We start from the raw sequence: 144179 nt of genomic DNA on the forward strand, positions 1-144179 counted from the left end.
TCTAATGATCAACAAATATGTGACTAGATGCCATTTTGAGTTGTGGGCTCTCAGTCTGCAGAAATTATAAAATAATCACGAAGAAAGACACTGTTGGAGTTTCAGGGTTTAGGAACTATAAATATAGGGGACACTTGAAAGCCTCAGTTTCAGAATTCTTTGAATGGCTAAAGTCCAGGAACTGGGGCTAAACCTTCAACAGTCATATGGGAAAGGTAAGAAGAGAGGGGTATTTGATGAGATTCTAACAGTCTGCCAAAGCCACCACAAAGTGGGATCTGACTTTGCTGATGCACGTGGTATTCCGGGTAGAGCAATTGCCCTTTTAGTTAAAAGTAATAAATATTTTTTTGTTGTTGTTTAAAGGCTAGGTGGTTGGGATGGCTATTTTTTGCCTGTGGCAAACCCATAATGTAAACCAATGTGGTCTAGATGGGAGGAAATAATCAAATATCAGGATGAGGTCCTAATCCCTTAGGAGTAGAAGTTCATGGTATAGAAAATCCTATAGTGGCTATGAATGGATACACACTGCTACTAAATAGCAGAGCCAGGATTCAAATCCAAAGCTATAAGACTCCAGAGACTGTCCTGTTTCTACTGTGCTACATTGTCTCATTCAGAATTTGATTCCAGAGCTAATGGTGACCTCAGTCAGATTCCATTCTAATCACTTTCTTTCAAAAGTGGGAAGACTTCGGTTAAGAAATGCCCGATTACCTGACTAAAAATCTTACCTCTTAAAGTGCCTACCTCATATCTGGTTGGGTGAATTCAACAATGTTGATTAAGAAGAGGTTTGAAGATGGATACTCTGCACTGGTAGGTGATGTTGTTGTTAGTTGAGTTGGTTCCGACTCCTGGTGTCCCCATGCACAACAAAACAAAACATTTCCCAGTCTTTTGCCATCTTTACAATCATTGGTACACTAGCAGCCATTGTTGTGGCTACTGTGTATTTTGAACGCCTTCCAACCTAGGAGGATCATTTCCCAGCTTTGTATTGGACAATATTCTGTTGTGATCCATAGGGTTCTCATTAGCCAATTTTTGGCAGTAGATCACCAGGCCTTTCTTTCTAGTCTGTAAGCTCCTGAAATCTGTCCACCATGGGTGACCCTGGTGGTATCTGAAATACCGGTGGCATAGCTTCCAGCATCGTAGCAACATGCAAGCCACTGCAGTATGAAACACAGACAGATGAGTGGTGGCACTGGTGGGTAGGTTTCCATATTTAATTTCTTATGTATTTTTTCACATATACCTAGTCCTTTCCAATGAATTTGATCCCGTGCATATATAATGTGAGCAACATTTTTTGAATGCTTTTCACGTTCTCTTCTCTTTTGGTTTTCAGTGTATGTAACTTTCTCCCTAGTCAGCCTAAAGGCTACATCTGTCACATGTTTCATCAGGAATGAAAAGAAGCATAATATTCAGCTTCTGACACCTCAACAATACAATAGTCTTTAAGCCTAAGTTTGCTGAGAGAAAATAATATGCAGTACTAATGTCTTTTATACCCACATTCCCCCTGCCCTGACATTTAATATACTAAGAGCCTGGACTGGCAGTCTTGATTAGAGTAATAGACATCCCGAATATACAGGAACAGCAAGGTAGAAATACTTACTCATTTATCAGCTAGAAGGATTTGGGGAGGGAGAAGCGAGGCAGAAGTAGAAGTAGCAGATGGTCAGCCATGTGTTCCACTCTCTCTCTTTAGAATGAAATATCAGACAGGGAAAGAATGTTAGATGAGTTGAAGGCAATGCTGAGGGCTGATAGATTTCTGCCCTCTTCTCTATTTAGGATTCTGGAGGGTGAGTTCTTTATAGGCTGCTTATTTCGCTTGGAACTAAGTATCACAGTATGGTTAAGCAGAGGAAAAGCCTGAGCATAGCCCTCCTGAACAACTCTTATTTGGATAGAACTCAGAATTTCCCACATGCCCCTCAGATGGGATGTGGAGGTTATTTGAGATTTTGTCTGGAGAGTTTGCCACAAGGAATGCCTGGGGTAAAGTAAAAGTGATCCTATAGTTGAGGACTACATGGGTGTTATTGCTGGTCCTCAGTAGAGGCTGTAGCACCATCTGGGCCAAGTCAGAGAGAAGATACCAGATCCTGACCAGTCAGAAAGAAAACAGACCATGAATTTCACCAGTTGAAAGCTTCAGCATCAAACGTTAACATCACACTCAGGAATAAGACCAGTCTCATGTCTGTCAGTCGTCACACGTCCGGAAAGCCATCCATACCAACCACTCCACAGGAGATATGAGCAAGAATCCAGAGGGTATTACATGGACCAAAGGACCTGGTCTCTCCCTTTACAGAAGCCATAGGAACCATATACTCTTTACGCTCAGAAATACCTTGGAGAGAAGTTGCATGAGGAGAAGGAAATTTGAAAGACTGAGAATTTTGTCTAAAAGAGATTGATCATTTACTTAAAGAGAAGGTTTATTAGGGGGCAGCAAACTTTTTCTATAATGGGATAGATAACAAATATTTTAGGCTTTGTAAACCGTATGGTCTCTGTTGCAACTACTCAACTCTACCCTTGTAGCCATAGACAATGTGGAAATAAATAGTTGTGGCTGTGTTCCAACAAAACTTTATTTACACAAACAGGTGGTGGGCTTGCAAGCCCTAGTTTGTTAACTTCTGGTTTGTATTACTGAATCAGACTAAGATTCCTGGATTGGTCTAGATGCAGTTTTCTCCTGCAACAAAATAGGGTAGGAGCGTTGGAGAAAGATGAAATAAGGTAGAAATACACATCTTTGTGAAATGTGAATAAAATTGTAACTCCTTTCACATTGAAACGGAGGTGGTGATCACAGTGTAAAAAGGAGTGATTTTTGGTTCTGTCCCAAACTTGTGATCACTGAGAGTGTTGGAGTCTGTGAGAAGGGGATGCTAGCAAGATGTGCTTGGAGTGGGTGATGGAATGGGGGTGGGAAGAACAGAGATTCTGGGTTCTCCTTGTTTCTGTACTATGAGCTCTGGAAATAAAGGCTAGGTAGACATGGCAAGGGCAATCACATATATAAGTCATAATTACAATGACAGTGATAAAACATAATAATTACCATTACTAGGTCAGTACAGGTTAAGTTACACTGTAGTAGCAAACAACTCAGAAATTGCAATGATTTAAAATGGGGGGGGGCTTTATTTTATCACTCATTCTTCATGTTTATCGTGAGTGAGCTAGCAGCTCTTTCCCACATTGTCTTTAAACTCATTCTCGAACTGTGATGGTTAATTTTATGTGTCAATGTGGGTAGGCTATTATGCCTAGTTGTTTGATCAAACACTAGTCCAGACTGTTATGAAGCAGTTACATGTGACTAAATCAGCTGGACTTAAGTAAGACAAATTACCCTCCATAATGTGAGTGGGCCTCATCCAATCAGTTGAAGGCCTTGAGAGCAAAAAGTATATATTCTCTAGGGTGTATTCTGCCTCCAGTCTATAAGTAGACATTTTGTCATAATTCCCTCTCTCGTTACTCTTCCTGTTGCTTGACTTAAAGATTTTAGGACACTAGATTGCAGGAATCGCCATGCTGTCACTAGCCCCCCACAATTGCATGAGCCAGCTCCTTAAAATAAAAACCTGTGTGTGTGTGTGTATTCCTGGTTCATTACAGTTATGTTTCTCTAGAGAACTCTCACGAAGGACCTGGGCCATTGAGTGGGTCACTATCTGGAGCACCAGCAGTTGCAGAGGTGCACACAGCAGAGGGGAGCATAAACTTGCTTTAAAGCCTTCCCTGGGAGTGACACACCTCACCTTGCTCACTTTTTATTAGCCAAACTAGTCACACATATAAGCCTGATTTCCATGGGACAGGAAAGTATGATCCATTTTCATGGATGAAAAGTGATTATTAATGAAAGGTAATGCAATACACCTCAACTATTATTACCGCAAATGTTTTTTTATGTATTATAATGACATGTGCAAAGAGCTGGAAATGGAAAACCAAAAGGGAAGAACATGCTCGGTGTTTCTCAAGCTGAAAGAACTGAAGAAAAAATTGAAGCCTCAAGTTGCAATAGTGAAGGATTCAATAGGGAAAATATTAAACGACACAGGAAGCATCAAAAGAAGATGGAAGGAATACACAGAGTCATTATACCAAAAAGAATTAGTCGACATTCAACCATTTCAAGAGGTGGCATATGATCAGGAACCGATGGTACTGAAGGAAGAAGTCCAAGCTGCTCTGAAGGCACTGGCAAAAAACAAGGCCCCAGGAATTGATGGAATATCAATTGAGATGTTTCAACAAACAGATGTAGCACTGGAGGTGCTCACTCATCTATGCCAAGAAATATGGAAGACAGCTTCCTGGGCAACTGATTGGAAGAGATCCATATTTATGCCTATTCCCAAGAAAGGTGATCCAACCAAAAGTGGAAATTATAGAACAATATCATTAATATCACATGCAAGCAAAATATTGCTGAAGATCATTCAAAAATGGCTACTACGGTATATCCACAGGGAACTGCCAGAAATTCAGGCTGGTTTCAGAAGAGGACATGGAACCAGTGATATCATTGCTGATGTCAGATGGATCCTGGCTGAAAGCAGAGAAAACCAGAAGGATGTTTACCTGTGTTTTATTGGGTATGCAAAGGCATTAGACTGTGTGGATCATAACGAATTATGGATAACATTGCAAAGAATGGGAGTTCCAGACACTTAATTGTGCTCATGAGAAGCCTTTACATAGAGCAAGAGGCAGTTGTTTGGACTGAACAAGGGGATACTGACTGGTTTAAAGTTATGAAAGATGTGTGTCAGGGTTGTATTCATTCACCATACCTATTCAATCTGTATGCTGAGCAAATAATACGAGAAGCTGGACTATATGAAGAATGGGGCATCAGGATTAGAGGAAGACTCATTAACAACCTGCATTATGCAGATGACACAACCTTGCTTGCTGAAAGTGAAGAGGACTTGAGGCACTTACTGATGAAGATCAAAGACCACAGCCTTCAGTATGGGTTGCAGCTCAACATAAAGAAAACAAAAATCCTTACAACTGGACCAATGAGCAACGTCATGATAAATGGAGAAAAGATTGAAATTGTCAAGGATTTCATTTTACTTGGATCTACAACCAACAGCCATGGAAGCAGCAGTCAAGAAATCAAAAGATGCAATTCATTGGGCTAATCTGCTGCAAAGGACCTCTTTAAAGTGTTGAAGAGGAAAGATGTCACCTTGAAGACTAAGGTGCGCCTGACCCAAGCCATGGTATTTCCAATTGCATCATATGCATGTGAAAGCTGGACGATGAATAAGGAAGACCGAAGAAGAATTGACACCTTCGAATTGCGGTGTTGGCGAAGAATGTTGAATATACCATGGACTGCCAAAAGAACGAACAAATCTGTCTTAGAAGAAGTACAACTAGAATGCTCCTTAGAAGCCAGGATGGTGAGACTGCGTCTTACATACTTTGGACATGTTGTCAGGAGGGATCAGTCCCCGGAGAAGGACATCATGCTTGGCAGAGTACAGGGTCAGTGGAAAAGAGGAAGACCCTCAACAAGGTGGATTGACACAGTGGCTGCAACAATGAGCTGAAGCATAACAACGATTGTAAGGATGGCTCAGGATGCTTCGCTCTGTTGTGCATAGGGTTGCTATGAGTAGGAACTGACTCGATGGCACCTAACAACAACAATGACAACGACAACAACATCAACAACATTATTACCATGTGATGACATACTGAGCTTGTCATTGTGGAAACATAAACTAATTTTATCCTTACTCAGCAACCCTGTAAAATAGGTATTATTATCATCATTTTACTGGTGAGGAAATTGAGGATCATGGATATTAATTCATTTTATCCAGCTAGTAGATGTTGGGAAACCCTGGTCGCATAGTGGTTAATGCTACGGCTGCTAGCCAAGAGGTTGGCAGTTCGAATCTACCAGGCGCTCCTTGGAAACTCTATGGGGCATTTCTACTCAGTCCTATAGAGTCAGTATGAGTCAGAATCGACTCGACGGCAGTGGGTTTTAGTAGATGTTAAGGATTCAAACCCAGATAAGTCTGTTTTTGTAGCTCATACTCCTAAAAACTAAAAAACCAAACACGTTGCCATCGAGTTGATTCTGACTCATAGTGATCCTATAGGAAAGAGTAGAACTGCCCCACAGGATTTCCAAAGAGCAGCTGGTGGATTTGAACTGCCAACCTTTTTGGTCAGCAGCCAAGCTCTTAATCACTGCACTACCAGGGCACCAAAGTACTGTATTATAAAACCAAACTCTCTGCCGTTGAGTTGATTCCAACTCACAGCAACCCTATAGGACAGAGTAAAACTGCCCCGTAGGGTTTCCTAGGGAGTAATCTTTACAAAAGCAGACTGCCACGTCTTTCTTCTGTGGAGCAGCTGGAAGGTTTGAACCTTTCGATTAGCAGCGAAGCATTTAAGCACTGTGTAACCAGGGCTCCTATATTATGCTGCCCTGATAATTTATGATGTGTTATCTAGATTAAGGAGTCCCTGGGTGGCAAAAATGGTTGACATGCTGTACTGCTAACAGAAAGAGGTGGGAGTCTACCCAGAGGTACCAGAGAAGAAAGGCTGGCAATGTACTTCTGAGAAATCAGCCATTGAGAACCCTATGGGCCTCAGTCCTACTCTGACACACATGGGGTTGCTAATAGTTGTCATTGACTCCATGGGAACTGGTTATCTAGATTAAGGATTGCAAACTCAACTCTCTTCAGGGACCAGGCAGGTAGTATAAACAAGTGAAACAGTTTGGATATAATCCAGATGGGACCGGTGGGGCTGTGGCAAACTGGAGAGCTCATGCCATGTCTGAAGAGAACAGTTATATTTCAAGTTGATTGTTGCCAAGTAGAAATGGGGACCCATTATTGTCAGATCTCCAGAGTTTTTGGTTCTCCAGACTTTTAAGAAAAGAACTAAAAAAAAATTAATATTATGTGTTTTCTTTTCGATTTCAAGGTGTTAAAGACAATTCATAATTAAAAAAATTATGGGCTAAGAAAAATAAATCAATGGACCTAATGTGCTTCATAGGTCAATGGTTTGCAATTTCTTAACCAGATGTTCTGGTGGATTCTGCCGTGCTGGGGAATGACTAAACTGGGAATAATCTGCTCAGATCATTAGTCAGGTAACACCCGTGTCTATGTGTGATCGCTGCTAAACTGCACAGCCAGTGTTGCAAAGGTTGAATTACTGAATTCAAAAGGCTGTCATTAAGGGGCATATATGTGTGTATATGTTGGGGGCATGGTTGTGTATACACATTTTGATTTCGAGCTCATTCAAATGCTTAAATAGCCGTGGAATTGTTTTCGTTTGCAAGAGGCTGCTATGTAGTACATACTAATTCTCTCTTTCCCCAGACAGTGCAGAGCTGTCGTCTTTCACCAGGAGGTCCTGTGTAAGGAGGGGGCAGCTTAGTGCCCTCCAGTTCAGTTCGTGCTGCATCACCAGACTAAGCCACCCTACAGTTTGACATAAGTTAATTACAACAGAACACATGGAAAGGCCATTTCCAGTTTCAGTTAAAACTGGTCACATTAGCTTCTGATATAAATAGTCAGGACTGGCAGGACATGGCTTGTCCTAGAAAGGTGATGTGCAGTGTTTTTGGAGCAAAGAGTCTAAACACTGGCTTCTTTCCTGAAATTTCAGGTATATTCATTGTTGGAGAAGACCTATATATAGCTTTCATCAAATTCTCAAATAGGTTTTTACCATTTCCAAAATGTCATCAAACCTTTCAACCTGGGAAATCATCAAGGGGGGTATGGAAATATCTGCCTATCCCTAGATCATCCTTCTACAAAAGAATTCAAGTTGGGAATTTATGACCAATAACATGAGCCATAATTATATATATATTTCACATATATATATTTCATATACAGACAGTCCCCAGGCTATGAACAAGATCTATTCCTATGTCTTTAAGTTTAATTCGGTAAGTCAAAACAGGTGCATACTGTTCTTATTTAGCCTTACTTTAGTTCAAGAAAGGAACTCTGGTGATGCAGTGGTTAAATCACTCTGCTGCTGAATTAAAGTTTGGCAGTTCAAACCCAGTAGCCGCTCTGAAGGAGAAAAATGTGGCAGTCTGCTTCCATAAAGATTTACAGCTTTGGAAACCCTATGGGGCGGTTCTACTCTGTCCCACAGGGTTGTTTTGAGTTGGAATCGACTCAACAGCAATGAGCGTTTTGGTTTTGTGCAAAAAAGGGGCTCAAAGACTTTTCAATGATTTAAAAGCTGCAGGTGCAGCAAGCAAAGGTGATTGTGATGAAGAATGTGTTGAGAGTAGCGTTGGTTCAATCTTTTCAGAGGGAGGGCAAATTTACAGAACATTAAACGGCAAGTACGAATTGTCCATAAGTCAGATGTTCATAACCCAGGGACTTACTGTATATATATTTCATATATATAGAGAGAGAGAGGGAGTCGCTATGACAGAATTCACATTAGGAAACCCTGGTGGCGTAGTGGTTAAGTGCTACGGCTGCTAACCGAGAGGTCGGCAGTTCAAATCCGCCAGGCGTTCCTTGGAAACTCTATGGGGCAGTTCTACTCTGTCCTATAGGGTCGCTATGAGTCCGAATTGACTCGATGGCACTGGGTACTGGGTTTTATGACAGAATTGACGCAATGGCAGTGGGTTTTATATATTTCATACACACACACGCGCACACACACACACACAGGCATACCTTGAGCTTTATTGCACTTTGCAGATACTGCATTTTTTACAAATCAAAGGTTTTTGGCAACTCTGTGTTGAGCAAGTCTGTCAGGACCATTTTTCCAACTCTCTTTGTGTTCTCTTTGTGTCTCTGTGTCACATTTTGGGAATTCTCACAATATTTTAAATTTTTCATTATTATTATATCTGCTATGGTGATCTGTGATCAGTGATCTTTGATGTTACTATTCTAATTGTTTCGAGCTGCTACAAACTACGCCCATATAAGATGATGAACTTAATTGATAAATATTGTGTATGTTCTGACTGTCCCACTGACCAGCTATTCCCCTGTCTCTCGCCCTCACTGTGCACGGGGACATGACAATATTGAAATCAAGACAATTAATAACCTTACAATGGCCTCTAAGTGTTCAAGTGAAAGGAAGAGTCACAGATTAAATCAAAAGTTAAAATGATTAAGCTCAGTGAGGAAGGCATGTCAAAAGCAAGACAGGCCGAAAGCTAGGCCTCTGGTGCCAAATAGTTAGCCAAGTTGTAAATGCAAAGGAAGAGTTCTTGAAGGAAATTTCAAGGGCTACTCCAGTGAGCACACAAATGCTAAGTGAAACAGCCTTATTACTGATATGGAGAAAGTTTTAGTGGCCTGGATAGAAGATCAAACCAGCCACAACATTCCCTTAAACCAAAACCTAATCCAGGGCAAGGCCCTAACTCTTTTCAATTTATGAAGGCTGAGACAGTTGAGGAAGCTGCAGAAGGAAAGTTTGAATTAGTGGAGGTTGGTTCATGAGGTTTAAGGAAAGAAGCCGCCTCCTTAACATAAAAGTGCGAGGTGAAGCTGCAAGTGCTGACGGAGAAGCTGCAGCGAGTCACCCAGACAGTCTGGCTGAGAGAACTGATGAAGGGGCCGCACTAAACAACAGATTTTCAGAGTAGACAGAACAGCCTCATACTGGAAGAAGATGCCGTCGAGGACTGTCATAGCTAGAGGGAAGCCAATGACCAGCTGCAAAGCTTCAAAGGACAGGCCGACCGTCTTGTTAGGGGCTAATGCAGCTGATGTGTTTAAGCTGAAGCCAGAGCTCATTTATCATTCTGAAAATCCTAGGGCCCTTAAGAATTATGCTAGACCTACTCCGCCTGTGCTGTATAAATGGAACGACAAAGCCTGGATGATAACACATCTGTTTATAACATCGTTCATTGAATATTTTAAGTCCACAGTTGAGACACACTGCTCAGACAAAAAGATTCCTTTCAAAACATTACTGTTCATTGACAATGCACCTGGTGACCCAAGAGCTCTGATGGAGATGTACAAGGAGGTTAATGTTGTTTTCATGCTGCTAACACAGCATCCATTCTGCAGCCCACAGATCAAGGAGTCATTTTGACTTCCAAGTCTTATTGTTTAAAAAAATACATTTTGTAAGGCTATAGCTGCCATAGATAGTGATTCCTCTGATGGATCTAGGCAAAATAAATTGAAAACCTTCTAGAAAGGATTTGCCATTCTAGGTGTCATTAAGACATTCATGACTCATGGGAAGAGATCAGAATATCAACATTAACAGGAGTTTGGATGACGTTGATTTTAACCCTCATGGATGACTTTGAGGGCTTCAAGACTTCAGTGGAGGAAGTTACTGCAGATGTGGCAGAAATAGCAATACAACTAGAATTAGAAGTGGAGCCTGAAGATCTGACTGAATTGCTGTAATCTCATGACAAAACTTTAATGGATGAGGAGTTGCTTCTTATGGATAAGCAACGGAAATGATTTCTTAAGGTGGAAACTACTCCTAGTGAAGATGCTGTGAACATGTTGAAATCACAACAAAGGATTTAGAATATTACATAACTTAATTGATAAAACAGCAGCAGGATTTGAGAGGATTGACTCCAATTTTGAAAGAAGTCCTACTGTGAATAAAATGCTATCGAACTGCATTGCATACTACAGAGAAATCTTTCATGAAAGGAAGAATCAATTGATGCATAAACTTCATTGTAGTCTTATTTTAACAAATTGCCACAGCCACTCCGACCTGCAGCAACCACCACCCTGACCAGTCAGCAGCCATCAATATCGAGGCAAGAGCCTTCACCAGCAAAAAGATTACAACTTGTTGAAGGCTCAGATGATGGTTAGCATTTTTTAGCAATATTTTTTAATGAAAGTATGTACATTGCTTTTTTTTTTTTAGCTATAATTCTATTGCACACTTAATAGACTACAGTATAGTGTAAATATAACTTTTATATGCACTGGGAAACCAAAAAATTTGTGTGACTTGCTTTATTGAGATATTCACTTCATTGCAGTGGTCTGGAACTAAGCCCACAATATCTCTGAGGTATGCCTGTATATATATAAAAAAAACCCAAACAGGGGCTATGTATGTGTGTGTGTGTGCATATATATATATATATATATATATTCTATAAAAGATTTTCTAATTTCCTCACGGGATTTTTTTTTAATTCCTCTGAGATCTGATAACACTTGTTTTGTTGCTCTTTAATGATATTTATATTTTGCCACTTATAAGTATTTTCTCATTTCCTTAAGAGGATAAAAAACTCCATGAGGATAGGAGGGATGTCTTATTCACCTGGGAATCACATGTCATTCTAACACCTTTTGGTGTCACGTTTGGTACTCAATTTAGTATTTGTCAACTCAAATTGAGATTTGCTCGCTGGTTGGATCAATAAAGTCAGTTGCTGTAGTCAATAAAATACTGTAGGTTCTTGTCCTATAAAAAGTTGACTGTGGAATAACAATGGATTGGTTGTTTTTGTGCTCCCAGTATTTCCTTGGAGAGAAAGTGAGAAGAAGGGACCATACCTCTTGTGCTCTGTGCCTAACCTATTCCAAGTTCCTGGGAGGAAAGCCAAGAGATGGTTAAGAAAATGACATCCTTTTATTGTGGGAGAAACTTCTTGACTGTAAATTTTTAAGAGTCATCACCTTGCTTCCTCATATCTAATTCCCTCTAACTCAGAGACTCAGTCTTGTTCTTGCCTCTGGGACCTACTGCAATTCTGAGTTTAATAATATTAGTGAAATTAATGAATGAAAACAAGTTCTCAGCAAGTACCATCCCCTTGCCTCTGTCATCTGAGTGACAAGGGGTCCCCCTCACTGGGTGGCCCCATTGCTTCTGATCTGTAGCCATTTCTGCTCAGCATGCTGGCCCAATCTCTATTTTGTCTTGGTCCCTGATATTCTGATATTTCCTATGATGTAGTGGAATGATCATGAATTTTGAAGTCAGAAAAACCTGAACTTGAATTTCAATGTCACCACTTACTAGCCTCGTAAACTTGGTTGGTGAAATTCTAATTAATCACCTGTAAAACAGGATAAGTGATAATTATTTTTCAGGCTGGACATAGAGATGAAATGAAACCAATGAACGACAGTTAATATTCATACTCTGCCTATAATCTATTCTCTTTTCAGTATTGATACCTGAACTGAACTGAGTCCTTTATATCTTGTTTGTATAAAACATCTTTCATGGGATTAGTGTGTTGCTGCATGACTTCCTAGTAGTAACTATGACCTGTTTTCTCTTCTGCTATATTCATACTGCCAGAATCTTGGGCTTCAATTGTACTTGAATTACTACCCAATATCAGAATTCTTGCCTACTGAACTTAAACATGACATTTTTTTCTTCATTTTTTATTTTTGGTCTCCTCTCAATACAATATAAGGGCTAAGGTCTTGTCATTTTTGCTGCTGTGATTCTAGTACCTAGAAGAGGATCTGGTAGGTACCCAATGGATATTTGTTCAATAAGTGAATAACTGACAGCATGAATGTACACATCTGTCATCTCTCATTTAGAATTTATCAACACTGTCACTTTTAACTGTGACTTAGCTATCATCCAAATACCCATCTATCCATCCATTATCCATCCATACAGCCAAAGAACATTTATTGACACATACTTTGTCCCAGCCTACAGTCTGATTATAGGAACAGAATTCATTTCAAAGTACCTTGGCAGGACCATGTTTTTACTTGTGATAGTCAGGTGATTCCATGTCTCTGTGGGGTCTCTTTCTCCCTTAGTCATTTCCCTTCATGGCTGCCTACAAATAAGCTCTCTCCAAAGTCTTTGAAGACCTGCTTAGTTTAAGTCTGAAAAATCATCAGAATACTCCTATTTCTTCTGCTATGAGTAGGAATCCAGGGGTTCTTTCTGGCCAAGGAAAAGTTCAACCAAAAAGGCAAGGGGCAGCCATCACTAACAGGTAAGACCAAGGCATCTAGTCCTGGCCTGGTAAATTAATTGGGTTGGCATTAGGCCAAAATGGGCATGGTACAGTGATGTTAATTTGCAGCCACATATTATGAATGTTGTACTTAAAGAAGCTGGTTCCCATGTTACTGTGCTACACTATGTCCTGTCTCTATTTCCAAGGTCTTCCTTTTTAAAATCAGCTTGTATCACCCTTTTCATCGATGATAACATTAAAAGTCCCCTCTTGCATTTGTTTTGCAATTTGAACCCTTTCATGGTATTGGTAGCATCATAGAGTTGAAATCAGGCTATAGCAATTGCTTGTTAGAACCGTAACTTTGCCGTATAGTCTAAGGTTTGTGAGGTTGATAATATATCTCTCGGAGCTGGATATTTTCAGACCCCCACCTCTCAGTGTAATCATAAAGGGGTTCTACTGCCTGAATTTAAAGACTATCTCAAGGAGAGATTTCACACGTTGATCACTAATGACTGAATGCTAGATGAGTTGTGGAATGACAGCAAGGATATCATAAATGAAGAAAGCAAGAGGTCATTAAAAAGACAGGAAAGAAAGAAAAGGCCAAAATGGATTTCAGAAGAGGCTTTGAAACTTGCTCTTGAACATCGAGTAGCTTAAGCAAAAGGAAGAAATGATGAAGTAAAAGAGTTGAACAGAAGATTTCAAAGGACAGATCAAGAAGAAAAAGTAAAGTATTATAATGACGTGTGTAAAGACCTGGAAGTAGAAAATCAAAAGGGAAGAACATGCTCCATATTTCTCAAGCTGAAAGAACTAAAGAAAAAATTCAAGCCTCGAGTTACAATATTGAAGGATTCTACAGGGAAAATATTATACGATGCAGGAAGTATCAAAAGAAGATGAAAGGAATACACCCAGTCACTTTACCAAAAACAATTGGCTGAAGTTCAACAATTTCAGGCGGTAGCATATGACCAGGACCGAGAAGTCCAAGCTGCATTGAAGGCATTGGAGAAAAGCAAGGCCCTGGGAACTGATGGAATACCAATTGAGATATTTCAACAAACAGATGCAGCACTGGAAGTGCTCACTTGTTTATCCCAAGAAATTTGCAAGACAGATACCTAGCCAACTGACTGGAAAAGATCTATATTTATGCCCATCCACAAGAAAGGTGATACAATGGAATGCAGAAATTATCAAACAATATCATTAATATCACAAGCAAGAAAAATTTTGTTGAAGAGCATTCAAAAATGGTTGCAGCAGTATATTGACAGGGAACTGACAGAAATTCAAGCTGGATTCAGAAGGTGATGTGGAACAATGGATATCATTGCTGATGTCAGATGGATCTTGGCTGAAAGCAGAGAATACCAGAAACATGTTTACCCGTGTTTTATTGACTATGCAAAAGCATTCCACTATGTGATCATAACAAAGTATGGATAACATTACGAAGAATGGGAATCCTGGAACACTTAATTGTGCTCATGAGGAAGCTTTACAGACCGAGAGGCAGTTGTTTGAACAGAATAGTAGGATATTGTGAAGTTCAAAGTCAGGAAAGGTGTGTGTCAGCATTGTATTCTTTCATCATAACTATTCAATCTGTATGCTGAGCAAATAATCTGAGAAGTTGGACTATATGAAGAAGAATGGGGCATCAGGATTGGAGGAGAACTCATTAACAACCTGCGTTATGCAGATGACACAACCTTGCTTGCTGAAAGTGAAGAGGACTTGAGGCACTTACTGATGAAGATCAAAGACCACAGCCTTCAGTATGGGTTGCAGCTCAACATAAAGAAAACAAAAATCCTCACAACTGGAACAATGAGCAACATCATGATAAACAGAGAAAAGACTGAAGTTGTCAAGGATTTCATTTTACTTGGGTGCACAATCAACACCCATGGAAGCAGCAGTCAAGAAATCGAAAGACGTATTGCATTGGCAAATTTGCTATGAAAGATCTCTTTAAAGTGTTGAAAAGCAAAGACTTCACCTTCAAGACTAAGGCTTGTCTTACCCAAGCTATGGTGTTTTCAATCGCCACATATGCATGAGAAAGCTGGACAATGAATAAGGAAGATGGAAGAATTGACACCTTTGAATTGTGATGTTGGAGAAGAAAACTGAATGTACCATGGACTGCCAAAAGTACCAACAAACCTTTCTTGGAAGAAATATGACCAGAATGCTCCTTAGAAGCAAGGATGGTGAGACTATGTCTCACATACTTTGAGCATGTTATCAGGAGGGGTCAGTCCTTGGAGAAGGACGTCATACTTGGTAAAGTAGAGGGTCAGGGAAAAAGAGGAAGACCCTCAAGGAGAAGGATTGACACAGTGGTTGCAACAATAGGCTTAAGCATAACAATGATTGTGAGGATGGCTCAGGACTGGGCAGTGTTTCTTTCCGTTGTACATAGGGTCTCTATGAGTCGGAACCAACTCAAGGGCACCTAACAACAACATTTATAAGAACTGAGAGTGACCTAAGAGCTTTGGCCTGGTCAGCTTTGTTCTCTGGGAGCCAGAATAATGCTAATACAAAGTCAGTGTGTAATTGACACACATTGAGTCCTTCCCAGCTTTTTTAAATAATTTCCAGCTCTGAAACCAGCTTAGGAATAACCTGTCTTCCTTTTGCTGCACAAATCCTTAATAATTTTTAAAAAATGAAATTAAAATAATACCAAAGACTCCAAAGCATCTTTTGGATGGTTCATTTATGCCTTTAACTTCCAGGGATAGAAGGTTAAGAAGAAAGAGCCTGGACAGGAAAGCAGGAGAACTTGTTTCTGCTTCAGCGTGGGGTGATAGCTGGGTGTGCGAAATTGTGCAACTTGTCTTACCTCTTTGGGGTTCTGTTTATTTGTAAATTGAGGAGCTCAAATTAGATTGCCTAAGAGCTCTCATATGTTACACATTCTGTGAGTATATTTTTTAGACACCTCCAACCTTATGTCTAAGTGTGCCAAGCGATAGCGTATTATGGTGAGTGCACTGCATTCAGGTGTTTTCCTCCATATTGAATTAAATCCTTCATTTGTCTTTGCCTCTGCTTCTCACAACTTTATTTTAGGTTGTAAAGTTTGCTGCCAAGTTGTTTTTTTTTTTTTCTATCCTTCTTGACCTAAGTAGTAAAAGAGTTACTATGACAATGGAGTAATTTTCCTGGATGACCATATTCAATTTGCTTAAGTAGATATGAGGATTGTCATAGGCCCTTGGGATGTAACACTGAAAGTGCTGGGCAGACCAGAGCTTCAGGTTAAACCCATTGAAACCTGGGTCTATTGACTGCATACCATTGCCGTCAAGTTGATTGTAACTCATAGCTACCCTATAGGACAGAGTAGAACTGCCCCATAGAGTTTCCAAGGAGCACCTGGTGGATTTGAACTGCCAACCTTTAGGTTAGCAGCCGTAGCACTTAACCACTGTATCACCAGGGTTTCCATTGACTGCATAAAGATGACATTTTCTTTACAGGCCTGCATCTTAGTTTCTTGGACTTGGTAAGAACGATAAGTAATTACTAAAGGAAATTGTAAGAAGATTCACTACTTTAGCTAACAGAATAAGAAATGGAAGAAAATCTTTAAGCACAGCACTGGATACCATAAATCAGAAAGTAAATAGATAAGATATTTAAAAAAAATGTGTTTTGTATCTTTTTATTTTCTTTTATAGGAAAGAGGAAAACAGAACTTTATCTAAATTAAAGCTTAGATTCCCAAAGGCAGTATATTAAGAAGATGGAAATTATATGCATTAATATCCAACAGTGATAAAAAAGAATAAATCTAGTTATTTGAATAAAATGTTAATTCTCATTAATAAAATGATAGAGTATAAAAATTAATATTAATAATAATAGCAGTAGCAGCTAATATTTTCGAGTGCTTTTTATATGCCAGACATTGTGTTCATGACACCCTATGGGTAGGTACTATTATTATTCCCATTTTACAGATAAGAGAAATGGAGTTTTAGGGAGGTTAATAAGCTGCCCAAAGTCATAGCTGGTAAGTGACTAAATTGAGTAGCAAATTTAGGATGATCTCACCCTTGCCCCTTGTATTTATCCCTATACTGCACCTACATACTTTGACATAGCATGCAACTGCCCAGACCATGGAGGGTGATAAAGACAAAAACTGGAGAAGAATTGAGGATGCACATCCTCAGGCTTCCTCAAGGTCTAAGCCTGTGTTAAGTGAAGATACGTTTGAGCACTGATTTGGAAATAACAAGTTGGGCAGGCTGAGGTGAGTGCTGTGTAACAACCCCAGAATGATTTTATGAGCCAGACTGGAGGGTTACTAGAGGAAGACTAACCATGTGCCACAGATTTGTGGAGTCTCCTGCCCCCCAATTAATGAAAACCCATGCCTACCACTTATTGTTACACTTTTAACAACGCTGGGAAATAGAACACACAAACACACACATATATTCAAATACACACACATTCCATTCAGTGTAAGGATTGACAGTGAGATACGAGAATTCAGAGTAGATTTTTTCCAGACTCAAACCGAAGGTTCTGTATTCACAGAAAACGCTGCATGTGATAGAGCAGAGCAGAGCCTACTCTTTAGATGGGGCTTCCTTATGACTGGGATTTCTCCTAACCTGGAAGGCCAGTCTGGGATGATAACATCTTCAACCTTTGGCTTGTTTTTATGTTAAGGTGGGAGACATCAGGGTGGGGCATGAGAACATGAGTTTGAATCAGGTGAAGCTATGTTCGCACCCTTGTTGTACCACTACCTGCGATGTCTTTGGAGAGTGATTTAACTCTCTGATTCCCAGTTCCCTGCTATGCCGTCTATGAGTAACTTCTTACTCACAGACATCATAGCAGGTTTTGATGAGCTGGTAGAGTAGCATGGAATCTACTTGTGTGAAGAGCTAAACATCTCCCTGGAGACATCTAGGGAAGGGACAAGATGTGTTGAGCTTGGCTTAGTGTCATGGACATTTTGGTTGCCTTTCCAGATTTACTCCACCCCTCTCCCACTTTGTGATCAGTAGGAAGATTGAGTAGGCCCTAATTAGCAAAAGACAATTAGGATTCTCTCATCCCATTTGATGCAGCAATTATGTCAGGGACAGGCAGTAACATATTCCTAAACCAAATAACACATACTATCTACCTGAGCAGATTAATCCAGTCAGAATAAAACATAGGTTTTTTTGTTTTAAATTTATTACTGGAGAAAGGATAAGACCCCTGTCTTGCTTTGAATAGTGGGTTGTATACTTTTGAGGCTTGTGGCTGCTGCAGCCACATGGAAGTCATCTTGAAGACAAAGCTGTCACACATAGGAGGACAGAGATAAGAGAATTATAAGGAAATGGAGCCAGAGCCCTGATCAAATCATTCCTAAATCCACCTTAACTTTTTTTTACTTATATGAGACAATAACTTCCCTTTGTTTTTTAAATATGTTTGATTTGGGGGAAGGGGAGTTGAATTTTATGTGCTTGCAACAGAACGCATGCTAAGAGATACACCTACCTACAATTCTTTAATTGTCACAGGGCAGGAAGGATTATGAATTTAGAGCAGGCCTATCCTTGAACTTGTTCCTAGCCAAACTTCCCCCTCCCAAACTATGAACACAAGTTTGATGCTTAGGCTTAAGATAGCTTTGTAATTATAAGTTAAACGAGTATTTTATTATACTCTCTGTGATACATTGGTTGCAAGCTGCATTTCTCTAATAAAGGATAACTAAAGAGGGGGTCAGGCCTTTTACTTTTCCACAGACCATCAAATAAGTTTGATCTTAGAAAATAGCAATGCATCTGTGAGTGTCACATAGTGGCTATTTTCCTCCACCAGGTTGTTTATTGCTAAGTTTAAAGAAATAATGATATCTTTGAACAGAATAAATCTAGCCAGTAGAGTTTTGTTTTGTTTTTTTCCTTTTTCGGCTTCCCCAGTATTGCCAGTTGTTGTTAGGTGCCGTTGAGTCGATTCTGACTCATAGCGACCCCATGCATAGCAGAACAAAACAATGCCCGGTCCTGCAACGTCCTCACAATTGTTGTTCTGCTTGAGCCCATTGTTGAAGCCACTGTGTCAATCCATCTTGTTGAGGGTCTCCCTCTTTTTCACTGACCCTCTACTTTACCAAGCATGATGTCCTTCTCTAGGCACCGATCACTCCTGACAGCATGTCCAAAGTATGTGGGAAGCAGTCTCGCCATCTTTGCTTCCAAGGAGCATTCTGGTTGTACTTCTTCCAAGACAGATTTGTTCATTCTTTAGGTAGTCCATGGTATGTTCAATGTTCTTTACCAACACCATAATTCAAAAGCATCATTTCTTCTTCAGTCTTCCTTATTTATTATCCAGCGATTGAAAATACCATGGCTTGGGTCAGGTGTACCTTAGTCTTCAAGGTGACACCTTTGTTTTAAACACTTTAAAGAGATCTTTTGCAGCCAATTTGCTCAATGCAATGCGTCATTTGATTTCTTGACTGCTGTTTCCATGGGCATCGATTGTGGATCCAAGTAAAATGAAATCCTTGACAACATTTATCTTTTCTGTGTTTATCATTGTATTGCTCATTGTTCCAGTTGTGAGGATTTTTGTTTTCTTTATGTAGAGGTGTAATCTATATTGAAGTCTGTGGTCTTTGATCTTCATCAGTAAGTGCTTCAAGTCCTCTTAACTTTCAACAAGCAAAGTTGTGTTATCTGCATAATGCAGGTTATTAATGAGTCTTCCTCCAATCCTGAAGCCGGATTCTTCTTCGTATATTCCAGTTTCTCAGATTATTTTTTATTGCCAGTAGAATTTTAAAATGGGCCTATGGAATAAAATTTATCATGTTTGATCTCTTTTCATTTATTTGTTAAAAATTTTTAAAATTGCACTTTAGATGAAGGTTTAGAGAGCAAACAAGTTTCTCATTAAACAGTTAATACACATATTGTTCTGTGACATTGGTTGCCAACCCCATGACATGTCAACACTTTCCCCTTCTCAACCTTGGGTTCCCCATTACTAGCTTTTCTGCCCCTTCCTACCTACTCACAACTTCTTTTTGATTTGACTACCTAATAAAGATATGAGAAAGGAGACAGAGAGTAGGTAAGGAAGAAAAGCGTGATAAAGAATAAGCTATTCTAGGAGCCAGAGTGGATCAGGGAACTGGTGAGCTGGAGAGCTAAATTGTATGGCTTTGACTTAAGCTCATCTTGGAGGCTCTTTTAACTTCACATATTCAATCCTCAATTATTTTATTCTGTTCTAGGATAACACATTAATAAAGGTAATGCTAACTTATTTAACAAATAAAATACAAAATTTCAGTGAACTAACAAAATAGAAATTTATTTAGCAATCATATAACAATTCAAGACAGTTTATCCTGGTCTGTGTGTCGTGTTTTCTCCATGTGGAATTCAGGGACTCAGGCTTTTTCCATTTCATGCTTTGCTATCCTCTAGGTCAGGGGTTGGCAACTTATGACCTGTGAGCTAAATCTGGCCTGCCACTTGTTTTTGTAAATAAAGTTTAATTGGAACACAGTCTTACCCCCTTATCTTTGTATTGTCCATGGCTGCTTTTGGGCTATGAAGGCAGAGTTGAGTAGTCGTGACAGAGATCATACGGCCTACAAAGCCTAAAATATTTACTATCTGATCCTTTATAGAAAAAGTTTGTCGACCTCTGCTTTAGGCCCTCTTTGTCATCTGCATTGAACCAGAAGCGGCGGGGGGGGGGGGGGGGGTAGAGCATGGAAACATTATAAGTGCTTTTTAAAAACTTTGAACCAGACAAAACACACGTTTTTTTCTAATTCCATTTCACTGGTAAAGACTAGTCACATGGCCACCCTATATGCAAATAGTGCTGAGAAATGTGCTTCCTGCCTATGAGCCTCTTTCCACAGTGATTGTACATTATGAAGGGCAGAGCACACATTTTGGTAGCAAATTATCCATCTCTGCTACAAACCATCCAATCAGATTTCAAAGAGACTAGAGAAGTCAATTAAGTCATTTTCATCACTTGTCTCCTATGTTTTAGATAATATACTGGGTTCTTAAAACAGAGAAATGAATAAGACCAACATGTACAGATTGATTTCATGGTTGCTAAAGGAAGTTCAAGTTTAAGACAATAATCTAGAATGTGGAAGGAATAATGGGTTGGTGGAGGAGGGGAGTGTGGGTTCTCTTTGGTTCCCTGCTTCAGTGCTTCTCTAGCTGTCAGCTGTTGGCTATCACCAGATGGGCAGGGAGACTGGAGAAAGAGCTAATTTAGCTGAGAAGACTTGGAGCTGACACTGTCATAATTGGGTTTCAGTGGGAGGCAGAAGCCAGGCTACAAGAACCACGCCATGAGTCTCAACAAGGAGCTAAGCTGGCAACTGGGGAAGATTTCATGTAAACAATAAAGTCCCTGCTGATGAGTTGAGGAAGAAAGACAGGCTTACCTATCAGGTCTTTATAATTCAAGTTTAGTGATTTTCTCACTACTCCATACTACTTTTTCCCTTCTTTTGATTAAATGTCTACTTTTGCTTGTCAGGAAAGATAGCAAGATGAATAAAATATCATCTTTGCCTATGAGTATATGATTTAGTAGAGATATAGATGCAGAAATAATTTAAATTAAATATGGTAGTTCTTCTGAGGATACCGTACCCAGGTGCCTAATTCCATGTGAGGGATTAGCTTAGGGTGTTAAGAATGACTTCCTAGATGTGATGAACACCACACCTAAGTTATGTCTTGGTAGATAAGTAGGATTAGGTAGAGGAAAAAGAATGAGAAAGGAGAAAGGGTCATCCAGGGAGACAGAATATCATAGAAAAATCCGTAAAGACCTAAAGCAGCACAGTGATTTGGAGGAGATTAAAGTTTCTGAAAGTGTTGGAACATAAAGTTCAAGAAGCAAAATATTAGGACTTGAAACTGGAACAGCTAGCAAGGATCAGCTTACAGCGTTCCACGTAGACCATGTTGAACGCCTGGGATTTTATCCTTGTGATAATGGGGAGCCATTGAGGCATTTTATCTTTGTATTGTCATTTTTTTGCCAAAAGGACAAAGTCAAAGCCTTTAGAGGCTGCTGATTTGTTATGCAAACAATAGTGCTAAGGAGAAGTATGGAAAGTTCTGTATATTTCACTAAACAAATTAGCCTAAATAAAATAACTCAGCATGTCCAATAAGCCCTTGATCAATAGCAGCATCCTTAGTTTGACCGTGGTGAGAACCGCTCCAATGGTATTTTTCATTGAGATTATGTAATGTGTGTTGTGTTATGAGTATCCTATTAAATTCTACTTCAATATTATGTATCCTAACCTTTACCTTCAAACACGCTTCTCCCCATTGTTCTGGACCCTGTTTTAACTACAAATAATTAAAAGGCAACATTGTCTTGGAAGGAGGGAGTGTGCTGGGAATCCACCCGAGAGTTCTGGATGAGTCTCTGCTTGACTTCTGATCTGTTTACCTTTAACAATAATGTTGCTCTAGGTCCAGCCTTGCTGGATGATGAAAGGTACTTTGAGCTCTTAGAGGAGGAGAGACTCCTTTCCCTTTTTAGCAACTCCTCTTGCTTATATCAACACCTTATTCCAATATTTCACTCCTTCTTGCCACTCTTTCCATTCTCAGCTGCCATTGCCATTTGCTTTGGCAATAAATAAGGAATGAAAGGCAAAACAAAACAGCCTGCCATGGTTGCTGACAATGATAAGTCTGTGCAGAAATTTTTCAAAACCTCAGAGAAGAGACTCCAGTGGTTTCTCAGCCCACAAGTTTCAGCTGCACTGGAAACAATGGCTCGTCTGCCTACCTCCAAAGGACAAGATGAGACATGGGCCTTGTTTTTTCTTTCTCTTTTTAAGCTTCAAACTTGAGCAAACAATCTTTACTTTACCCACATGGAAAACTTGCTAACACAAACACATTCCTCCTCTCCTATTAGTGCTGGGATGAAAAGCAAACTTCAAATTAGCTAATGTTCATGTAGTTAGGTGCTTCCCTATTGACTGGGAGTAAGTAGGTGGGGGAGCATCTTGGAGAGGGGCTTTTGCTGTTGAGCCAACAGCAGAAGAAAGCCAGAATCACTCAAACTGCAAGAGGAGGTTAAAAGAAAAAAGTGTGGGGAAATCAACTAGGTGGCACAGAACCTTGCTTCCACTGTATGCTAGAGTTCCCACTCCACATGGCACATCTGGATAGCACTGTGAAAAATGGAGGCAGGCTTTTGGGAATGGACCATCTTGTTCCCTGTCATGGTCCATGAATATTTATGGAGTAGCCCTTTATAGGGGTGCTTGGCGCCACCGCACAGTTTTATTGTTTTGCAGATTGGCGATCAGTTCCAATCTTATTCCTTGGTCCTCTGAGAAGAATGTCTGGGCTTCTAGAAAAGAATGGCTGCATCATTCCTGCTGGAAGACATGACCCTCTTGTTCTACCAGCAGGAATGTCTATGTCGATAATTTGAGAACCAAACCAGTTTGAGAACTGGATACTTCTTATAGCAAGAGTCTTTGGAAAGTGTCAGATGGTTTGGTGGGGTTTAGTCATTTCATCTTCATCTCTGTAGGAAGTAAGTATTTGAGCAAAATTCAGGATGGTGTTATCCTGTTAATTAAGAAACAAAAAGGTGCTAAATATTTGAACAAGTAGAAAATCAGGTTCCCATTGCCTATTGCTGTCGAGTCAATTCTGATTCATAAGACTCTATGGGACAGAGTAGAACTGCCCACAGGGTTTCCAAGGCTGTGATCTTTATGGAAGAGCGCTGGTGGTGCAGTGTTTGAGAGTACAGCTGCTACCAAAAGATCATCAGTTTGAATCCACCAGCTGCTCCTTGGAAACCCTATGGAGCAGTTCTACTCTGTACTATAGGATTGCTATAAGTCAGAATCGACTCAAGGGCAATGGCTTAATCTTTAAGCAAACAGGCTGTCACATCTTTCTCCTGCTGGAGTGGCTGGTGGATTCGAACCACCAACCTTTTGGTTAGCAGCTGAGCACTTTAAACACTGTACCACCAGAGCTCCTTAGAAAATTGAGCTAGAGGTAATAAGTTGGAGGCAAACATTGATTTAATATAATAATCAATAGCTAAGAAGGTGAGTGAGATTTAGTTCCAGAAGGGCTCCTTTTCTTATCATCCTTATCATGAAATACCACTGTTAGGTCATAGATACCATAGAGATTTTAACTATGGGCCTGTCGGAGGTCCATGGATGACCGTCAGTGGAGTGCATAACTGGGTCACAAGCTCCCTGAAAGTCTCGGTGCATTTCGTGTGTGCATGTGCGTGCGTGTATTTGCATTTTTCTTAAAGAGAGGATTCATTGTTTTTATCAGATCTAAAGTGTTGTTGTTTTTTTTTTTAAAGTGGAATTTTTGAAGTCTTTAATATTAAGAACTGTTATTATTGTATTATTTTTATAATAACTGTATAATTACAATATTAACAAATGTTACAGTGTTAGAGTAGAAAAGGACTACAGAAATATCTAGCCCAGTGCTTTTAACAATGCTTTGTTGTGCTCAAATTTTTGTGTACGTGAAATTTGCCTGTGATGCTTATTTCAATGCAGATTCCTGAGCCCCACCTCCAGAGAGGTGAATTTAGATTTAAAGGTAGAGCCCAGAGTTCTACTTTTTAATTAGCATTCAGAAATTACATGCAGCCCAGAAATCACACTTTGAATGCTGAGTGAATTTAGGAGGTATGGGGCAGTGGGATGGTCAAATGCGCAAGCTTGGAGAAATAACCTGCCCTTCAAACCAGAGCATCTCCACTTTTTTCAGCTTCACATATTGAGCACCACATAAGATTTCATTTGAACAAGCTAAAAAAAAAAAAAAAATTACATGGAAGCTGCTGACATAATCCAACACTTTCATGTTAGAGAAGAGGAAACTGAGAGCCAGAGAGGTTAAAGTGACTGTGTCAAGGTCACACTAGCTGTTAGTGGCAGGACCAGAACAAGAACTCAGACCCAGGCTTCCTGGCCCAGTTTTTTCCATCCTGACTAATTCTCCTCAAGACTACACACTGAATGCATATTATCCAGGAAGGAAGATAGGAAGAGTTGAAGTTTTTTTATCTAGCCCAATGAAGAAGTTCTGTTGACTTGGAGTATTTGAGCTAGAAGGTAACCGAATGATCAGGAAGAGCCTGGGTGAGGTTGCTCTGGGACCCTGATACAAGTAACAGAGGTGACTGGAGACTGTGTGATTTGAAAGAACTTCACCATTTTGTCTGATACCTATCTTGTCACCCAAGAGAGATAGTGCCTCCAAGATAGGCAGTGCCTCCAAGATAGGCCCCCGGCATTCTTTCTTTCTTTTTTTTTTTGAAGAAAATACCTTAGTGCTAGTCAGAACAACTAAATAAACCTGTAACAGAAGAAGAGATTGAAAAAAGTAATCAAAAAACCCCCAACAAAGAAAAGCCCTGGCCTTGACAGCTTCACTGGAGAATTCTACCAAACTTTCTGAGAAGAGTTAACACCACTACTACTAAAGTATTTCAGAGCATAGAAAAGGATGGAAGTCTCCCAAACTCATCCTATGAAGCCAGCATATCCCTGATACCAAAACTAGGTAAAGGCTCCACAAAAAAGAGAAAATTACAGACCAATATCCCTTATGAACTTACACGCAAAAATCCTCAACAAAATTCTAGCCAATAGAATTCAACAACATATCAAAAAAATAATTCACCATGACCAAGTGATTCATACCAGGTATGCACGGATGGTTCAACACTAGAAAAATAATCAATGTAATCCATCAGATAAATAAAACAAAAGACAAAAACCACATGATCTTATCAATTGATGCAGAAAGGCATTTGACAAAGTCCAACACCCATTCATGATAAAAACTCTCAGCAAAATAGGAATAGAAGGAAAATTCCTCAATATTATAAACGTCATTAATACAAAGCCAACAGCCAATATCATCCTAAATGGAGAGAAACTGAAACCATTCCCACTGAGAACGGGAACCAGACAAGGATGCCCTTTATCACCGCTCTTATTCAACATTGTGCTGGAGGTCCTAGCCAGAGCTATTAGGCTAGTTAAAGAAATAAAGTGTATCCAAATTGGCAAAGAAGAAGTAAAAGTATCTCTGTTTGCAGATGACACGATCTTATACACAGAAAACCTTAAAGAATCCTCCCTAAACTACTGAAACTAATGGAAGAGTTCAGCAGAGTATACAAGATAAACATACAAAAATCAGTTGGATTCCTCTACACCAACAGAGAGCGACAAAGAGGAAATCACCAAATCAATACCATTTACAATAGCCCCTAAGAAGGTAAAATACTTAGGAATAAATCTAACCAGAGAAGTAAAAGAACTACACAAAGAAAACTACAAGACACTGCTTCAAGAAACCAAAAGAGACCTACATAAGTGGAAAAACGTACCCTGCTCATGGATAGAATACTCAACATTGTAAAAATGTCTCTTCTGCCCTAAGTGATCTATAGATACAACGCAATCCTGACCCAAATGCCAATGACATTTTTTAATGAGATGGAGAAACAAATCACCAACTTCATATGGAAGGGAAAGAGGCCCCGGATAAGTAAAGCATTGCTGAAAAAGAACAAAGTGGGAGGCCTCACACTACCTGATTTTAGAATATAGTATACTGCCACGGTAGTCAAAACAGCCTGGTACTGGTATAACAACAGATACACAGACCAATGGAATAGAATTGAGAATCCAGACATAAATCCATCCACATATGTGCAGCTGATATTTGACAAAGGCCCAAAATATGTTAAATGGGGAAAAGACAGTCTCTTTAACAAATGGTGCTGGCATAACTGGATACCCATCTGCAAAAAAATGAAACAATCCTACATATCTCACACCATGCACAAAAACTAACTCAAAATATATCAAAGACCTAAATATAAAATCTAAAACAATAAAGATCAGGGAAGAAAAAATAGAGACAATACTAGGAGCCCTAATACATGGCATAAACAGTATATAAAACATTACTAGAACTGCACAAACAGCAAAACAGAAATTAGATACCTGGGAGCTCCTAAAAGTCAAACAGCTAGGCTAATCCAAAGAGTTCACCAAAAGAGTAAAAAGATTACCTACAGATTGAGAAAAAGTTTTTAGCTGTGACATATCCGATCAGCGTGTGGTCTCTAAATCTACATGTTACTGCAAAAACTCAACAACAAAAAGATAAATAACCCAATTAAAAAATGGGCAAAGGATATGAACAGGCGCTTCACTAAAGAAGACATTCAAGTAGGTAACAGATACATGAGAAAATGCTCACCATCATTAGCCCTTAGAGAAATGCAAATCAAAACTACAATGAGATTCCATCTCACTCCAACAAGGCTGGCATTAATCCAAAAATCACAAAAGAGTAAATGTTGGAGAGGTTGTGCTGGTGGGAATGTAAAATGATACAACCACTTTGAAAATTGATTTGGCCCTTCCTTAAAAAGCTAGAAACAGAATTACCATACAATCCAGCAATCCCACTCCTTGTACTATATCCTAGGGAAGTAAGAGCCATCACACGAACAGATATATGCACACCCATGATCATTGCAGTTCTGTTTACAATAGCAAAAAGATGGAAGCAACCAAGGTGCCCATCAACAGATAAATGGATAAATAAATTATGGTATATTCACACAATGGAATACTATGCATTGATAAAGAATAATGATGAATCTGTGAAACATTTTAAAATGTGGAGGAATCTAGAAGGCATTATGCTGAGTGAAATTAGTCAATTGCAAAAGGACAAATATTGTATAAGACCACTATTATAAGAACTCAAGAAATAGTTTAAACAGAGAAGAAAATATTCTTTGACGGTTATGAGAGGGAAGAAGGGGGGAGGGAGGGAGAGGAGGATTCACTAATTAGATAGTAGACAAGAACTAATTTAGGTGAAGGGAAGGACAGCACACAATACAGGAGAGGTCAGCACAACTGGACTAAAGCAAAAGCAAAGAAGTTCCCTGAATAAACTGAATGTTTTGAAGGCCAACATAGCAGGGGCGGGGGTTTGAGGACCATGGTTTCAGGATACATCTAGGTCAACTGGCATAATAAAATCTATTAAGAAAATATTCTGCATCCTATTTTTTTTATTTTGGAGACTGGTGTCTGGGGTCTTAAAAGCTAGCAAACGGCCATCTAAGATGCAACAATTGGTCTCAGCCCACATGGTGGAAAGGAGAATGAAGAACACCAAAGACAGAAGGTAAGTATGAGCCCAAGAGTAAGAATGGGCAGCATAAATCAGAGACTACATCAGCCTGAGACCAGAAGAACTAGATGGTGCCTGGCTACAACCAATGACTGCCCTGATAGGGAGCACAACAGTGAATCCTTGAAACACCAGGAGAGCAGTGGGATGCAGATCTCAAATTCTTGTAAAATACCAGACTTAATGGCCTGACTGAGACTGGAGGGTCCCCAGAGGTCATGATCTCCAGATCTTCTGTTACCCCAAGACAGAAACCATTCCCGAAGATAACTCTTCAGACTGGACTGGACTCTAAGACAGAAATGATACTGGTGAGGAGTGGGCTTCTTGGATCAAGTAGACACATGAGACTATGTATGCAGCTCCTGTCTGGAGGTGAGATGTGAAGGCTGAGGGGGAACAGAAGCTGGCCGGATGGCACAGAAATACAAGGTGGAGAGAATGAGTATGCTGTCTCATTAAGGGGAGAGCAGCTAGAAGTATATAGCAAGATGTATATAAGGTTTTGTATGAGAGTCTGACTTGATTTGTATACTTTCACTTAAGGCACATTAAAAATAAAAATAAATAATAATAATAAAAAAGAAAATATCTTAGTGCTAGCCCACCCTGTGAGTTCTTCTATACATCTATATGAGTCTTTTTTTTTTTTTTGGTTTGAATATTACCTGGTTATTAGTGGCTTTGAGGTGATTCTTCTGACTTGACTTTAAGATTTTCCAACATGGTATAAAATTCCAATTCCGTTTAATAGTAGGGGGAGGAACACTTAGCATTCTTCACGGAGTTTAGAAGTGTATTCATTCAGGAAGATGAACTTCAAAAGTTTTCAAAGCCCAGTCAAGGTAAATTTGGGTGGTAACATCAATTAACTAGGCTAACAGAAGTTGTAAAACCAGTCTGAAAATGTTTTCCAACTGCTCTCACAATTTCTGATGCTGTGGGATTCTGACCTTTCTTTTCTTTGTTCTCAGTTTCCGTTTTGGGTCCTAGCCAGTTTTGAGAATTAGGAATTTCAAGGCTGGTTTACAAAACCATCAAATTTTTTTTTTTTTTGAACATCACAAGTTGTTAACATGGGACAGGCAGTGAGGTGTTATTTATCCAGGATGCAAATCATCAACCCCAAGAATTTTATTTCATACAGTTCTGTGCAATGATCATCGACATGCGGAATCCTAACCTGAGGCCCTTCAGGATCCTGAAGTGTCTAAATTATCAAAGGAAGGTTCCATTTTAATCAGTCTCTGTTTGGTGCCAAGTACATCTTACCACTTTTTATTGTGTCGTGGAAGTCCCAGCATGGGTATCTCCAGCCAATTCTGGCATGTCAGGGTCTGTCCTAAAGCCAGGAGAGATGGGCCCATTTCTTTGAGTAAACAAGAAGGTAGTTGGGAAAAGAAAAACCAAAATAGCACTGTACCAGATGCAAAAGATTTCAACTTGATGAGAAAGAGTTGGATAGACAGGTTTGTGAGATGGGTTGTTAGAGAAGACAGACTATTGGCTTTATCCTGGGGCAACCATATGAAATTAGTCTTTTCTGGAGCAGTACAAGAGGTTTAGGAAGGAGAGCAATGTGTTGGATATCTTACATTTGTTGCCCCTCCAGACTGACTCTCCCCCTTTTCCTCCCTTTTCTGAACCCCAGAAAGTTGACGTTGGGCTCTTTTGTTCTCTGGCTTCTTATAATCTGGACTTGGTTGATGCTTTAGCAGGAGACCAGTAGGAAGGAGCAGAATGAGGGAAGGGTATTATTTCCCTGTTTTTTCCCCACATCCTGTTATTCTTCTTCACACAGTGTTCTCTGTCTCTCCAGGTTCTCTCATGACTCCCTCACTTGTGCCTTCAGGCCTAGGGATGGTAATGGTGATCCTCTGTCAACTTGCCTTGGGGTAGTACGTTATCCCTTGTGGTTTCGCTACACAGTGTCCACAAATCTGGTAAGAATCCCTTTATTAAACTTGCCTTAATTTTCTCAATTTGAATGTGTCATCTGTTTCCTGCTGGGACTCTGACTGATACAGATGTGTAATAATGAGTCAGTGAAATGAACATTGTATCGTTAACAGCTTGGTCAAAAACTGAGAGGATATGAGGTAGAGAAGCTCTGGGCCCTAATAATCACAGGAGGAAGCATATTTTTTCTGGGGGCTGTGTAGGCTCTGGCATTGACATTGGCATGTGATTTCTCTGGACCCCAGACACCCCAGTTACATGTTGGAAGTGGTAGTTGCTGTCACTGTCCATTTACCTCTGGTCTCTTTAGATGAACTAGTTTGCTAAAAACAAAGAGTTGCCTTCAAATGGATTCCAACTCACGGCAGCCCCATATGTTTCAGAGTAAAACTGTGCTCTGTGGGGTTTTCAGTGGCTGATTTTTCAGAAACAGTTCACCAGGCCTTTCTACCAAGACACCTTTGGGTGTACTCAAACGTCCAACCTTTCAGTTAGCAGCTGAGCACAAGAGCAACACTCAGGGACCACAAGGGATCCTATATATAAATATAAAATCCCTTAGGCAACAACACTTTCCTTTCAGAACTCATTTAGACCAGCTTCCACTTGCCTGTTTCCATTAGCTCCCAATTTTCAAGGTTCCTCAGCTTACTTAACCTCTTCTTCTGACTTGTTGTTACAGTGCAGGATTTGTTCTTAGCCTACCTTTTCATTAAGGGCAATTTGGACCAATGTCTTTGCTCTGACTTTGACCCTGGGACCTCTCCAGGATACAATAATAGCTGTTAATAGTTAATATTTGTTGCACTCTCAATATAAAGTGTTTTGGTAAAAACTTTATAGGCACAATCTCTTTTAATCTACACTACAACACTATGATGTAGTTATTATCATTATTCCCATTTTACAGATGAAAAAGCTAAGTCTTGAAAAATCACATGGTAAATAAGTGACAGAACTAGAACTCAAATTCAAGTCAGTCACTGCTTCATTTGCTGATGTGGCAAGACTCAAAATGAGAAGAAACAGCTGCAAACATCCATTTATAATCAGAATGTGGAACGTACAAAGTATGAATCAAGGAAAATTGGAAGTTGTCAAAAATGGAATGCTTGAATATTGATATCCTTGGTATTAGTGAGCTGAAATGGACTAGTATTGGCCATTATGAATCAGACAGTCATATGGCTTACTATGCTGGGAATGACAAATTGAAGAGGAATGGCATCACATTCATTGTAAAAGAGAACATTTCAAGATCTATCCAGAAGTACAACACTGTCAGTGAAAGGATAATACCTATACGCCTACAAGGAACACCAGTTTAATACAATTATTATTCAAATTTAGGCACCAACCACTAATGCCAAAAACAAGGACTTTGAAGATTTCTACCAACTACTGCAGTCTGAAATTGATCAAAACATGCAATCAAGATGCACTGATAATTATAGGTGATTGGAATATGAAGGTTGGAAACAAGGAAGAGGGATCAGTAGTTGGAGAATATGGCCTTGGTGACAGAAATGATGCCAGAGATTGCATGATAGAATTCTGCAAGACTGACGACATATTCATTGGAAATTACTTTTTTCAACAACATAAATGAAAAATATACACATAGACCTCACAAAACAGGATACACAAGAATTGAATTGACTAGATTTGTGGAAAGAGATGATGGAGAAGCTCAATATCCTCAGTCAGGACAAGGTTGGGGCCAATCGCAGAACAGACTATTAATTGCTCATATGCAAGTTCAAGTCGAAGCTGAAGAAAATTAAAATAAGTTCACAAGAGAAAAATTACAACGTTGAGAATATTCCACCTACATTTAGAGACCATCTCAAGAATAGATTTGACACATTGAACACTAAAGACTGACAGAGGAGTTGTGGGATGACATCAAGCGCATCACACATGAAGAAAGCAAAAGATGATTAAACAGTCAGGAAAGAGAGAAAAGACCAAAGCAAATGTCAGAAGAGACTCCAGAACTTGCTCTTGAACATCAAACAGCTAAAGCAAAGGAAAGAAACGATGAAATAAAAGACCTGAACAGAAGATTTCGAAGGGAGGCTTGAGAAGACTAAGTAAAATATTATTATGACATGCACAAAGACCTGGAGTTAGAAAACCAAAGGGAAGAACACATTTGACACTTCTCAGGCTGAAAGAACTGAAGAAAAACTTCAAGCTTTGAGTTGTAATATTGAGGGATTCTATGGACAAAAAGTTGAATGTTGCAGGAAGCATCAAGAGAAGATGCAAAGAATACACAGAATCACTCTACCAAGAAGATTTGGTCAGCATTCAGCCACTTCAGGAGGTAGCATATGGTGGCAATTAAAGAAGTCAAAGCTGTACTAAAGGCATTGATGGAAAATGAGGCTCCAGGAATTGATGGAATAGCAATTAAGTTGTTTCGAAAAATGAATGCAATGCTGGAAGCGCTCACTCATCTATACCAAGAAATTTGGAAGACAGCTATCTGGTCAACTGATTAGAAGAGACCTATATACATACCCATGCCAAACAAAGATGATCCAATGCAATGTGGAAATTATCAAACAATATCACTCATGTCACATTCAAGTAAAATTTTGCTGAAGATAATTCAAAAATGGTTGCAGCAGTACACTGACAGGGAACTGCCAGAAATTCAAGCTGGATTCAGAAGATGACCTAAAACAAGGGATATCATTGCTATTGTCAGATGGATCATGACTGAAGGGAGAAAATACCAGAAAGATGTTTACATGTGTTTTAGTGACTACGAAATTGATCGAACATCTTGGTAAGAGGAGAAAACACTGAACTTGCTAAGAATTTCATTTCACATGGATACACAATTAATGCCCATGGAAGCAGCAGTTAAGAAATAAAAGATGTTTTGCATTGGGCAAATCTGCTGCAAAAGATCCCTTTAAAGAATTCAAAAGCAAAGATGTTATGTTGAGGATTAAGGTGCACCTGACCTAAGCTATGGTATTTTCAGTCGCCTCAAATGCTTTCAAAAGCTGGGCAATAAATAAGGAACACAGAAGAAGAATTGATGCCTTTGAATTATGGTGTTGGTGAAGAATATTGAATACATCATGAACTACCAGAAGAACAAGCAAATCTGTCTTGGAAGAAGTACAGTCAGAATGCTCCTTAGAAGTGAGGATGGTGAGACCTTGTCTCACATGCTTTGGACATTTAATCAGAAGGAACCAATTCCTGGAAAAGGATGTCATGCTTAGTAAAGTAGAGCGTCAGTGTAAAAGAAGAGGACCCTCAGTGAGATGAATTGACATAGTGGCTGCAACAATGGGCTCAAACATAGCAACGATTGTAAGGATGGCACAAGACTGGGCAACATTTCTTTCTGTTGTACTTGATGTCGATGTGCATTGTAACTGACTGGAGGGCACTTAACAACAACAATGCTAGTAAATGGGAATGGAGTACCCAATAAGCAAGGTATAAAACAGCCTTAATTGTGCTTGCTTGCTTACTTACTAATCAAAGAAGTGGTGAAACTCATGCGAAATTCTGAAGTACAGATTAGTAAGTAAACACAGGAAGCCCATGCGTATATTGCCTACTCGCTAATCTACCCCTGCTAGTAAATTCTATACTTTACCATTTGGCTCCACGTGGTGTTACTGTCAGAGAAAAACCCTATGTGTTTTTTTGTTTAGCTTCCAGACTAAGACAGACTATGAAGAAGGACCCGGCAGTCTACTTCTGAAAGGAATTAGTCAAGAAAACCTTATGAATAATAAAAAAAAAATAGCAGTGGAATATTGTCTGATATAGTGCCAGATTGGAAGGAGCTCAAAATATGACTGGCAAAAAACTGCCTCCTCAAAGTAAAGTCACTCTTAATGACGTGGATGGAGTCAAGCTTTCAGGACTTTTATTTGCTGATATGGCACAACTCAAAATGAGAAGAAACAGCTATAAATAGCCATTAATAATCTGAATGTGGGATATACAAAGTATGAATCTATGAAAATTGGAAGTCATCAAAAGTGAAATGGAACACATAAACATTCATATCCTAGGCATTAGTGAGCTGAAATGGACTGGTATTGGCCATTTTGAATCAATCACATGGTCTACTATGCCAGGAATGACAAATTGAAGAGGAATGGCATTGCATTCATCAGCAAAAAAAAAAAAAAAAAAATTTCTAGATCTATCCTGAAGTACAACCCTGTCAATGATAGGATAATAATCATACATCTACAAGAAAGATCAGTTAATATGACATTTCAAATTTTTGCACCAACTACTAAGGCCAAAGACCAAGAAATTGAAGATTTTTACCAACTTCTGCAGTCTGAAATTGATTGAACATGCAATCAGGATGCACTGATAATTACTGGTGATTGGAGTGCAAAAGTTGGAGACAAAGAAGGTGGATGGTAGTTGGAAAATATGGTCTTGGTGATGGAAATGATGCCAGAGATTACATGATTGGATTTTGCAAGACCAACAACTTCTTCATTGCAAATACCTTTGTTCATGAACATAGATGGCAAATATACATGTGGACCTCACCAGATGGAATACACAGGAATCAAATTGAGTATATTTGTGGAAAGAGATGATGGAAAAGCTCAATATCATCAGACAGAACAAGGCCAGGGGCCAACTGTGGAACAGACCATCAATTCCTCATAAGTAAGTTCAAGTTGAAACTGAAGAAAACTAGAACAAGTTCACGAGAGCCAAAGAACGACCTTGAGCATAGCACACCTGAATTTAGACACCATCGCAAGAATGTATTTGACACTCTGAATGCTAATGACTGAAGACCAAATGAGTTGTGAGATGACATCAAGGATATTATGCACAAAGAAAGCAAGAGGTCATTAAAAAGACAAGAAAGAAAGAAAAGACCAAAATGGATGTCAGAGGAGACTTTGAAACTTGCTCTTGAATATCAAGTAGCTAAAGCAAAAGGAAGAAATGATGAAGGAAAAGAGCTGAAGAGAAGATTTCAAAGGGTGGCTTGAGAAGACAAAGTAAAGTATTACAATGACATGTGCAAAGACCTGGAGGCAGAAAGCCAAAAGGGAGGAGCATGCTCAGCATTTCTCAAGCTGAAAGAACTGAAGGAAAAATTCAAGCCTCCAGTTGCAATACTGAAGGACTCTATGGAAAAAATATTGAACGATGCATGAGGCATCAAAAGAAGATGGAAGAAATACAGAGTAACTATGCCAAAAAGAATTGGTCGATGTTCAACCATTTTAGGAGGTAACACATGATCAGGAACCAATGATACTGAAGGAAGAAGTCCAAGCTGCACTGAAGGCATTAGCAAAAAAACAAGGCTCCAGGCATTGACAGAATACCCACTGAGATGTTCTGACAAATGGATACAGCACTGGAAGTGCTCAGTCATCTATGCCAAGAAATTTGGAAGACAGCTACCTGGCCAATAGACTGGAAGAGATCCATATTTATGCCTGTTCCCAAGAAAGGTGATCCAACCAAATGTGGAAATTACAGAACAGTATTAATATCACAGGCAAGTAAAATTTTGCTGAAGATCATTCAAAATTGGCTGCAGTAGTATATCCACAGGGAACTGCCAGAAATTCAGGCCAGTTTCAGAAGAGGACGTGGAACGAGGGATATCATTGCTGATGCCAGCTGGATCTTGGCTGAAAGCAGAGAATACCAGAAGGACATTTACCTGTGTTTTATTGACTATGCAAAGGCATTGACTGTGTGGACCATAACAAATTATGAATAACATTGCAAAGAATGGGAATTCCAGAATACTTAATTGTGCTCATGAGGAACCTTTACATAGACCAAGAGGCAGTCGTTTGAACAGAACATGTGGGTACTTATTCAATTTGTATGCTGACAAATAATCCAAGGAGCTGGACTATATGAAGAAGAATGGGGCACCAGGATTGGAAGATTCATTAATAACCTGCGTTATGCAGATGAAACAACCTTGCTTGTTGAAAGTGAAGAGAACTTGAAGCACTTACTGATGAAGATCAAAGCCTACAGCCTTCAGTATGGATTACACCTCAACATAAAGAAAACAAAAATCCTCACAACTGGACCAATAAGCAACATCATGATGAATGGAGAAAAGATTCAAGTTGTCAAGGATTTCATCTTACCTGGATCCACAATCAACACCCAGGAAGCCGCAGCCAAAAAATCAAAAGATGCATTTGGGCAAATCTGCTAAAGAAGACCTCTTTAAAGAGTTGAGAAGCAAAGATGTCACCTTGAAGACTAAGATGCACCTGACCCAAGCCATGGTGTTTTCAATTGTCTCATATGCATGTGAAAGCTGGACAATGAATAAGGAAGACTGAAGAATTAATGCCTTTGAATTATGGTATTGGCAAAGAATATTGAATATACCATGCACTGCCAACAGAATGAACAAATCTGTCTCGGAAGAAGTAAAACCAGAATGCTCCCTAGAAGCAAGAATGCCAAGACTATGTCTCACATATGTTGGACATGTGATAAGGAGGGATCAGTCCCTGGAGAAGGATATCATGCTTTGTAGAGGGCCAGCAAAAAAGAGGAAGGCCCTCAACAAGATGGATTGACATGGTGGGTGCAACAATGGGCTCAAGCATAACAACGATTGTGAACATGGAGCAGGACTGGGCAGTGTTTTGTTCTGTTGTACATAGGGTCCCTATGAATTGGAACCAACTTGACGGCACCTAACAACAAAAACGACTCCCCTGAGAGGGAACACCTGAAGACTTTTCTTCAAGCACAACAGACTGGAAGTCTTCAAGAATGAAATTGGATAAAGGTGATGATTTTTGGAGTCACACTGAGGCTTTTCTTGCTTTGAGCTAGTTGTGACGAATGATTAGGATGAAGTCCTACATTTTCACAGGTAGGCCTTGAACATTCATTTAATTCAAGACACATTTTTTGATCTGTTATGGGCTAGATGGCTTGTAGATGCTAGAGAGGCAAAGATGGATTTAATACTGTGTTTGCCTTCAAGGGGCTTAAAACTAAATAAAGTAAACATGGTTGTAGATAAGCGCAATTTAACTCCTACAGCATTAATGCATCCCAGACAGAAAAGTAACTCTGTGCAAATTATTTGAAAGTAGGTAAGGTACAAGGTACAAGGGCAATACTGTTACTTTAAGTGAAGCTTGAAATCAATTTATGTGTGTGAGCAGGCAGAAGGAGTTTCAGTAATCAACCCAATCAGGAAAAGCTGGGCCCTGGAGACTGGGTAGCGCTCTCATTTCCTCACCATGAGGAAGGAGAGTAGAACCAGCTGCAGTACGCTAATTAAGCAGGGTAATCATGAGATCATCAGATCAGGACAGAAAGATATAGGTTATTGCTTAATTTCTATTTTTTCTTGTTCTTATCCCAATCTTCACCCTCTCTCACTAGAATGTTCCATTCTTCTGTGAGGAGAGCAAGTTATTACCTCTTATTGACCAATGCCTGGCTCTGTGCTGGGAAAGAATAACTTATAAAGATCTACTAAACTGTGTCTGTATCAAAGATCATATCCTTCATTTATTCATTCAGTCATCCATCCATTTCTTATTTTATTCTTTTATTTAACAAATCTTTATTGAGAATATTCTAAATGCTAAGAAATATGCTGGGTTTGGGGGATACATTGTTCAAAACAGATGTAGGTCTGGCCATTACGGTGTATACTATCTTGCAGGTAAGATGGATAATAAACCAATAATTGCTCAAATAGATTGGAAGCAACTTGGGTCTCTGAATCACTGCACAGAAGACCACACGCCAAACATCAGCACTGGACTATTATATGTGAGAGATGAATTTATACTGAGTTAGCCACAGTAATGTTGTTATTTGTTTACTTTGCAGCTAGAATTAATATAATACAGAAACTGATTCTGCAGTTATGACTCTACATAAATTTGGAATGTGATGATACCAGTAATAAATACTTGAAATATGTAAGTGACCTTGACCTATAGGTAATGTGTAAGGCAGCCAAGAAACTTTTGGAGGTTGGAAAAATGGAGGCCCACGTTATATATTTGAGAAGATTTTTGATAAAAGTATTACCTGTGATAACTTAAATGCAGAAGATGAGCCTACTGAGCATGTGATTCTAGTTCTCAACTATGGGTGATTTTGTCTCCCAGGGATCATTTGGCAGTATCTGGAGACATTTCTGTTTGTCACAACTAGAGCTGTATATGTGAGGGGTATTACTGGCATCTCATGGATAGAGGCCAAGGATTCTGGTAAACATCCCACAATGCACAGGATGTCCCCCACAATAAAGAATTATCTGATCCAAAATATCACTGTTGCCAAGGTTGACTATGATATAGAGCCTGGTCCCTGGTGTTTCCAAAAAGGGTTTATTAAATGAATAAATCAATAGAATCCTCAGGGATGTCATGTGAGAGCCACTTAGTGTCTCTCAGTTCTCAGATATTCTCCCTACACTTGGTCTCTTTTAGCCTGACCTGAAGGCATCTCAGAAGTCTAGTGTGGCTCCTAGGGATTTCTGCAGTGCAATCACTGCACTCTACATCTGTAAGAAAACTTCTCGCCCCTAGGGAACTTTTTCTGTATGGCCCTAATTTATAAGGTGGGTAGGAAGAAGTCACAAGTGCTTGGAGATCCTTCTTAGGCCTTTGTGGCCTGTGCTCATTGCCTCCTTGACTACCAATGGCTGTTCAGAAGTATACTACGTACTAGACTTCTTGGTGAGAGAGGCCTCTGCCTCAGGGGTATCAGAGGAAGCTGATCCAGAAGCGACAATGAACTAGAGTAGCAAGGTTTAAGGTTCCTGTTATGTGAGCAAGTTGGGCCCTCAGTGGGTACAGTGTCAGCAGGTTCAGCATACCCTTGGGCTAAATGCATTTCTTTTGTTTTCTCTGGGACAAGGAAGTAAGTTCCTTCTTATAGCTTTCTGGAGGATAAGGAACCAAGTTTCCCCAGGCTTCAGGAAAATATCTGATTTTAGCTTTTGGATTAGAATATTAGAATTGGTTCCATGTGGTGAGATTGAGTAAAAATGTATATAAGTCCTGGAATTTCAGATTGGCTGAAGTTTGACCTTCCTATATCAATGAAGAATATGGCTCTGGGACTTATGAACTAAACTGAAACCACATTGAAAAAAATATCAGGGTCAGAGGAATCAGGTTTGGGTAGGGCCAGGGTTATAAAGTTTCAGAGAGGCCAAATATGTCCTTCTAAGATCTGGGAAAGAAGGATGCAGGATTGGCTGGATAGGGAACATGGTTAAGCTTTGATATGATCAGCTTTTGGATTCCTTTTGAGCTCCAACACACATTCAATGATTTCCCTCAGGGATTTGTAGCACTGGTTTCTACTCAGTCTAGAGGAGCACACATCATTCTCTCATACCTTCCTACCCCCAGTTGCCTTTGAGTTGATTCTGAGTCATGACAACCTAGAGTTGTGTCAGAGTAGAATGATACTCCATAGGGTTTTCAGTGGCTGATAGTTCAGAAGTAGATCGTCAGGCCTTTTTTCTGAGGTGCCTCTGGGTAGACTTGAGCCTCCTAACTTTTGGTTAGAAGCTGAGTGTGTTAACCATTTGCACTACCAGGGAATGTTACCTTCCTATACCTAGAAAAATGTTTATGACTTTTACTTTCTCATCAGGTTGGGTTTCCAGGCTTAGAATAGAAAAGAACTGGTCTAGGAGATGAACTAAGATTATAACTTTATGGAATTGTAATTAGATTGTGAATAAGATTGACTAGTTAGTAGGTTCTAGAGATTTAGAAGATATTTTACATATGTCTTTGTAAAATGTCCAACAAACCTCTATCTTGGAATCTCATCTTGCTTCCTTATGGATGATTTCAGTAAAAGATACGTTCTACTTTTTCTCTGAAGCAAACACTTCTGAGATTGCTCCTTGTCCCAGTCCTGAGGAATTCTGAAGGACTGTTATATAGTATACAGTTTTTCTTCCTTCTCTAAAAAAAAAAAAACCAAAACCAAACCCAGTGCCATCGAGTCGGTTCCGACTCATAGCGACCCTATAGGACAGAGTAGAACTGCCCAATAGAGTTTCTAAGGAGCGCCTGGCAGATTCAAACTGCCCACCCTTTGGTTTCCAGCCGTAGCGCTTAACCACTATGCCACCAGGGTTTCCTTTTCCTTTTCTAGTATATCCTAAATCTCACCTTCTCTATAAAGCCAAAACTTTTACCAAGGATTGTTTTAGTCTTCATCTTTTTTTTTTTTTTTTAATCCATATTCATCCTTCCTTTCTCCTAAAGGAAACCCTGGTGGCATAGTGGTTAAGAGTTCGGCTGCTAACCAAAAGCCCAGCAATTCAGATCTACCAGGTGCTCCTTCCAAACCCTATGGAGCTGTTCTACTCTGTCCTATAGGGTCGCTATCAGTTGGAATCGACTTGATGGCAACAGGTTGGTTTTTTGCTTTTTTTCTCCAAAACCTATAGTAAAACTTATTTCACCAAGGTATCCAATGACTTTTAAATCTTACTGTATTTTCCACCTAATCCTATTGACCAAATGCTTCTTCTTATAACTCTTTTCTCCTTTAGCTTCTGCAACTCTGAGATATCCTGCCCCTTCTCTCACCTCTCTGATTTCTCATTCTCTGTCTTTTCTTCCTCAGCCAGAGCTTGAACTGTGTATGTCTGCTACAGTTTATTCCTCGACTCTGCCTCATTCAAGACAACAAATGCCAACTCTGAGCAAATGGTTCCAAAAATCTTGATCTCTACTTACAATCTAATAGTTAAGTTCAGGTTCTCTATTTCCAGTGGTCTTGGGCTATTTTCCTCACATTATTTTCCTTAAGATCAAACTTAACCTCTTTTTTCCTGTCACCAGATTTCATATGCCCTCATGAGCCCGAATTCTGTTGATGGCTATACATTTTCTCAGTTCTCCAAGCTCAAAGATTCTCCTTTAGTCTTTACATCTAGTCAGTCACTGAAGAATGTCTAGTCATCCTTTAGAATTCTCCCCTCCCCATCAGTTCCTTCTGCTTTAAATCCTGCCTATCAACCTTAGTTTAGGACCTACCTCATCACTCTATGCTGTTGTATTATTATTACCTCCTCCCTGAGCTTCCTGGCTCTAGTTTCTCTTCTTCCCATCCTGCATATGCTATTCAGGTTCAGATTCTGAAAATATCATTTTAATCATGTAAATTTTCTGCTTGAAGAAATAAGCTTACATTTGAAGACTCCAAATCTACTTGTGGTATATATGAAATATCTTTCCCATTCCCTCAAAAGTGCTACTAGAAATAGTGTAGTGATATTTTTGACTCAATTAAGAAAATCTTCTTGAGCCTATATGTATTTTTGTCTCTACTAATTGAGCACTTTAATAAAGCCTATTCATAAGTATATCAAAATGTTAACAGTATTAATCTTTCAGGTAGAGGGGTTGTGTGTGATTTTTCTTGACAGCCTTTTTGCTAATATTTAAAACCTAATTATATAAAATAATGTGTTTTTTTTTTACAATTCATGCTTTTTGGTTTTACAACAGTCAAAAAATAACAATGACAACAATAAACTGGAAAGCCTTTATTGAATGCCTATTATTTTAAAGGTCCTGTTACAGATACATGGAGTCCCTGGGTGGTACAAATAGTTAACATGCTTGGCTGCCAACCGAAAGGTTGGAGGTTCAAGTCCACCCAGAGGTGCCTTGGAAGAAAGACCTGGTAATCTATTTCCCAAAAATCAGCCATTAAAAACCCTATGGAACATAGTTCTACTCTGACACACGTGGGGTCACCATGAGTTGGAATTGACTTGACAGCAGCTCACTGGTTTACAGCAGATACAAGAAAAATTTACACTTCACATTGAAAGCCATTAATTCAAAATATCGAGCAAATCTAAGACACCACGGGAAAAAGTTACAGCTCCACTTTAAAACAAGAAGACCTCATGTGATAATGCATTGTAGCTGAAAGAATATTAGGCTAGAAGCAAGTGTTCTTGCTGTGACGCAGGCTTTATACAATTTAATTTTCCTTTCTAGGTCATAATTTTCTCCTCTGTAAAATGCTCTAATGATCTATAATCAAAATTAAACATGTAGGTTATTGTTTAAAGAGCAGCAAAGAAAAGCAAAACCTCTGTTCTTATTAACTGATCTGCCTATTTTGGGGAAGTATCTGCTTTTACACCTACTTTTTTTTTTTAGGCAAATGCACACTTTCTTTGTAAAATATAATCTCTTCTCTCTTTAAAAAAAAAAAAACTCTGTTTTTGAAATATTTTAATTTGCTTGAATGGTAGTCAAACCCATCTTCCAAACAACCGGTCACCCAGAATGTTGTAAATGGCCATGTAAGTAGCAAAGAATGCCTGATTTATTTTACTACCCTGGTTGGAAAAGAAATTTGATTAATTAGTTTACACTTTTTGATGTATTTTTTTGATCCATTTTGATAAGTGTCCTTATGCTTTAGCTCATAGTTTTCTTGATAAGATGCACTGAAAAAGAAAGTAGGGCAAGAAGTTGAATTCCACTCAGTTCTAATACTAAATGACTATGCTATTCTAGATTAGCTAACCAGATTTCTGAGCCTGTTTACTACTTTGTAATATGGCATTTGTCTAATAGTTGCCTCATCTGGTCGTTCTTTTATAATTCAATAAAAAAAAAATAGGTATTGAGTACTTTCTGCATTCCTGTTCCCATATTAGATGCTGGTGGCTTGATGGTGATAAACCAGACACTGTCTGTCTGTGGGACTTACATGCTAGTGAGAAGATAGACATTTGTCAAAGAATTACAAAAATAAATGTGGAACTGCAACACTGCCAACTGCTACCAGAAGAGAGGCAGGGTGCTTTGAAACCACATTGTAGGGGGTTGACCTAATCAAGAAGGCATTTGAAGGCTTTCCCAAGGAAGTGATAACAGATCTGGCAGGAACAGGTACTAACTAGGTCATAAAACCAAAACGAAACCCATTGCCTTCAAGTTGATTCTGACTCATAGTGACCCTATAGGGCTGAATAGAACTGCCCCATAGGGTTTCCAAGGAATGGTTGGTGTGTTCAAACTGTTGACCTTTTGGTTAGCAGCCAAGCTCTTAACCACTATGCCACCAGAGCTCCAACTAGGTCATGTTGTTGTTGTTAGGTGCCATTGAGTCGGCTCTGACTCGTAGTGACCCTATGTACCACAGAGGGAAACACTGCCCCATCCTTTGCCATCATTACAATTGTTGTTATGCTTGAGCCCATTGTTGCAGCCACTGTGTCAATCTATTTTGTTGAGGGTCTTCCTCTTTCCTGCTTACCCTGTACTTTACCAAGCATGATGTGCTTCTCCAGGGATCTATCCCTCTTGACAACATGTCCAAAGTATGTAAGACGCAGTCTCGCCATCCTTGCTTCTAAGGAGCATTCTGGTTTTACTTCTTCCAAGACAGATTTGTTCATTGGCAGTACAGGGTATATGCAATATTCTTTGCCAACACCACATTTCAAAGGCGTCAATTCTTCTTCGGTCTTCCTTATTCATTGTCCAGCTTTTGCATGCATATGATGTGACTGAAAATACCATGGCTTGGGTCAGGCACACCTTAGTCTTCAGAGTTACATCTTTGCTTTTCAATACTATTTTTTTTTTTTATGTCATAAAAAAAAAATGTCATAGGGAGGATAAAAGAAGACAATGGATATTACTGCTACTAATTGAGGAAATAGATAACTACTTAGCTTTTTTTTCATCCAGTCAGTGAAATCACAGTTCATCTCATGATAATGCTTGTCTGGAATCAATCTTTCCAAACTTGAAGTTGACATATCCACAAAAAGGGTATCTGTAGATTCTTAAAGTAGTTAGCTATATTCATGAGAAGAATCAGTAAACAACAACTCAGTGTAAATCATGATTCTTTTACATTTTCCTTAATCTTGTAAGTATTTCTATCTTCTACCTACGTTAAATAAAGGGCTTTGGTGGTGCAGTGGTTAAGTGCTTGGCTGCTAACCAAAAGGTTAAGAGTTTGAACCCACCAGCTACTCAGCGGGAGAAAGATGGGGCAGTCTGCAAGATTCAGCCTTGAAAACACCATGGAGCAGTTCTACTCTGTCCTATAGGGCTGCTATGAGTCAGAATTGACTTGGCAGCAATGGGTTTTACCTATATTAAATAATGACTCTTATATCTACTGTATTTCTCATGTTAACCCTGAATTATGGAATTATTTCATTTTTTCTTATTTGTTAGAGAATTAATTCTCTTCAGCTGAATCCTATCTAGTTTAAAGCTTTGGTAATGACATACTTTGCTTTTGAAGTCCCCCGGCCAGTAAGCTGCATACATTGAAACGGGACCATGTAAGCTCAACAGGCACCATTCAGCATCAAACCATCCAATTCCCTAATACCAGACAATTCTGTAAGGACTGTCTGTGGATTACAAAACACCATTTCCTCCTCAGGGGAGGACTTAAAGGGATATTCATTTATATCTATTTCTTTCACTTAATAGAGCTACTTTCTCATCTGAACTGAAACCAAGTCAGCATGATGGGTTAAGCCCTCCTTACTGAAAACAAACTGAACCCAGATGTGACTTGGGGAAGGTGGGACAATTTTGCTTTTGGTCTTGGCAGTGTCAACATGCAAACTTTTTTTTTTTCAAAGCCTTCTAGTATCTGGCAACTTTTAGCCATGCTGTAAGCTCAAGTTTATGAATGTTCATTAGCAATTCTCTGATAACTACTTTGCTACTCATTTTCCAAATGGACAATAAACTTAAATTGTTTTATGTTTTATTTTTCCTCTTATGAAGTACTTGTGGTATGTGTATTTATACGACATATATACTCAATAGCTTGTTTTCAGACATTCTAAAGTAGTTTAATTGAGCACCTTTTAAAATAGAAAAGAAACTGAGACTTTTAATTGTTTAGCAATTCTGAAGTAGAAATAATAAGTCTTTTGATCTGTCTAATTTTGAAATGTGTGAATAAAATGCCCTTGTGGAGAAAAAAAAATAGCATGAGGTAGATGTCAGACACGGTAATAGAACTGGAATGAGGTGGAAGTCTTACCTCAGATTAGTGGCTTAAATTTAGCAATTACTGGGGTCTAACTGGTGGGCTCATAATGCTGGAATGTTTGGAAAAGATGCAGACATAGGTGAAGATCAACTTGCATAGCAGAGAGACTTTAAGATCAATAAATAGCACTTAGCTGAAACCGCTAATGAGCTACCCAACATGTGTCAGAAATCACAAGTTTCGTTTGCTTTTGTGCGAAGTTGGAATAACTTGTGGCTGAGGCTGTCGACACGCTAGACTGCAGTCTTGCGGTGGCCTCTGGTTTTCCTAGCTGCCTGAGAAGTGTAAAGTTACAAGAGAAGGGCGGAAGCCCTGTCATCTGAAGCATGCAGTTCATCAGCTTCATGATGGAAAACAACTTGAGATGCATCGTTTTAAAGCACCAAGGATGTAAGTTTATGAAAACCAATTTCTTGGGATTCTCCTGCACTCCCACATTTTAAAGAAAAACACAACACACCCTCTTGGAAGGTTGGTACTTTCAAAATGTGGGGCACAGAATATCACCCTGATCCCTTTTTTTTTCTTCTTTTTTATGAATTAACCAATATCCATAAGGAGGTTTGCCTGTGCGTACATGTTGGGACTCGCTATGAGTCGGAAACAACTCGACGGCACTGGGTTTGTTTTTTTGGCTTTTATGTGCTGGGAGTGAGGGGGATGAGAGTAATAAGATGGAAGAAAGGAAATTTATTTTTATTATTCTGCGTAGCCTTTAGTGAATACTTGAGTAGCCCTGGGGGCGGGGGGGGGGGGTTCTTTCATTTATCTGATTCTAAGATTTCTCTTCAAATCCCCATAATTCTTACCTCTATACTTGAAGCAATGTGAGTGCCCTCTGGTGGACAAAATGACATCTTTAAGTGTTGTGTGTATTGACGGAACGCAGCAAGTACGGAGAAAATAGGTCTTATGTTTCAAATGTCCTTATTGAACTGCTGAAATCCCTGGAAAATTAATTCCTGATGTTCTAGGGTGGTGACAGCAGAAAATAGTTCCATAAAATAAGAGGATAAAAGGCAAGCTGGGGTGGCACTTCGGGCCCTATTTGCCATCAAAATAATGTATTGAAATGACACTTAATTTGGAATCTCAACAGGGGACTCAAACATCTAAAGGGAAGGCCAATAACTCTACTTCTTGGCCATCCATGCAAAGATCAGAAATGCTTTCATTAAGAATGAGACACTAGTGAAACAATTTGGTCACAGACAAAGGCTCTAAAGATCTCTGACTGTTGGCATTTAGTGGTTAAAATAAGAAAAAGAAAGAAAACCGTAACTCATTGACATACTCAATTAATGCAAACAGTGTAGGCCAATGTAGACCTCAGCATTTAGGACTCATAAAGCACTTTTTCCCCTTGTTTATTCAGAAGCCCTTTACCTTCTCTGTTAGCTTAAGGTCGACTTTGTAGTTGTTAGTTGTCATTGAGTTGGTTTTGACTAAGGTAACCCCATGTGTAACAGAATGAAAGGTTGCCTGGTCCTGCACCATCTTCATGATCATTGCTATGTTCAAGTTCATTGTTTCTGCCACTGTATCAATCCATTTCATTGAGGGCCTCCCTTATCTTTGCTGACCCTCTTCTTTACCAACCAGACTACCTGGTTCTTATTTTGAATCTCCATTCATTTTTCATTTCCTGGAATGATAGCAATTCTGATTTAAAATTCACCAAATTGACAAAAGTCTAGAATTATGGACAGTGGTATCCTTGTAAATGTTTAACAACTGATTCTCCAGGGTTTGGGGAGAGGGGAGGTGCACAGGGAGGAAGTCCTGCTTTGTAACATTTGCTAATTTCCCCAGTGTTAATAATCTTACCAAGAATATATAATTGGGAAGAGATACACACAACTGACTTTCACAAACTGGTACAAGCCAGCTCCTGCACTGCACTAAGTAAGGGATTTTTAATTTTTTTCCTATGAAAAAAAATTTTTTTCCATTTTTTTTCCTATGAAAAAAAACTTTTTCCCATTTTGGACCATGAAGATATATTATTTTTTGTAATAAGAAAAGAAAACTCAAATGTATTTGAAAAGTTGATTCTAACTGAAGGAATTATTTATAATAAAGATTATCTCTCATATTGACTCATATGATACAATATTTAATAATCTCTAATATGTTTTCAAACCCAGTATGTCACTGGAATCTTGTAAAGACTCTGTAAAGTAGATAGGACAGATCTATGTACTACCATTTGACAAGGAAGGAATATGAAGACCAAGGGATTACAGAAGTTCATAGAAATGGTCCTAAAATTTTAGTTTTCTGTTATCCCAGTGGTTTATTTGTTTTACACAGATATTAAAAGGCAAACTCACAACTGAAACTGCTGATTTCTAACTACCTTACCAGTTTTCATTCAACCATGACGTTTACTCTGCTTTGTACGGAAAGAATTATCTGCAGCTATCTCTCCAAGAGGCTTCTGACATCACAAAACAATTCATGCCTGTATAATGCTGTGCTACCACTGCTAGACTTCAAAGTGATTACAAAAACCATCACCCCTCCCACCTCCCATGGACATGGGAAAGAAGAGTATACACTGATTATATTGTCCATGCCCCATGTTGGTAGAGTGCTTGAGAACTCTCATTTCTGCCAATGATTCTCACATCCTTGGGCTTAAGAAACTTAAGTGCCTAGTTTGAGTATCTCACAGGGTGTCCCCAGACCACTGAGCTATGTGAACATCAGAAGCTTAAGAGTGGAAAAAGAGCAGGCTTAGATATCAGGGAGATCTTCATTTGAACACTGTTTCTGATATTTACTGTGTGACCTCAGCAAGTCTTTCACTCTCTCTGATCCTCTGTCCTCTTTTATAAAAATAATGTCTACCTCACAGTAAATTTGAAACACTAAATGAGATGGTATTTATAGAGACCTTTTTTGAAATGCCTGGCATACTGTAACCATTTGGCAAATGATAGTAATAAAAATAAGAAATATGGAAGACAGCTTCCTGGCCAACTGACTGGAAGAGATCCATATTTATGCCTATTCCCAAGAAAGGTGATCCAACCGAAAGTGGAAAATATAGAACAATATCATTAATATCACATGCAAGCAAAATATTGCTGAAGACCATTCAAAAACGACTGCAGCAGTATATCGACAGGGAACTGCCAGAAATTCAGGCTGGTTTCAGAAGAGGACATGGAACCAGGGATATCACTGCTGATGTCAGATGGATCTTGGCTGAAAGCAGGGAATACCAGAAGGATGTTTACCTGTGTTTTATTGACTATGCAAAGGCATTTGACTGTGTGGATCATAACAAACTATGGATAACACTGACGAGAATGGGAATTCCAGAACACTTAATTGTGCTCATGAGGAACCTTTACATAGATCAAGAGGTGGTTGTTCAGACAGAACAAGGGGATACTGATTGGTTTAATGTCAGGAAAGGTGTGCGTCAGGGTTGTATTCTTTCACCATACCTATTCAATCTGTATGCTGAGCAAATAATCCGAGACGGTGGACTGTATGAGGAAGAACAGGGCATCAGGATTGGAGCAAGACTCACTAACAACCTGCGTTATGCAGATGACACAACCTTGCGTGCTGAAAGTGAAGAGGACTTGAAGCCCTTACTAATGAAGATTGAAGACCACAGCCTTCAGTATGGATTGCACCTCAACATAAAGAAAACACAAGTCCTCACAACTGGACCAATGAGCAACATCATGATAAATGGAGAAAAGATGGACATTGTCAAGGATTTCATTTTACTTGGATCCACAATCAACAGCCACGGAAGCAGCAGTCAAGAAATCAAAAGATGCATTGCATTGGGCAAATCTGCTGCAAAGAACCTCTTTAAATTGTTGAAGAGGAAAGATGTCACCTTGAAGACTAAGGTGCCCCTGACCCAAGCCATGGTATTTTCAATCGCATCATATGCATGTGAAAACTGGACAATGAATAAAGAAGAACGAAGAAGAATTGACTCCTTTGAATTGTGGTGTTGGCGAAGAATATTGAATATACCATGGACTGCCAAAAGAATGAACAAATCTGTCTTAGAAGAAGTACAACCAGAATGCTCCTTAAGAAGCAAGGATGGTGAGACTGCATCTTACATACTTTGGACATGTTGTCAGGAGGGATCAGTCCCTGGAGAAGAACATCATGCTTGGCAGAGTACAGGGTCAGCGGAAAAGAGGAAGACCCTCAACGAGGTGGATTGACACAGTGGCTGCAACGATGAGCTCCAGCATAACAATTGTAAAGATGGCCCAGGACTGGGCAGTGTTTCGTTCTGTTGTGCATAGGGTCACTATGAGTCGGAATCGACGGCACCTAACAACAAAAACATTAAATATTATATAATAATTATTATAAAATGCTTGGCTTAATATTTGACATTTCATAAAAAGTGCTCATTTAAGATTAGTGTCTAGGACAGCAATCAAATAGCAAATAGCAAAAGACACAGGGAATGATGTACATCTCCTCACCCAAAAAATTTGCATCAAGTGCAATCTACCTGCTTTTATATTCTGTCTATATATTAGCATTCATTTTTTCATTTCCATGGCTATTTTATCTCCCCTTTGCAAATGAAGAAAACCCCAGGTTAGGTGAATGCAGCACTGCCTCCATGAAGGAGAAGAAGTTTAAAAAAAAAAAAATTTCGGTTGTTATTTGAGTAAGCACTCCCAGAGCTGCATCTGTTTGTTGAAACATCTCAGTTGATATTCCGTCCATTCCTTGGGCCTTGTTTTTTGCCAGTGCCTTCGGTGCAGCTTGGACTTCTTCCTTCAGTACCATCAGTTCCTGATCATATGCTATCTCTTGAAATGGTTGGAAGTCAGCCAATTCTTTTTGGTGTAATGACTCTGTGTATTCCTTACATCTTCTTTTGATGCTTCCTGTGATGTTTAATATTTTCCCCATAGAATCCTTCACTGTTGCAATGTAAGCCTTCAATTTTCTCTTCAGTTCTTTCAGCTTGAGAAATGTTGAGCATGTTCTTCCCTTTTGTTTTCTCTACCTTCAGCTCTTTGCACATGTCATTATAATAATCTACTTTGTCTTCTTAAGCTGCCCTTTGAAATCTTCTGTTCTTTTATTTCATCATTTCTTTTTTTTGCTTTAGCTACTCAGTGTTCAAGAGCAAGTCTCTTCTGACACCCATTTTGGTCTTTTCTTTCAGTACCGATGGTACTGAAGGAAGAAGTCCAAGCTGCACTGAAGGCATTGGTGAAAAACAAGGCTCCAGGCATTCATGGAATACCAATTGAGATGTTTCAACAGACGGATGTAGTGCTGGAAGTGCTCACTTGCCAATGCCAAGAAATTTAGAAGACAGCTACCTGGCCAACTGACTGGAAGAGATCCATATTTATGCCCATTCCCAAGAAAGGTGATCCAATAGATGTGGGAATTATCTGATAATTTCATTAATATCACATGCAAGTAAAATTTTGCTAAAGATCATTCAAAAGCATCTGTAGCAATATATTGACAGGGAACTGCCGGAAATTCAGGCTGGCTTCTGAAGAGACATGGAACCGGGGATATCACTGCCAATGTCAGATAGATATTGGCTGAAAGCAGAGAATACCAGAAAGATGTTTACCTGTGTTTTATGGACTATGCAAAGGCATTTGACCGTGTGGATCATAACAAAGTTTAAATAACTTAGCGACGAATAGGATTTCCAGAACACTTAATTGTGCTCATGCGGAACCTGTACATAGATCAAGAGCCAGTTGTTCGGTCAGAACAATAGGATACTGTGTTTTAAAGTCAGGAAAGGTGCACAACAGGATTGTATCTTTTCACCAAACCTACTCAATATGTATGCTGACCAAATAATCTGAGAAACTGGACTATACGAAGAACAGGGCATCAGGATTGGTGAAAGACTCATTAAAAACATACTTGCTGAAAGTGAAGCAGACTGGAAGCACTTACTGATAAAGATCAAAGAAAGACCACAGCCTTCAGTATAGATTACACTTCAACACAAAGAAAACAAAAATTCTCACAACTGGACCAATAAACAACATCATGATAAATGGAGAAACGATTGAAGTTGTCAAGCATTTCATTTTACTTGGATCCACAATCAACACCCTTGGAAGCAGCAGTCAAGAAATCAAAAGACACATTGCGTTGGGCAAGTCTACTGCAGAAGACCTCTTTAAAGTGTTGAAAAGCAAAGCTGTCACCTTAAAAACTAAGGTGTGCCTGACCTTAGTTTTCAATTGCCTCATAAGCATGAGAAAGCTGGATGATAAATAAGGAAGACCGAAGAATTGAAGCCTTTGAATTGTGGTGTCGGTGAAGAATATTGAATATACCATGAACTGCCAAAAAAATGAACAAATCTGTCTTGGAAGAAGTACAACCAGAATGCTACTTAGAAGCAAGGATGGTGAGACTATGTCTTATATATTTTGAACAAGTTGTCAGAAGAGATCAGTCCCTAGAGAAGGACATCATGCTTGGTAAAGTGGAGGGTCAGTGATAAAGAGGAAGACCCTCAATGAGATGGACTGACACAGTGGCTGTAACAATGGGCTCAAGGCCATTGTGGGCATGGCGCAGGACAGGGCAGTATCTTCTTCTGTGCTACATAGGGTTGCTGTGAGTCAGAACTGACTCGACAGTACCTAAAAATAACATCATTTGCATGAAAATATGTTATTATATCTATCTGTCCATCCGTCCGTCCGTCCGTCCGCCCACCCGCCCCTCCGTCCGTCCGTCCGTCCATCCGTTAGCTGAAGACATCTCCATGCTGGCTGTACTCTCAAGGCTTATATTGTTGAATAACTCATAGTCTGAAACTGACCAATTAAAATAATTGATTCTAGTGGGTTGCTTTTTGCTCCCTTCTTTGATAAGATGAGTAACGCAGCTTTCAAAGCGAAGTAAGGGAGCATTTCCATTCCATAATCATACCAGGGACTGTGGTTTCTCCCAAATTTAGAAATTTCAGCTATACTCAATAATTTCTGTGCCTTTTAAAAGATGAGATTTTTCTTTCTAATTATGGAAAAAATCAAGTTTATTATAAAGAATTTGAAGACTTAAGACAAGGACAAGCAAGGTAGTACAAATCACTTATAATCCTACCACTCAGAGAAAACAACCATCCAGATTTTATTTTGATGTATAGTTGTGTGTGTGCACACCTGTGCGTATGCGTGTGTGTTAGCGGTTGTGCATGTGCGTCTGTGGGTATACAAATGTTTTAAACTAATATTTGTATTTACTGTCTTATAATAGCCTTTGTTTTAGCTTAATAATAAAAAAACTCAAACCGGCTGCCATCCGGTCGATTCTGACTCATAGCGACCCTATAGAACAGAGTAGAACTGCCCCATAGGGTTTTCAAGGAGCAGCTGGTAGATTCAAACTGCCAACCTTTTGGTTATCAGCCAGGCTTATAACCACTGTGCCACCAGGGCTTTATTTCTTCATGTCATTTAATATTCCTCTGGTGTGTCAGTCAGTAAATGTTGGGAGAGATCACGACTTATTTGACTAATTGACTTGTGTGGGATATTTAGAGTGTTTCCAATTTTTGCTATATGAAAATTCTAAGATTTCTATCCTTTTTATTTATTAGGTAGTACTTGGTTTTAAATTGATGACTTAGAGGTAGAAGTATTAGGAACCACCCCAAACTCGTGATATCTTCTTTCTGGCACAGGATTAAAATCTTACAACTAAGCTATTACTGAATTTAGTGATCTTAAAAGGTTGCTTGTCATTTCCTTTTTTAAAAGAGTCATCAGCAAAATAGGTAAAGGAGAAAGTGTTGATTTGAATCTTGGCTTCTTTTTTGTAACCAGGGGTGTTCTGCAGGGAAAAACAAGAAACACCATAGAAAAAGTTTTGCTTTATTCCTTGGGGATGGTGTTCCTCCCAGCATCCTTGGAGAAATCCATTTCTTTTCCTGCCTAAGTGGTGGGGTTTCCAGCAGGAAACAGAACTGCTCACTCAGATGGGAAGGATTTAGTCAAGGCAGCCATAACAGGTGCCGCTAGCACAAAGTGGGTGGTAGGAGCATATGTGAACTCAGTGTTAGAAAGAGCCACAGCAGTGAGTCAGAAGACTTTAATGGATCCAGACTGCAAGGCAAAAGAGCCAACTGTGCAATGTGGCCACCTCGGAGGCAGGACTAAAATCCTGAAATAATCATTCCTGAATTATCAACTCTTCAGGGATTAGTGGTCAAAACGAAGTGTATACCAATATGATATGCTTATAATTAATTTTTCATGTTTAGCACAACTTCTCAAATGTATTTGTTTAGTTACTTATTACTTGTATCATTCGATGTGTCATAGTGAGTAAAGGTTGTTGGTTGCCATCGAGTCGGCTCTGACTCATAGCGGCCTCATGTATATAACAAAATGAAATGTTGCTTCGTCCTGCACCATATTCACAATCTTTGGTATATTTGAGCCCATTGTTGCAGTTGCCACTGTGTCAATCCCTCTCATTGAGGGTCTTCCTCTTTTTCGCTCTCTTCTTTGCCAAACATGATGCCCTTCTTTTTTTTTCTTATGCAGGACTTCGAACTGGTTCCTTCCAGTTCGAATCCCTGCTGCAATTTGCATTTTTGACATTTAATTGTGCTTTAGGTGAAAGTTTATGGTGCATATTAGTTTCCCATACAAAAAATTTATACACGAATAGTTTCGTGACATTGGTTACAATCCCTGCAATGTTTCAGCACTTACCCACTTCCGCCCCTCCCCCCGGGTTCCCTGTTGCTATTCTTCCAGTTTTCCTGTCTCTTCGTGGCTTCCTTTGCCTTAGTCAAGTTGTGCTGAATTACCCTATCCCTTCACCATGATTTCCTTCTTCAGTGGTTGGTCCCTCCTGATGCCGCGCCCAATGAAATAAATAGTATTTTTTAAATAATTCCTTGCACTAAAGATTATAGACTGTATAACCTGATGCTGTTAAGGCAATTCCAACTCCCAGAGACTGCTTTTGTGTTACAGAGAAGAACTGGTTCATAGGGTTTTCCTGGTTGTAATCTTTATGCCGGGATCTCACCAGCTCTTTATTCTGCAGAGCCACTGGGTGGGTTTGAACTGCCAACCTTTAGGTTAGCAGCCAATTGCAAACTCTTTGCACCACCCAGGGAATAACCATGTATAAATGGAAACCCTGAAGGTGTAGTGGTTAAGCACTACCGCTGCTAACCAAGAGATTGGCAGTTCAAATCCACCAGGCGCTCCTTGGAAACTCTATGAGGCAGTTCTGCCCTGTCCTATAGGGTCACTATGAGTTGGAATCAACTCTACAGCAGTGGGTAATAAAGTAAAATATTTATTATTTATTAAATATTTGTGTGTCTGTAATATAAGGAAACCCTGGTGGCGTAGTGGTAAAGTGCTACGGCTGCTAACCAAAGGGTCGACAGTTTGAATCTGCCAGGCACTCCTTGAAAACTCTATGGGGCAGTTCTACTCTGTCCTATAGGGTCGCTATAAGTCGGAATCGACTCAACGGCACTGGGTTTGGGTTTTTGGCTTTATGTAACATATACATATACACAAACACAAATTTTAAAACTGAATTTCCCAGTGGCCAAATAAAAGAGAAACTTGATTGGTATATCAGTCTGGCTCCAATGAAGAGAGAGAAACCACACAGTTGGAAATATTAAACATGGAAAGTTTAATATTAAAAAAATGCACATAACTGGGAATTAAAAAAAAAGTAACAAAGAATTGGTTAGCAAGAAATAAAGAGAACTCTAAAAAAAAAAAATAGTATTATTTCTTACTAAGAAGCAGCCACTGCTGCAAGGGCTAAGATAGAGCACCCAAGGAAGAGATTTCCCCCACTCTGAACCCCACCCCAGGAGCTAATACCCAGACCCTGTTGGAGAGCGCATGGCTGTGACTCTCTGGATGATAGAGAAGTCCCTGTGGTACTAGAACTTTTCCCTCTTGAAATGGTCAGAAATCTGTCCTCTGGGGTGCAGAGGAAAGTTGTTCATGGGGACGTATCTCATTAGAAGCACTCTGAACAAAACTGCTCCAGTAAGATACTGGGGACGCTGCTGGCCCTTGCATGCTACTTGCTGTTGTGCATTGCAGGAGCCTGGCTCTGGAGAAGCTGACATGCTGCAGCAGTCTGGTGCCAAAGAAGTCACCTGAACTGCTGGACTTGCGCACTAAGGAAGCCATGTATGCTGCAGGAGCCTACTGATAGAACACATGGGAACCAGGAAGGAAAACTCCTTCCTCCTACAACATCTTTGCAATTCCCTCTACCAACAAAGCTTAACAGTAAGCCAGCTGGCAAAGGAAAAATACTTAAAGGACCCAGATCCATTTTTTTGTGTGATTTTTTTTTAAATTTTTATTGCGCTTTAAGTGAAAGTTTACAAATCAAGTCAGTCTCTCATACAAAAATTTACATACACCTTGCTGTTGTTGTCAGGTGCCATCGAGTTGGTTCCGACTCATAGAAACCCTACCTACAACAGAACAAAACACTGCCCGGTCCTGAGCCATCCTTACAATCGTTGTTATGCTTGAGCTCATTGTTGCAGCCACTGTGTCAATCCACCTCGTTCAGGGTCTTCCTCTTTTCCGCTGACCCTGTACTCTGCCAAGCATGATGTCCTTCTCCAGGGAACGATCCTTCCTGACAACAAGTCCAAAGTAACTAAGACCCAGTCTCGCCATCCTTGCTTCTAAGGGGCACTCTAGTTGTACTTCTAAGACGGATTTGTTTGTTCTTTCGCCAACACCACAATTCAAAGGCGTCAATTCTTCTTCAGTTTTCCTTATTCATTGTCCAGGTTTTGCATGCATATGATGCAATTGAAAATACCATGGCTTGGGTGAGGTGCACCTTCGTCTTCAAGGTGACATCTTTGCTCTTCAACACTTTAAAGAGGTCCTTTTCAGCAGATTTACCAAATACACCTTGCTATATACAACTAATTGCTCTCCCCCTAAAGAAAGAGCACACTTCTTTCCTCCGCTCTCTCTTTTCGTGTCCATTCGGCCAGCTTCTAACCTCCTCTGCCCTCTCATCTCTTCTCCAGACAGGAGATGCCAACAGAGTCTTACGTGTCTACTTGATCCAAGAAGCTCATTCTTCACCAGTGTCATTTGCTATCCCATTATCCAGTCCAATCTCTGTCTGGAGAGTTGGCTTCAGGAATGGTTCCTGTCTTGGGCTAACAGAAGGTCTGGGGACCATGACCACTGGGGTCCTTCTAGTCTCAGTCAGACCATTAAGTCTGGTCTTATGAGAATTTGGGGCCTGCATCCCACTGCTCTCCTGCTCCCTCAGGGGTTCTCTGTTGTGTTCCCTGTCAGGGCAGTCATCAGTTGTAGACGAACACCATCTAGTTCTTCTGGTCTCAGGCTGATGTAGTCTCTGGTTTATGTGGCCCTTTCTGTCTCTTGGGCTCATAATTCCCTTGTGTCTTTGGTGTTCTCCATTCTCCTTAGCTCCAGGTTGGTTGAGACCAATTGGTGCATCTTAGATGGCCATTTGCTAGCATTTAAGACCCCAGACACCACTCTCCAAAGTGGGATGCAGAATGATTTAATAGATTCTATTACGCCAATTGACTTAGATATCCTCTGAAACTATGGTCCCCAAATCCCCCCCCCTTTTTTTTTCTATGCTGGACTTCAAAGCGTTCAGTTTATTCAGGAAACTGCTTCGCTTTTGGTTTAGCCCAGTTGTGCTGACCTCGCCTGTACTGTGTTTTGTCTTTCCCGTCACTTAAAGTAGTTCTTATCTACTATCTAATTATGAATACCTCTCTTTCGCCCTCCCTCCCTCTGCCATCTCATAACCATCAAAAATATTTTCTTCTAGTGGCATCTGGGGTCTTAAAGGCAAGCAAGCAGCCATCTAAGATGCATCAATTGGTCTCGACCCACCTGGATCAAAGGAGAATGAAGAACACCTAGGACACAAGGTGATTACGAGCCCAGGAGACAGAAAGAGCCACATGAGCCAGTGACTAACATCATCCTGAGACTGGAAGAACTAGATGGTACCCGGCTACAACTGATGACTGCCATGACAGGGAACACAACAGAGAACCCCCAAGGGAGCAGGAGAGCAGGGGGACGCAGACCCCAAATTCTCATAAAACCAGACTTAATGGTCTGACTGAGACTGGAAGGACCCCAATGATCATGGTCCCCAGACCTTCTGTTGGCCCAGGACAGGAACCATTCCCAAAGCCAACTCTTCAGACATGGATTGGACTGGACAATGGGTTGGAGAGGGGTGCTGGTGAGGAGTGAGCTTCTTGGATCAGGTGGACACTTGAGACTATGTTGGCATCTACTGCCTGGAGGGGAGATGAGAGGGTGGAGAGGGTTAGAAGCTGGTGAAAAGGACACGAAAAGAGAGAGTGGAGGGAAAGTGTGGGCTGTCTCATTAGGGGGAGAGTAATAATTGGGAGTGTGTAGCAAGGTGTATATGGGTTTTTGTGTGAGAGACTGACTTGATTTGTAAACTTTCTCTTAAAGCACAATAAAAATTATTAAAAAATATTTTCTTCTCTGGTTAAACTATTTCTCAAGTTCTTATAATAGTGATCTTAAACAATATTTGTCCTTTTGCAACTGACTAATTTCACTCAGCATAATGTCTTTCAGATGCCTCCATGTTATGAAATGATTCATGGATTCATCATTGTCCTTTATCGATGCGTAGTATTCCATGGTGTGAATATACCATTATTTATTAATCTATTCATCCATCCAAAGTACCTTGGTTGCTTCAATTCTTTTTCTTTTTTTTATGTACTTCATAGTTTATTCGGAAGATCTGTTGGGTTTCTTCCATTATTATTCTTCCTGTGGCATATTGGAAACTTGCCTATGAAGCAATGAAGTTAATTTTTAGTTGCCCTTATATGGTATTCTCATTATTTTGTAGTCATATCTAGCACATTGTCTTTTTTTTTTTAATTAACTTTTATTGAGCTTCAAGTGAACGTTTACAAATCAAGTCAGACTTTCACATATAAGTTTATATACACCTTACTCCTTACTCCCACTTGCTCTCCCCCTAATGTGTCAGCCCTTCCAGTCTCTCCTCTCATGACAATTTTGCCAGCTTCCAACCCTCTCTACCCTCCCATCCCCCCTCCAGACAGGAGATGCCAACACAGTCTCAAGTGTCCACCTGATATAATTAGCTCACTCTTCATCAGCATCTCTCTCCTATCCATTGTCCAGTACCTTTCATGTCTGATGAGTTGTTTTCGGGAATGGTTCCTGTCCTGGGCCAACAGAAGGTTTGGGGACCATGACTGCCGGGATTCCTCTAGTCTCAGTCAGACCATTAAGTATGGTCTTTTTGTGAGAATTTGGAGTCTGCATCCCACTGATCTCCTGCTCCCTCAGGGGTTCTCTATTGTGCTCCCTGTCAGGGCAGTCATCGATTGTGGCCGGGCACCAACTAGTTCTTCTGGTCTCAGGATGATGTAGGTCTCTGGTTCATGTGGCCCTTTCTGTCTCTTGGGCTCTTAGTTGTCGTGTGACCTTGGTGTTCTTCATTTTCCTTTGCTCCAGGTGGGTTGAGACCAATTGATGCATCTTAGATGGCCGCTTGTTAGCATTTAAGACCCCAGACGCCACATTTCAAAGTGGGATGCAGAATGTTTCCGTAACAGAATTATTTTGCCAATTGACTTAGAAGTCCCCTTAAACCATGGTCCCCAGACCCCCACCCTTGCTCCGCTGACCTTTGAAGCATTCATTTTATCCCGGAAACTTTTTTGCTTTTGGTCCAGTCCAGTTGAGCTGACCTTCCATGTATTGAGTATTGTCCTTCCCTTCACGTAAAGCAGTTCTTATCTACTAATTAATCAGTAAAAAACCCTCTCCCACCCTCCCTCCCTCCCCGCCTCGTAACCACAAAAGTATGTGTTCTTTTCAGTTTATACCATTTCTCAAGATCTTATAATAGTGGTCTTATACAATATTTGTCCTTTTGCCTCTGACTAATTTCGCTCAGCATAATGCCTTCCAGGTTCCTCCATGTTATGAAATGTTTCACAGATTCGTCACTGTTCTTTATCGATGCGTAGTAGTCCATTGTGTGAATACACCACAATTTATTTAACCATTCATCCCTTGATGGACACCTTGGTTGCTTCCAGCTTTTTGCTATTGTAAACAGAGCTGCAATAAACATGGGTGTGCATATATCTGTTTGTGTGAAGGCTCTTATTTCTCTAGGGTATATTCCGAGGAGTAGGATTTCTGGGTTGTATGGTAGTTCTATTTCTAACAGTTTAAGATAACGCCAGATAGATTTCCAAAGTGGTTGTACCATTTTACATTCCCACCAGCAGTGAGTGTATAAGAGTTCCAATCTCTCCGCAGCCTCTCCAACATTTTTTATTTTGTGTTTTTTGGATTAATGTCAGCCTTGTTGGTGTGAGATGGAATCTCATCGTGGTTTTAATTTGCATTTCTCTAATGGCTAATGATCGAGAGCATTTTCTCATGTATCTGTTGGCTGCCTGGATATCTTCTTTAGTGAAGTGTGTGTTCATATCCTTTGCCCACTTCTTGATTGGGTTGTTTGACTTTTTGTGGTTGAGTTTTGACAGAATCATGTAGATTTTAGAGATCAGGCACTGGTCGGAGATGTCATAGCTGAAAATTCTTTCCCAGTCTGTAGGTGGTCTTTTTACTCTTTTGGTGAAGACTTTAGATGAGCATAAGTTTTTGATTTTTAGGAGCTCCCAGTTATCGGGTTTCTCTTCATCATTTTTGGTAATGCTTTGTATTCTGCTTATGCCTTGTGTTAGGGCTCCTAATGTTGTCCCTATTTTTTCTTCCATGATCTTTATCGTTTTAGTCTTTATGTTTAGGTCTTTGATCCACTTGGAGTTAGTTTTTGTGCATGGTGTGAGGTATGGGTCCTGTTTCATTTTTTCGCAAATGGATATCCAGTTATGCCAGCACCATTTGTTAAAAAGAATATCTTTTCCCCAATTAACTGACACTGGGCCTTTGTCAAATATCAACTGCTCATATGTGGATGGATTTATATCTGGGTTCTCAATTCTGTTCCACTGGTCTATGTGTCTGTTGTTGTACCAGTACCAGGCTGTTTTGACTACTGGGGCTGTATAATAGGTTCTGAAATCAGGTAGAGTGAGGCCTCCCACTTTCTTCTTCTTTTTCAGCAATGCTTTGCTTATCCGAGGCTTCTTTCCCTTCCATATGAAGTTGGTGATTTGTTTCTCCATCACATTAAAAAACGACATTGGAAATTGGATCGGAAGTGCATTGTATGTATAGATGGCTTTTGGTAGAATAGACATTTTTACTATGTTAAGTCTTCCTATCCATGAGCAAGGTACGTTTTTCCACTTAAGTATGTCCTTTTTAATTTCTTGTAGTAGTGCTTTGTAGTTTTCTTTGTATAGGTCTTTCACATCTTTGGTAAGATTTATTCCTAAGTATTTTATCTTCTTGGGGGCTACTGTGAATGGTATTGATTTGGTTATTTCCTCTTCGATGTTCTTTTTGTTGATGTAGAGGAATCCAAGTGATTTTTGTATGTTTATCTTACAACCTGAGAGTCTGCCAAACTCTTCTATTAGTTTCAGTAGTTTTCTGGAGGATTCCTTAGGGTTTTCTGTGTATAAGATCATGTCATCTGCAAATAGAGATAATTTTACTTCTTCCTTGCCAATCCGGATGCCCTTTATTTCTTTGTCTAGCCTAATTGCTCTGGCTAGGACTTCTAGCACAATGTTGAATAAGAGCGGTGATAAAGGACATCCTTGTCTGGTTCCCATTCTCAAGGGAAGTGCTTTCAGGCTCTCTCCATTTAGAGTGATGTTGTATAGATGCCCTTTATTATGTTGAGGAATTTTCCTTCAATTCCTATTTTGGTGAGAGTTTTTATCATAAATGGGTGTTGGACTTTGTCAAATGCCTTTTCTGCATCAATTGATAAGATCATGTGGTTTTTGTCTTTTGTTTTATTTATATGGTGGATTACATTAATGGTTTTTCTAATATTAAACCAGCCTTGCATACCTGGTATAAATCCCACTTGGTCGTGGTGAATTATTTTTTTGATATATTGTTGAATTCTATTGGCTAGAATTTTGTTGAGGATTTTTGCATCTATGTTCATGAGGGATATAGGTCTGTAATTTTCTTTTTTTGTAATGTCTTTACCTGGTTTTGGTATCAGGGAGATGGTGGCTTCATAAAATGAGTTAGGTAGTATTCCGTCATTTTCTATGCTTTGAAATACCTTTAGTAGTAGTGATGTTAACTCTTCTCTGAAAGTTTGGTAGAACTCTGCAGTATAGCCATCCGGGCCAGGGCTTTTTTTTGTTGGGAGTTTTTTGATTACCGTTTCAATCTCTTTTTTTGTTATGGGTCTATTTATTTGTTCTACTTCTGATTGTGTTAGTTTAGGTGGGTAATGTTTTTCTAGGAATTCATCCATTTCTTCCAGGTTTGCAAATTTGTTAGAATACAAGATTCTTTTAATTTCAGTTGGGTATGTTGTGATGTGGCCCATCTCGTTTCTTATTCATGTTATTTGTTTCCTTTCCTGTATTTCTTTAGTCAGTGTAGCCAGTGGTTTATCAATTTTGTTAATTTTTTCAAAGAACCAGCTTTTGGCTTTGTTAATTCTTTCAATTGTTTTTCTGTTCTCTAATTCATTTAGTTCAGCTCTAATTTTTATTATTTGTTTTCTTCTGGTGCCTGATGGATTCTTTTGTTGCTCACTTTCTATTTGTTCAAGTTGTAGGGTCAGTTCTCTGATTTTGGCTCTCTCTTCTTTTTGTATGTGTGCATTTATTGATATAAATTGGCCTCTGAGCACTGCTTTTGCTGTGTCCCAGAGGTTTTGGTAGGAAGTATTTTCATTCTTGTTGCATTCTATGAATTTCCTTATTCCCTCCTTAATGTCTTCTATAACCCAGTCTTTTTTCAGGGGGGTATTGTTCAGTTTCCAAGTATTTGATTTCTTTTCCCTAATTTTTCTGTTATTGATTTCCACTTTTATGGCCTTCTGGTCTGAGAAGATGCTTTGTAATATTTCAATGTTTTGGATTCTGCCAAGGTTTGTTTTGTGACCTAATATGTGGTCTATTCTAGAGAATGTTCCATGTGCGCTAGAAAAAAAAGTATACTTTGCAGCAGCTGGGTGAAGAGTTCTGTATAAGTCAATGAGGTCAAGTTGGTTGATTGTTGTAATTAGGTCTTCCGTGTCTCTGTTGAGCTTCTTACTGGATGTCCTGTCCTTCTCTGAAAGTGGTGTGTTGAAGTCTTCTACTATAATTGTGGAGGTGTCTATCTCACTTTTCAGTTCTGTTAAAATTTGATTTATGTATCTTGCAGCCCTGTCATTGGGTGCATAAATATTTAATAAGGGTATATCTTCCTGGTCAATTGTCCCTTTTTTTTATCATTATATGGTGTCCTTCTTTATCCTTTGTGGTGGATTTAAGTTTAAAGTCTATTTTGTCAGAAATTAATATTGCTACTCCTCTTCTTTTTGCTTATTGTTTGCTTGATATATTTTTTTCCTTCCTTTGAGTTTTAGTTTGTGTCTCTAAGTCTAAGGTGTGTCTCTTGTAGGCAGCATATAGACGGATTGTGTTTCTTTATCCAGTCTGAGACTCTCTGTCTCTTTATTGGTGCATTTAGTCCATTTACATTCAGCGTAATTATAGATAAGTAAGTGTTTAGTGTTGTCATTTTGATGCCTTTTTATGTGTGTTGTTGACAATTTCATTTTTCCACTTACTTTTTTGTGCTGAGACGTTTTTCTTTGTAAATTGTGAGATCCTCATTTTCATAGTATTTGACTTTATGTTTGCTGAGTCGTTACGTTTTTCTTGGTTTTTATTTTGAATTATGGAGTTGTTATACCTCTTTGTGGTTACCTTAATATTTACCCCTGTTTTTCTAAGTAAAAACCTAACTTGTATTGTTCTATATCGCCTTGTATCCCTCTCCATATGGCAGTTCTATGCCACCTGTATTTAGTCCCTCTTTTTGATTATTGTGATCTTTTACATACTGACTTCAATGATTCCCTGTTTTGAGCATTTTTTTTTTAATTAATCTAATTTGTTTTTGCGATTTCCCTATTTGAGTTGATATCAGGATGTTCTGTTCTGTGACCTTGTGTTGTGCTGGTATCTGATATTATTGGTTTTCTGACCAAACAATTTCTTTTAGTATTTCTTGTAGCTTTGGTTTGGTTTTTGCAAATTCTCTAAACTTGTGTTTGTCTGTAAATATCTTAATTTTGCCTTCATATTTCAGACAGAGTTTTGCTGGATATATGATCCTTGGCTGGCAGTTTTTCTCCTTCTGTGCTCTGTAAATGTCATCTCATTGCCTTCTTGCCTGCATGGTTTCTGCTGAGTAGTTTGAACTTATTCTTACTGATTCTCCCTTGAAGGAGACCTTTCTTTTCTCCCTGGCTGCTTTTAAAATTTTCTGTTTATCTTTGGTTTTGGCAAGTTTGACGATAATATGTCTTGGTGTTTTTCTTTTTGGATCAGTCTTAAATGGGGTTCGATGAGCATCTTGGATAGATATCCTTTCGTCTTTCATGATGTCAGGCATGTTTTGTGTCAGCAGATCTTCAACTATTCTCTCTGTGTTTTCTGTTATCCCTCCCTGTTCTGGGACTCCAATCACATGCAATTTATCCTTCTTGATAGATAGAGTCCCACATGATTCTTAGGGTTTCTTCATTTTTTTTTAATTCTTTTATCTGATTTTTTTCAGCTATGTTGGTGTTAATTCCCTGATCCTCCAGACTTCCCACTCTGCATTCTAATTGCTCGAGTCTGCTCCTCTGACTTCCTACTGAGTTGTCTAATTCTGTAATTTTATGGTTAATCTTTTGGATTTCTACATGCTGTCTCTCTATGGATTCTTGCAACTTATTAATTTTTCCACTATGTTCTTGAATAATCTTTTTGAGTTCTTCAACTGTTTTATCAGTGTGTTCCTTGGCTTTTTCTGCAGTTTGCCTTATTTCATTTCTGAGGTCATCCCTGATGTCTTGAAGCATTCTGTAAATTAGTTTTTTATATTCTGTATCTGATAATTCCAGGATTGTATCTTCATTTGGGAAAGATTTTGATTCTTTTGTTTGGGGGGTTGTAGAAGCTGTCATGGTCTGCTTCTTTATGCGGTTTGATATTGACTGCTGTCTCCGAGCCATCACTAAGATATAATTTATTCTATATTTGCTCACTCTTATCGTTTTGTTTTCTTTCAATATATGTGGATGGGCTACTAGATTGTGCTGTCTTGATTGTTGTAGCCCTTGACTTACTTATGACCTATTACCAGCTGGTTTGGGCTGTTGCCAGATATATATGCCTGAGTCTATTCACTATTCTTGAGTAGAATCTGATTTTGGGTCATCAAGTGTGTGCTGCACCCTAACACCTATCCACCTTGAGAAGTAGTGGTGATAGTTGTGTGCACCAGATTCTAGTAGCAGCTGGGGTTCCCACTCCAGGGGGAGCAGTATGCTGAAAGGCTTCCCCCAAGTGTCAGTGAGGTAGGTGTGTCTCTATTGCTAAAGCACCTTGGTGGGAGGGCTCTGCAGCTGTACCTTAGGCCCCCAATGCAAGTACCTCTACAGATTGGTAGGTGTCACCCTCCTTAGACCCTTAAGGCAAGAGGTTAGGTGGTCTGGGGGGAGCTTCAGCCCTCAGTTCCCTGTTGTGGGTCAGTTAGGGCTCTGTTGAATAAGCAGAGATATCAGACCTGGGAAACTTGTTTTTCCTGTAAATCCACTAAAAAAAAAAAATGCAGTCAGATCCCTATCAGAAATGCCTTTGCATTATAATAACCACCTTGTTCCCTGTAGGGACGAAAGCCTGAGATATGGATCATATGTGCTTGGCTGGAGCTGGTTCTGTATTTTTAGTCCAGTTAGGGAAGGATTTTTGGTCCCTGGGTTTTTTGTGGTTGCTTCTCTCAGGCCGGAAGAATGGGTTAGACAAAGACCAAAAAAAAAAAAAAAAAAGGGAAAAGAAAAGCCGCGGAGCCAGAGCTGTTCTCCCTCTGGCTCAGGAAATTCCAATGTTAATGAAGCCGCCTGGGAAGGGGAGTGGAGGGTTCGGAAAAACAGGACAGAGTAGCACCCTAGAATATAGCCAAAGTTGCTTATCTTGCTTGGGATGACTATTTTATCTGAGATTCCCGAGGGGCGTGTCGCCTATGTGTGCTGGCTGTATAGAGATTGCCACCGAGGGTCTGGCCAGCAGAAGCCGCGGTCAGTTCCTCCGCTGCCAGTCCAAAGCCCAGCATCAAGGTTCCCCGACTGGGACGTTGCACTCCCGGCTTGAAAATCAGTCACTGCCTCCTGGGGACTTCTCCTCCCGCCAGCTACATCACCACGCCGCCCGCGCGGACTGGCTGGGCCCTCTCCCGGGGTCAGTTCAGGGGGGTACGTCTGAGCCCTGTGTTTGCGCCGTGACAGGGCTCAGCTCCCGTGGGCCCAGTCCAAAGCCCGGTGCCAAGGTTCCCTGGCTGGGATGCTGCACTCCCAGCTCCAAAACCAGTCACTCTCTCCCGGGGACTTCTCCTCCCACCAGCTGCGTAGCCCAGGCGGACCGGCTGGGCACCCTCCCTGGGTCAGTTCAGGGGGGTAGGGCTGCGCCCCGTGTTTGCACCTTCACAGGATATCCTGCTCAGCTCCCCTGTGCCCAGTCCAAAGCCCCGCGCCAATGTTCCCCGGCTGGGTTGCTGCACTCCCAGCTCCAAAACCAATTGCTGGCTCCCGGGGACTTCTCCTCCCACCAGCTGTGTCGCTGCGCCACTTGTGTGGACTGGCTGGGCCCCCTCCCGGGGTCAGTTCAGGGGGTAGGGCTGCACCCAGTGTTTGCGCCTTCACAGGATGTTGTGTTCAGCCCTCCTGCGCCCAGTCCTAAGTCCAGCGCCAAGGTTACCTGACTGGGACGCTGGCTCCAGGCTCCAAAAACAGTCGCTGCTTCCCCGTAGTTGTTTGTTCTCTGTCTCTGTCACTCAGGTCAACTCTTTAAATCTGTGTTTGTTGTTCAGGGTTCGTAGATTGTCACGTATGTGATCGATTCACTTGTTTTTCCAAGTCTTTGTTGCAAGAGGGATCCGAGGTGGCGTCTACCTAGTCAGCCATCTTGGCCCCCTCCACCGCTTCCATTCTTTTGCTATTGTAAACAGTGCTGCAGTGAACATGGATGTGCATATATCTGTTCATGTAAAGGCTCTTATTTCTCTAGGATATATTCCAAGGAGTGGGATTGCTGGATCATATCGTAGTGCTATTTCTAGCTTTTTAAGGAAGCACCAAATCGATTTCCAGAGTGGTTGTACCATTTGACATTCCCACCAGCAGTGTATAAATGTTCCAGATTCTCCACAACCTCTCCAATATTTATTATTTTGTGTTTTTTGGATTAATGCCAGCCTTGCTGGAGTGAGATGGAAACTCTTTGTAGTTTTGATTTGCATTTCTCTAGTGGCTGGAACCTGGAATGTACAAAGTATGAATCTAGAAAAATTGGAAATTGTCAAAAATGGAATGGAAAGCATAAACATCGATATCCTAGGCATTAGTGAGCTGAAATGGACTGATATTGGCCATTTTGAATTGGACAATCATATAGTCTACTATGCTGGGAATGACAACTCGAAGTGGAATGGTATTGCATTCACCGTCAAAAGGAACATTTCAAGATCTACCCTGAAGTACAATGCTGTCAGTGATAGGATAATATCCATACGCCTACAAGGAAGACCAGTTAATACGACTATTATTCAAATTTATGCTCCGAACACTAGGGTCAAAGATGAAGAAATAGAAGATTTTTATCAGCTGCTACAGTCTGAAATTGATTGAACATGCAATCAAGATGCATTGATAATTACTGACAATTGGAATGTGAAAGTTGGAAATGAAGAAGGATCAGTAGTTGGAAAATATGGTCTTGGTGATAGAAACAATGCCAGAGATCCAGTGATAGACTTTTGCAAGAGCAAAGACCTCTTCATTGCGAATACCTTCTTTCACCAACATAAACGGCGACTATACACACGGACCTCACCAGATGGAACACACAGAAATCAAATTGACTACATCTGTGGAAAGAGAAGATGGAAAAGCTCAATAATCATCAGTCAGAAAAAGGCCAGGGGCCAGCTGTGGAACAGACCATCAATTGCTCATATGCAAGTTCAAGCTGAAACTGAAAAAAATCAGAGCAAGTCCACGAGAGCCAAAATATGACCTTGAGTATATCCCACCTGAATTTAGAGACCATCTGAAGAATAGATTTGACGTATTGAAAACTAGCGACTGAAGACCAGTCGAGTTGTGGAATGACATCAAGGACATCATCCATGAAGAAAGAGGTCACTGAAAAGACAGGAAACAAAGAAAAGACCAAGGTGGATGTCAGAGGAGACTCTGAAACTTGCTCTTGAGCATCAAGCAGCTAAAGCAAAAGGAAGAATTGATGAAGTAAAAGAACCGAACAGAAGATTTCAAAGGGAGTCTCCAGAAGACAAAGCAAAGTATTATTATGACATGTGCAAAGAGTTGGAGATGGAAAACCAAAAGGGAAGAACACACTCAGCGTTTCTCAAGCTGAAAGAACTGAAGAAAAAATTCAAGCCTTGAGTTGCAATAGTGAAGGATTCCATGGGGAAAATATTAAACGATGCAGGAAGCATCAAAAGAAGATGGGCCCACTTTGAAGAGTGGAGTCTGGGGTCTTAAACGCCAGCAAGCAACCATCTACGATGCATCAATTGGTCTCGACCCACCTGGATCAAAGGAGAATGAAGAATACCAAGGACACAAGGTGATTTCGAGCACAAGAGACAGAAAGGGCCACATGTACCAGAGACTACATCATCCTGAGGCCAGAAGAATTAGATGGTGCCTGGCTATAACCGATGACTGCCCTGACAGGCAACACAACAGAGAACCCCCAAGGGAGCAGGAGAGCAGTGGGATGCAGACCCCAAATTCTCATAAGACCAGATTTAATGCTCTGACTGAGATTAGAAGGGCCCCGGTGGTCATGGCCCCCAGACCTTCTGTTGGCCCAGGACAGGAACCATTCCCGAAGCCAACTCTTCAGACATGGATTGGACTGGACAATGGGTTGGAGAGGGATGCTGGTGATGAGTGAGCTTCTTGGATCAGGTGGACACTTGAGACTATGTTTGCATCTCCTGCCTGGAGGGGAGACGAGAGGGTGGAGGGGCTTAGAAGCTGGCGCAAAAGACACGAAAAGAGAGAGGGGAGGGAGAGTGCGAGCTGTCTTATTAGGGGGAGAGTAATAATTGGGAGTGTCAAGGTGTATATGGGTTTTTGTGTGAGAGACTGACTTGATTTGTAAACTTTCTCTTAAAGCACAATAAAAATTATTAAAAAAAAAAGATGGAAAGAGTCATTATATCAACAAGAATTAGATGATGTTCAACCATTTCAGGAGGTGGCATATGATCAGGAACCGATGGTACTAAAGGAAGAAGTCCAAGCCGCTCTGAAGGCATTGGCAAAAAACAAAGCTACAGGAATTGATGGAATATCAATTGAGATGTTTCAACAAACAGATGCAAGGCTGGAGGTGCTTGCTTGTCTATGCCAAGAAATATGGAAGACAGCTTCCCGGCCAACTGACTGGAAGAGATCTATATTTATGCCTATTCCCAAGAAAGGTGATCCAACCAAATATGGAAATTATAGAACAATATCATTAATATCACATGCAAGCAAAATTTTGCTGAGGATCATTCAAAAACAGCTGCAGCAGTATATCGAAAGGGAACTGCCAGAAATTCAGCCTGGTTTCAGAAAAGGATGTGGAACCAGGGATATCATTGCTGATGTCAGATGGACCCTGGCTGAAAGCAGAGAATACCAGAGGGATGTTTACCTGTGTTTTATTGACTATGCAAAAGCATTTGACTGTGTGGATCATAACAAACTATGGATAAAATTGCAAAGAATAGGAATTCCAGGACACTTAATTGTGCTCATGAGGAACCTTTACATAGATCAAGAGGTGGTTGTTCAGACAGAACAAGGGAATACTGATTGGTTTAAAGTCAGGAAAGGTGTGCGTCAGGGTTGTATTCTTTCACCATACCTATTTAATCTGTACACTGAGCAAATAATCCGAGAAGCTGGACTATATGAAGAAGAACAGCGCATCAGGATTGGAGGAAGACTCATTAACAACCTGTGTTATGCAGATGACACAACCTTGCTTGCTGAAAGTGAAGAGGACTTGAAGCCCTTACTAATGAAGATCGAAGACCACAGCCTTCAGTATGGATTACACCTCAACATAAAGAAAACAAAAATCCTCACGACTGGACCAATGAGCAACATCATGATAAATGGAGAAAAGACTGAAGTTGTCAAGGATTTCATTTTACTTGGATGCAGAATCAACAGCCAGGGAAGCAGCGGTCAAGGAATGAAAAGACGCATTGCACTGCGTAAATCTGCTGCAAAGGTCCTCTTCAAAGTATCGAAGAGCAAAGATGTCACCTTGAAGACTAAGGTGCGCCTGACCCAAGCCATGGTATTTTCAATTGCGTCATATGCATGTGAAAGCTGGACAATGAATAAGGAAGACCGAAGAAGAGTTGTCACCCTCGAACTGTGGTGTTGGTGAAGAATACTGAATATACCATGGACTGCCAAAGAACGAACAAATATGTCTTGGAAGAAGTGCAGCCAGAATGCTTCTTAGAGGCAGGGATGGTGAGACTGCATATTACATACTGTGGACATTTTGTCAGGAAGGATCAGTCCCTGGAGAAGTGCATCATGCTTGGCAGAGTACAGGGTCAGCGGAAAAGAGGAAGACCCTCAACGAGGTGGATTGATGCAGTGGCTGCAACGATGAGCTCAAGCATAACAACGATTGTAAGTATGGCTCAGGACCGGGCAGTGTTTTATTCTGTTGTGCACAGGGTCGCTATGAGTAGGAACCGACTCGATGGCACCTAACAACAAAAATAATGGCTAATGATTGTAAGTATTTCCTCATGTAGCTGTTAATTACCTGAATGTCTTCTTTAGTGAAGTGCCTGTTCTTATCCTTTGCCCATTTTTAAAATTGGGTTGTCTTTTTTTTGTTGAGTTTTTGCAGTATCATGTAGATTTTAGAGATTTGGTGCTAATTGGAAATGTCATAACTAAAAACATTTTCCCAATCTGTAGGTAATCTTTTTACTCTTTTGGTGAAGCCTTTGCATAAGCATAGGTGTTTGATTTTTAGGAGCTCCCAGTTATCTAATTTCTCCTCTGCATTGTTGGTAATGTTTTGTATATTGTTTATGCCATGTATTAAAGCTCCTAATGTTGTCCCTATTTTTTCTTCCATGGTCCTTATCCTTTTAGATTCTATGTTTAGGTCTTTGATCCATTTTGAGTTCGTTTTTGTACATGGTGTGAGGTAAGGGTCTTGTTTCATTTCTTTGAAGATGGATATCCAGTTATGCCAGCACCATTTGTTAAAATGACTGTCTTTTCCCCATTTAACTGACTTTGGGCCTTTGTCAAATATCAGCTGTTCATATGTGGATGGATTTATGTCTGGATTCTCAATTCTGTTCCATTGGTCTATGTATCTGTTGTTATACTGGTGCCAGGCTGTTTTGACTACTGTGGTGGTATAATAGGTTCTAAAATGAGGTAGAGTGAGGCCTCCCACTTTGTTCTTCTTTTTCGGTAATGCTTTACTTATCTTGGGTCCCTTTCCCTTCCACATGAAGTTGGTGATTTGTTTCTCCATCTTATTAAAAAATGTCATTGGAATTTGGATCAGAATTGCACTGAATCTATAGATTGCTAGTGGTAGAATAGACATTTTTACAATATTGTCTTCCTATCCATGATCAAGGTATGTTTTTCCACTTGTGTAGGTGTCTTTTGGTTTCTTGCTGTAGTGTCTTATAGTTTTCTTTGTACAGGTCTTTTACATCTCTGGTACGATTTATTCCTAAGTATTTTATCTTCTTTGGGCTACTGCAAATGGTACTGATTTAGTGGTTTCCTATTCAATGTTCTTTTTCTTGGTATAGAGGAATCCAACTGATTTTTCTATGTTTATCTTGTATCCTGATACTCTGTTGATCTCTTTTACTAGTCTTGGTAGTTTTCTTGAGGGTTCTTCAGGGCTTTCTGTGTATAAGATTGTGTCATCTGCAAATAGAGATACTTTTACTGCTTCCTTCCCAATATGATGTCCTTTATTTCTTTCTCTAGCCTAATTGCTCTGGCTAGGACCTCCAACACAGTGTTGAATAAGAGCGGTGATAAAGGGCATCCTTGTCTGGTTCCTGATCTCAAGGGGAATGCTTTCAGACTCTCCATTTAGGATGATGCTGGCTGTTGGCTTTGTATAAATGCCTTTAATTATGTTGAGGAATTTTCCTTCTATTCCTGTTTTGCTGAGAGTTTGTGTCATGAATGCATGTTGAACTTTTTCAAATGCCTTTTCTGCACCAATTGATAAAATCATGTGATTCTTGTCTTTTGTTTTATTTATATGATGCATTACATTAATTGTTTTTCTAATGTTGAACCATCTCTGTATACCTGGTATGAATCCCACTTGGTCATGGTGAATTATTTTTTTGATATGTTGTTGAATTCTATTGGCTAGAATTTTGTTGAAGATTTTTGCATCTAAATTCATGAGGGATATAGGTCTGTAATTTTCTTTTTCTGTGGTGTCTTTACCTAAATTTTTTTTTTTTTTTTTTACCTGGTTTTGGTATCAGGGATATGCTGGCTTCATAGAATGAGCTTGGGAATATTCCATCCTTTTCTATGCTCTGAAATACTTTAGTAGTAGTGGTGTTAATTCTTCTCTGGTAATTTGGTAGAACTCTGGAGTGAAGCCGAGGCCAGGGCTTTTTTTTTGTTGTTGGGAGTTTTTTGATTACCTCTTCAATCTCTTTTGTTATGGGTCTATTTAGTTGTTCTACCTCTTTTTGTGTTAGTTTAGGTAGGCAGTTTTTTTTCTAGAAATTCATCCATTTCTTCTAGGTTTTCAAATTTGTTAGAGTAGAATTTTTCATAGTAATCTGATATGATTCTTTTCATTTCAGTTGGGTCTGTTGTAATATCACCCATCTCATTTCTTACTCAGATTATTTGCTTCCTCTCCTGTTTTTCTTTTTTCAGTTTGGCCAATGGTTTATCATTTTGTTAATTTTTTAGAGAACCAGTTTTTGGTCTTGTTAATTCTTTCAATTGTTTTTCTGTTTTCTATTTCATTTAATTCTGCTCTAATTTTTATTATTTGCTTTCTTATCATGCCTGAGGGTTTCTTTTCTTTCTCTCTTTCTATTTGTTCAAGTTATAGCGATAATTCTTTGATTTTGGCCCTTTCTTCTTTTTGGATGTGTGCATTTATTGATGTAAATTGATCTCTAAGCACTGCTTTCACTGCCCCAAAAGTTCTGATAGTGTTTTCATTCTCGTTGGATTCTATGAATTTCTTTATTCAATCCTTAATGACTTCTATAACCCAGTCTTTTTTGAGCAGGGTATTGTTCAGTTTCCAAGTGTTTGATTTCTTTTCCCTGCTTTTTCTGTTATTGATTTCTAGTTTTATGGCCTTATGATCAGACAAGATGCTTTGTAATAGTTCAATGTTTTGGATTCTGCTAAGGCTTGTTTTATGACTTAATATGTGGTCTATTCTAGAGGATGTTCCATATGCACTAGAAAAGAAAGTATGCTTGACTGCTCTTGGTTGGAGTGTTCTGTATATGTCTATGATGTCAAGTTGGTTGATTGTGGCATTTAGATCTTCCTCGTCTCTATTGAGCTCCTTTCTGGATGTACTGTCTTTCACCAAAAGTGGTGTGTTGAACTCTCCTAGTATAATTGTGGAGCTGTATATCTCACTTTTCAATGTTGTTAGAGTTTGTTTTATATATCTCGAAGCCCTGTCATTGTGCACATACATATTTAATATGGTTATGTCTTCCTGGTATATTGTCCCTTTAATCATTATATAGTGTCCTTCCTTATTCTTTGTGGTGGATTTAACTTTAAAATCTATTTTGTCAGAAATTAATATTGCCACTCCTGCTCTTTTTTGATTGTTGTTTGCTTGATATATTTTTTTAGTCCTCTGAGTTTTAGTTTGTTTGTGTCCTAAGTCTAAGGTGTGTCTCTTGTAGGTAACATATAGATGGATCATGTTTTTTTATCCGTTCCGCAACTCTCTGTCTCTTTATTGGTGTATTTAGTCCATTTACATTCAGTGTAATTATGCATAGGTATGAATTTAGTGCTATCATTTTGATATCTTTTTTGTTTGTTATTGACAGTTTTTTTCCCACTTAATTTTTTGTGCTGAGTAGTTTATATATTGTCTTTTCCTCATGTTTGTTGTTCTTGATTTTGTTTCTGCCGAGTCTCTATTTTTTTCTTGTATTTTATTTTCTTGTGTAGTATAGTTAGTCTCCTTTGTGGTTACCTTAATATATACCCCTATTTTTCTAAGTACAGTCCTAACTTTTATTTCTCTTTATCACCTTGTCTTTCTCTCCATATGAAAGATCTATGACTACATTTTTTAGCCCCTCTATTGTTCTAATGTTTTCTTCTTTTACATAATAACTTTGCTGTTTCCCTGTCGTGAGCGTTTTTTTTAAATCTTGATTTATTTTTGTGATTTCCCTTCCTGGGTTGGCATCTGATTGCTCTGTCCAGTGTTCTAGCCTTGGGTTGATACCTGATATTATTGATTTTCTAACCAAAGAACTCCCTTTAGTATTTCTTGTAGTTTCAGTTTGATTTTTATGAATTCCCTAAACTTCTGTTTATCTGGAAATGTCCTAATTTTGCCTTCATATTTGAGAGACAGTTTTTCTAGATATATGATTCTTCCCTGGCATTTTTTCTTTTCCTTCAATGCTTTATATAAGTCATCCCATTGCCTTCTTGCCTGTATAGTTTCTGCTGAGTAGTCCAAGCTTATTCTTACTGACTTTCATTTATAGGTGACTTTTCATTTATCCCTTGCTGCTCTTAACACCATGCTCTTAAAATTCTCTCTTTATCTTTGGTTTTGGCAAGTTTGATTGTAATATGTCTTGGTGACTTTCTTTTAAAATCTACCTTATGTGGAGTTCAGTGAGCATCTTGGATAGATAGCTTCTCATCTTTCACGATATCAGGGAAGTTTTCTGCCAACACATCTTCAACAATTCTTTCTGTATTTTCTGTTATCCCTCCCTGTTCTGGTACTCCAATCACTCATAGGTTATTTCTCTTGATAAAAAAGAGTCCCATATATTCTTAATGTTTCTTCATTTTTTAAAATTCTTTATCTGAGTTTTCTTCAAATATATTGTTGCCAAGTGCTTCATCTTCAAGGTCACCAAATCTGTCTTCCACTTGCTGAATTCTGCTCCTCTGACTTTCTATTGACTTGTCTAATTCTGTAATTTTATTGTTAATCTTCTGAGTTTCTGATTGCTGTCTCTCTGTGGATTCTTGCAGGTTATTAAATTTTTCATTATGGTCTTCAAGAACTTCTTTAATTTCTTCAGTTGCTTTATCTGTGTGTTCCTTGGTGTGTTCTGAGTATTGCCTGATCTCCTTCCTGATGTTTCGAATGGTTTTGTATATTAATCTTTTGTATTCTGCATCCGATAGTTCCAGGAAGGCACTTTCATCTAGAAGATCCCTTGATTCTTTGTTTTGAGAGTTTCTTGAGGTGATCATGGTCTGTTTCTTTATGTGACTTGATATTGACTGTTTTCTCTGAGCCATCTGTAAGTTATTATATTAGTTAATTTTATGTTTGCTTACTCTATCCCAACTTCTTGCTTTGTTTTGTTTTGATATGTCCAAATGGGTTGCTTGAGTGAGCTAGCTTGATTATTTTTGCCTTTGAAGCTTTGACGTCCTGTTGCCAGATGGCTAGAGCTGTTATCAGGCATATCAGTCTAGGAATCCATTCACTTTTCTTGTATGGATTCAGCTCAGGTGTCCAGGTAGCTGGTCATGAAGTGTGTGGTACAGGCTCATCACAGGCCCAGGGAAATCAACAGCCTCTGAAGCCACCTTGAGTGTGGGGGGCACAGTAAAATACATGCAAGTACTTAGCTTTTTCCAGGAGCGCTGTTCTTCTCTGGTTCCAGAGGTGTGAGTAGGCTGTATGGCTGGCTGATTCTCCCCGAGGAAATTGCAGCCAAATGATGCCACCAGCCTGCCATAGCCACTCCCGGGAATGGTGTGTGAGGGATCCTGGCAATTCAGGTCTGGCAACTCATCTCTGCTCCTGAACCATCTCTCCCTCCCCCTGCCATTCAATCCATTTTTTAACCTTGCCTTTGATGTTCAGGGCTCCTAGCTTGTCATAAATATAATCATTTCACTTGTTTTTTTGGGTCTTTGTTGTAAGAGGGATCACTGGAAACATCTTGGCTCTGCCTCCCCCCAGATCCATCTTGAAGAACAGGCAATGAGGGGTGAATTTATAGCTAAGAAGCAAGAATGATAAATGGAACAATCAGTAACCATAAATACATTGCCCACACATTAAAAACATGCCAGAGCTTTCCTTAGTATTAAATTCTAAGATGTTTTTCTTGAGTCCTCATAAAATCCCCTTAAGAAGACATTCAGTGATGTAATAATATGATGTAAATGACAATGTCCTCAACAAAGCCATGTACAAATGATTTTGTGTGTGTGCATGTGCACTTCTTACAGTACCTTTTTCGATATGTTCATACTAATTTTTCCATGTAGAGTTATTCAGCTCCTATTCACATAAAGTTTCAAACAAGAGACATTAACCAGTTATTGTCTGAAATAAAGTATCTAAGTCTTGTTGAATTTTGCCAATTATATGACCAACACCTTACTGTCTGTGTCAATTAGCATTAGGTCTTCACAATGACTTGTATTACCAGTAGTGAAGAATGGAGCAGCACGACGAAGCTCAAAACAACAGTAGTTAGAAGGACAAAACCATTAAGGGAAATATAGCCACCATGGCCAAAATGCTTTTTGAAAAGCATTATGTGTCCCTTAGTTCTTCTGAGGAGTCAGAATCTCCCCGTATAAAAAGGAACATCACATAACAAACAGCAAGAGTCTTGCTACTGTCGATTATTGCAGGGTTATCAAACTTTATTTTAAAGGGCAAATAGTAAATATTTTAGGCTTTCCAGGTCTGTAACAACTACTCAACTCTGCTGTTGTAGCTCTAGAGCAGTCATAGACAATACATAAGCAAGTGGACATGGTTGTGTCCCAATAAAGCTGTAATTAGCTTGCTGTATTTGGTTGACCCCTGCTTCATTGGGTAAAAGATACGAATGAACTACCTCAGTCTTTTGGGGGATTTCCTACATACTTTGCCAGTGTAGAAACATTCCAATACTTTCATTGATCACGAAGAGAGGTCAGGAAACATTTTCAGTAAAGGGCCAGATATTAAATATTTTCCCCTTTGTGGGCCACATATTGTATCTGTCTCCTCTGGCTCTTCTCCTTTTTCCTAACAACCCTATAAAAATATAAAAACTTTTCTTACAAAAACAGGCTGCAGGCATTGGTTTTCTGACTTCTGATCTAGAAGAATGGTTTCAAAACATTTTCTTTTAAATACATGAGATTTTAGTGAGACAATTAAAGGGATTAAATTGCATTTACAGTTCTGTGATTGCTCTTCAGCATGATGTGGCTGTTTGAGCAGTACTGTTGATTGCCCTGACCTCACCCACTTGCCATAATTCAAAGTTCTCGCATGTTCCAACAAATGCCCAATTTTTTTTGGATCCTGGTTTCGTAGTACATAATGTCATTTATCTTTTACTCCTGACAAATTATATACCATTCTATATTGCATTGCCTGGTTCGCTTAGTTTAACATTTTATAAGTAGATGTTTCCTTAATGATATTTAATTTCTGATGACGCAAAGCATTGTTTTAAATATTGTAAAAGTCTGGCAGCATGCCTTTGAAGGGTTTGTAGTACACAATTTTTTTTTTTCCTGTTAGGCTATGACAGTATTTGAGCTATGTGAACTACTTAATCATGTTGCCTTCACTGCACCTTTGAGAAGTTGAACCAGGAAAAATTTTGTATTGCCAGGTGTATCAGTTTTGTAAAGCTGCTGTAGCAAAGAACCAGAAATAACAGAAATTAAAATAACAGAAATTTATGCTCTCAGTCTGGAGGCTAGAAATCTGAAGTCAAAGTGTCAGCAAATTTGGTTCCTTCTGGAGGACTCTGAGTTGAAGTCTGTTCCATGTCTTGCTTTCGGTGGTTTCACATAATTCTTGATGTTTCTTACTTGTACATAGCTCACTCCAATCTCTCCCACCATTGTCACATGGCATTCTTTCCTGTGTGTCTTTCTGGCTTTGTGTCTCTTCTCCTCTTTTATAAGAACACCAGTCGTATTGGATAAGGGCCCACCCTACTTCAGTATGACCTTATGTTAACTAATTACATCTGCACAGGGGTTAGGACTTGAACATACCTTTTTTAGGAACACAAATCAATCTACAGGTATCCCTCAGCTTACGATGGGGCCCTTTTCTGACAACTCTGTTGTAAGTAGGTTCTGACCCTAAGTTGAGTACCTCATCTTTATTAGTTTTTATTATTATTGCATTTTATTATCAGTGTCTTTTTAAATCATAACTTTGAACATCTGCACGTGTATATCTGAGAATACTAACATCAGCAAATTACGTGCTGCACCATTGTATGTAATACATATTACTAATGATAAGATGTACACACACAAAAAAACCAGATGGTCGTTAAGTGCAGTTATCTTAAGTATGTCGTGAGTTGAGAACTACCTGTATAACACCAGTCGATGTTTAACAGGGTTCAGAAAGAGAAAACGGGTCCTGGAAGTTGTTTCTATGTCCATCCAGGTCTATTTCACAGGCTACAACTATGCTTTCATTTGGGTAAGTATGTGAAGATCGGATAAGACAGAGGGTTGAGGGGTTTTTAGAGAATCTTAAAATATCAGACTCAAGCTACATTCTCCTTGGAGCTGCAAAGAATTATTTTTTCTTGTATCAGGCTCAGTGTTAAGACTGAAATGAGACTAGACAATAACTCAAAAGTTAAGAATTTCTATTATAATTTGGTTTCTTACTGTCAGTGCAAACTTTGGACGACTCACCTTTCTGTATCGGTTTATTCATTTATGAAATTTCAATTAAAATCTTTTACTCATAGTTTTGTTATGATGATTAACAAAGATAACTCACACATAGTAAAAAATTATTTGTAATAACTGATACAGTATATTAAATACCTGCTTTGTGCCACACATTTTTATGTCACACCTATCCCCTATAAAAAAACTTACATTTCCCATCTCTCATTTCTTTAAGATTACGATGGAGACAGGAACAAATCTGCTAATCTATTGTGGAGGATGTACATATGTGAGGTAATATTTTAATATATTATCTTCAATATATTAAAATATTATCTAATCACATCTGCAAAGGGGTTAAGACCTGAACATACCTTTTTGGGGAACACAAATCAACCTACAGTTAGTCCCCCAGTTATTACAGGGTTCTATTCTGGTGACTCCCTTTTAAGTAGATTCTGACCTAAGTCAAATGCCTCATTTTTTTTAGTTTCTAACGACGGCAATGGGTTATGGGTTATTATTATTGCATTTTATTATCAGTATCTTTATAAATTGTAACTTTGAACATCTGTGAGTGATTTCTAGGTTCCCTTTCAAATTAAATAACATGTGATTTAAGAGACATAATATATTAAAATATTAAGTCTCTTAAATCACATATTTTTTAATTTGAAAGGAGACCTAGAAGTCTTTCTTAATGAACATCTGTTGAACAGAATTGAGTTGGCCATAATCTTCAGTACAGGGTACACTACCTTCAATATTTGTAAGGCCATATTTTTTATTTTGTTCTTTTTTATATGAATTCATATCTACTTTCTCCATATCTACTTGGGTTCTTCGGTCCCTCACTGAAGCTCATCCCAATCTAATGCATTTATTGTATTTCCTTGCAACTGACTTTCCATATGTTTATCTGGATATACATGTTTCCTTGAGAAATGTATCTTGTTTTGTGAATGCGTTTTTAAAAAGCACAAAAATTGAATTGTGTTATAACTTTAATTTCTGATTATTTTTTCCTTTGACATTTAGTATCTAGATGTATCTATCTTTGTTGATACATTGGAATGTATCATTGGTTCTGATGGCTGCGTGAAACCACAGATTGTTTTCCACATTTTATTTATTTGTTCCTCTTCTTGGTAGACACATAGATTAATTCGAACTCTTTACTACTGTAAACAATGCTGCAGTGAACAACCACTGTAGTAGACTATCACTGTCCATCCATATTAACCGATCTTTCTTGTGGAGGATTATACTTCTCTACTATGTTGAACTCATACTTAGCCATATAAGTTAATTTGGCTGATGGAATGTGAGCCGGAGTGACACATGTCACTTTCAGGTAAAAACATGTGTAGTTTGTATTTGCTCTTGTCTCTGTGACCACCAATGTTCCAGATAATTCCTGTACTGTTAGCCTGGGTCCTGGAGTAGGGTGAGTACTATTATCAGAGCCACCCTGCCAAAAGTGCTATAAAAATAATATGAGTGAGAAATAAACCATTGCTATTATAAGCCACTAAGATTTGGGAAATACTTGTTATAACAGCATAACCTATCCCATTCTGATTGATATAGAAATTGATGTCATGATTAGATGATACTTTTAAGTTGTCTCCCTTGAGGGAGTGTGGGAGATATTTTGTTTGCAGAAAGGGGAGTGAACCCAATCTTTGTGACCACAGATGTGCACTGTGGTGGTCATTAGTACTGTGAAAATGTCAGTTTCTCACTCTAGATATATGGTAGGATTATATGTATTCCTCCGTATCTTGGACATGCTTGTGGGTTGGTGTGAAAATTTCTCTGGCATATATTCTTGAGGGCTGGATTACTAGATTATAATCTACACAGTCCTATATAGTGGCTATAAAAATTTACCTTCTTTTTAGCAGAGCTAAATTCCAGAACACTTAATTGTGCTCATGAGGAACCTTTATATAGATCAAGAGGCAGTTGTTCGGACAGAACAAGGGGATACTGATTGGTTTAGAGTGAGGAAAGGTGTGCGTCAGGGCTCTATTCTTTCACCATACCTATTCAATCTGTATGCTGAGCAAATAATCCGAGAAGCTGAACTATATGAAGAAGAACGGGGCATCAGGATTGGAGGAAGACTCATTAACAACCTGTATTATGCAGATGACACAACCTTGCTTGCTGAAAGTGAAGAGGACTTGAAGCACTTACTAATGAAGATCAAAGACCACAGCCTTCAGTTTGGATTGCACCTCAACATAAAGAAAACAAAAATCCTCACGACTGGACCAATGAGCAACATCATGATAAACGGAGAAAAGACTGAAGTTGTCAAGGATTTCATTTTACTTGGATCCACAATCAACAGCCACGGAAGCAGCTGTCAAGAAATCAAAAGATGCATTGCATTGGGCTAATCTGCTGTAAAGGACCTCTTTAAAGGGTTGAATAGCAAAGATGTCACCTTGAAGACTAAGGTGCACCTGACCCAAGCCATGGTATTTTCAAACACATCATATGCACGTGAAAGCTGGGCAATGAATAAGGAAGACTGAAGAAGAGTTGTTGCCTTTGAATTGTGGTATTGGCAAAGAATATTGAATATACCATGGAGTGCCAAAAGAACCAATAAATCTGTCTTGGAAGAAGTGCGGCCAGAATGCTCCTTAGAGGCAAGGATGGTGAGACTGCGTCTTACATACTTTGGACATGTTGTCAGGAGGGATCAGTCCCTGGAGAAGGACATCATGCTTGGCAGAGTACAGGGTCAGTGGAAAAGAGGAAGACCCTGAATGAGGTGGATTGACACAGTGGCTGCAACAATGAGCTCAAGCATAACAACCATTGTAAAGATGGCACAGGACGGGGCAGTGTTTCGTTCTGTTGTGCATACGGTCGCTTTGAGTCGGAATGGACTCGACGGCATCTAACAATGACAGACAACAACACGGGGCTTCCCATTTGTGATGTTCTCAGCAATAGATACCCATCTTTCTAAATTTTGTCAATCTTTTGGGTAAAAATTGGTTCATCTTTATTGCTTTATCTGAGTTTCCTCTGATTGCTATGGAGATTGAGCGCCGTTCACTTAATCATCAGTCACTATGATTCACCTTCTATAAATTGTGTAGGTTTAACTTCTGGCCAATTAATCATTGTATTCCTTGTCCTTTTCTTGCTGATTTGCTGAATTCTTGTATATTTTGGATGTTAAACCCTTGTCAGATTTTGACATTGCAAATATCTTTTCCCAGTCTGCCACCCATCTGTTAATTTTGACAATGACGTTCATTAAACAGAAATCTTTAATTTTTATGTAAATTCATCAGTTTTTCTGCTTATAACCTGTGATTTTGGAATCTTTTTAAAGAACTACTTCCCCACTCTCAAGGTAACAAAAATGATCTCCTACCTCTACTTTTATCCTTCTCATTTAGGTCTTTAATCTATTTGGAGTTTAATTTTTTTGTATAATGTATAGTGGGAAATATGACAATTTTTCTCAACATCTTTTTAAAAATAATTCGTATGTACTTCAATGATTTGTAATACATCCTCTATCATATGCTAATTTCTCATATAAATGTACCTGTTTCTAGATTTTTATCATGCTCGATTGCTCTATTTGTAAACTCTGTGCCAGGACCACACTGTTGATTACTATGGCTTATTTATACTGAGCTATTCATGGATGTTTATTTTTTATTTAAAAAAAATTACAATAAATTAACTCCTCAGTGTTATTTAGAATGGAACTTCACTGAGTTTATAGTCATTTGGTGGAGAGTTGACGTGTTTCAATGCTGTCATCTCCACCACAAACAAAGCCTATTTCTCTATTCAGGTTTTTTTGGAAGGAGATGTCTTCTAATAAAGTGTAAATTTTTCCGTAAAGGTCTTGAGTATTTTCACTAGTTTAATTCATAGACATTTTTCTTTTTTCATTGGTATGTTATTTATTGGTTATTACTGATGAAGAGGGGTGTTAACTGATTTGAGGGAATTGATCTTATTTCTGGTTACTTTGGTCTACTCTTATTAGTTCTAATGGGTTGTCTCTTGATTTTCTTTCATTTTGTATGTAGATATCTCATTTATTACATTATTTAAAAATGGTAAAAACTTTGTGCCTTCCTTTCTACTGATAGTCTCTTTTTTTCTCTCTTTTTTCCTTTCTTCCTCTTTCCATTCCTCCCGCTCATGTATTGTGTTGGTCAGAACCTCCAATACCGTGTTAAACAACTGCAGCGATACCATGCACTCTTTTCTTCTTTCCAAACTGAAAAGAAATAAATTAAAAAATTTCACCACTAAGTATGAGGCTTGCTGTAGATTTTTGACAAAACCCAAAAAAACCAAACCCATTGCCACTGAGTCAATTCTGACTCACAGTGACCCTATAGGATGGAGTAGAACTGCCCTGTAGAGTTTCCAAGAAGCACCTGGTGGATTTGAACTGATGATCTTTTGGTTAGCAGATGTAGCTCTTAACCATTATGCCACCGGGGTTTCCAAAGATTTTTTACAGGTCATTTATTTATTTATTTTTAGTCAAGTTAACCATTTCTGTTTCTTCTTTCTAAAGATTTTTCTTTATCATAACAAAAGTATTAATTTTATCAAATGCTTTTTCCATATTTATTAAATTGGCCATATGAATTCTATACTTCAGCCAATTAATGTGGTCAATTTACATTGTTTGCTATTGAACCACCCAGGTTCAATATCTGCTGTTTCTAAATATGTGCTATTTCTGTAGTTATTTCCCCTCTTTTAATTGCTAATTTTCATTTTATTAGTCTTTTTAAAGAGCAGCTTTTGTTTTGGCTAATAATCTCTTTTATTTCATTTATTTCTAACAGTATTTCTTATTTCTTTGGTTTACTATTTTTATTAGTTTTTGAGTTGAATGCTTATACAGTTTGTCTTTAATAAAAACTAGTTTACTGAACAATTTGAATTCTGCAGGATACAAGCATGAAGCAGTTTTATTTTCATTTTTTTCAATTGCTTTTTTCAAACAAGCTCTGCTGTCTCCCTTTCCCATGCTTCAGTAATAGCTCAGCTCCCTTTGCTTCCTGGTCACTTTCGGCCATTAAAAAGCCTAGTCTCAACTGATCTGGTTTAAAAATTCAATCTCATATCAACCTGAGGTTCACTCTCTCCATGTCATTGATTTAGCCACAGCTCAGCCTGAGTGGGGAGGAGTGTCATTTGCTTTTTCATGTCTCATTATTTTACTTCTAGCTTTTCTACTGTTGACACAGGGAAGGAGAAGTTAGAGAAAAGGTTAGATACAAAAACAAATGCTTTATTTAAAAAAAAATCTTCCCTTGCCTAATGACTTCTTCTAGGAGGTAAGGGCCTGAATGCTGGGTCTCTCATGGGAGGGGCAATGACTTGGGTTGTGTTATCTAGAGGCAACATCACTAAATTATGCCCTTTTGGGCAAGATGGCTCATAGTGTCCACATGGCTTATAGGACACTCTTGCATGTTAGTTGTACAGCCCTGTCCATCAGCTGTGGTCCCCTCTCAAAACCAGGGACTCTCCCTTTTAACACCCTGGTTGTTTCATATTTCTTATTTCCTGATTAATGTATTTGGAGCTACAAAATTTCATTTACTGCTTTAGCTACATTTCACAAATATTAGCATGTAACTTTCCTTACCATTCTGTTCAAAATTTTTTGAAATTTGCTTCAAGACTTTTTCCTTTACAAAAGAGTAAGTTAGTAGTAATTATCAGGCATAGGGAAAAGGATGTAAAAGATGAGGTTGGAGAGGGAGGTAGAAGCCAGATCATAGTGTCGTATTCTGGAGGGCAGATTTTATTCTAAGTTCCATGGGATATCATTGGAGGGCTTCATGCAGGAGGATGTCATAGTCTGATTTGTGTTCTGTGTGGTGAACAGACAGTCAGTGGGCAAGAGTAGAAGCAAGGCACCGATTAGGAGGCAAAGTTTCAAGTAGGACACAACCTCTCAAAGAAATTCAAGCTTTTGTTTCAGTATACTCTTTCAGGAAGTGTAATGCATTGGTGGACAAAGGGCAAGAAAAATGAGCCTCAAAAACATTTTGGGAAACACATTTTTATAATTACTTAACACAGAAGTAAAAAAGTTAACAAAAAATGAAAACTTAGATACATAAAACAGAGAATAGCACACACACACAAAATCATAAACTGAATAGTCTTCTCTAGTCATAGATTGTAGATTGATAACATCTCAGGAAGGCCAATTCTGACCAGCTGTCTAACCTACCATATGCCATCCCACTTACCCTACTTCATTTTTCTTCATAGCAGTCATTTCCACCTAAGACAATATTATCTATTTTTTCACTCTTTTAATATCAGTTTCTCCAAACCCCACTTGAACATAACGTTCTTGAGGCAGGGAACTCTTCTTTTCATCACTGTATCTCCTGTATTTAAAACAGTGCTTGAGGGAGAGGAAGTAGTATTTGTGGAATAAATGAATGAATAAATAACTACTTGCACCATTGTGTTTTCTGGACAAAATATGTTAGAAACCTTGAATACTCAGGAGCAGCTAAAGAGTCATATGTAAGAATTATTCTTAAGTAAAGCAACCCCTGTATGGAGTAGTTGAAACAGCATGGACTTTGGAATCACACAGAACTGTATTCAGATCCTGGTTTCTTCAATTTTTACCTCTCTCAAAAAAAATTTTTTTTTTTTTTTTTTTTAGTACTGAGCATGGTAACTCATCTCTCTGAACTTCCGTCCCTCACCTGTAAAATGGTATATTATTATTACTACTTTGATCTAATGTATATAATGTATAATACCTGCATGATATCACCAATCTATTTTTTTAATCTTTAATTTGATGAAAGAAATATTTAAGATTTTCTAGAATTCTTATATTTCATACTTGTTAGACCTGACAATCTGGCTGTGACTGATTTGTATATTTGCCTTTGTTCCTTTTATCCCCACCCCATTAAAATAAATAACTGAATCCTTTTTCCCTTTGCCTTTCTCAAATCTTGCATCCTACCTACTGCACCACACTGAGCCTGTGAATACTTGTTTAACTGCACAGCGTTGCCTAGCAATGTCATGCTCCTCTCATGGTCTCACTCTGGGATACGATAACTGGACTTCTTTTACTAATTCTTCCGTCTTCATATTGCTATATATTCAGTCTTTTAATAACCATTAGAAAGGACATTCTGCTTTTATTAGCTGAAGGTCTTATAGAAGATTCGCTGTTGTTATTCATTCTAATAGGATTAGTATGAACTGTTCCTCTCTCTTTTCTCTAAATCATTCAGTTTCTGTGTTTAAAAGGTCAATTACATTTATTTCAAATTGGTAAGACAAACATTTCCTGTGCATCCTGAAAGTAAAATGGCCCAATGAAGTGTCTCTTGAGAACACTGCTTTTTGTTTTTTTTTTAATTTAAAATATGAATCTGGCACTGAAATGTTTCCTCCCCAACCTTAGGATTGTGCTGAAAGTGATAATGGGCATACTGTGCTACTCTGGTGTCTGAAATGGAATTCAGACCCCAGGAATCTGACACCAGCAGTGGTGTGAGTGAGGTGGCCTGGCCCTGTTGTTGTATCCTTCACCATGAAATGATCATCTTGGCCATGCTATGAGTTTGCAAGTATTAAACAGAAAAAGCAACAGCCTACTCACAGTGTTACATCATGGAACATCGGAGGTGGGCCAGATGTAATAAATATAATTGGAACGAGAAGACATTTCAAATCACTAATCTGTAGATGACAAGGGGAGCTCAAGGAACCAACTGATGGTCAGCTTGTTTTTAGAAATCCTCAGTGCAAAAATATGCAGATGCAATCAGATGCAATAAAAGAATTTGAAGAGTCTCCTACTGTGTGTAAACGGGATTTGTATCTTTTACCAGTGGTGAGCAGTGCCCTCAGACTCACAAGCTGTTATATACAGAGACAAGAATCAGACCCAGGCCTGCCAGACGCCATACATTTAACCACTACGTTATCCTGCATGGCTTACAAACTCAAATGTCTGCTGGGGTGGTCAGATAGTTGGGCCAAACTGGAGAGAGAGGTATCTGTTTAAAGGGTCAGGCACTATTTAGTTCTAGGAGCATGCTGCCTGTGGGAATGCAGGTCACTGAGGCCAGATCTGCTGATTGCTTTCAGCAGAGGCTGGTTATTTGGGTTTTCCTGGAAATCTCTTGATTTTTGAATATTGACATTTCAGTAAAGAAACACCACCAAACATGTCTCTGGGGCACATGCAACACAGAGTCCACCAGTCTGCGACTTCTGCATATAATCTCATGAGGTTTTCTGGCTCAGCTATTCATGAACACAGGCTGGGAAAGATAAAGCTGATTCATGGGGGCCCACAGGCTCTGCAGTGAAAATATGGATATGTCCTGGCTGAGTGGCTGCAGGTCAAAGGTCACATAACAAAATAGACTTTCAGATAGAGCAAGAAACCCATACCAAATATTCCCTTTAATATAGCTACTTCCTGCCCCTCAAGAGGATGGGGTAAGTTTCCAAAGAGAATTATGTAAGAGGAAGGAAGGAGAAGTGGCAGGAGAAGGGGAAAGGAAGTCAGAAGGAAGATACAGAGGCAGCCTCTGGTTAGGTTTCAGGCTTTTGTTCAGTCTGAGAGGATGGCCCGCTGTCTACAACTTGTTGTGTTAAGTGCCCTTCAGTTGGTTCTGACTCATAGTGACCCTATGAACAACAGAACAAAACACTGCCCCGTCCTATGCCATCCTCACAATTGTTGCTATTCTTGAGCCCATTGTTTCACCCACTGTGTCAATCTTATCTCCTTGAGGGTCTTCCTCTTTTTCGTTGACCCTCTACTTTACTGAGCATGATGTCCTTCTCCAGGGAATGGTCCCTCCTTATAACCTGTCCAAAGTATGTGAGACAAAGTCTTGCCATCCTCTCTTCTAACAGCATTCTGGATGTACTTCGTCCAAGACAGATATGTTCATGCTTCTGGCAGTCCATGGTATATTAAATATTCTTTGCCAACACTATATTTCAAAGGCATCAATTCCTCTTGGGTCTTTCTTATTCATTATCCAGCTTTCACATGCACATAAGATGTTTGAAAATACCATGGCTTGGGTCAAGCGCACCTTAGTCCTCAAAGTGACATCTTTGCTTTTGAACACTTTAAAGAGATCTTTTCCAGAAGATCTGTTTTCTTGACTGCTGCTTCCATGTGCATTGACTGTGGATCCAAGTAAAATGAAATTCTTAACAACTTCAATATTTTCTCCATTTATCATGACGTTGCTCATTGGTCCAGTTGTGAGGATTTTTGTTTTTTTTATATCGAGGTATAGTCCATACTGAAGGCTGTAGTCTTTGATCTTCATTAATAAGTGCTTCAAGTACTCTTGGGTTTCAGCAAGCAAGGTTGTGTCATCTGCATATCACAGGTTCGTAATAAGTCTTCCTCCAATCCTGATGTTGCATTCTTCTTTTTTTTTTATTGTGCTTCAGGTGAAAGTTTACAGAGCAAATTAGTTTCTTATTAAACAGTCAATACGTATATTGTTTCATGATATTGGTTGCCAGCCCTGCGATGTGTTAACACTCTACTCTTCTTGACCTTGGGTTCCCCATTTTCATTCATCCAGCCTTCCTGTTCCCCCCTGCCTTTTTGTCCTTGCCCCTGGGCTGATGTGCCCAAAACTACGTGTGTTATTGTTTGTTTTATACACCAGTCTAATCTTTGGCTGAAGGGAGTGACTTCAGTGCTGAGTTAAAAGCGTGTTGGGGAACCATACTCTTGGGATTTCGCCAGTCTTTGTCAGGCCAGTAAGTCTTGCCTCTTTTTGTGAGTTTCAATTTTGTTCTATATTTTTCTCTAATTCTGTCTGGATCCCTCTATTGTGATCCCTGTCAGAGAAGTGAGTCATGGTAGCCGGGTACCATCTAGTTGTGCTGGACACTTTCTTCTTCATATAGTCCAGATTCTTAGCTTATTTGCTCAGCAAACAGGACGAATAAGTATGGTGAGAGGATATAACCTTAATACATACTTTTCCTGATTTTAAACCATTTTAAGCCATCCCCTTGTCCCTTAAGCCATCCCCTTGTTCTGTTCAAATGACTGCCTCTTGGTCTATGTACAGGTTCCTAATGAGCACAGTTAACTGTTCTGAAATTCCTATTCTTTACAATGTTATCCATAATTTGTTATAATCTGTACAATCAAATGCCTTTGCATAGTCAATAAAACCCAGGTAAACTTCATTCTGGTATCATATGCTTTCAGCCAAGATCCATCTGACATCAGCAATGATATCCTCTGTTCCATGTCCTGTTCTGAATCCAGCTTGAATTTCTGACAATTCGCTGTTGATGTACTGCTGCAACCACTTTTGTATAATCTTCAGTAAATTTTTACTTGCGTGTAATATTAATGATAGTGTTTGACAATTTCCACATTCTGTTGGATCACCTTTCTTTGTAATGAGCACAAATATGGATCTCTTCCAGCTAGTTGGTCAGGCAGGTGTCCTCAAAATTTCTTGGGATATACAAATGAGCACCTCTGGTGCTGCTTCCGTCTGTTGAAACATCTCAATTGGTGTTCTGTCAATTCCTGGAGCCTTGTTTTTGCCAATTCCTTCAGTACAACTCGGACTTCTTCCTTCAGTACCATCGGTTTCTGATCATATCCTCCTGAAATGGCTGAATGTCGACCAATTCTTCTTGGTACAGTGACTGTGTATTCCTTCCATTTTCTTTTGATGCTTCTTGCGTCGTTCAATATTTTGTCAGTAGAATCCTTCAATATTGCAACTTGAGGCTTGATTTTTTTCTTCAGTTCTTTCAGCTTGAGAAATGCCAAGGGTGTTCTAGCCTTTTGGTTTTCTAACTCCAGGTGTTTGCATACGTCATTGTAATACTTTAATTTCTCTTCGCGAGCTGCCCTTTGAAATCTTCTGTTCAGCTCTTTTACTTCATCATTTCTCCCTTTCATTTTACCTACTCTTCACTAAACCAGAAAAAAAAAAAAAAAAACCTAAACCCACTGCCGCCGAGATGATTCTGACTCAAAGCAACCTCATGGGGTTTCTGAGGCTGTAAATCTCTGTGGAAGCAGACTGTCACATCTTTCTCCTGCTGAGCCCCTGGTGGCTTTGAACCACTGACCTTTAAGTTAGTCGTGGATTGCTTTAACCACTGCGCCACCAGGGCCGGGTTAAATTCTGCTGGCCTTGATCAGCTTTGGAAATCTAGAACTATAGAGCTACTTAAGTAAAACATGGTGGTTGGGCTTCATTTTGGTCAAATTATGTACCATGATGAAGAAGAACTTAAACCCAACATCAGCGATATCTGATTTCTTTCCTCTGCTCCTGCAGGAGTCTGGTTCTTGTTTCTTGTTGTTATTAGTTGTCACTGAGTTGGGTCGGACTCATGGTGACCTCATATATAACAGAATGAAGTGTTATGCAATTCTGCACCATCTTCATGATCTTTGGTATGTTGAGTCCATTGTTGTGCCTATTGTGTAATGCCTTCCAGTCTAGGAGGCTCATCTTCTGGCATTATATAAGACAGTATTTTTTTATGATCCATAAAATTTTTGTTGGCTAATTTTTAGAAGTAGATTGCCAGCTTTTCTTTCTAGTCTATCTTATTCTGGAATCTCCAACGAAACCTGTCCACCGTGGATGGCCTTGCTGGTATTTGAAATACCAGTGGCATAGCTTACAGCATTATAGCAACCCACAGAATGACACACTGACAGATGCTTAGCTACTACATTTTCCCATTTCCTCTGAGAGAAGGAGAAAGAAGGACATTGCTATAAACAGGGAGGTCAGAAGAAGATCCTTATCAGTTTGAAAAGATACATCACTTCACTGGAAAACATCATTGGAATACTTTCATTGTGACAACTGGCATCAAAATCTGCACCTGCCTAGTCAGTGTAGTAAAGAGAGAGAAATAGGTTTGTTTGAGCAGCTTTTAGAGTATCTCTTTCCTCTCTCCACATAACATGTGCTTGGGCCCAGAAACCCATCTTCGGTTCTTTTCTAGCTCTTAAATGATTGTTGATGAATGTTTGCAAATTAAAAAGGTATGGTCCTTCACAAGATGTTTGAAGATGAGCATGACTAGCTTCAGAACTAAAAAGAATGAAGCTGCAATTCCTAGGACAGGGATTTGCATAGTAGAGAGAACAGCAGACATGGCCTGATATGATTCAGGCAGTGTGGAAAAATCACAGTGATAAAAGTTTGAAGTTTGGGGAAAAGAGTTTGCCATCACTTAGCTCAATTTCAGACTATGCTTCAAAAATATTACTGTATGACCTTTAAATCTAGGCCATGTTGTAAGTACATGAAGGTGTATTGTTGACAACATTGGGAGCAAAGAACAGAGACATGATTATGGGTACTACTATACAGTTATTCAATACAGGGCACAAGAACAAGCTCAAAGCTAACATGGACCTGTGTCTCTGAACTCTTTAATTTTCTTAGACCAGTGATTGTAAAATGCCTCCCCAAAAATGTCCATATCCCTGAAACCTATAAATAAGTTAACTTATTCAAAGAGATTTTACAGATGTGATTAAGAATCTTGAGATGGGAAGATGATCTGTGTTTATCCAGTTAGTCTCAATGTAATCCCAGGAATCCTTTTAAGAAATTTGAAGATGCTATGCTTCTGGTTTTGGAAATGAAGTAAGAGTCCATGAGCTAGGAATGCAGGCTGCCCCTAGAAGCTGGCAAAGGCAAGGATATGTATTCCTTGTACAGCCTAGTGACACTCAAACTTTAAGATAATAAATTGTGTTTTAAGCCACTAGGCTTATGGTAATTTGTTACAGCAGCAAAGGGAAACTAATATAGTGGGCAAACATGTTTTGCTTTAAAAAAAAAAATTGACAATTAAAAAATGCTATTTCACTTAAAAATCTAGGTTTTTCACATCTTAAAAAGCAAACAAATTGTAAACTCTGTCAAGGTTGGCTCTGCATTGTCCTGTAAAGAGTCTGCTCATGCTGTATTGTGCTGTCTTCTATGTATGGACACGCAGTCTCAGGTTGACCACAGTTTCTGCTACTCTCTACTGTCATAGTTATTTTAATGTTATCTTCCATTTTTACATCTGATGCACCCCTTTGGGTTTTTGAGCTTAAGCTCCTTCCCTTGACCCTTGTACATCATCTTTTCTGACAAGCAACAAGATTGGTTTCAGAGCTTGGCACTAGGCTGAATTTGCAGGTTGTTGTATAGGGTTGCCATGAGTCAGAATTGACTCAAGGGCATCGGGTTTGGTTTTTTTGTCAGGAAAGCCAAGTTGTCTATGTTGGAAGAACAAAAGAACAGGGACCACAAATGGTCAGTACAATATCTATACAATGACAGTGTTATGAACTAAATTGTATCCCCCAAAATATGTGTTGAAATCCTAACCCCTATGCTTATGGATGTAATCCTGTTTGGAAATAGGATTTTCTTTTTTATGTTGATTAGATCATACCTGAATAGGGTGGTTCTAAATCTAATTACCTCTGAGTTATAAAAAGAGCAGATTAGACACAGAGACACACATACAAGGGAAGACAGACATCATGTGAGGATCACCTATAAGCAAGGAATGCCAAAGAACCATGGAAGAGCTGGAGCTATTGACATGGAAGGAGTCAACATGACCAAGGTTTTGTTTTGGACTTTCAGCCTCCAGAACTGTGAGAAAATAAATTTCTGTTCTTTAAAGCCACCGTTTTGTGGTGTTTGTGTTACAGCAACACTAGGGAACTAAAACAGGCAGATTACAGGATTTGGGCTTGGAATCTAAAAAAAGTCGGTCCAGGTAGGCAACTGAGAATTCTACTTTGTTGTCAGCTTGACCTCCTCAGTAGCTCATCAAGCCCAGTGAGCTGACATCACAGAACCAGCTTTGCCTGTGGAAGAAACCTACACACCCCACTCTCTGTGCAGTTGTGCTCACAGCTCTCCTTTGGGGGTGGGGGGGCAGAGGATCCCAGTCCTGGGAATCAGTAGCTCTGATGACAACTGTTTGGAGACAATGGGGTGATGGGCATAGATGCCGTAAGAAATGGTGGGTGGCGAGTCAGAATTGCTGTTGTCGTAGATGGTGGAGCAGGTTGTACTACCAAAGGGCCTTGTTTGCTATAGGTATAGAAGAAGCAGCTCTAAATGGCTTTGTTTTCATATTACCCAGAGTGGTAATACGTTGGGAGAATTTGCTCTGCTCTGCCTAAAGTAATGGTGTCATGTTGAGTTTCCCAGGATTTTATTGGTGCTGAGGCGAAATAGCTGTTTTTTTTCCCCCGACACTATAATTTTCCATGTTCTGATCCTGCAATCATAGTGCCATTTGGGTTAATTCAATTGCTTCGTCGCTTTGCTAAAGACAGCCCACACATAATAGCAATTTAAAAAATCATACAATTTTAATAATTGAGTGACTAAGACCCAAAGTGTCTGATACAGGAAGCTCATAATATTTTGTAATATGATTTTGAAAAGATAATAGAAGGTAGAGTAATGAATACGACAAGGAAATGACAACACTTTCTTAAAGTACTGCTATTAAGTGGGCATGACAAGCCCAGCTGGTTACCTACAACATTTAGCAAAGAACAAGACCCTTCAGAGCTGCTGCCAGTGTCAGCTTGTGCGCAGTGAGGGTAAAGTGTTTGCTTTCTTTCCTCTTTCCTGCTGTCATTGCTCCAAAGGATCACTCTTCTACCCCTTCCCATTCCCAAAAGACCTGGTGGAGCTAAGGGATGCTAGACCTAGATGCCATTTTAAGCCTTCTCTTTAATTTCTTCTGCATAGAGCAGTGGTTTTCAGATCTTTTTCCCTACTACAAGTCTTTCTTCAAAATAAATACTTCATGTAAGTCCAATATGTAACACATATACAAGCAGTATATTCTGGTTGAAGACTCAGAAAGACAGAATGGATTCTGATAATCCAGGGTTCCCTTCTCTCCCTAACTCCTGGGGACACAGGGGAAAACGTTTGAAATCCATTGGCTTGGAGCTTGCTCAAAACCCTAGAACATGCTTTGAAATATATTTCTAATCCGGGAGTTGATTCAAGTCAAGGCTATAGAACTTCTAATCTAAACGGACTTCTAAAAATTCTGAGATTTAAACCCTGCCCTGTGGATAAGGCTTGGGGGGCTTTATTTAGATTAAAAAGGGCATTTCTTTTATTATTTTCTTAGCTAAATGCTTTGTTTGTTTTGTAACCTTGAGGGAGGTCTTAGAATAGTAAGTGTTTCTTTCCATGGTCTGTAAATATCGTAATTTATATTAAGAAAACCCCTTTAGACTGAAGAAGTTCTTGGGAGAATTCCAGTGTCCTGGGCACTTGGTTTTCTCTCTATTATTGCTTTCTTATCCCTAGTGGCTTATATGAAATGCTTCCTACTTTTGCTTGGTTACTCAGAGATTCTGGCGGATTGAATGTTAGCTGTCCTTCCTCAAGTCAGCATGTGCTTCAGAGCCTTCTCTCTCAAGTAACCAAGGAGTAAACATGGATTGATTCACATAGCCTCTGGTCTCTCAGCTTGCCTGTTTCCGTAGAGGCTCCAAGATGCCAATAGGTTTTCTAATGATATACTTTATACTTTTTGTTGTTGTTGTGCCTAATGTGTCAAAATTAAAATATAACTAAGTTAGTGTGGAAACCCTAGTGGCGTAGCGGTTAAATGCTACAGCTACTAACCAAAGGGTTGGCAGTTTGAATCTGCCAGGTGCTCTTTGGAAACTCTATGGGGCAGTTCTTCTCTGCCCTATAGGGTCAGTTTGAGTTGAAATCAACTCCACGGCACTGGCTTTGTTTTTTTTTTGTTGTTGTTTTTAGTCAAGGATATTTGGGAAGCTCTAGGTAAGAGTACTGTCATATTGATAAAGGTGCTGTTAACACAGAAAGATAATTTGAAGATCATCCCAGCTCATGAGTCATCAGGTAGATAGCAGGACATATCCGATGTCAAAATCAAACCTCACTTTGCCCAGTATTTTCACTATTCTTACAAGATACTTCTGCATTGTATAGCTAGCTTAGATGATGTTTCCTGGGATGTGAGGCTCACTGTAAAATTAAAGAAAGTAGACCTGCTTTTATTATTGATCATATGATCAAACTCAGAAAGTAACCTTGAGGCACGCTCAACCCATTAGGGGCTCAGTTGCTTTTACTTCAGCTGTGTAGATTGCGTTAGAGAAAAACTGGTATTAATAGAATAAATATTTTTCTTAATGCTATGGATGGTGAGTGGCCAATTTGCTCAGACCTGAGAGCTGTGAGCTTAGGTGGCTATAGATGCCCAGCCTAGCTCAAAGTTGTGAGAGAAGATCAGAAACTAGAAGACTGTGTTTGGTGTCTAAGTTGTATAGATACTGTAGTCAGACACTTAGGCACACATAGTAAGGGAGGAGACATTTCCTGTTCTTGTGGAAGCCTGTCAGTCTCTTTTTCTCTTCTCACTCAGCTGTCGCTCTCTTAAGCAAACTGTGTCACATAAGCCTACAAATATTCCCAAATCATTCTCCCTTTCTGAACCTCTTAAATAATGCTCCATTTTGACTTAAAATCCTATTCTCTGTAAACGGTTTAGAGGTTACTTTTTATAGTGACTGAAGTCATTATTTCCCCCACTTAGAATATACTCATTTCCCTTGTGTAAATATTGCTACCTCTCCTCATGAGAGAATTCTACCTCTCTATCCCACTGAAAGCAGACTTGACCCTGTAAATTGCTTTAGCCAATGAAATGTTAATGAAAGTGACTTAATTAAGCCACTTCTGAGTAGCAGCTTTAAGATCCGTTACATGGTTCTTTTATTATTCTTTTCCACTGACAACAGACCAGTGTGTTCCACATAGGGAATGTTCTACCAACCTAGTCGCAGAATGAAAAAGATGTGCAGCTGGACCATAATGGACAAGCAATACAAAAAAAAAAAAAAATTGTTGCTGAGATTTTGGGATTATTGTTATCACAGTTTGGAGCCCTGGCAGTGCAGTGGTTAAGAGCTTGGCTGCTAACCAAAAGGCTGGCAGTTCAAATGCACCAGCTGCTCCTTGGAAAACCTAGGGGCAGTTCTATTCTGTCCTGTAGGGCTGCTTGGGTTGAAACTGACTCGATGGCAAAGGATTTTTTTTTTTCTTTTTTGGTTTTGTTATCACAGTTTATCCTAGCATAAACTGACAAATGACTTGCCTATCCTTCAAAGCCCAATTCAATGTCATCTCTTTTATAAAAAAAAGTGCTGTCTTCTATAGAGCCTCATATTTCTGTAATATAACATTCCTGGGTTTAAATACTGAGTTTGTTACTTTATAAGTAGTATTAGATTGGAAAAGTTGGGGTTTAAATACTGAGTTTGTTACTTCATAAGTAGTATTAGATTGGAAAAGTTACTTATTCTTTCTAAGCTTCAGTTTTTTTTTAACCTGTGAAATGAGGAGAATACTAATACCTCGAGGATTGTCACTAAGCTTAAAATAATTCACTTGAAGCTCTTAAAAAAAAAAAAAAAAACCTTAGCACACGGCAATTATTAAATATTATTATTTATTTTTGTAAGCTTTCCATTCCTCATTCTTAGTAGCTGGCACACTGCCTTGTGTTTGGCAGGTGCTCAGTAGTTCTTAAATAAATGGTTGAATAAATAAATGCCCATTGAAATTTATATTAGTTTCCTATGGCTGCTGTAACAAAACACCGCAAACTGGTTGGCATATAAGAATAGACATTTGTTATCTCATAGTTGTGGAGGTTAGTAGTCTGATTTCAAGGTGCCAGCAGGGACATGTTCTCTCCAAAGGTTCTTGGGGAGGATCCTTTCTTGCCTCTCTCAGCCTTTGGTAGCTCCAGGTGTTGATATGTAGATGCATCTTCACATGGCTGTATTTCCTCTGTATGTCTCTGTGTCTCTTTTCACCTTTTATAAGGACAACATTCAGATTCAATTAGGACCCACTCTACTCTGGTATGATCTCATGTTAACTTATCTGATAACATCTTCAAAGGCTCTATTTTCAAACAAGGTTATGTTCACAGGTATTGAGGATTAGGATTTCAACATATCTTTTTTGAGGCCACCATTCAATTCATAACAATATCCATACTCCTGCTTTTTTCATAAGAGTCGAGAATGAAGGCCATCACTGATCTATAAGAAACCTACCCTAGGATTTGTCTTGGTCCTGACAGCTTTATAAGAGAAGACCATAGTTCTTATCCCCAAGTCGCCACGAGTTCTTGAGGAGCTGGAGAAGAAATCAGAAAAGGATTTCCTAGTCTCTAATCTGGCAGAGAATACTACTTGAGATTCCCTTCCAGGTTGAATGAGGCATAATCCAGATATTTTTGCTCAGGTGTCTGTCACCTCTCTTGGCCAGAAAATCATATGAATGAGTTAAATAATGATTATAGATCATATTCTTATTATTAGCAAAGAGAAAAGATGATTGTGAAATAATAAAATGTAAGGATAGATTTTATTACTTCCTAAATCCTTTTATAAAATGTTCTCATTTCATATAAGGAACACTCATGCTGCTTTATGCTTATTCTTTAGCATAATTTTTTTTTTCTATTCAGAATTAGTGCTGCTTTTTTATGGCTCCCCAAAGTCTTCCTTTTCTAATGCTTGCCCACCTATTTATGCATTTGTGTGCCATTCTGTAATTCTGGTTCCTAAGCACAGAAAAAAAAAAGTCTCTAATGATACCAACTATACAGGAGATAATATAAATCAACTTCTTAATGATTTTCTCCCGAGTACTGGCACTGTGGATGACACAGTGCAGGAGATAAAAGAAATCATGAGAGAGATTTATAATTAAGAATTTAGTCATGTAACTGCAGATCAGTGTTTTTCCCTTCCAGGTAGATACTAACTTCTCTGTACACTTCCTTTGTAGGCTTCAAAAAAGTGAGCCAGAGGAAGGGAAATCGCTCCATCAATTTTATGTTGATTTATTGATTATGATTTTGCTCAAATGATGAGTCTTGCTCCTACAACAGTTCTATCAAGGAATATATGCAAAGCCAAGTGCTAATTTTATGGCATAGAATATGAGTATAGTAGAATTTAATTAAATGGTCTGAATAGTTACTATAGTGTCAAGTATGAGGGATATAGTTTTTACATTTAAGGAATTTGGCAGTTACAAGAAATCAAAACCATTTGCTGTGTAGTTTGATAAGGGCAATGGAGAAGTAGGCATAAGCTACAGAGGTAGCACAGAAGAGTGAGGGATTGATTACCTTGAATAGGTCATGGAAGGATCTGTGTAGGAGTTTTATTTAAGCTGCCTCTGGAAGGATTAGTAAAAATATGGCAAAAAGGCAATGAGAAATGGTAAAAGCCCTGAAATCAGAAGACATGGAGAATAAAACAGCAATACGTGTTTGGAAAATTATAGATAATTTAGAACTGTCAAGTATGAGAGTTGGATTGGGAGAGGGCTGAGAAACGGCCTCTGCATATATGGACTGAAAGGTATTTTGTAATTTTCAAGGTGGCAATTTGGATAGACTAGAAGATGTGGATGGCTGAAGAGAACTGGATGTTCCAGGAAGAAGGTTGAAGTTGGGAGGAGGGATGGAGTAACAGGAGTGAAGGGTGAAGGTAAAAGATAAGCATGGCATGTGAATTGGGTGGATTTATGGGTTTGCTTAAACCTCCTTAGACCAAACACAAGCTCATGTGTCCTAGTCTGGGCTCAATAGTAAATTCATGTAGATTTGAAAGATCTTTGAGGGCAGGCCCAGTAATTTATCTTCTTGATTCCCAGACTATCACATGCTTAGGCTCATGCTCAGTGAATATTTGGCAAAAGAACAAACTTTATAGATCTTTTTTTAAATTTTTTATGTTTTATTCATTCAATGTTCTTTATTAAATACCCTTGTCAGTTTTACTCCCTCATGCTTCAATTCATAATGATAAGAATCAACACTCATGGAGAGTCCGCTATGGGCCAGGTTCTGTTCTAAGTTCTGTATGTGTGTTACCTCATAACAATTCTGTGAGGGAAATAGTAGAGACAAAAAAAAAAAAGTTGAATCACGTCAAGAAACTTTCCCAACTGGGGGAAGTGGGATTTGAACTCAGGCAATTTGGATCCAAAGTCTGAGCATTTAACCATCATGCTCTATTAGTTTTCAAAGACAGAATATATGCTTGCTGATGAACCTAAAACAGTGCTAGTATTTGTGTAAAGTTTTTTTTTTTTTTTTTTATGACTCTTGGTAATGTGCTGTGCCGTTTCTGAAGAGACAGCATGGCAGAGCAGAAGGAAGACCTGCTTTGGAGTCAGCTGGACTCTGCATGTACCTGCTGTGTAGCGTTTGGTAAGATACTTACCTTGTTTGCATTTTTCCCACAGTGTCTCATTTGTAAAATGGGAATGGAAATTCCCACAATGTGGGGTTGATATGAAGATAATGACATCCACGTAAAATTTCTGGCATATAGTGAGTTCTCAATAAACAGGAGCCATTAGAATTAGTTGTTCTCATAAATGTGATGACCACCTGCTTCTTGTGCATCCCTAGGCTGGATACTTTTGAGAAGAGATTAGGTACTAAATAAAGGTTGACTGACTTGTTGACTGATATTTTTTGCCTTGCTTGGGGGAAGACATCCCAGAACAATATGTTACTATTAGTCATTTTTCTCTAATTTGTACACAGTCTCTTTGATAATGATTTGTACGTGCATAGTACTTTCTATTAACCTGTGTCGGTTTTACTAATATTAATGAGGCGTGCAAATACCTGTGTTATGGCAGGATTACGTTTTCCATTAAGGTTGTCAGGTTAAAAAACATTAGTGAGCAAACAAAAAATCTAAGACTAGAATATCATATTAACAGTTACTGATTGTCTTCACTTAGAAGGTCTACTGCTTGGACCTCCCAATACTTTCTCTTTCTCATAACAGCTTCCAACAGAAGGTCGTTTTCAACATCAACAGGAACTGATTCTGTGTAAATTATTTGTGTGTTCTTTATTCTTCTGCCTTTTTCTCAGAGTATGCTGATGCTTTGCACTAATTTGTTATTTTTCTACTTAAAATACTCTAGATCTGGTAGATGCATTTAAGTCTCAAACAGTACAGTTTTAAATAAACCCTGTTGCAAAAAGCAAGTTACACTACTAACATGAACCAATGGTGTACTATATTATGACATGAAATAAACCACCAATATTTGTTAAAATAATAGCTAGCTCTCTGGTTTGTCAGTATTTAATTTTACAACCTAAATACACGTAATTTTTGTCCCAAAGAGTAAAGGAATCCATTTATATAATGTGAGCAATTAATTCTTTTTTAACTCAGGCAACAGATAATAACAGTCACTAATCCCATGTGGCAAATCCTACTCAAAAAGTACTTTTTCTCCTCTTGCAGCCAATCTGTTATTTGTTATTGTATTTATTTATTTATTTAGTATTCTTTTTAAAAATTGGGCAGAGACCTCCTAGCCTTTTGGTCTGCAAGGCAGAAAAATACTTTGCTACTTGTTACTCCTTGAGATCATCATATATAGAACAGATTATCCAAAGCTGTTGCCCTAACGCTTATTTTTTTTCTCTCACTATCTTACAACATAGGTGTTCTCTCCAAGGCTTTCCCACCAACTAGACATGTACATTTTTGCTAGTTGCTTACTTCTTTGAGCCTCAATTTTCTTGTCTGTAATATGGGAGTGGAGTGACAGGGGTTATTAAAAAAAATTCTAGCTCTAAATTGTTTATTTTTTGTCACGATGAACTAAACAGTTAACTATTCATTTTTACTCAAAAAATATTTTTTGAGCTGAAGTCATTCAAGAAATGTATTGAGTTTCTATTGGTGAAGCGATATTCTCAATTATTGTGTTAGTTTCTTATTGCTGCTATAACAAATTGCTGCAAATTTAGCAGCTTGAACATCACATATTTGTTATTTTACAGCTCTGTAGGTTAGAAGTCCTTTATGGGTCTCACTGGCTAAAATGAAATTGCTGGCAGGGCTCATTCCTTTCTGGACGCTCTATGGGGGAATCTGCTTTTTTGCCTTTTTCTGCTTCTAGAGGCCACCTACATTCCTTGGCTTTCTGCACTCTTTTCCAACTTCAGTCGGCAACATTGCATCTCTCTGTGCCTTTTTTCCTTATTCACATCTTCCTCTGACTGACTATCCTTTTCTTCCTCCCTGTTTCATATCTGAAGAACTCTTGTGATTACATGGAGCCACCCGATAATCTTCCTATTTTAAGGTCAGTTGATAAGCAATCTTAATTCCATCTGTAACCTTAATTGCCCTTTGCCATGTAAACTAACATATTCATAGGTTCTGGGGATTAGGATGTGGACATCTGGGAGGGGAAGGTGTGGTGGCTGGTGAACATTATTTTGCCTACCACAGTTATACATGTATTTATTTAACAAATATATGTATTTAAAACATCAGGCACCCTGTTAGGTACTGGAAATGTACTACAGAACAAAAATAGACATGGTTTCTGCCATCCTGGAATTTACAAGGAGGTGTCAATGATTGGTTAAGAGCTTAGCTGCTAACTGAAAGGTCAGTAGTTTGAATCCACCAGCCTCTCCTTGGAAATCCTATGGGGCAGTTCTAGTCTGTCCTATAGGGTCACTATAGTTGTAATGAACTCAATAGCAACAGGTTTTGACACGACATTAATGAAATTATCACAGATTTAAGTTAAAATTGCAACTGTGGTAAGAAAGGATTAACAGCATGAGAACAAATAACAAGGGTTATTGACATGGTAAAATAGGTCTGAGGTTTCTCTCAGGAACTAATGACTATTGAGCTGAAATTTAAAGGATCAGTTAGAATTTACCAAGCACAGAAGTGAGGGAAGAGAATTCCAAGCAGGGAGAACAGCATATGCAAAGGCCCAGGAGCAGAAGTGAGCATAGCTAATAAGACAGACTGAAACAAGGACACTTTAGACTTAATAAATGGACTTAACAATCATACTATGTCATAGGGGACTTATGAGAGATTGTTGTTCCTTTCTTATGAAATTAGATTCTTTTCACTGTTTCCTGTCTCTTAGGAATTACTGGTACCGCCATGTATCCAGTTCTATCTTCCATAACATACACATCATTTTTAACATCTCTTCCTCATCCTCTCTATCTTCCCCATCCCTAGATCCTGTTAATGTCACCACCTAAATGTCTCTCAGAGCCATATCTACCTCTCTCCATCTTTTCCTTTTATCTCTACTATACTCTTCTCAATACAGACCCTTGAATCTTCCCTGGCTTACTGTAATATCCTTAACAAAGGACTTCACACTTGCACCTTGGTCTTCCTTCTCTTCATTTCTATATTGCAGTGGAAGTAATGGTTTTAAAAATGGAAATCTAATCAGATTCCCCCCTCCTTAGTTTTGGAACTTAAAACATTCTACTATTTCCTTTTTGTTCATAGATAAATATATTCAAATCTCTACACTACCCCACCTTATTTACCTGTCTTGTATTATTATGCATTCTTCTCCCCATCTCTCTTTCCCTTGTCCAACTTACTGGTTTCCTCTGAATTCTTCAGTATGCCATGCTCCCTACTGTCTCAGAGCTTTCATGTTCTCTTTGATCAGAATGATTTCCCCGCCACTCAACCTTAGTTATCTTTTTCTATTCATCCTTCATGACTCAGCCTTTCTTTACCTCACAGTCTATGTCAGGTTCATTTCTATGTGTTCTCTGAGCACCTTGTTATAGGTATCAATTTGTAATTATATATTATTACTGTTATCGTTTGATTAATTCTCCCGATGAGCCACATGCCATTTGAAGGTAGAAGACTTCTCTGTCTTTGCCGATCACTCTATCTCCAGTACTCAGCACTGTGTCTTCTACATGGCAGGTGCTCCTTTGATATTTGCAGAAGTAATAATTAAATAAGACTTTACACAATATTTTTCATATAGTAAGCTCTCAATCATGAGAGTTATTACCATTATTATCTTTTAGCTGCTTCAGCCTTAAAATCACCTCAGTATAGCCCCTGAGGAATATGATTTTGAGTGTAGCTCTATCCTAAAGGACTCCACCATTTTTCATGACAAGTCTGCAAATGTCCCCTGGACAGCTAGTCTTTCGTGTAGGGCAATTTAAGTCATCGTTTAAGTCTGCGTTTAAATATGAGAGAATGGATGCCAAATAAAACTCATTCCATTTCTATACATAGTATATGAAAAAAAAGTTTCTAGTAATTAACGAAAAGAATCGGTTCTTTTAAAAAAAAATTTTTATTGTGCTTTCGGTGAAAGTTTACAGTGCAAATTAGTTTCTCATTCAAAAACTTATACACAAGTTGCTTTCCCACGTTGGTTGCAGTCCCCACAATGTGTCAGCACTCTCCCCCTTTCTCTTTATACCCCAGTTCCCCATGTCCATTTGTCCAAGTTTCTTGTCTCTTTCTGTCTTCTTGTGTTTTCTTTTGGGCAGGCATTGCCCATTTGGTCCCATGTACTAGATTGAACTAAGAACCATATACCTTATATGTGTTACTGTTTGTTTTATAGGCTTGTCTAATCTTTGGCTGAAAGGTGGGCTTTGGGAGTCATTTCAGCTCTGATTTAGCAAGGTGTCTGGGTGCCATACTCTCAGGAGTTCCTCCAGTCTCTGTCAGACAAGTAAGTCTGGTCCTTTTCTATGAATCTGAATTTTGTTCTTTCTCTCCAGCTCTGTCCAGGACCCTCTATTGTGATTCTTGTGAAAGCCATCAGTGGTGGTAGCCAGGCACTGGCTAAGTTCTTCTGGGCTTAGGCTGGTGAAGGCTGTGTTTCATTAGCCCTTTGGACTAATATTTTCTTTGTGTCCTGGTTTTCTTCACTCTCCTTTGCTCTGAACAGGATGAGACCAATAGATATATTTTAGATGGCCACTCACAAGCTTTTAAGACTCCAGATGCTACTCATCAAAGTAGGATGTAGAACATTTCTTTATGAACTATGTTATGCCAATTACTTAGTTGTCCCCTGAGAAGGAAACAGTTTTCTTAAGGCTACTCTCAGTTTGTAAAAGTAAAACTGTCATAGGTATTGGATAAGATGCCTGGTTTTCTTTGGTAAGTGGGCAAGCTGTTCATTCTTCTAACAACTGAATCATATTCATGAAATCAAATAAGAAAGAAATGAGGTTATGACCCAACTTTCTCTTCCATTATGTGTAATTAAAATGTTATCTATAAAAAGATCAAGTCTACCTACTCTAATTTTAGATTTTGTCACTCAGAATTTATTTCCTGTTACATCCTTTTTATTACACTGTTTCATTAAAACAGAGCTGCTTGGTGTTTTCTGTCTATACTCTAAAACTTTCCCCTTCTCTACTTTTATTAATACTTACCTTGATGCCTAGAATGCCCTTTGTCTATCTCTGCAAGTAAAATTTTACCCATATTTCAAGGCCCATTCAAAGGCAATCTCTTCTATCACATTTCACTGATCTCCTACCTGGAATAAAAGTCCTTCCCTCTTAGGTCTTCCTGCAATTCTTATTTATCTATGTAATTTCTACAATTGCATTTGCCACTTTATCCTTTATAATCTAAGCCTCCATTGCTGTCCAGTCGATTCCAACTCATAGTGACCCTAACAACAGAGTAGAATTGCCCTATAGGGTTTCCAAGCCTGGAAATACTGAAGGAAGCAGATTGCCACATCTTACTTCCATGGAGTGGCTGGGGGGTTTGAAACACCGACTTTTTGGTTAGCAGCCAAGTCCTTTAACCACTGCACCACCAGGCCTCTTTTAATCTAACCTAACTTTGAAATCCTGTGTGTACATTTCTTATCTCTTTGGCTAGATATCAAAGTCCATGAGGAAAGGATTCATGTCTGATTCAATCAACTGGCATCTTACTTGTACATTAAGGGCCTTAAATAAATAAATGCTAAATGACTAAAGTAATAGATAAGTATTTAAATTGAAGGAGGATATACAGAGTTTAAAGAAACACTGTTAACCTAGAAGAACATAAAACCCAGTTAAAAAAAAAAAAAGGGTAAGTATTTAAATTGAAGGAGGATATACAGAGTTTGAAGAAACACTGTTAACCTAGAAGAACATAGAATTGATATTTATGGCCTATGTCCATACCACTAGATTGTACCTGTCTATGAAATGAAAAACTAAAGATAGATCAGTACATCATGAGACAAGTCTCATATTACGCCTAATGATTTTCTTGATATAGGAAACTAATTAAAGCTCAAAGCAGCTTTGTATACACATTTGAGCTTTAAATTTGCCTGCTCCCTCATATAGCAAACTAGAAAGAAAAACATTGTTGTTAGTAGGTGTCATCCAGTCAGTTCGGCTCACAGTGACCCTGTGTACAACAGAACGAAACACTGCTGGATATTTCTCCATCTGCACAACTGCTGTTACGCTTGAGCCCATGGTTGTAGCCACTGTGTCAATTCATCTTATTGAGGGTCTTCCTCTCTTTTGCTGACCCTCTACTTTACCATTCATGATGTCCTTCTCCAGGGACTGGTTCCTCCTCATAACATGTCCAAAGTATATGAAACCAAGTCCCACCATCTTACTTCTAATCAACATTCTGGCTTTACTTCTTCTGAGACAGAATTGTTCGTTCTTCTGGCAGTCCACGGTATATTCGATATTCTTCTCCACCACCATAATTTAAAGGCATTAATTCTTCTTCAGCCTTCATTATTCACTGTCCAGCTTTCACATGCATATGAGGTGATTGAAAACATCAGGGCTTGGGACAGGCACACCTTTGTCCTTAAAGTGACGTCTTTGCTTTTTAACACTTTAAAGAAGCCCTTTTTAGCAGATTTGCCCAATGCAATATATAGTTTGATTTCTTTACTGCTGCTTCCATGGGCATTGACTGTGAATCCAGGTAACATGAAATTCTTAACAACTTCAGTATTTCCTTCATTTATCATAGCATTACTTATTGGACCAGTTGTGAGGATTTTTTTTTTTATGTTGAGATATAATCCATACTGAAGGCTGTAGTCTTTGATCCTCATCATTAAGTGCTTCAAGTCCTCTTCACTTTCAGCAAGCAAGATTGTGTCATGTGCATACTGCAGGTTGTTAAAGAGTCTTCCTTCAATCCTGATGCCCCATTCTTCATATAGTCCTGCTTCTCAGATTATTTGCTCAGCATACAGACTGCATAATATGGCAAACATCTTTTTTTTTTATGATTTTTATTGTGCTTTAAGTGAAAGTTTACAAATCAAGTCAGTGTCTCACACAAAAACCCATATACACCTTGCTACATACTCCTAATTACTGTCCCCCTAATGAGACAGCCCACTCTCTTCCTCCACTCTCTCTTTTCGTGTCCATTTCACCAGCTTCTAATCCCCTCCACCCTCTCATCTCCCCTCCAGGCAGGAGATGCAAACATAGTCTCAAGTGTCCACCTGATCCAAGAAGCTCACTCCTCACCAGCATCCCTCTCCAACCCATTGTCCAGTCTAATCCATATCTGAAGAGTTGGCTTCGGGAATGGTTCCTGTCCTGGGCCAACAGAAGGTCTGGGGGCTGTGACCACTGGGATCCTTCTAGTCACAGTCAGACCATTAAATCTGGTCTTATGAGAATTTGGGGTCTGCATCCCACTGATCTCCTGCTCCCTCAGGGGTTCTCTGTTGTGTTCCCTGTCAGGGCAGTCATCGGTTGTAGCCAGGCACCATCTAGTTCTTCTAGTTTCAGGGTGATGTAGTCCCTGGTTCATGTGGCCCTTTCTGTCTCTTGGGCTCGTAATCACCTTGTGTCCTCGGTGTTCTTCATTCTCCCTTGATCCAGGTGGTTTGAGACCAATTGATGCATCTTAGATGGCTGCTTGCTAGCATTTAAGACCTGAGATGCCACTCTTCAAAGTGGGATGCAGAATGCTTTCTTAATAGATTTTATTAGGCCAGTTGACTTAGATGTCCCCTGAAACCATGGTACCCAGACCCTTGCCCCTGCTACCCTGGCCTTCAAAACATTCAGTTTATTCAGGAAACTTCTTTGCTTTTGGTTTAGTCCAATAGTGCTGACCTCCCCTGTATTGCGTGCTGTCTTTTCCTTCACTTAAAGTAGTTCTTATCTACTATCTAATTAATGAACGCCCCTCTCACACCCTCCCTTCCTCTCCCCTCTCGTAACCAGAAAAGAATGTTTTCTTCTCAGTTTAAACTATTTCTCAAGTTCTTATAATAGTGATCTTATACGATATTTGTCCTTTTGCAACTGACTAATTTCACTCAGCATAATGCCTTCCAGGTTCCTCCATGTTATGAAATATTTCACAGATCCCTCAGGTGTTCTTTATCGATGCATAGTATTCCATTGTGTGAATATACCATAATTTATTTATCTATTCATCCATTGATGGGCACCTTGGTTTCTTCCATCTTTTTGCTATTGTGAACAGTGCTGCAATAAACATGAGTGTGGATATATCTGTTTGTGTAAAGGCTCTTATTTCTCTAGGATATGTTCCAAGGAGTAAGATCGTTGGATCATATGGTAGTTCTATATCTAGCTTTTTAAGGAAGTGCCAAGTTGATTCCCAAAGCGGTTGTACCATTTGACATTCCCACCAGCAGTGTATAAGTGTTCCAATCTCTCCACAGCCTCTCCAACATTTATTGTTTTGTGTTTTTTGGATTAATGCCAGCCTTGTTGGAGTGAGATGAAATCTCATTGTAGTTTTGATTTGCATTTCTCTAATGGCTAATGATTGTGAACATTTCCTCATATATGTTAGCTACCTGAATGTCTTCTTTAGTGAAGTGTCTATTCATATCTTTTGCCCATTTTTTAATTGGGTTATTTGTCTTTTTGCAGTTGAATTTTTGCACTATCATGTAGATTTTAGAGATCAGGTGCTGATGAGAAATGTCACAGCTAAAAACTTTTTCCCAGTCTGTAGGTAGTCTTTTTACTCTTTTGGTGAAGTCTTTGGATGAGCATAGGCGTTCGATTTTTAGGAGCTCCCAGTTATCTAATTTTTCTTCTACATTCTTTATGTTTTGTATACTGTTTATGCCATGTATTAGGGCTTCTAACCTTGTCCCCATTTTTTCTTCCATTATCTTTATCGTTTTAGATTTTATATTTAGGCCTGACACACATTTTTCTTAACTTTAAACCGTGCAGTATCCTCTTATTCTGTTGAACGACTGCTTCTTGGTCTAAGTATAGGTTTCTCATGAGCACAGTTAAGTGTCGTGGAATTCTCATTCTTCTCAATGTTATCCATAATTTGTTATGATCCACACAGTCAAATGCCTTTGCTTAGTCAATAAAATGCAGCTAAATATCTTCTGGTATTCTCTGCTTCCAGCCATGAGCCATCTGACATCAGCAATGATATTCCTTGTTCTATATCCTCTTCTGAATCTGGCTTGAATTTCTGGCAGTTCCTTGCTGATGTACTGTTGCAATCACTTTTTTTGGAATGATCTTCAGCAAAATTTTACTTGTGTGTGATATTAATGATATTGTTCAATAATTTCCTCATTTTGTTGGATTCCTTTCTTTGGAATGGGCACACATATGGATCACTTGTAGTATGTTGGCCAGATATCTGTCTTCCAAATTTCTTGGTATTGGTGAGTGAGTACCTCAAGCGCTGCATTCCTTTGTTGAATCATCTCAATTGGTATTCTGTCAATTCCTGGAGCCTTGTTTTTAGCCAATGCCTTCAATGGTGCTTGGACCTCTTCCTTCAGTACCATTGGTTCTTGATCCTATGCTACCTCCTAAAATAGTTGAACATTTACCAATTCTTTTTGGTATAGTGACTCTGTGAATTCTTTCCATCTTCTTTTGATTTTTCCTGTGTCAAAACATAGTCCTGAATATTGTTGAATTGAAATATGTAAGATAAAATCTATAGTATTGAAGAGCAGGATGAACCTGGGCACAGCAAGTCCTGTGGAATTAACCAATCCAGGTAAATAAAAGGCACCACCACTAAAAATGGTGTCTGGATCATTCTTGATACTAGATATACATATACACACACACACACATATTTATGCGAATAATGCATGTTATATGTGTATATATACATATCTGCCCACTGCACCCTCCCCCCAGGTATTTTTGTAAGCATACTATGCTAAGTTTTTACACATTGCCATAAGATATTAGCATAGTACACTCATGAAAATAACTCGGGGAGGAAGTATGTGGTTGGCATAAAAATACAACACGTGTGTCTTAGTCATTTAGTGCTACTATAACAGAAATACCACAAGTGGATGGCTTTAACAAAGAAAAACTTATTCTCTCACAGCCTAAAATGTTATAAGTCCAAATTCAGGGTGTCAGCTCCAGGGCACAGCTTTCTCTCTCTGTCGGCTCTGGAGGAAGATTCCTTGACCTTGATCTTCCCCTGGTCATGGAGCTTCTTGGTCACAGGGACCCCACGTTCAAAAGATGCGCTCTCCTCCTGGCACCGCTTTCTTGTTGGTATAGGTCCCTCCTCTCTGCTGGCTTCCCTCTCCTTTTTATTTTTTGAGAGAGAAAAGGTGGTACATGCCACACCCCAGGGAAACTCCCTATACATTGGATCAGGGGTGTGACCTGGTAAGGGTGTTACAATCCCACCCTAATCCTCTTTGACATAAAATTGCAATCACAAAATGGAGAACAAACATGGGATTCTGGGAATCATGGCCCAGGCAAATTGATACACACATTTTTCGGGGGACATAATACGTGGGTAAAGCTATGGCACTTCTACTCCTCTATTTTATGGATAGAGTGTTGTTGTTGTGTGCCTTTGGGTCAATTCTGACTCATAGCAGCCCTATATGGAACTTCCCCTTATGGTTCCTGGGCTGTAATCTTTATGGGAGGGAATTGCCAGGTCTTTTCTACTGTGGAGTTGTTGATGGATTGGAACAACCAACCTTTCAGTTAGCAGCCGAATGTTTAACTTTGCACTACCAGGGCTCCTTACGGACAGAGTAGACATCCCTAATAAAACTTGACATTCTTTCACACTGATAACAAATGTGATCTCAGAACTTTTCTCAATGCTGTACTCCAGACTGCCATTGTCAATTGATCTGAGTTGACACTTGAATGATCCCAAATGATAGAGAAATGCTCCTAGGACTGTCTGTCTTTTTAATTTTCATGTGACTAAGAACATATTTTAAGTCATGTGAAACTTCTAGAACCCAGGTGTAGGATACGTACAGATAATTATTGCTCTGTATAGGTGAACAAAAAAACTTCTCTAGTGACCCCAAGATACTTGCTCTTCTGTGATGCCTCCTACAAAAGCCATGCTGTAGGCAGCCATGTTCCCTAAACTGTATTCATTAATGATTGTATCTGGTAGATATCAAAGCCTCCTAGGCAATCAAGTTAATACTCTTTTCTTTTTCTTACCCCGAATGAAATAAGTTGGTTGGGAAAAGTTTGAATGTCACAAGTTTATGAGTGATTTCATTTGAGTTCTGTTGAGATGTTGTGTCATAAACTTTTCCAGGAAGCCAAAAATAGCTGAGAAGCCTTTTTGAACTAGAAGAGTATGGCTAGCTCCACTGACAGCAGTTACTTATTGGTATGTAGGTCTAGATCATTGGTTCTCAGCCAGAGGCAATTTTACCCCATCCCTTTTTTCAGGGGACATTTGACTATGTTTGAAGGCATTTTTTTTTTTGTCAAAACTGGGAGGGGGGAGGTGCCACTTATATCTAATGGGTAGAGGCCAAGGGTTCTTCTAAATACCCTATATTACGTAGGACAGCCCCCACAACAAAGAATGATCCAGCTCAAAATGTCAATAGTACCATTTTGAGAAACCTTAATTTAAAGGGGGCGCTCTGCTCAATGAGGGATCTTCTTTTCCTAGGATCTCCAGTACAAAATCTTGGACATACCAAAACCAAACTTGTTGCCATTAAGTCATTCTGACTCATAGTGACCATATAGGACAGAGTAGAACTGCCCCATAGCATTTCCAAGGTTGTAATCTTTACGGATGCAAATTGCCACAGCTGGTGGACTAGCTGGTGGATTAGAACTGCTGATCTTTCAGCTACCGGCCAAGTCCTTAACCACTATGACACCAGGGAGCTGATGTTTGGAATGTAGAAGTTGCTTTTTATGTCTTAAATGAATGGAAGAATAAATTAACAGTAGGTTTTACATTTCAGGAACTTATATTACTTAGAAAAATGAAACGATTCTTACTTCATCTTCAATTTCATTTTCTATACCCTCTCTGTTTGACCAGTGAGCATGACTACACTTAAGACAGTAATGATGTGGGTTCCAGTCTATGTAAGAGGTAAATACTTTGCCTTCCCCAAAATATCAACCTCTAGAAGCCAAAAAAATCCAAACACTTTGCCATTCAGTCAGTTCCAACTCATAGCAACCCTATAGGACAGAGATCTGCCCCATATGGTTTCCAAGGAGCCTCCATTGGATTTGAACTGCTGACTTTTTGGATAGCAGCCGCGGCTCTTGACCACTATACCACCAGGGTTTCCATATATATATATATATATATATATATGTATATAAATATATAATATATGTGTATATATAAAAACTCAGGTTTTCTGCTGTCTTGCTGTTGCATTTTGGCTTAGAACTCAGCTAAGGTACAATTTGGTGTGGTTCTGGGACCCCTGGCAGTCACCGGATCCAAAAAAAGGATGCAGTAGGGAGGAGAATTAACCTTTGTTGACCAATAACCCTATACCAAGTTTTTTAAATATATTTTCCTTCACTTAATCCTTCCAGTCACTCCATGGATAAATACTATGATTTTGCCCATTTTATACATGAGAAGACTGATGATACTCAAAGAGATTGATAACCCCATTGTAAATGGCAATATTTAAATCTTGTCATTGCTGTTAGTTGCTGTCTAGTCAACTCTGACTCATGGTGAGTCCATGTACAACAGAGGGAAACGTTGCTGGTCCTGTGCCATCTTCATGATCACTGGTATGCTGGAGTCCATTGTTGTAGCCTTCCAACCTAGGGGGCTCACCGTCCGGCACTATATCAGAATATATTTTGTTGTGATCTGTAAGGTTTTCATTGGCTAATATTTCAAGTAGATTGTCAGGCCTTTCTCTCTGTCTTAGTTTGGAAAGTCTGCAGAAACCTGTCCACCATGGGTGACTCTGCTGATACTTGAAATATTGGTGACATAGTTCCCAGCACCAAAGCAACACACAAGCCACCACAGTATGACATGCTGACAAATGAGTGGTGGAGATAGAACCTGGTCTGCCTTATTCTAAAGCCTCAATTCTTTTTGGGTTCTCCATTATTTTCTTTAGGTGGAGCTCTGGCTAGCTACATGTATGTTTCCTTATCTGGGCACTTTCTCCTCCCTATTTAAAAGAATAGACATAAAATATGTAGAAAGTATGGCAAAGGGTAAAATAGATTGAAGATAAGTTGCAGTTTTTTTTTTTTAACAACAAAAAACAAAAAATCAAACCTGTTGCCCACGAGTCAATTCCAAGCAGCAAGCAAATTCCTTTCCTGAGCTAATGTATTTAAAATCTTTTAAAATGCCCTAGGCAACTACTGTAATAAGCCTGGTTTCTTTTCAAGAGAAACATTAGCAAGGGGCTAGGTTGCAGGCCAAGGTCTACCCAGAAAGTTCTATAAACAGGCTTTCCTCATTCATTTATACACACACCGACAAACATGTACACATACACTCCTCAAAGCAGGTTTGGAATGCTTAGGACATGTTGTTGTTGTTGTTGTTAGGTGCCGTCGAGTTGGTTCCAACTCATAGCAACCCTGTGCACAACAGAACGAAACACTGCCCGGTCCTGAGCCATCATGACAATCGTTGTTATGCCTGAGCTCATCGTTACAGCCACTTTGTCAATCTACCTCATTGAGGGTCTTCCTCTTTTCCACTGACCCTGCACTCTGAAGCATGATGTCTTTCTCCAGGGACTCATCCCTCCTAACAACATGTACAAAGTATGTAAGACACAGTCTTGCCATCCTTGGCTCTAAGGAGCGTTCTGGCTGTACTTCTTCCAAGACAGATTTGTTCGTTCTTTTGGCAGTCCATGGTATATTCAATATTCTTCGCCAACACCACAATTCAAAGGTGTCAACTCTTCGGTCTCCCTTGTTCATTGTCCAGCTTTCACATGCTTATGATGCAATTGAAACTACCATGGCTTGGGTCAGGTGCACCTTAGTTTTCAAGGTGACATCTTTGCTCTTCAACACTTTAAAGAGGTCCTTTGCAGCAGATTTACCCAATGCAATGTGTCTTTTGATTTCCTGACTGCTGGTTCCATGGCTGTTGATTGTGGATCCAAGTAAAATGAAATCCTTGACAATGTCAATCTTTTCTCTGTTTATCATGATGTTGCTTATTGGTCCAGTTGTGAGGATTTTTGTTTTCTTTACGCTGAGGTGCAATCCATGCTAAAGGCTGTGGTCTTTGATCTTCATCAGTAAGTGCTTCAAGTCTTCTTCACTTTCAGCGAGCAAGGTCATTTCATCTGCATAATGCAGGTTGTTAATGAGTCTTCCTCCAATCCTGATGCCTCATTCTTCTTCATATAGTCCAGCTTCTCGTATTATTTGCTCAGCATACAGATTGAATAGGTATAATGAAAGAATAGAACCCTGATGCACACCTCTTCTGGCTTTAAACCAATCAGTATCCGCTTGTTCTGTCCGAACAACTGCCTCTTGATCTATGTAAAGGTTCCTCATGAGCACAATTAAGTGTTCTGGAATTCCCATTCTTTGCAATGTTATCCATAATTCGTTATGATCCACACAGTCGAAGGCCTTTGCATAGCCAATAAAACACATGTAAATATTCTTCTGGTGTTCTCTGCTTTCAGCCAGGATCCATCTGACATCAGCAATGATATCTCTGCTTCCACGTCCTCTTCTGAAACCAGCCTGAATTTCTGGCAGTTCTCTGTCGATATACTGCTTCAGCCGTTTTTGAATGATCTTCAGCAATATTTTGCTTACATGTGATATTAATGATATTGTTCTATAATTTCCACATTTGGTTGGATCACCTTTCTTGGGAATAGGCATAAATATAGATCTCTTCCAGTCAGTTGGCCAGGAAGCTGTCTTCCATATTTCTTGGCATAGATGAGTGAGCGTCTCCAGTGCTGCATCTGTTTGTTGAAACATCTCAGTTGATATTCCATCAATTCCTCGAGCCTTATTTTTCGCCAATGTCTTCAGAGCAGCTTGGACTTCTTCCTTCAGTACCATCGGTTCCTGATCATATGCCAGCTCTTGAAATGGTTGACTATCGACTAATTCTTTTGGTATAATGACCCTGTGTCTTCCTTCCATCTTCTTTTGATGCTTCCTGGGTCGTTTAGTATTTTCCCCATGGAATTCCTCACTATTGCAACTTGAGGCTTGAATTTTTTCTTCAGTTCTATCAGCTTGAGAAAGATGCCGAGCGTGTTCTCCCCTTTTGGTTTTTCATCTCCAGCTCTTTGCGCATGTTATTATAATACTTTACTTTGTCTTCTTGAGAGGCCCTTTGAAACCTTCTGTTCAGTTCTTTTACTTCATCAATTCTTCCTTTTGCTTTAGCTGCTTGATGCTCAAGAGCAAGTTTCAGAGTCTCCTCTGACATCCATCTTGGTCTTTTTTTTCTTTCCTGTCTCTTCAGTGACCTCTTGCTTTCTTCATGGATGATGTCCTTGATGTCATTCCACAACTTGTCTGGTCGTTGGTCACTAGTGTGCAATGTGTCAAATCTATTCTTCAGATGGTCTCTAAATTCAGGTGGGATATACTCAAGGTCATATTTTGGCTCTCGTGGACTTGCTCTGATTTTCTTCAGTCAGCTTGAACTTGCATATGAGCAATTGATGGTCCTTTCCACAGTTGGCCCCTGGCCTTTTTCTGGCTGATGATATTGAGCTTTTCCATCTTCTCTTTGCACAGATGTAGTCGATTTGATTTCTGTGTGTTCCATCTGGTGAGGTCCATATGTATAATTGCCGTTTATGTTGGTAAAAGAAGGTATTTGCAATGAAGAAGTCGTTGGTCTTGCAAAATTCTATCATTCGATCTCCAGCATTTTTCTATCACCAAGGCCATATTTTTCCAACTACTGGTCCTTCTTCTTTGTTTCTAACTTTTGCATTCCAATCGTCCGTAATTATCAATGCATCTTGATTGCATGTTCGATCAGTTTCAGACTGTAGCAGCTGATAAAAATCTTCTATTTCTTCATCTTTGGCCCTAGTGGTTGGTGGGTGAATTTGAATAATAGTTGTATTAACTGGCCTTCCTTGTAGGCGTATGGATATTATTCTATCACTGACAGCATTGTACTTCAGGATAGATCTTGAAATGTTCTTTTTGACGATGAATGCAACACCATTCCTCTTCAAGCTGTCATTCCCAGCATAGTAGACCATGATTGTCTGATTCAAAATGGCCAATACCAGTCCATTTCAGCTCACTAATGCCTAGGATATCAATGTTTATGTGTTCCATTTCATTTTTGATGATTTCCAATTTTTCTAGATTCATACTTCGTACATTCCAGGTTCTGATTATTGATGGATATTTGCAGCTGTTTCTTCTCATTTTGAGTCATGCCACATCAGTGAATGAAGGTCCCGAATGCTTTACTTCGTCCACATCATCAAGGTCGACTCTACTTTGAGGAGGCAGCTCTTCCTCAGTCATCTTTTCAGTGCCTTCTAACCTGGGGAGCTCATCTTCCAGCACTATATCAGACAATGTTCCGCTGCTATTCATAAGGTTTTCACTGGCTAATGCTTTTCAGAAGTAGACTGCCGGGTCCTTCTTCCTAGTCTCTCTTAGTCTGGAAGCTCAGCTGAAACCTCTCCTCCATGGGTGACCCTGCTGTTATTTGAAATATGCGTGTCATAGCTTCCAGCATCACAACAACACGCAAGCCCCCACAGTCTGACAGACTGACAGACAAGTGGGGTCTCAGGATATATGACTTCTAAAATAGTTAAATGCTCTGAGTTCAAGAGTAATTTGGGAGGTTTATTGTTAAAACTGAGTAAGATTAGATAGATGATAGATAGATAGATGACAGATAGATATAGATTGATAGATGATAGATAGGTAGGTAGGTAGGTAGGTAGATTAGATAGATAGATAGATGCTAGATAGATAGATGCTAGATAGATAGATGATAGACAGATAGATGGATAGATAGACAAAAACATCTTCACATTGCACGTGGCAGACAAGGACACTGGGTTCCCCCTAGAGTTGCCTTGGCATCACATGGCAAGATAACTTTGATAATACTCAATTTTCCCATCTTCCTTAGTGGATTGCCAAGGAGCCTCTTGAGATAAGTTCATTGTTAATCAATGAATTGTTCAAGATGGCTCTCTCACCCCCCTTCAACCACTTGGATTTCATCCTCAAGTTGATTACAGAACATTTTGCATCTGCATACAACCAAGACTTTATTCTTAGTATCTATCAATCACTGGAGAAGAGAGAATGGAATATAAGTGGTAGTAACTGTCGTACATATCTCCAAAACACTGAAATTTACAATTTTGCTGTATATGTGTTTGTGTTTTTTAAAGAAACCTCAAGAACTAAAAACTGAGGTATATATTAAAAAATTAATACCCTGTGGGTCTCCAAAATATCAGATTCCCCTGATTCCTTAAATAAACTGATCATGTTCTCATGATCACAAAAAGAGTTTGATCCCAATATACCTTTGTAAAAGCTCATGTATACATCAAAATTTTATTTGTTCAAAAAGATAAGCCTTGTTTTCTCCATATGATGTCTCTCAAAGAAGATATTCTTTGGACCACATTTCAGGCAAATGTGTCTACTTTAAACCTGACTCTTATTTGAATAGAAACTGAGTACATTTTGCATTTGTTGGTTAGTCACCTTTAGGGTCTCTATGAGTCAGAAGTGACTTGATGGCAGCCAAGTCACCTTTTGAGTGAACAATGCAATTGACACTCCGAACTTCACTGTGAACTAGATAGTCAGAGTTTTGGTCTTTTTTCTTAACATTTTGATAACTGATCTTAATGATTCCACTGTAAGATTTTCTCCACTATCCAATACTTATTTTTACAGGTTTTGGTATTAGTTTAGGAAGCCAGTGGAGCCAAGAAATATCACCAACCAGTTTGCCCATATAATGAATAACTTTATTTTCTACCAATCAGGAAAATTATCTTTTAGGATAAAACCTGTGAGGAACCTTGAAGAGCTCAAACTTGTATAAATCATTGAGTTATTTTTAAGAAAGGATAAAAGTTGTCAGACAACAGATCATGGTTTTTTTTCAGGAAAAAATAATTCTGTAGTTGTTACCTGTTCCCCTCACCCCCAAATATTCCACCCTATCCTGCTTTTCAGATTTAATCTTTCCCACATCATTGCAGATAAATATAGTACTTTTTGGACTTGTCAAGTTGTGACTTCCTGAAAGTTGAGTATCTAAGTAGCACAGATATTGACAGAGTGACCAAAGCAGATCTGTGACTTTATTTCAGCAAGAAGTGCCTGGTGGGAAAACCAAACAATGTTTTATTCAAAGGATTTAGTTAAGGTAGCAGAAAATGTGGTGTCAGAAAATATTATACTTATATTTCCTAATCTTTTAGATGCTCCCATTATGGCAAGAATGAACACACAGCAAACAAACAAATGAAATTATAATAAATTCAACCAAGCAGCCACTCAAAGAATCCAAAAAAAGAAATGTGTGTATATATTCTAGAAACTGCAAGCTCTAAGGCTGATTAGTAATGTAACACCTGCGGAATTAAAATAACATCAGACAGTGTTCCAGAATAATAATAAACTTTCAAAAGTATCCTCAAGATTTTGCTTGTTCCCTGCGAAGAGTTTCCAACATATTCTGGAACAAAAAGAAAGTTCTCATTTGCAAAAGAACAGCTAAAGGAATAGATGAGAGGAAGGAAGAAAGCTCTGTCTTCCCTTCCTTCTTCACTGGGGTCTTGATGTAAAGCTCCAGGACTGCCTGTCCGTGACCTTAGTCCTTTGGAGCAGGTCAGGGAGGTGCAGGCCGGGCTCAAGCTTGCCTTTAGTCAGTGATCTGTGAATAGCTCTCTGTCCCTTAATGACGTGAGCGCAGGCTCCAAAGGGAGCGGGTGACTCAGAGCACAGGAGGCACGGAGATTGCCTGAACAGCCATTAGCACGTCACTGGTAATCCCAGCGACACCTTTCACATCCGCGGTATTTGTCTCCACGCTCTCCGCAGAAGGCTTCGAGAATGTTTTATTTAAGGGCTTTGGGCTGCCTTCTGCCTGACGGATTGCTTGTCTGCAGGGCTACTAATACTTGCAGATCTTCCAAGAGGAAGGGGGTGGGGTTGCAGAATTCCTAGTTTACTTACAGGCCATTTCCCTGAATGCAGACACCCTGCTTCTGCACTTTGGGAACTCTGCAAGGTGAAGTAAAGCTGCCACCCGAGTCCTTTCACTTCATGACAGAGAAGCAAAGACTCAATCGTTTAAGTTACTGTGGGAGTGAAATCTATTTAATTCCATAAATATCTATTAAGCATCTACTACAGAAGTAGTATAAAATAGTGGTGATGATAGTCTGATATGGTCTGATTTGAATACCAGCTCTGCTGCTTTCTAGCTGTGTAACTTTAGGTGAGACACTTACAGTCTCTGAGCCCTGATTTCTTCATCTGCAAAATGGAAATAACAATGCCCTTCTCCTAGGATTGTAGTAAACATTAAATGATTAAAAGCATGCATATCGGTACCTGGTAAATTGTGAGTACGTAATAAAAAAAAAAAAAACTCGTTGCCGTGGAGTCAATTCTTTCTCATATGAACCCTATAGGACAAAGTAGAGCTGCCTCATAGGATTTCTGAGTGGCTAGTGGATTCAAACTGCCAGCCTTTTGGTTAGCAGCTGAGCTCCTAACCACTGCGCTACCAGGGCTCCATGTGAGTGATAGCTATTATTAGTCTATTTACTGGGTACTGAGTTGAAATTGACTCCAAGGCAATGGGTTTGGTTTTTTTTTTTTTGGTTTGGGCTAGGTGTGGAGCCCTGGTTGCGCAGTGGTTAAGAGCTTGGCTGCTAACCACAAGACTGGCAGTTCGAATCTACCAGCTATGCCTTGGAAACCCTGTGAGGCAGTTCTACTCTGGTTCTATAGGGTTGCTATGAGTCAAAATCCATTCAGTGGCAATGAGTTTGGTTTTGGGGTTTAGGGCTAGGTGCTAGGGCTACAAGGGTGCATAAGACACTGTTTCTGCCTTGGAGGACCTCACATTGTATTGAGAGAGAGAAGAAACAAACTACTATAATGTGGTGTGATAAGTTTGTATTACTAAGTTGGTTTTGGAATTGAAATGTGCATAAGCACCACCTGGAGATCTAGTAAAAATGCAGAGTTTGATTCAGTAAGTGTAGGGTAGGAAAAAAAAAAAGGGTAGGGGCTACTGTTATTGTTAGTAGCTTTAAAGAGTCTGTTAAACTCATGGCAATCCATGTGTGCAGAGTAGAACTTCTCCACAATGTTTTCAAGCAGATCACCAGGCCTTACTTCTAAGGTACCTCTAGTTGAGTTTGAACTGCCAACCTTCTGGTTAGTAGTGGAGCACTTAACCCTTTGTGCTACCCAGGACTCACGGGTGTGGACCTAACAGTGCATTTCAAACGAACACCCAAATAATGATGATGATGCTAATTCAAGACCCTGCTTTGAGGAACAAGAGCCTAAAGCAATGCATACAGTAAGATGGGCGCAAATAAGGGGACAACAAAGTCTGCCTGTGTTCATGTCTGAGCTTCTGCCTGATGGTTACTGGGCACTCTCCTCCAATTCTTCCAACTTCCTCTGACCCTTCGCCCCTTGACCTCACTCACATCCAACACCAAACACAAATGCAGAGTGCTAAGCAAAGGAATCAAGACCTCAATGAGAGGCATGTTTAGCCAGAGACAACTTTTGGAAAAGGTAATTCTTGAGCCAGGCCTTCAAGGTGATGGTGGACGTGGGTTGCCACCTAGAAAAGTGAAAGAAAAAGGAGCAGGAGGGTGTGTCTTTTTTGTCAAATGCATGAAATTTTTGGTTTAATGTATTTCGAGAGCTAGGAAATATGCAAAAGGAGTTAAATATAGTTATTGAACATTTGCCACATTTATGAACTTCAAAAATGTTAAGAGAACATTTTTATTTTTTTCTTCTCACAAGGGAGGCTTTGGAAATGTGTACAATTAGCACGGATTATCAACCCCAGCGGGCGGGGAGTTCCATGTGCACCTCCCACGATTTCTTACGAGTGTAACTCCTGCAAGCAGCACCAAGCAAACACAGCTCTGACTGCTTCCTTTTTGACAACTAAAATTTCCTTCCAGAGTAAACCTAGGGGCTTATAGGGCATTTGAGATGTGGAGTGGTTAGGTCAGGTTAGCATTCAGCCAGTTCGCATATCTGTGTTTGGGGATCTGGCACTTTCTAACATGGCTTCTCTAAACCCTTTCTCCTATAGCCTATATCTTTCCTTCTGTTTATGTGTATCTCTTTTTTCTATCCATCCTGCACTTTTATAACTTTGCTGATGTTAATTGTCCTGCCTGGGGTACTCTCTCCACTTGTCCAGTTGAATAATAAAATCTAGTTTATGGTACATTGTTCTAGTCTAGACAATCTTCATACCACACTGAACATGTTCTTTTTCTTCCTTTCCTCCCTGGCCCCAACCATAGTGTCCAGCCACAGCTGGAACTCTGTAAAATCTTTGAAGGCAGAGTGTCTTTGTACCCTCTGTAGTCCCCAGCTCCCAAGGGAAGCACATTGTAGGGGGCCACAGAGCTATATACTAACAGTTATTAGGAGCCTTTGCTTTGGAGTTAGACAATCCCAGGTTTGAATCCTAGCCCTGCCACTCAATAGCTGCTTAACCTTAGACAAAGCATAATAGCAACAATATAACCACACTAATAGTGTTAATACCTAACCGTTTTCTGAGTTCTTACTCTGTGCCATGTCATTTTGCAGGCATTTTACATACACTTTTTCATTTAATCCTAGTAACAATCTTATGAAATTGATATTGTATTGGTTACCCCAAATCTTAAATTCTTCATTTATGAAATGAGAGTAATAGCTAGCTCAGTAATAGCTTTTTTCTGATGGATGCAAAAGAGTCAACAGTGTGCGACACTAGTGAATGTGCATATGCGAGCCTGTGTGTACACAGAATCACACATGCACATACATACACGTGCTGGATTTACCAGTTGGACGATCCAAGCACCTCATACTCATCATCATGAAATACTGTTCTTCTTTTTTTGATCCTTGGTATTCGTGTTACCACCTGTATCTGCTCGCTGAAACCAATGACCTAAGATGCATTCTATGTGCATCTCATTTCTACAGTACCTACTATGTGAGGGACACTGTTCTAAACACTGTATCGTAACAACCCTATGATTCCTGTATCATTATAATCCACGGTTTACATTTTAATATAACTTTAATACTCATACAACCTTATAAGGTATTATTAATGTCCTTAGTTTATAGATGAGTAAACTGAGGCACAGAGTGACTAAGTAATGGGCATGTGGCCCCATTAGGAGGAACTTGTATTTTAACTCACAATGCTAGTCTTGACGCCACAGATCACCATGTCCTATATACTCTATTTTTAAGTGGTTAGCTAATCCACATCCTTCTTTCAATCCCCCTTGCCATCTCTTGCAACTCTTGCAACAACCACCTAATTGACTTCCCTACCTTCAGTTTTTCAATCTCTTAAATCATCCTCTACCTGCATCCTCTGTGATGCTGAACTTTCCAGGGTACTCATTTAATCATGCCAATCTTTATAATCTTTCAGTGTTCCTAACTGCACTTAGAATAGAACCTGAATTCCAAGGCCCTCCATCATCTGGTCTCTATCTTTTGTCTTCTAACTTCCCCATTTGTACTCTATGAGATAGCTGAACGACTTGCAGTTGCCAGAATTTACCGTAGAATTTGCTGTGTAAATTTTGGAAATAATAACAATAGCTATAATAATAGATATCTAGGTACTCTTTTAAGTTCTTTACATATGCTAACTCATTTAATTGTCATAACAACCCTATGAGATCTGCACTGCTATAATTCCTATTTTACACACAGGCAAACTGAGGGATAGAGTGGTTTTTATGCTGAGACAGTAGGAATGTATTCAGAGGAAGACCAGTTCTCTATTCATCCAGGAGGGCGTAGTCTGGTCTATAGCCTTGCAGGTCCAAATGTTAGAGTGTGAATTTACTAAATTACAATGAGATCTCTGAGTTGGACTAGATAGACCACACAAAGACAGCACCCTTTTATAAGCATAGAATCAGAACAAGGGGAATAAATTATATGATTCTCATGTGATTCATAACTTCATGCTCTGAAATCCTGCTGCCTCTGACTCTATTATTAGGATATACCTTTGAGGTGGCTGTGGTACCTGTGTTAGCTTGACAGCACCTGTTTCCTCCCCATCTTTGGAAACAAAGCTTAGATGGGCACTGACTTACTACTGCCTTACACACCCTATGGGGACATCTTACGGGAATGTTACTCTAATGATGGTATGGGATTCATTCTTTCTCTTAAAGTTCATTTTGAATATCTTAAATCTAATTGATTATGCATAGACTTAATTGCTTAATGGTTAGAGAACAACCTTTTCTTCTCTTTCCACAATTGTGTTCATTCTTATAAATTCCCCTCAGCCAAGTTTACTCACAACTCTATATCTTTACATATGCTGATTCCCCTGCTTGACTAACTCCTATTCAGTTATCGAGACCCAACTCTTGCCTCTCTGTGAAGCATTCTCTAATTTTGCTAAACTGTGTTGGGTACCCCACTTCTGAGTGTACACTGCATTCCTTTCTCTATAATAATACTTTTTATACTGTATTTGTTTTTTTATTCACTCTTATAATTATCTATTCAGTGACTGCGTTTTTTCTGTATATCTGGCTCAGAGTTTTTCATGAGAATGCAGTCATGAGTCAGCCGGGGTTGCAGTCATCTAAAGGCTTGACTAGGTCTGAATGATGTGCTTCCAGGGTGGCTCACTCACATGCCTAGTCAATTTGCTGGTTGTTGGTGGAGGCCCAAGTTCCTTGCTGTGTGGCCTTCTCCATAGGGCTCCTTGAGTGTCTTCATGAATGACAGCTGACTTCCCCCAGAGCAAGTGATCCAAGACAGCAAGATAGATGCAATAATGACTTTCAAGATTTAGTCTTGGAAGTCATAAACTATCATTTCCACCGTTTCCTATTGGTTTCAATGATGAGCCCTGTAGTAGGATGAATACTAAACCCAAAAAACAAAAACTCATTCCGTCAGTCGAGTCAACCCTATAGGATGAATACTAGCCCCCCAAATATGTCCATGTCTTAATTCCCAGAATCTCTGATTGTGTTACCTTAAGTGGCAAAAGGGACTTTGCAGATGTGATTAAATTAAGAATCTTGAAATGGGTGTATAATCTTAGGTTATCTTGGTGGACCCAATGTAATAAGAGGGGTCTTTCCAAGATTGAAGCAGGAGGATGAGAGTCAGAAAAAAGAGATGTGACGATGGAAGCAGAGGTTGGTGTGATGTACTTTGAAGAGAGAGGAAGGGGATCAACAACTAAGGAATGCAGCTTACCTCTAAATGCTAGAAAAGGCAAGGAAATAGTTTCTATTGCAGAGCCTCCAGAAGGAACCAGCCCTGCTGACACCTTAACTTTAGCCCAGTGAGACTGATTTTGGACTTCTGACCTCCAGAACTGTAAGACAATAAATCTGTGTTGTTTTAAGGCACGAAATTTGTGATAATTTGTTACAGCAGCAATGGGACACTAATAAAAGCCCAATTCAATCTTTGTCCCTGGGTGATGTAAATGGTTTGCAATCACTTGCACTCACCCATTCATGGCACCATGGAAGAAAGGCATGGTGATCTGCTTTCATAAAGATTACAGCCAAGAAAACCCTATGGAGCAGCTCTACTCTGTAACACAGGGTCACCATGACTTGGAATCAATGGCAATGAGTTTTTGTTTTCGTTTTGGAAGGTATGACAAAAGGGTGTGAATGCCAGGAGGCAGGGATCATTGGGGAAATATTGGAGGCTGACTGCCACAGTCTACCCTCTGCCTTTGCCTTGATTACCAGTGCCGAACCCTGGGCCTGTCAAAAGTAGAGGCTCTAAAATATTAGCTGGATACAAAGAAGAAAGTAATAAAGATGAGAAGAAAGAAAAAAAAAAAAAAAAGAAAAAGGGAAGGAAAGAGAAAAGAAAGAACAATGAAGAAAAGAAGACATTATGGTGATCTCTTTACCTTTCTCCTTGACAAGATTAACAGGTGCTTTGGAATAAGGATAGAGACATTTTTTAAAAAATCAATTTAGCTGAAGCAGCTTGGTCTTAGCTTAGTACAGAGTAGAATCTTGATGATAGTTGGTTGAATGACTGAACATACGAGTGATGAATGCATGAATGAGTGCTGAATTAAAGTGAATTTGTCCCATCTTTCGACTTTGAGAAAAAAGCTCTTTAAGGACAAGAACAGAATCATTTCCTTTTTTACTTTTTTTTGTCAATTATGGTATTGAGCTCACATTAAGTTCCAAAAAAGTCCTTGTTGAATTAATGCATGGATAAATGAGCAGATCACAGAGATCACTGGCTAATGAAGTTTTATGAGTCTTGTTTTTACATTAACTTGTATGGTTCATGAATATCATATATCAGCACAGATGCCCAGTTTCTCTCTTCATTCTTCATCTCATTCTACACAGCAAAATGGTGGTAGAAGGACATCTTTTTGGTGGAGGGAAAGGGGGCAGGTGTTTCTGCTGTTTCCAGAGTAAATATGGTGCCCTTAAGGGGTCTACCAATTGATTCTCAAATATAAGTTTCTGAGTTCACTGGCATTACTGCTTGAGATAGCTCTGTTAGCCCAAATCTTTAAAGTATATTTGCAGTAAAGGAAATTATGGTTCCTTATTTCTGCATAGCACTGAACAGTTTACAGCACAATTCCATATTCATTCTCCCATTTACTCCTTATAGTAACATCAGGTGACAGGTAATATTAGCCTTGTTTTTAAGATTAAGAGGCTGATTTTTGCAAGGCTGTGATCACCCAAGCTTACATTATTTTAGATGCTGCAGGGCTGGAATTAGAACTAAAGCCATTCTCTTAAAATTCTCAAGATTTCCTCCTGAACAGGATAATTGCAGAGCATGTATATATGTGTTTTTTTGTATATCTTTTCTTTACATACCCTGAAAACTCTCTGAAGTTTCCATTTTATTTTGAAAATTAGCCCTAACTTTTGTCATCTATATCCTTGTTAAAGGGAGAGGTGAGACCAGTAGACAACAGTAATAAAATAAGAGCTGGGCAGTTTCTGTCAAAGAGGTCTTGGGACAGATGTGAACATCTTAGCTGGAGGACAGAAGCTGCCTTCTGAAGGAAACCGTTATAGGAAGGTGGGAATTGTAGTTGAGACAGTCTGAAAGGAGACACTCTACCCATCAAAGACTTTGATTGAAAGATGCAACAAAGAGTCCTTGAAGAAGCAGGAGAAAAGCATGGAGCAGAACTCAAATTCATATAAAAAAGATCAGACTTAATGGTCTGATGGAGACTGGAGGAATCCCTGAAGCCGTGGTCCCCGGATGCTCTGTTAACCCAAAACTAACACCATTCCCGAAGCCCACTCTTCAGACAAAGATTAGGCTGGACTATAATACCTAAAATAATCCTCATGAAGGTGTGTTTCTTAGTTCAAGCAGATACATGAGACCAAATGGGGGGCTCCTGTCTGGAGGCTAGATGAGAAGGCAAAAAGGGACAGGAGCTGGTTGGAGGGACACGGGAAACCTGGGGTGGAAAGGGGGAGCGTGCTATCACGTTGTAGGGATTGCAACTGGTGTCACATAACTATGTGTGTATAAATTTTTGTATGAGAAATTAACTTGAGTTGTAAACTTCCACCTAAAGCACAATAAAAAAAGAAAAAAACAAAACGAAAGATAGTATTGGGCATGTTTGGTTGGGAAAAAAAAAGAAGGAAAGAAATACACTCATGTAACTTAAGAACAAGGCACACATTCTACATAGGAAAATCCTCCATAAATAAATGCTTGAGTTACAGCCAAGCCTCAAGAGATCTGGAAAGTCATCAGCAATCCACTCTTTCTGCCCCTGCTCTGTTTTGGGAGGCACATGGACTCTCATCTCTCTTCTCAGCAGAATTTTTCTCTCTCTCTCAGTAGACTGGTCTTTCCTACTCACTCCTCTACTTTTTTTTTTTTTTAACATTTTTATTTATTGTGCTTTAAGTGAAAGTTTACAAATTGAGTCAGTCTCTCATACAAAAACTTATATACACCTTGCTATGTATTTTTTTATGTACTCCTAGCTGCTCTCCTCCTAATGAAACAGCACACTCCTCCTCTCTACCCTGTATTCCCTGTGTCCGTTCAGCCATCTCCTGTCCCCCTCTGCCTTCTCATCTCACCTCCAGACAGGAACTGCCCACATAGTCTCATGTGTCTGCTTGAGCCGAGAATCTCACTCCTCACCAGTATCATTTTCTGTCTTATAGTGTAGTCCAATCCTTATCTGAAGAGTTGGCTTTGGGAATGGTTCCAGTCTTGGGCTAACAGGAGGTCTGGGGACCACGAGACCTGGGGTCCCTCCAATGTCAGTCAGACCGATTAAGTCTGGTGTTTTTTTATGAGAATTTGAGGTCTGTATCCCACTATTCTCCTGTTCCAGCAGGGATTTTCTGTTGTGTTCCCTGTTAGGGCAGTCATGGGTGATAGCCGGGTACCACCTAGTTCTTCTGTTCTCAGTCTGATGTAGTCCCTGGTTTATGCAGCCCTTTCTGTCTCGCTCATCTACTCTTAATGGTTCATTTCTTCCTTAAACAGCAGTCTCTGCTCTGTATGACTTCCCTGCTTGGCTTGATACAAATACACAACCTCTTAATTTCCTTATGTCATGTCCAGATCCCAAATGAACGGGAGAGACAATGTGATTGGCCAGCACTGGTCAAGTCTTTGCAGCTGTTCAACAGCCACAATCAAAGAGGGAGATAATGTGATGTGAATATCTGTATTTCAAGGCTGTCGGCTGGGCAGATTCTCTAAGAAGGAAGTATGGATGTTGAGGAAATTAAGATCCTATGAAATCAAGGCACAGAAGACTAAAACCAGGACATAGTCGAAGGGTACTGGATCACTGCATGATCATTAGCAGGATGAATTAGAGTTAAACTTCTAAGCCTCTTATCTAGAGATACTTAAGATAACTCTATGGAAGGATAGAGTTAGCCCCTAGCTTAAGGTAGAACAGAACTGATAGAGGGAGGATTAAGTGATTTAGAGGAGAACAGAGTGCCGCAGGGGCAGAGAGTCAAGCAGATCTTTGGTTCTCTGAAGCCAGTAAAGCCAATTTCTTACCTGAGTTAAGGCTTTTTAGATTAAGTTTGGCTTTCTGGGTATGATCAACATGTAGGCCTGGTTTCCCAACAACAACAACAAAAACATAAAATCCCCAGGAAGCTGCTAGAGCAATACTTGTCATTGAGGAAGGCAGAAAAACAATATCTAATGAGCAACACCTATGTGCCAGGCACTTTTCTTATGTTATTTAATTCTCCATGGCAATCCCTTGAAGTAGTGATTAACACAACTTCCATTTTACAGAGGAGGAAATGGGTTAAGAAATAAACAAGCAGCTCTCTGCTTCTTAACCCACCAGCCATTATAAGGACTTTTTCGGTTCTCCTCTCCTCTCCTCCCTTCTCCTCTCGTCTTCTTTCTCCTCCCTTCTCTCCCCTCCTTCTTGCCCTGCCCCACCCCGTCTCACCTCACCTGTCTATTTCTTTTTTACTTTTGAGAACTTTAGATTAGACTGTGCTTCAGTGCCTATCAGGACTCCATATTTGCTATGAAAATGATTTATCTGATCTGTGAGTACTCTGTCCTGTTGATATTTGTGATGCTGGAGCCTAAGGTCCTACCCATATACCGATGATTGCCTGTTTTAAGTTTCTGCCTGTTCTTACATGGCTCTCTATTGCAGGGTACTTGAGAGCCCATTTTGGTCCAAACACCATTGTTCTGAGTGTTGTTCATTGCTATCACCATAATGGTCACCTTTCATCAATGTCATGTTATAAAACCCGTTTTATTTCTTAGTAGTCAGATGTTAGCATTTCTTTTTCAAACTAGACATGCCCAAAGCATTCCTCATTATTAGCAAAAGGGTCACAATACTCACACTTTCACTCTAGTCAGATTTGGATCCAAATGTGATTACAGTGAGAGCAATTGTGATGATATACCTGGCCAGCTCCTCTGTAACTCAATCAGCTGGACACTAACAAAGGCAATTGGAGGGGCTTTAGGGAAGAGCCAGGACAGCAATTAAGGACCTGCCCTTTAAAGGAGGTAATGGAAATACTTAAGTCTTTATGTTTGGGGCAGGTGGCAGAGCAGAATGGGTTACGATCACAAGCAGCATCCTAAAGAGAAATTTCTTATGTGTTTTTGGAGCCTGTGTATGTTTAGGATTGGAGGCTATATTGGCACTCTGTGTTAGAGGCTCTGTGAGGCGGAGGAGGGCCTTATGGGGATATAACTTTACAGTATAAGTGATTTCAATGCTATAGTCAGACACTGGCCAGTAATATAACCAGGTTGGCCTTTTCTTCAGTCCAGCTTTCTACAGCGACTTTTCCTTTGCTTCTCCCTTTATTGCCTATTAAAAAAAAAAAAAAAAAGTAACAATATTATTACTGTTGTTGTTAGTAAAAGGAGACAACAAACCAGAGTTCCCCCCTCATTCCATACCAGTCTTGCTCTTATGCCCTCTACTCTACCAACATCTCTGTAACATAAATGAAATGTGAATGTTCTAGTCCTCATCATCTGAGTCCTTAGCAATGTTTGACACTCTTATCAATTGCCTTTCCAGACTTCTCTTGACTTCCATTTTAGTTCACTCTCCTGATTTTCCTCCTACTTTTTTGGCTATTCTTTTTTAAGGTCCTTCGAAGAGTCTTTTCTATCTGATCTTCACATAGCCAAACCGTATATAGCACTTAATGTATCAGGAGCTCTTCTAAGCACCCTATGTATATTATCTCAGTCAGTCCTCATGACAGCCAATGAGATATTATACTAGCTTTACAGACAAGAGAACTGAGATGCAGAGAAATTAAGTAATTGGCCCAAGGCTGGAAATTTGAGTCTAGGAACTTTAACTCCAGAGTGCCTGCTCTTGAGAACTACACTAAACAGTTTTTGTTTGTTGGAATTCCTCAAGACCTTACTCCTAAGCCTTCTTAGCTTCTCACTCTATTGTTATGGCTTAAATTATCATCAAAAGACTAATAATTCCTAAAATTATAATGATAGCTCCATCTTTCCTTTGACCACTAGATACATTCGACTGTTTACTAGACATTTCCACTTGAATGTCCAACAGGGGCTTCAAGTGAAACATGTTCTTAAGACTTCTTGTACATCTTCATACCACTTGTCACAACTGTAATTAAATAATTAACTTTGTAATGACATGCTTCTATGAATCTTCTTTGTTAGAATGAAAGCTTGCTGAGGGCAGGAATCTGTGTTTTTCACCATGGTGGCCACAACTCCTGGCACAGTGCCTGACACACTGTAGGTGCTCAAAAACCATTTTTGAATGAATTATTGAATAAAAAGAAAATTTTAAAATAAAAAAAATGTCATTTTAGTCCTATCACACTATTTCAATGTATAACTCTGTCAATTCTTTACATATGTTTTAAATAACTGTATTCACAACAATTAAATAAAAATAGTATTCTGTTCTTATCACCTAATGCTAAATCTTTAAACACTGTCCGTATATATTTTATCATGTTAATGTGGCATGTGTGAAATAACCACTCCCTAGTATAAAAAAAAAAAAAAAATTTCTTTTTTTTTTCTTTTAGTGTGAGTTTTTTTTTTTTTTTTTTATTGTGAAATAGGAGCCCTGATGGTGCAGTGGCTAAGAGCTCAGGCTGCTAACCAAAAGGTCAGCAGTTCGAATCCACCAGCTGCTCCTTGGAAACCCTATGGTGCAGTTGTACTCTGTCCTATAGTGTCACTATGAGTCAAAATCGCCTTGATGGCAACTAGTTTGTTTTTTTCTTTTTTTAATTGTGGGGTAAAGATTTCCTCCCAACATTTACTTATTATTTACATATTAATAAGCATTTTATGTACATAGTTTTTTTCTTGCAAAATATTTTCTTAAAATAAATTCATAGCGTATTTCAAGTTTAAATGGCATGTAACTGCTATGGTTCCTGACATATATTGCAAAATTACTATAAAAATGAAGCATACTCCTAGCTAATCCTGGTCTAATTTTATTGTCTTTCTACCCACTCTCTTAAAAAAATGTTATGGCAAAGTACACATAACATTTACCACTTTAACAATTTTCAAGTCTATAATTCAGTGACATTAAGTACTTTCACAATGTTGTACAACCATCATTACTATCTAGTTCCAGAAACTTTCCAGTACCCTAAATGGAAACCTCATACCCATAAAGCAAACATTCTGGATTTCCCCATTCCCCCTGCCCCTGGCAACCACTAATTTGCTTTCTGCCTCTATGATTTCCCTATTCTGTATATTTTATATAAATGGAATCAGGTATTCAAATAAAAACTTATACATGAGTGTTCACAGCAGCTCTATTCACAGTAGCCAAAAGATGTAAACAATCCAAATGTCCACCAACAGATGAATGGATAAAAAATGGGGTATATCCATATAATGGAATACTATTCAGGTGTAAAAAAAGAATGAAGTACTCTTACAGGCTACAACATGGAAGAATCTTGAAAACATCATGCTAAGTGAAAGAAGCCAGATACTTATCTCTTTTTATACTTCACTAAACCATTTAAACAGTGTACATCAATACAAACAGTTTAGGGAGACAAAATGAGCAAAAGATGTAGCAAAAATTACAACCTGAAATAGCCATTTCACTGGACGAACTTTATGTTAATTAAATTCAACATGCATCTATTGAACATCAGCTGGGAATCAGGCACTGCTTTATGTACTAAAGCCACAAAATGAATCAAGAACAATCCCTGATTTAAAAAAAGTCTATGCCCTAAGTGGCAAACTTGGTGACGTAGTGGTTAAGAGCTACATCTGCTAACCAAAAGTTTGGCAGTTTAAATCCACCAGGTAAAAAAAACTCTGTGGAAACTCTACTCTGTCCTACAGGGTCATTATGAGTTGGAATCAACTCGATGAAAATGGGTTTGGTTTTTTGTTTGTTTGTTTGTTTACTCCCTATGTAGATGTATATACATGTAAATAAATCATGAATATAGTACATTATTTAGAAGTATGTATGTTGTGCTATGAAAGCCCGGATGAGGGCTTTATCTATCTGGAAAGGTCAAGGAAAGCTCTGGAAAAGAAATATCGTTTTTGTTTGGCCTAGAACTCTGAGTACAAGGTGCCAGACAGTGAATTGGGAGTAATAGTTTGTGGGGTGAGAATGGGGTAGAAAAAGGAAAATGTCTTTAACTTTTCCCCTTCCTTTGCATTGATCCCCCAACTGAGGTTTATAACTTCATCACCACTGTTTTAACATAAACTGAAGGGGGTATTATAAAGCTGGGCAAGATTGGAGCTTTGTGCATATTAATAATTTGAAAAAATGTTGCCAGTATCATATGGTAAACTTATGTGTCCATTGTTGCCTTTTTTAAGTTCATTCTTATTGATTTGTAAGAAAAAAGAGGGTTTAGGATTAGTGATCTTACACGGAAAAAAAAATCATTAACTGTTGTAACTATAATTATTTTAATTTAACAGCATCCTTGGCTTCGACACACAATGCCAGCAACACTACTCCAGTTGTGGCAACCAAAAATATCTCCAGACATTGTGATCTATCCCCTCGAGGCAGGGGGTTGTGGGGGGGAAGAAAGGGAGGGCAAATTGCCCAGTTGATAATTACTGCTCTAGTCTCATTCTTGCAAACTCTTTCACCCAAACTGACAGATTAATCCCCTATGAACAGCACTTTTGCAATGTCATTTCCTCACTTGAAGAACTGTCAATAGATTTCCATTTTCTAAGATACGAAAATTTTTGCCAAGATGTCAAGTTCATCAATTGGTCCTAGTCATCTTGCTTTGGACCAGGGCTTTTCAAACTTTAACGTGCCTATGAATTACTAAAAAATCATTTTAAAATGCAAATTTGACTTTAGTATGTCTGGGTGTGGCCTGAGATGCTGCTTTTCCAACAAGGTTCCAGGTGAAGCTGATGATGCTGGTTCACAGTGCTCTTTCAGTAGCAGAGCTTTGGGCAAAGAAATGACCTTTGATTTCAATCTGGAGAATGTGTAGCTGGTCTGTCACATAGACAGCAGGAAGGGAAGTGCCTTTCCAGGAAGTGGAAACAGCATGAACAAAAGCAAAGAGGTGTGAAAATGTGTAAGGTATTGCAAAAACTATGTTGAGTGTGGCTAGAGCCCAGGCTGTGACTAAGTAGGGTCTCAGTAAACTGCCTTGAGATCACGAAGGGAATTATCCTTCATACTAGGTATTTGAGATTTATCATGTAAAGAAGAGGAACATGCAGAAGGTTTTTAACTAGGAGAGCAACGTGATCAGATCTATGTGTTTGAAAGATGATGCTGATGGCAGTGAGGATAGGGTTACAATGAAGAGCATTCAGGAATTAAGCCAGGTTGTTAGAGGTGAGGATCTAACTAGGATAAAAGCAATGGTAGCCATGGGAGTTGGAGGTGACTCACACCAGCCTACAAGAGTAGACTGTGGACATCTCTTCCCAACTCCATGTGTTGTCATGTTAGTGGCTTGAAATCAACCATAGTGGGAATATTTACACCGTGAAAATCAGCAAACGCTACAATTTTTTTTTTTTTTTCCTGAGAGGCAGTTGTTAAACATTTACTAACACACCACTGAGTGGAAAAGAGAGGAGAAGACAGGTATCAGAGTCACATGGGGGTGATTTATTGATGCATTAAAATAAAGGACAAGAATGCATCAGATAACACACCCTTATTTGGGAAATGGTGTAGATTCGTTTATTGAGGGAATGGATATTTACTGAGAACCCACTATATGTCAGATGCTATATCCCTGCTGCCAAGCAGTTTATATTATCATGATATGGTGTCACTAACTGAGAGACAGGGAAGGTGGAGGCAGTGGAAGTTACTTATTTTAGCTGGGAATATGGAAGATATCCAGGTAGAGTTCTTCAGTCATAAAACTTCCAGCCATTTCATTTGCTATACTTTTAAAGCATTTCACATACAATTCTAACTATTTACAACAACTTTGTAAGGCAGATAGGAAAAACTGAAATTCAGATTTTAGAAGTGGATTGCTCATTGTCACTCACCAAGTTGGTGTCAGAGTCAGGGTTTGAATCTTGGGCTTTTGACCATGAGGCTAGTTCTTTTCCCACAGTGCCCACTATATCATCTGCTCAATCACCATCAGTATAAACGAGCACTACAAATGACACAGTGACAGTCATGGAAACTTACCCTTGCATGCTGATACCATTTTCACCCTCAAAGTGCTTCCCCAACTGTGATCTCAGTTACTCTTCACAGCCCTGGGTGCTACTACATGCTGTTCATTTGGGCTTGTTGCTAGGTGCAGATTAACTGAGGAGTCACATGGCCCCTGCCAACAGCTGCAAGCCAGGGTTGCTGTGATTATGCTAAGAGTGGATTTGCCTGCTGTTGCTATCAGAGAACAAGCAATCCCCTTCTTGCTTCTGTCCCCAATTTCTGCTCCTTTTTCTGATCATGATTCCTTCCTATATCACTCATTTCTGTCTCCAAATACCAATACCTCAGGGGTTTACTAAATAATAATGAAGATAAAAACAGTAAAAAAAAAAATTGTAGTAGAATAGCTATTTGTCAAATGCTGAGTACAGTATCTATAAAAACACCCTTAAACATTCTTATACCAAACTGGTCCAAAATCATATAAAACTACTATAAATATCATATTTATAATATGATATTGCAATATTAAAAACAAGGAAATATAAGACCTAAGACACTGGATTTAGGAAATGGAGGCTTCCATTGCTCAAGGGCCGGAGGTTAAGAAAACTAACTACTTTTCCTGTCTGAGCTTATTAAATGCTTCTCTACAGGTATTTAGGTGGACACACAGACAGAATGGGAATTATTTCTCAAATGGCGTATCACACTAACTTTCCAAAGTGGAGCTACTTTCACATAACTAGTTTTCCCTTTTTCTTTTGTAAAAGCATTTTTGCGTGCACATGAGTATATGTCTGAATATATATTTATATATGAGACTATATATATAGATATGAGTGTATCTAAAGCAGCTACAGTAGTGTTGCTTGGCTGAGTGGGAGGTGATACAGGACTGTGCTATTAGTGAGCGGGAGGTAGGAGGTGACTATGGCTGATGGGCAGGAGTGTGAGGTAATTGCAGGGTAATACTGTCTGCAGGTATTTTTAGATGACACCAGAATGAGAAGATGTTGGTTGGGGGTGATGGTCTTTCTTCTTCTAGAATACAGTGATGAAATATGCATAATAAGAACATAAGGATTGCCAATTTGGAGAAGACCTTTTACCCTTCGAGCCTAGAACTATTGATGACAAAGACATCAACAGCTGTGTTGTGGGAGAGGCCGTTTTTTATCTCCCTTGGCATCCACCATAAATGTTAGAGACCACGCCCTCAAAATCCGGGGTTTCCTTCGTAAGTCATGTAGATGTGTCATCTTTTAATCTATTTCAGCCTTTTAAATAAATGTTGGTCTGTGCTATTTCTTGGGAGAAACTATTTTTTGATTTGGCAAGTTTGCTATTCACTGCATCAAGTAGTATCTCTTTAATTTATTCTCAACTTACTTGTTTTTTCTAAGCTTTAAGGGTGCATGATCATTTCAGTGCTCCAGAATTCAGTACATATTATAGGATTTTAGCTTATCATCGTATCCTCCCTATGAGAAATATAACAAGTGTAGTCAAGTGAGTTTATGAAGGTGAAAATGTTCTGGACACTATATGTATCTAGAAAGTTTGTTAGTTTTATAATTTTCTATGTCATTTTTAACTCATGTACAAAACCTAGGAATCTTGCCCCCCTCCCCCTCGCCCGGCTCCCATTCCGGTCATTTCCCAGGTCCTGACCATTTTGTCAAATAGGTACCTGGTCATGTAACATGGTCTTAGGGTCTAAATGCTATATTACATGGAGAAGTCTCTTTGGGACCTACATCCTCAAGAGGAATGAGATAATTTAAAATGTTCGTTGGGCCAAACCAATCTTAGCTTTTCAACCATATCTGCCATTCTGTTCAGAGACAGGCAAGAATAAGCCTTTTTCATTTGGAAAGCTGGTACCTGAGCCACAGAGTTTAAAAGAACTTATTTTTTTAATCAGAGTGTTCTAAACTGTTCTACAGCAATTTAAGCAACTATTCATATGGGCAGTTCTACTCTGTCCTACAGGGTCGCTATGAGTCAGAATCAACTTTGAAGGCAACGGGGTTTTTTTAACCATATTAGAACAGCACTTCAAAACCCAAGTTACTCATAAATATTAGCTGTTAAAGTACCCTTAAAGTAGTTTGGTAATGTATTGATATACTTACTCCTTTTACGTTGGCATTCAAGTATTGAATCATTTTCCCAGTCCTGTACAGTTCACCAAATTTTCTCCATCTTCACTCCTATGACATCAGTCCAAACCACTGTAGTCTCTTGCATGGACTTCAGCAATAGCTTCCAATTGGTCTCCTGGTATTCATTCTTTTTTCTTTTCAATCCAGTTTCCATCCAGAGTAAGTCTTTAAAAACATAAGTCTGACGTTAGTTTCCTGCATAAAGGCATTCCTACTGCTTTTACCACCACTCATCTGTCAGTTTGTCATACGGTGGTGGCTTGCATTTGGAAGACAGCTTCCTGGCTAATCGACTTGAAGAGATCCATATTTGCACCCATTCCAAAGAAATGTGATCCAATAGAATGAGAAAATTATCAAACAATATCACTAATATCATGCACAAATAAAATTTTGCTTAAGATCATTCAAAATTGCTTGCAGCAGTAGTGCATTGACAGGGAGCTGCCAGAAATTCAAGCTGGAATGAGGGATATCATTGCTGATGTAAGATGGATCTTGGCTGAAAACAGAGAATACCAGAAATATGTTCACCTGTGTTTTATTGACCAGTCAAAAGCATTCAATTGCATGGATTATAACAAATTATAGATAACATAGTGAAAAATAGAAATTCCAGGACATTTACTTGTGGTTATGAGGAAGCTGTTCACAGACCAAGAGGCAGTTGTTTAAACAGAACAAGAGGATACCGCATGGTTTAATATCAGGAACAGTGAATGTCAGGGTTGCATCCTTTCACTTTATTTATTCAATCTGTATGCTGAGCAAATAATCTGAGAAACTGGATTATATTAGGATTGGAGGAAGACTCATTAACAGCTGCTGATATCTGTGATATGCAGGTGACACGACCTAGCTTGCTGAAAACAAAGACTCGAAGCACTTACTGATGAAAAACAAAAAGTACTGTCTTCCGTATGGATTGCACCTCAATATAAAGAAAACAAAAGTCTTCACAACTGAACCAATAAGCAACGTCACGATAAATGGAGAGAAGGCTGAAATTGTCAAGGATTTCATTTTACTTGGATCCTCAATCAATGCCCATGGAAACACAGTTAAGAAATCAAATGACATATTGGTTGAAGAATATTGAATATACCATGGACTGCCAGAAGAATGAACAAATCTGTCTTGGAAGAAGTACACCCAGAATGCTCCTTAAAAGCAAGGATGGTGAGACTCCGTCTCACATACTTTGGGCAGGTTATTAGGAGGGATCGGTTTCTGGAGAAGGACATCATGCTTGCTAAAGTAGTGGGTCAGTAAAAAAGAGGAAAACCCTCAACGGGATGGATTGATACAGTGGCTGCAACCATGTTCTTAAGTGTAACAAGGATTCTGAGGATGACTCTGGACTGGGCAGTATTTTGTGCTGTTGTACATAGGGTAGCTATCAGTTGGAACTACCCCAATGGCACCTAACAACAACACAACTGCTTTTAGATTGAGGTCTGTTAGTCTTGCAATAGACCATCAAGGCTGGTGGTATCTGATCCATATCCAGTTCCTCAGCTTGTGTCCCTTTAGTCACTAAGTCGCTACCCTTCAGTCTCATAACCTTTCTCTCTTTTCTCCTGTTGTTGTTGTCCTCTGTTCCTGGAATGTTCATCTCCTCTCTCCCCCATGTATGACCTGACAACATGAACACACACCCAACTCTGCAACCTTTACATACCTAACTCCTACTCACTGTTTTAGACCTCTCTTTATAAGGATCAGAGCTGTGATGGTGCAGTGGTTAAATTTTACAGCTGCTAACCAAAAGGTCAGCAGTTCGAATCTGCCAGGTGCTCCTTGGAAACTCTATGGGGCAGTTCTACTCTGTTCTATAGTGTCATTATGAGTCGGAATCGATTTGAGGGCAACGGGTTTGTTTTTTTTAATAGGGTTGTTATGAGTCGGAATTGACTCAGTGGCAGTGCGTTTGGCTTTTTTTTTGGTCTTATAAGGATCTTTTCAGGGAGGTCTTTGTTAACTATACAATTCTAAATTATGTCTTCCAAATTATATCTGCTAATAGCACCTTTCTAAATTTCCATTCCCCCATGTGTCTGTCAGTTTGCTGTACTGTGGGGGCTTGTGTGTTGCTGTGATGCTGGAAGCTATGCCACCGGTATTCAGATACCAGCAGGGTCACCCATGGAGGACAGGGTTCAGCTGAGCTTCCAGCCTAAGACAGACAAAGAAGAAGGACCTGGCAGTCTACTTCTGAAAAGCATTAGCCAGTGAAAACCTTATGAATAGCAGTGGAACATTGTCTGATATAGTGCCGGAAGATGAGCCCCCCAGGTTGGAAGGCACTCAAAAGATGACTGGGGAAGAGCTGCCTCCTCAAAGTAGAGTCGACCTTAATGACATGGTTGGAGAAAAGCTTTCAGGACCTTCGTTCACTGATGTGGTACGACTCAAAATGAGAAGAAACAGTGGCATATATCCATTAACAATCGGAACCTGGAATGCACGAAGTATGAATCTAGGAAAATTGGAAATCATCAAAAATGAAATGGAACACATAAACATTGATATCCTAGGCATTAGTGAGCTGAAATGGACTGGTATTTGTCATTTTGAATCAGACAATCACATAGTCTACTATGCTGGGAATGACAGCTTGAAGAGGAATGGTGTTGCATTCATTGTCAAAAAGAATGTTTCAAGATCTATGCTGAAGTACAATGCTGTCAGTGATAGGATAATATCCATACGCCTACAAGGAAGGCCAGTTAATACAACTATTGTTCAAATTCACCCACCAACCACTAGGGCCAAAGATGAAGAAATAGATTTTTATCAGCTGCTACAGTCTGAAATTGATCGAACATGCAATCAAGATGCATTGATAATTACTGGCGATTGGAATGTGAAAGTTGGAAACAAAGAAGAAGGACCAGAATTTGGAAAATATGGCCTTGGTGATAGAAACAATGCCAGAGATTGAATGATAGAATTTTGCAAGACCAACGACTTCTTCACTGCAAATACCTTCTTTCACCAACATAAACGGCAACTATACACATGGACCTCACCAGATAGAATGCACAGAAATCAAATTGACTACATCTGTGGAAAAAGACAATGGAAAAGCTCAGTATCATCAGTCAGAACAAGGCCAGGGGCCGACTGTGGAACAGACCATCAATTGCTCATAAGTAAGTTCAAGCTAAAACTGAAGAAAATCAGAGCAAGTTCACGAGAGCCAAAATATGACCTTGAGTATATCCCACCTGAATGTACAGACCATCTGAAGAACAGATTTGACGCACTGAACACTAATGACCAAAGACCAGACGAGTTGTGGAATGACATCAAGGACATCATCCATAAAGAAAGCAAGAGGTCACTGAAAAGACAGGAAAGAAAGAAAAGACCAAGATGGATGTCAGAGGAGACTCTGAAACTTGCTCTTGAGCATCAAGCAGCTAAAACAAAAGGAAGAATTGATGAAGTAAAAGAACTGAACAGAAGATTTCAAAGGGCCTCTCAAGAAGACAAATTAAAGTATTATAATGACATGTGCAAAGAGCTGGAGATGGAAAACCGAAAGGGAAGAACATGCTTGGCGCTTCTCAAGCTGAAAGAACCCAAGAAAAAATTCAAGCCTTGAGTTGCAATAGTGAAGGAGTCCATGGGGAAAATATTAAATGATACAGGGAGCATCAAAAGAAGGTGGAAGCAGTACACAGAGTCATTATATCAAAAAGAATTAGTCAACCATTTCAAGAGCTGGCATATGATCAGGAACCGATGGTACTGAAGGAAGAAGTCCAAACTGCTCTGAAGGCATTGGCGAAAAACAAGGCTCCAGGAATTGATGGACTATCAATTGAGATGTTCCAATAAACAGATGTAGCACTGGAGGTGCTCACCCATCTATGCCAAGAAATATGGAAGACAGCTTCCTGGCCAACTGATTGGAAGAGATCCATATTTATGCCTATTCCCAAGAAAGGTGATCCAACCGAATGTGGAAATTATAGAACAGTATCATTAATACTACACGCAAGCAAAATTCTGCTGAAGATCATTCAAAAATGGCTGAAGCAGTATATCGACAGGGAACTGCCAGAAATTCAGGCTGGTTTCAGAAGAGGACATGGAACCAGGGATATCATTGCTGATGTCAGATGGATCCTGGCTGAAAGCAGGGAATACCAGAAGGATGTTTACCTGTTTTATTGATTATGCAAAGGCATTTGACTGTGTGAATCATAACAAACTATGGATAACACTGTGAAGAATGGGAATTCCAGAACACTTAATTGTGCTCATGAGGAACTTTTAAATAGATCAAGAGGCAGTTGTTTGGACAGAACAAGGGGATGCTGATTGGTTTAATGTCAGGAAAGGTGTGCGTCAGGGTCGTATTCTTGCACCATACCTATTTAATCTGTAAGCTGAACAAATAATCCGAGAAGCTGGACTATATGAAGAAGAACGGGGCATCAGGATTGGAGGAAGACTCATTAACAACCTGTGTTATGCAGATGACACAACCTTGCTTGCGGAAGGTGAAGAGGACTTGAAGCCCTTACTAATGAAGATCAAAGACCACAGCCTTCAGTATGAATTGCACCTCCACATAAAGAAAACGAAAATCCTCATAAGTGGACCAATGAGCAACATCATAATAAACGGAGAAAAGACTGAAGTTGTCAAGGATTTCATTTTACTTGGATCCACAATCAACAGCCATGGAAGCAGCAGTCAAGAAATCAAAAGACACATTGGATTGGGCAAATGTGTTTCAAAGGACCTCTTCAAAGTGTTGAAGAGCAAAGATGTAACCCTGAAGTCTAAGGTGCGCCTGACCCAAGCCATGGTAGTTTCAATAACATCACATGCATGTGAAAGCTGGACAATGAATAAGGAAGACCGAAGAAGAGCTGACGCCTTTGAATTGTGGTGTTGGCGAAGAATATTGAATATACCACGGAGTGCCAAAAGAACCAACAAATCTGTCTTGGAGGAAGTGCAGCCAGAATGCTCCTTAGAGGCAAGGATGGTGAGACTGTGTCTGACATACTTTGGACATGTTGTCAGGAGGGATGAGTCCCTGGAGAAGGGCATCATGCTTGGCAGAGTACAGGGTCAGCAGAAAAGAGGAAGATCCTGAATGAGGTGGATTGACACAGTGGCTGCAACAATGAGCTCAAGCATAACAACAATTGTAAGGATGGTGCAGGACTGGGCAGTGTTTCGTTTTGTTGTGCATAGGGTTGCTATGACTCGACAGCACCTAACAACAACAACAACAATTTTCCATTAAAACTCTCAGCACATTTCTAAAGATATAACTTCTCTGTGATTCTTTTACATTTGTTTTCCCTACTAGATTGTAGACTCAGTAAGGACAGAGAACAAACACATCTGTCCGGAATACTGCCATATCCCTAGCACTGAAAATTGAACTTCATACGTTGTAGCTACCCATTCAATAAATATTTACAGAATTAATAAATGATTGCCTTGTAAATATTACAGTGGCCTCTTTGTTCTAATGCAGTATATTTGTAACTCTATTGTTAGGGCACTCAGTGGTATCAAGTTAATGAACTTCTGATGCGAAGTGTATGAAAGTAGTTTCTCTTCCAGGTATATATTAAAGTCATATGCCTAAGACCACACTATTAGTACATTGTGGGGAAAAAAATCCTAATATCACTAGTTTATTAGAAAATCTCAGTTATCCTAAATTTTTTTTTCCAAGCTTCCTCAGGAATACAAAAATACTAGGAATCTTTGAGTGATACAAATGGTTAATGTTGTTGGCTGCTAACCAAAAAGTTGGAGATTTGAGTCCATTCAGGGGCACCTTGGAAGAAAGGGCTGGCAATCTTCTTCCCAAAAATCGAGCACTGAAAAAGATATGGAGCACAGTTGTACTCTGACACACATGGGTTACCATGAATCAGAGTCAACTTAATGGCAACTAGTCTCTGGCACTCGATCAGGGAAACCAGGTCATTTGCCCTTCTCGTTTCTACTATTTGCTTTGTCAAAAAAAAAAAATCTGATTTTTCTATATATTGGTCTTCAAGGAGTTATGTTATTCAACATCCACGAATCAATCCTTAAATCTCTGGTACTTACAGCATTGAAGTATACACCCTCAATGTGCTCAGGATGTACATTCTTCCACAATGGCTAGGTCCTTAACACTAGTAATGTAGTATTTTTATTTATAGCAAAGACAGGCATTAAAGAACAGTTTATAGGTAGTTGATATCCCTTTAAGAGTAATCTATTTGATGCTGTCTTTTTTAGTTAACTCATTCTATCAGGCTAGCATCATAAAGGAGTGAAAGAATAAATGGAAGAATGTTAAATTTATAGGGAAAAAGGTAAATTAGAGTAGAATGACTATACTGTCTTCTGCAGCTAGGTTATAGAATTCCTATTAAGCCTTCACCTCTGAAAGTCTATTGGAGGAATAAATACCACTGGTTTCCTGGCCAGAGTTAGATTAGAAACACTGAGTGGAGAGTTTGTCACCTGGTGAAATGCCATTTTGCCCCCAACCCATGGAAGGGAGTTAGGGAATTGCATCAACCCCAAGAAGACCCTCTAGTAACTATGCTGAGAAGGGAGGTGGCAACAGAAATAAGAAGTATTATAGAATTAAAGAAGTGATGTTGAAGTTCTGAAGAAAACATTTACAGTTTTAGTATCTTTCCTAAGCAATTTTAGGAAACTATTTTTGGTCCATAATATTTGATGTCAATGTGTGACTTCTCAGCGATTAGTATGAATTATTGAGAAGAGGCCAATACTGTTTCTCAAAATAGTCTACAAGGGTGGTAGAATCTGGTCCACACCAAAATAATTTTTTTTTTCCGTTTTTGGGCCCCTCTTCCTCCCTTTCCCACTTTCCTCCACTCTATTGATCAAAGCTTACTGAAGTCAATAAGAATTTTATCTGGATTAGCCTGAGACTGGAAGAACTAGATGGTGCCTGGTTACCACCCATCACTGCCCTGACAGGGAACACAACAGAGAATCCTGATGGAGCAGGAGAACAGTGAGATCCGGACCTCAAATTCTTATAAAAAGACCAGGCTTAACAGTCTGAGACAAGAGGGAGGCCGTGTTCCCCAGACCCTTTGTTAGCCCAAGACTGGAACCATTCCTGAACCCAACTCTTCAGACAGGGATTGGACTGGTGTATTTTTTTTTATAAGATAGATAATGATACTGGTGAGGAGTGAGTTTCTTGGTTCAAGTAGACACATGAGACTACGTAGGCAACCCCTGCCTGGAGGCAAGATGAAAAGGCAGAAGGGGGACAGGAGCTGGCTGAATGGACATGGGGAATACAGGGAGAAGAGAAGGAATGTGCTATCTCATTAGGAGGAGAGCAGCTGGGAGTACATAGCAAAGTGGGTATAAATTTTTGTATGAGAGACTGACTTGATTTGTAAACATTCACTGAAAACACAATGAATAAGTTTAAATAAATAAAAAAAATTATCTGGTCCCAAACCAAATCTGTCTCTTTTACAAGAGAATTGTATTTGGGATTGAAGTTTAACTAGAGCTGACTGGAAAATATGTAATATAAGGGACATGAAATTTCAGGTCAGAAGACCTGGGTTTGAGTTCTGACCATCTGTTACCAGATATACCATCTTGGCATATTACTTAACAATTCTGAGCCTTTCATTCTTTGTCCCTTAAGGAAGGCTGATGTTGATACCTGCCTCACAGGGTTGTAAAAAAATTTAACCTGATGGACATAAAAAGTACCTGATAAACTGGAAAAGGCTCTACACTTGTTAGTTACTATTGTCATTAATTAGTAATATAGGCTTTTTATACTATTGGCAATACTAGAGAATGTGACCATAAATTTAGCCTCAGCCAAATGTTCCCTACAACATTTGATGTTTAAATAAACATGTCAGTTATCTAGAGAACTGGAGACTACATTCTATCCCTGTATTCAGTCAAGGAGGAGCCCTCGTGGCACACTGATTACGCCTCCAGCTACTAACCAATAGGGTCACTATGAGTCAAAATTGACGTGGTGGCAACGGGGGTTTTATTTTATTAAGTCAAGCAAAGTATTTGAGCTATATTATTTATATTATTCTGCAGAAGTATCCGCAACGAATTTTAGTTTATGATATACTCTGCCTTTGTATACCTACTTAATTATCCATTTAAACAGTTTTTTGCTGTATTCTGCAGAGTTGAGGTTAGAGATAGCATGCATGTTGTAGCTATTCAACATCCCTCTTGTAAGTTTTACAGGATAAATTCCTCTTTGATTCTAATTTCAAGAGAAGTTTTGACTCTGCCTAAATTTAAATCTTTTCCTTTGACATGAAATGGGACTGCTTACAATTCACTGTCTTTGCCTTTTTGCCTAATTTATCAGAATGTTCAGGGCCTACGTCTTTGCCAAACCTATTCATTTTTAGTACCCAGGAGTGTCTGTGCCTTGAGATTGCTCTTGGTTAAGGGGATCTCTGGTTTGGTTTATGTTACTTTGTGTGTTAACCAGTAAGATGCTTTAAGTCCTTTTGGAATTGATGAGGTATATGTATAAATAACTTGTACTCAGGGCAAGGATGTTATATGCTTCAAGTTCACCATGTCTTAGTGAGTGATCTACACTGTTGTGTATACTCAATTCTATATCCCTTCAGGACTCAACCTGACCCAGAGAAAATTGAACACATTGTTTAGTCAGTAGCTTTACGATAAAGCTTTACTACCTAAAAACATTTTCTCCACATTCCAGAGGAATTTCATAGTTGAGCCCTTTCATCTCTTTCAATCCCCCTCTTACCCCTGTCACTTTTAAAAATCACAAACATTTGGTTTTCTTCTCTACTTCCACAGAAAATCCA

The sequence above is a fragment of the Elephas maximus genome, chromosome 7, assembly GCF_024166365.1.
Source record: "Elephas maximus indicus isolate mEleMax1 chromosome 7, mEleMax1 primary haplotype, whole genome shotgun sequence".
Taxonomy (NCBI): domain Eukaryota; kingdom Metazoa; phylum Chordata; class Mammalia; order Proboscidea; family Elephantidae; genus Elephas; species Elephas maximus.